At 44.4% G+C, this 144,179-nt stretch overlaps 1 protein-coding gene and 1 non-coding gene across 2 annotated transcripts; one reads left to right on the top strand and one right to left on the bottom strand.

Annotated features, from left to right (window-relative positions):
- The first annotated feature begins 45,389 nt into the window (after positions 1–45,389).
- LOC126234398 (elastase-1-like) lies at positions 45,390–105,309 on the top strand. The gene is made up of 7 exons (XM_049943084.1): positions 45,390–45,502; positions 63,225–63,267; positions 73,740–73,890; positions 85,517–85,689; positions 93,840–93,947; positions 98,098–98,204; positions 104,953–105,309. The coding sequence occupies exons 1-7, from the start codon at positions 45,458–45,460 to the stop codon at positions 105,136–105,138; spliced, it is 813 nt and encodes a 270-aa protein (XP_049799041.1). The 5' UTR covers positions 45,390–45,457; the 3' UTR covers positions 105,139–105,309.
- On the bottom strand, positions 48,991–49,065 carry Trnas-cga (transfer RNA serine (anticodon CGA)). The gene has a single exon. It is a non-coding gene; the product is annotated as a tRNA-Ser (tRNA).
- Positions 105,310–144,179: the final 38,870 nt, after the last annotated feature.

The raw sequence follows: 144,179 nt of genomic DNA, 5'->3' as shown, positions 1-144,179 counted from the left end.
GAAAAATCTGCAATATTGGCTGTGTTTTACTGAAGCTCGAAATTTAGCACGAGTTCAGTGCATGGTGCTTTTAATAGCTTCCACAACGAAAGTCTGTCTCGAAATCTGGCAGGATATCTACAGGGAGGCTCGACATATGTAAAGTATACCAGCTGTAGAAGAAAATCAATATCTTCACCGCGTGATACCAATGATAGTAGCACCGATGACAATGCCACTTAAGAGGAGTTGCTGACCACAGTTTACCGAAATCTTTTCCCCAAAGAAGACGAAGTAAATATTCCAGAATTAGAATCAAGATCGGCTGCCAAGACGATTAACTTACAAATAGATGTCATCGGTGTAGCGAAGCAGCTTAAATCAGATTGTATACCAATCACATAGTAAATCTTAAACCAGATTGTATGCCAGTTAGGTTTTTTTCAGAGTATGCAGACACAATAGCTCCATACTTAGCTATCAAATAGGTACAGCCTCTCGCTGGAAGAAAGATTCTTAACTAAAGACCAGAAACTTGCGCAGGTCACACCAAAACTCAAGAAAGGAAATATCGGTATGTGTAATCCGATTAATTACAGATCCATATCGCTGACGTTAATTTTCAGTAGGATTCTGGAATACATATTACGTTCGAACATTATGAATTACCTCGAAGAAAGCGGCCTGTTGACACAGAGAACAAATTCAGAAAATACCGGTCTTCTGCAACACAACTAGCTCTTTGTTCTCACGAGGTAATGAGCGCTACCCACAAGGGAGCTCAAATTAGCAAATTAGTTCCATATTTTTAGCTTTTGATACAGTTCCCCACAAGTGGCTTCTAATCAAATTGCGCCGGCCGAGGTGGCCGAGCGGTTCTAGGCGCTACAGTCTGGAACCGCGCGACCGCTACGGTCGCAGGTTCGAATCCTGCCTCGGGCATGGGTGTGTGGTATGTCCTTAGGTTAGTTAGGTTTAATTAGTTCTAGGGGACTTATGACCTCAGCTGTTAAGTCCCATAGTGCTCAGAGCCATAATCAAATTGCGCATCTGTGAATTATCGTCTCAGTTGTGCGACTGGATTCTTCATTTCCTGTCACAAGGTTTACGGATCGTAGTAATTGACAGAAAGTCATCGAGTTAAACCAAAGTTCCTCATGTAACTGTTATAGGTTCTCTGCTGCAGATACTTTGGTAAACGTTTTAGGGGACGGTGTGAGCAGCTCTCTTAGATTATTTGCAGATTACGCCGTCATTTACCGTCTAGTAAAGTCACCAAAAGATGAAAATAAACTGCAAAATGACTTAGATCCGATATCTCTATAGTGCAAAAAGTGAAAATTGACTCAAAACAACGAAAAGTGGGGTCGTTCACACGAGAGTTAAAAGGAATCCGTTAAATTTAATTTCGATTACACTATTACTAACACAAAGCTAAAGGCCGCCAATTCAGCTAAATACCTAAAAATTAGAACTACGAACAAATTAAATTGGAACGGTCACATAGGTAATGTTTTAAAGTCTGCTAAAGAGACTGTCTATACTACACCTGTCCACCCTCTGCTAGAGTATTGCTATGCAGTGTGGGATCCTTATGCGATAGGATTGACGGAGTACATCGAAAAAGTCCACAGGAATCCAGCTCATTTTGTATTATCGTGAAATAGGGAAAAGACGGTCACGGATATAATACGCGAATTGCTGTGGGAATCACTACAAAAAGGCGTTTTTCGTTACGGCGAGATATCTTAATGAAATTACAGTCAGCAGCTTTCTCTTCTGTATGCTAAAACATTTTATTGGCTCCTGTCTACAGGGGAAGAAACGACCATGGCAATAAAATAAGAGATCTCTGAGCTTGTACGGAAAGATTTAAGTGTTCGTTTTTCCCACGCACTGTTGTGAAGATGGCTCTATGAATCTTCTGCCAGGCACCTGAGTGTGAATTTCAGAATAGTCATGTATATGTAGATGTATATATATTGACTCTCAAAGCTTTAACTCATACACACAACTTTTGTGAATAATTGGAGCGTACGGTAGCATATAACATCAATTACTTACACAAAATTATTCGACAAAAAGTTTTTCCTGCATGATTCTTCATTTCAGAAAAGCTTGTTTCTAGTCATATCAGTTATACAGTAATGTTCATTAAGGTGACATGAGGCTGAATGGAGAATGGGTTAGAACCCAGCACCACACTACAAGTGCATCTGCAGATTCATTTGTATTGATCCCAGGGCCCTGTTATCTAACGAAATGAATTTTAATTACTGGTTATAATTTTCAGTTTACCTGGAAAGGCGAATGATGTAAACTTTAATAAATAACCAAAAAATGGATTTAGAGAAATAAGATCACGAGGACTTGTTTTCTTGTTTCGAGCGAAGAATGCAGTCCCAATGTTTGTAAAAGTATTTCTGATATAACCTGTGAAGTTCGTATTGAGAGATCTACCAGGTTTTTGTAAACCGATCTATGTACCATAACTACTTTATTTCGAAACGCGTTACTTAGACACGGTGCTACAGCATGAGAGAAGATTGCCGCGTTCTTTTTGCCAAGCACTTGTTACCACTTTGCGATGGAAGATCAATTACGGTATACGTGGAAAGCGTGGGCGAGATTTGTGGAGTACTTTGGCCTGCCGTATCGGCCAAGTGCCTACCAGATTTATCAGCCAGTAATGGAGGCAGAAGAATGATTTGGTGTGGGCGCCGTAAGAGAAAAGAACTAATGGAGCTCTCACTACTTCATAACTCTTTGAGATAGAAGCTTGATATCAATTAACACGTGTTCGGATCTCGTAACGCTAGCACAGCCGTCATGATACAGATATGATGTGAAATTCTACATATGCTCACTCGTGGCTGAGCGTGAAATACAATGGTTTCCTTGAATTAATGAGAGAATCACAAAAATCTTCTTAAAGTGAAGAAAAAGCAAATCACGTATGTTTTCACTACAGCAACCAGCTCCTCTGTGTATAAGGTGATATGTTTTTATGTAGGCATTCAAATCTCCACATCTTTCCATGCGCGACAGACTGTGCACTTGTAAACGCATCCTCATGCGGGTGCAGTAAGATTATTTCATCGCACGGGACGACATGCCTCAGTGACGAAGCGTTTAGCTCTTGGACCAGTAACTTCAACACATCACAGCCCCTCTGCGCTAGCGTTTATTCTGTTTAATACGGTGTTCGCCTTTTTCAGGATTTGACAAATTTTGTTGTATTTACGAACGCTGTGCCGAGGTCCGCATCACACTTGTCAACGTAGCCTAAGGGAGGGAAGTCGAGTGCGCCATCAGTCCGTGAATCGTGTAGGCTTTGTTGTCGTATTTTGTTCTCTCTGAGGCGTAGTTTCGGCACCGGACCAGCATTTGCTAAATGAGCATGAGAAAACGCCTAATAATCACACTCAGGCAACCGGTATATCATGCCACGATCGTTTGGCTATTGCGCGGATCAACCCAGGTTTCGATTCATCTCCGAGTCTCACGAACTGATCGCAAAGGATATAACAACTGTACATTTAATAACATCAAATGACTGTTGTCACAGTACAAGAGTAGAAGTCTAGATGTCTCACATCGATTGAAGTGAGTGTAGAGCTAAAACAATGGACTCGAATGTAAGAGGAATTTGGTTTCACTTCTCTTCCCAATCATCCACAGTTAGGTCTTCTGTGGTTCCCTTAAGCCGAATAAGGCGAATTACGGGATGTTTCCTTTGATAATAACCGATTTCCTTTCTGTCCTTTGTCAAATTAAGGGCTGTTATCCGTCTCTAATGCTTCCTTCGTCGATGGCACTTTAAAAACTAAACTTGTTTTGTGTTTCTATTGCATCACGTCGAAATACCGGAACAGAATGAAGAAGATTGGAAAAAATTCCAGAAATATAATCGAAAGGCCTAATTTTTTGAAAACAGAAGGGGAGATCAGTTCACTGAATTCACTAACTACATTCTTAAAGTAATTATAAGCAGCTCTGAAACTCCGCTCATTGCCCACGGCGAGATGTAGCAGCCCTTCCCGTAACAGATGAGCAATGTAATACCTGCAGTCGTCATTACAGACACGGCTACTCAACTTCTCCATTGTAAGTGAAGTAAAGGAGAATGGCATGGAAGGTTCGGCTTGCTGCAGACTCTTAGTGAATCGTCAATATGTCTCGCTTATTCTTGGAGCTACAACCTTAAATGTGCTTTAGTGCCACACTGAAGCAATATAAACGAGGGACATTTTTGCTCTCCTCCTGTCAAACAGATTCGTGGAGCAAGTAAACAGTAATTAAACTAGGACGTTATTTTTGATTGCACTATTGTTGCGTGATTTAATAAGTAAGCAATAAGTACTGATTTTGACCATCAGATACTTCAGTAGCAATTGTTCGTTTCGTTCTAGAACTCAAAGCGCGTGAAAAATGTATTTCTTATTACAACTATAAAAAAGGAACTACCATGATATCCTCCTCCTTTTACATTCAACGTAATGAAGAAATTATAATAAGTGGTTGTAATTTAGTTACTACACTGACGGAAAAAAATCGCAGCACCAAGGAGTTGTGCGACACAAACGATAGTTGATAAACGTGTTTCTGCATCTGAAAGATAACGTATATTCAAATTTCGCGCCAGTCGCATAAGAGTGGTGCTAGTAGTGCCATCATGAGGATGCAAACTAGGTTTGCTTTAAATACACGCTGTAACGGTCAATACGCGCTGTAACGGTCGTGAGCGTTAGATACCTTTGAAACTGGACGTGGTGAGCTGATGTTAGGCAAGAAGACATTTAAGGCGACAAAGACGCCATTATCAACACCACACTGAGTTTGAACGAGGTCGTGTAATAGGGCTTCGAGAAGCTGGATGTTCCTTCTGCGATACTACAGAAATACTTGACAGGAATGTAGCCACTGTACATGACTGCTGCCAGCAGTGGTCACGAGAATGTACAGTCGCAAGAAGGCAGGGCTCCGACCAGTCACCGAGAGGGAAGGCCATCGTGTTCGGTGTGCGGCTGTGGCGCATTGTACTGCATCTTCCTGGTTACTTCCAGGACAGCTCCGAGGTAGACGTCCTGTAGTGCGTATTCCACTGACCCCAACGTACCACCATTTGCAATTTTAGTGGTGTCAATTGAGAGCTCCCTGGAGGGCAGGGTAGAGGTCTGTTGTGTTTTCTGATGAAAGCTGTTTCTGCCTCTGTGACGGCGATGGACATGTGTTGGTTAGCAGGACGCCAGTTGAGGCCCTGCAACCAACCTGTATGCCTGTTGGACACACTGGACCTACACCTGGAGATGTGGTCTGGGCTGCGATTTCGTAAGACAGTAGGAGCAAGTTCGTGATTATCCCACGTACCCTGACTGCAATTTTGTACGTCAATCTGGTGATTCGCTCTGTTGTACTGCCATTCATCTGAAGCATTCCATGATCCTTTTCCAATAAGATAACGCTCGCCCACATACCACTGTTGTAACCCAAAATGCTCTACAGTGTGTCGACATGTTGCCATGTCCTGCTCTATCACCAGATCAGTCTCCAGTCGAGCACATAGGGGACATCCTCCGACGACAACCACAGCGTCATTCACAACCAGCATTTACTGTCCCTGTGTTGGACGACCAAATGCAATAGGCATTAAACTCCATCCCACAAGCCGGCCGGTGTGGCCGTGCGGTTCTAGGCGCTTCAGTTTGGAACCGCGTGACCGCTACGGTCGCAGGTTCGAATCCTGCCTCGGGCATGGATGTGTGTGATGTCCTTAGGTTAGTTAGGTTTAAGTAGTTCTAAGTTCTAGGGGACTGATGACCTCAGATGTTGAGTCCCATAGTGCTCAGAGCCATTTGAACCATTTTTCTCCATCCCACAAACTGACATCCGTCACCGGTACAACACAATGATTGCACGTTTGCATGCTTGTATTCAACAGTCTGGCGATTACACCGGGTATAAATATACCAGTATTTCACAACTGGAGTGGCTTATCTCGCGCTTACATTAACCTGTGTTCCACCGATATCAGTCATTTAAATACGAAATCTAGATAAACGTATTCCCGAAATTTCATTACTCTACAGTAATTATTTTTAGGTGTTTCGACTTTTTTACGTCAGTATATTAGAATCATAGCAATGCAAAGATACGATTACACCCACAGAGCAGTACCACATAATTACTCATCTAAAATCAGTATTATTTTGATGATGCGACCGAAAGCTATCATAAGAGTACATGACTTCTAGGTGTCAAAGAGGTTACGAATGTCTTTCTGGAGAAATAACGCTCCTGATGGGTTCTGTTCGTCTCCAGATGTCTGTTGCATTCAAGTGAGCTGCCGATCGGTGAAATCCCACATATTTTTACTGACCGATATTATACTTGCGACGAGGTAGACGCAAGGGAAAGGAGGTATTCGTGCGCAGAGAGAAACCCTTCAATCTCGTTTATTTATTGCTGATATATGTATCACTTAGTACCTTGAAACTAAACCGGACCATATTCATTAGAATAAAGTTTAATTTATCACTGTAAACCAGCTCTATGATGATAGACACATTCTTCCTCTAATTTTCTGTTACTACCGTTATACTATGCACCCAATAATTTAGCTATTTGCTTAGTAGAGTCTCAGTTCACTGATTACTATTGCAGTTTATGCCCTGAGATGTACAGTAACAGGTACGTTAATAATAATAACCAAATTGAGAAGAAATGAGGCACCGAAGAAAAAAAATTCTAAACAATAGTTGAAGTCGACCTGTTATATTAATGATCGCCCAAAACTCATAGACTTTGCTGTAACAAGACATACAGCTCGCAAACCATTTGCTGACGGCTAAATATAGGTATATGGAAAATGAAGTAAAACCCACGTGCAAACATAAGTTTGTTCATAGAGTCTCAATGTTAACATTGATTCCAAATAAAACTATAAGGAGCATTTGGGATGTAATCGTAGAACGGAATCCTTCAGTCTGTTCACACCTACGGAAGGCAGTTGTGCTGAACACTCAGAGAAAATGGTTAAGGTACTGAGAACTTGTTGCTTAAATCGTACAGAAACCATACAAAATGAAGAACTGCTGTTATTTGTTGTTTTATATCTTTTCTTTTTGACAGAACTTCTGACAGTTCCAGTAATGACGTTTGATTCATTTGTGCTTCTTGATTTAAAAACAGAGCCATTAGGTAGTTACAAACACAGCTTTTGAATCGTTACACCAAAGAACTGTGTCAGACAGTGCCGGCCGCTGTGGCCGAGCGGTTCTAGGCGTTTCAGTCCGGAACCGCGCTGCTGCTACGGTCGCAGGTTCGAATCCTGCCTCGGGCATGGATGTGTGTGATGTCCTTAAGTTAGCTAGGTTTAAGTAGTTCTAAGTCTAGGGGACTGATGACCTCAGATGTTAAGTCCCATGGTGCTTGGAGCCATTTTTTTGTGTCAGGCAGTTGCCGGACCGCATTGTGTTGAGCATACAAGTGGGACGTTATAATTTACATACCATTTAAAAGAGACTTTTTGGGAAAGTATTGGGTGATGGAAGGTGAAATAAGATGTTCGCAATCCTGAGATGACTGAGATTTAAGTACAGAGAGAGAATCTCCCACCCGCAGATCCGAATGGGGGACTATTTAACCTCAAAAGTATTTTATCCTAGAAGACGCCAACATCACCAAGCCACACAGTAGAGCGTAATAGTCTCGAAAATGTAACAGCTGTAATATCCACTTGCTTACAGCCGTTCGCAGTGCCAACGTAGCAATGTCAGGTTGGCTGATGTTGACTAACGTTAGTCAATCGTCCAAACTGTTTCCCCTACAACTTACGAAAAAGCTGCTGCCCTATTTCAGAAACCATATATTTGTCTCGCCCCTCCACTAATACCCCTTGCGAGTGTAGCCTTTTTCTTTGTCATCAGTCCTCTGGTTTAATGGGGCCGGCCACGAATTCCTCTCCCATGCAAACCTCTTGAACTCAGAACAACACTTAATATACGGTCTAGTCTCACTAACGTGACCGCCGCCTGTGTTCAATGTAAAAGTGCAATCAGGTGGCAGCACTGCTAGAAGTATATATAAACCATTTCTCCGGCGGGGTGGCGGGGAGGGGGGGGGGAGGGGAGAGCGGTCATCCAAAACGGCATGCTCATTGGCTTTCGGGACAAGGGTGAAAGCATTTCCGAAACGAAAGCTTTTCAACTGTTCGGGGTAAGCCATGGTTAAAGTATAGCGAGCATGTCAAAACAGCGCTACCCACCACCGGCGTTGAGGCACTTGTGATGCACCACAGGCGACGGATAACAGGGGTAAACGACAGCTCTGGAGATCTGTACCGGCGCATAGACCCACAACTGCTGTGCAACTTACCGTCCAGACGAACCAAGGGGCTACCGACAGTGCCTCCTCAAAGACCAACCAGCGATCGCTGTTACTTATGGGCCTCCGAAGCAGGCATGTGGTTCATGCGTCCATGCTGACTGCAGTTCATCGGTGACGATGGCTAGTATTTGCACGCCAATACCGCAAATGCAGCTCCACTGAGTGGTGACAGGTGCCATTTTCAGATGAATCGCGTATTATGATGGGTGCTGGCGTGTACGGTGTGAAACTTCTGAAAGCAAACACGCTGTGACAGTTGTCGGGAGGGTCCAGGCCGGAGGAAAGGGAGTGTTACGGTCTGGGGAATGTTGTAATCCTTCTAATCCTTCTGGAGGGCACAATGGGTCAACACGGATATGCATCTATCCTAGGGAACCATGTCTACGCCTACATACTATCTGTTTTTCATCGGCATGGTGGCATCTTTCAGCAGGACAACACAACCTGTTGCAGTATAAGTGCATGGTTCAAAGAGCACGAGGATGAGTATACTGTACTCCCCTGGTCACCAGACTCCCTGGACTACCTCACCCAGGCAGTTTGCTCCACGGATACTCAACCGTGAAACCTTGCGTGTCTGGCCATGGTACTGCTGACTGCATGGCTCCTCATCGCTATCGGTACCCTACGTAACTTCACTGACTCGTTTCCTACCGCCCCTTATACAGGCTTTTGACAGGGGTCACACCAATGTGACTTGACCGTGTAGTGTTGACAAAGGCTGCTTACATGAGAGAAAACATAGCGAAACAGCTCGCAAATCCATGTGACTTTTTAAGTTCCATTTTAAAGTGCCTCCAGGTACGCCTGCTTCTCGGCTATACTCACTATTGACAAGTATTCGTGCTACAAAGGCTCTCGGCGTCGTAGCAGAGGGGAGTAGCTATTTCGATAGAAGCCGGGAGAATGTGTATGACTTCCAGTCGTTACTGTTTCTGGCCCCTCTGTTACTTTTCAGTACTGTGTGCTAGTAAACTGATATTGTTTCCAAGTTAACGCTGTCCTGTGATGGTGATCATATTCAAAGGACATCCACTTGCCAGTACTTGAAACTAATTATATAGTTTAGTTCAGGGGCACACAGATGCACTGTGCACACTGTCGTCGGTTAGGTACCGATGATTGAGTTGACTGTGCCAAGAAAGCTGTGGCTAGCGACCAAGCCCGTTTCAATTTTATCGAAACTGGTAGTCCCGTCAGGCACCGTGCCAAGTGTGCACTTAGAGTGAAAATTATATACATTCTGGTTTTCTTCAGGCTGATACTGCCTGTGTGGCGCAACAGGGTGCAAGTTTGCTTTCAGAGATAATTTCCTCTGTTCAATGGGCGGGAGGGCGGGGGAGGGGGGGGGGGGGGAGTTTGTGCACACCCTTGTATATCAATTTCTCCAAGTCAATAGCTCAAACTGCCTGATCAAAAATAATGTCACAAAAAATAATATTTATCACAATCCAAGTGACATTCATTGCACGCAATGTCCAGACAGTCGGCTGAAGGCTTCGATCGTAAATAAAGTGCCGAAAGAACCAATGTATTCCGTGTATATGAGGTGCTCAGGCATTCAGGGCACCTGCCTCCTGATGATGTCATAGGTCTTCCCCAGCCGACACGTGGGTCCTTTCCTCCTCCCCTCCCCTCCCCTCCCCATCAGCACCTCACCCCACCCCTCCCATCCCCTTCCCTCCCTCCTCCCCTGGAAATTTGGAGAAATTGAAATTTTGGCAGGAAATTAAAAAAATCGTGGAGAATTCAAATTTATTGGTGGGAATATGAAACTTTGTGTGTTCACCTTGAGGTCTGGAGACCAACTGATCTATAAATGTAGGCTTCCACGGCCACTGTCATAGTCAATAAAATTTTACTGCGTGTATGACTGCATTGTCAGTATGTAAAACTACTGACATTTCGGTCACTGGTGCAAGTGACTTTCTTCAGTGTGTTTGTGTTTATAAAAAAGTCTCTGAAGAAGGTCACTTGCAACAGTGACTGAAACATCGGTAGTTTTACATACTAACAGTGCGGTCACAAACCCAGAAAAATTTTATTGACACCAACTGACCTAGTTCACATCACAACCAGAGGGTGCTGTTGGCCAAACATCACTCCTGAAGTCCCCTCCACTCCTCCATTTGTGAGAGAGCTTCAGTCTGTGCAGAACAATCGAACAGGACTGACATAAGTCTTTATTATTTTGTATGGAGTGTGGTATATTGTTTATTTAAACAATTTGATTTGCCACTGATCGAGCACTAGACAGTACCTCCATCCACTTTCGTCAATAACTGCTAGATGTGGAGTGGAATTTTTCGCTATTAGTCTGGCACTAGAGAGTTGTTCCAGCCAGTCTAGCCAATAGCCCTACATGGGAAATAATGATAGGACAACAAGTTCTCGCTGACGTACAGGGGACTAGCTTCCTGTTGATCTAAAAGCGAGTAACTGTTGCTGCTGAGAGGAGCATAAGATGGGTAATAATAATATTACAACAGCAACCTACTGTCCCACAGGGCGATTTTATTTTCTTTATTGTCATTTCATTCCCCTGCCCCAGGGGAGAGCTGGCAGTGGCACAAACCGTCCCTCTTCGGTCGAGAGATGTTACATGAAGCAAAAATGACACAAAACATATAATAAGGCGATAAAAGGGTGGAAACAATGGGGGTTAAAAATACACTGCCATGGAGATGTTCATTGTGGGATAAAGTTAAAAAAAGGTCCACATAAAGATAAAAATACAACTGAAAATGTGTGTAGCACTTAAAACATACTGGAATCATAAGCACAAGATGAAAGTAGGCCACAGTATTAAAATCCACACCAAAACCACGGCACTCCAAAAACACTGCACTAGACATAGCTCACACCAAAAAGATTAAAACGATGAAAGAGAAAACAGAAGGGACCTGCCAAGGGAGGGGATGTCCAGGAGGAGTGAAGAGAAGCGAGAGGAGGGGGCAGTGGGGGAGGGGAGCTGGAGAGTGTGGGATGAAAAACTGGGGTCAGATGGGGCACCAAGAGGGAAAAAGACTAGTGGGATGGGAGGAGGAAAGGAAGCCAGGAGTGAGCACAAATACTTGAAAGGGGTTCACTGGAAAGGTAGGGGGCGTTGCAGGGATAAAAAAACCGCTCATGGGAAGGGAAAGGATGGGAGCGGGAGCCCTGGGGAGGGAGGGAGTAAAGATGGGGTTAGAATTGGTAGGAGAGGATAGGTATCAGGTTGTAGCTCACCATCTGGGAAGTGGAGGCACTGGAAGCTGCATTGGTAAAGGAGGTGGTGGGTGTGGAGATGGAGGGAGGGTGGAACACAATGGTAAAAGCATGGCAACAGGTGGGGCATAGAGAGGAGACATCAGGATGTGAGGGGGATCAAGTATCCAGATGATGTATGGGGTTGAGATGTGTTTGAGGGAAAGGAGAAGGTGTGAGAAGGGGATGAGGTCATATAGGACCCTTGATGGGGGTGGGAGGTAGATATGGAAAGTGAGGCAGAGTGCATGGCGTTAGGATTTGGAGGCCTTATGGAATTTGGGTGGGTGGAAATCCAGGCGATGCTGGCATAGCAAAGGGTGGGATGTATAAAGGATTTGTAGGTGTGAAGGATAGTGGAAGGATGTAGTACCCATGTCCAGCCGGACAGGAGTTTCAGTAGGAAGAGTCTGCTGTGGGCTTTGTGTTGGACTGCACAGAGATTGGGAGTCAGGGTGAGGCCAAGGTATTTCAGGATAGGAGTGACCTGGATAGGACGACTATAAATGGTAAGGGACAAAGCCTTGGGGCATGCCCACAGTGGGATAAAATGTACAGGAGTTGGTATTATGGCTAGTGACATAGGAAAGACAATAAGGACGATGGAAGAGGAAGGAATCAACGAGATGGACGAAATTGATAGGAAAGTCGTAGGTCTGGAGTTTAAAGAGAAGCCCAGGGTGCTATACACGGTCATGGGTGTTCTGGAGGTCAAGGAAACAAAGATGCGGACCGATGTGAGCTACATTGGAGGGAAATAAGATTGGTGAGGCTAAGGAGCTGGTCATCAGTGGAGAAGGAGGGCCAGAAGACACACTGGGTATGGGGAAGGTGGTGGTGCTGCTTAAGGTGGTGATGAATACGTTGGGAGAGGATAGACTCAAAGACCTTACTGATGGGACGATAGGAAGAGATGTCAGAAGGAGGTTTGTTGGGTTTAAGGAGCAACAGGATGCATGACTTCTCCCACAGGTTGCAGTCAAAGCCGGTAGGGAGGATTACATTATACAAGGTAGCAAGGAGAGCCAGGAAGGAGGGGGGATTCATTGAGGAGGCAGTAGGTAACACAGTTGTGACCAGGACAGTAACTAATCCAAGTACTGGGAATTGGGGGCGAGTGGCAGGACAGCGGTATCAGAGCATTCAAGGATGGTGGGGAAGAGGAAGTAAGCAAAGTGTGGATTGTCAGGAATGGAGAAGACCTCACAGAGATGGAATGCAAAATAGGTTAGTCTTACTGAGGTTGTCAGGGAAGGGGCAGTTGTCACAGAGAAGGTGATAATGCAGTACTGGATGGCTACCAGTAAGGTGGTGGAAGGCAGACCAGTACTTGGAGGAGTTGACGTGGAGGGTGGCATTCGGTCATGTACATGTCTGGCGCCAGTCCCAGTGTTTCTTTGCTGTTAAGAGGTTGAATATGTGTCATTGTAGTTACCAGTGGTGGAGGAGTCTATCCCAGTCACAGGTGAAGATGAAGGAGTGATAGAGCCTGTGGGATTCACAGAGAAGAGGGTAGATAATTTTGGTAGGAACATGGGCCTCTATGGCGTTTGTGATGGTCTTCTCGAGGAAGGATCAGGCATGGCTTTCGACCTAGGTGGCAATGGATTCCCAGTAGGAATCCCAGTCAGCTCGGCAGTATTTGTGGACGATCTTTGGAAGGGCAGCAGGATGGATAGCAGGAGGTGGGCGATGGGCTGAGAAATTGGTAAAAGGGACTGTGAGGTGGTCACTACCAAGTATAATCTAGGACTTCTACAGCAATATGACCAAGGAGGTTTAGGGAAGCAAGAACGACATTCAGGGTAGAGTGACTTTCGTGACTGGTGTGCTGTGGGAGGGGAGCAAGATTACCTTGGAGGGTGGCAAGGAACTGATGCCACCGCCAAAGTGTGGCAGTGTTGCAGCTGGGGATGTTGTGATCTGTGGCAATAACATAGGTGAAGAAGATGTGGTCAACATGGGAGATGAAGTCGTAGGGGAGAGGAGCTGCTAGACAGACATAGATTGTGGCAAAGGTGACAGTCAGGGAGAGAAAAAAGATACTGAGGATGAGATGTTCAGTGAGGTCGTCGAGCAGGGGTCGTGGCTGGATAGGGATATGCTTGAGGTGGCCAATTGCAGCCCCACCTCGTGCTAGGGGAAGGGAATTATCGGTCATTGAACGAGATAGGGAGAGGTACAGACAACAAGGTGAGGTAGTAGGAAGATTTCATTAAGGATGAAGTAGTCGACCTGGTGCATGAAATGGTCTTTGTTGGCAGGGAAGGAGCGGATGTTTTGGTAGAGGAGGGGATGGGAGAAGGGAATGGAGGGAGGAGGAGAGAGGCTTAAATGGGAGTGTGAAGATGGGTAAGGGTGAAGTGGGCCTGGTTGTGGGAGTAGGTGGCATAGGTGTTTAGATGGAAGAAGGAGCATGCGACAAAGGAAATCTGGTGAAGTCTGTGGGGGCATTGGAAGGGGTGTATGTTCTGGAGGACGATAATGAGGGAACAGATGATGTCTTTGGCTGTAGGACGTGGGAGGAGGCAATTGTTAAGGTTGATGGACTGATGGATGGGACAAACAGGGATGGTAAGCTTGGGGATGGGGGGAGGGAGTTTGGCCTGGAATTTGTAGGAGTAGGTAGGATAGGGTTCGATGCACGTGTTGCAGAAAGGAGGAGAGGCGACATTAGCACACTGCTTTAACATTTGGGATGCTATTCAACGAGGGCTGTTTTTTTTTTTCAATTTTGTGTGAGGTGATTATTGTAGAGGAGGCATTGCTGTCAGCAGTAGGACTGAGGAGGGTAATGGGAGGGGCCAATGGAGTAGCGACAGGCTCCCTGAGTATGGAGATGATCAATAGAGGAGGCAGACTCAGCAAACACGCACATCATGAAGGTAGGGCCACATCATTGTAGATTCGTTGGGCTGAGCAGATTGGAGTGGACAATCTATTCCACCAACACCTCCGCCTCTGTGGCCACAGGGCTTAGCTTTGTGATCACAGTGGTGAGGGTTTGAAGATGGGGATGGGGGTTAAGGAGATAGGAGAAGGTAAGGAAGGATGTGGGAGATGCACAGGGGTCAAAAGTGATACAGGGAATTTTCCAGAATGGGTCACTGTGGAATGAAGGAGAGGGGGATTTGATAAGAATGTAGTATTTGAGGGGGATAAGCCGAGCAATGGAGGCACTGGGGACTTGTATATTCCTAGTGTGAGGGTGCCAGCATCAAGGAATATGGGATTGTGGTTGGAAAGAACGAATGTATGCACGGCAAGGGCTGGGGATATGGGAGGAGTGATGGTGTCTATGGAAAGATCGGAAGGAAGTGGGGGTAGGCAGTGGTTTCTTGGTGGAGGGGGTGGAGATGAGGTCAGCACTTGAGCTCTTGGGGTTTTTTGGTGGGAATGGCCTGGGAGAAGGGATGAGGGACAGGTTGGAGCAGGAGGTAACAGAAGACAGGGCCCTCGTTTAAGGTGGAGGCACTTGGAAGTGAAGGTTGGTTCTTCGTGGTGGCGACTGTGTTGCGAAGGATGATACATAGGTGGAGGAAGCAAGGGTGGGTGTAGCAGGGCGAGCAGGAAATGGAGGGAATTCATCCAGATGGGCAATGGTGGCAGTGGCAGTGGCGTCGGTGGTGGTAGTGGCGGAGGCAGTGGTGGGAGCAGGAGTGGGAGCAGGAGTGGGAGCAAGAGCAGGAGCAGGAGTGGGAACACGAGTGGAAAGGGGAACAGGAGCAGGAGCAGTATACAGGTGGGGATATAGTGCAGAAGAAGAGATGGAATGGAAGAAGACTGTGAGGAGGGGAGGTAGAGGACAGCGGGGAAGGCCAGAGATGACACTCCAGGAGGTGACCATGGGGGCAGTGGAAGGGGAGGTGTAAATGATTGTGGTGGTGTTGTCCATGGTGGACTGCGCAGAGGCCTAGTGTTAGGGAGAGAAAAATGAAGGCAGGGCAGGATGGGGAGCAGTGGAGTTTGTCCTTGTGAGTAGCCCAGGGAGCAAAAATCTTGTTGCTTGGAAGGTGTGAGAATCCAACCCACAATATGCCACTGAGGAGTTTTTTCTTTATTGTGATTTCATTCCCTGCCCCTTATGGGCAGGGGAAGGCTGACAGTGGCACAATCTGCCACTCTTCAGCAGAATGCCATTACAAAAAATAAAAAGAGGAAACTATATATAAAATAAGGGTGTGAAAAGGGCGATAGAAAAATGTAAATGGAGACAATGGAAGTTAAAATATACACTGGCATCGAGACGTTCATTGTGGGACAGTTAAAGAAGTCGACATTAAGTTAAAAGAACACAGTAGGCGATTTGTGGGGCACTTAAAATACACTGGAGTCACACACACTAGTTAAAGTTGGCACAGTATAAAAACACACAGTACGAGAGACACTTAAAAAACCACTGTAAGTGATGGAGCATGCACGAAAAATAAAAAGTGCTGGGGTGGGGGGAGGGACCTGCCAAGGGACAGGAAGCCTTAGAGGAGGGAAAAAGCGGGAAGGTGCAGTGGGGGAGGGGGCTGGAGGGGGTGGGAGGGAAAGAAAAAGGGGTCAGGGGGCGCACCAAGAGGCAGGAGACAGGCAGAATGGGAGAAGGAAGGCAAGTCAGGAGGGAGTGGAGAGACATAAAAGGGGGGCACAGGGAAGGGAGAAGGTGTAGGAGGAAGGAAAGCCATTCAGGGGAAGGGAAGAGGAGGGGAGAGGGAGCCTTGAGAAGGAGGAGGAGAAAGGTAGGGCTAGAGTTGGTAGGAAGGGTAGAGATCAGGGCATAGCTCATCATCCGAGAGGGGCAGGTGCTGAGAGTTCCATTGGGAAAGGAGGTGGAGGATGTAGAGATGGAGAGTGAGTGGGACACAACAGAAAAAGATGCGGCAACAGACTGGGGTAGAGAGCATAGAAGACACCAGGGGGTCGAGGGGGGGGGGATCGAGTCAGTGGGGTGTGGATGTATTCGAGGAAAAGAAGAAGATGTAGGAAGGTGATGAGGTCGTAGAGGATCTGTGTGGGGGACGGAAGGTGGATGTGGAAGGCGAGGGAGATGGTATGGCGTTCAAGGATTTGGAGGGCTTTATAAAATCTGGGAGAAGCGGAAATCCAAGCGATGCTGGCATAACAAAGGATGGGGCAGATCAAGGATTTGTAGGTGTGAAGGATGGTGGAAGGATGCAGAACCAACAGGAGTTTCAGGAAGTGGAGTCTATTGTGGTCTTTGTGTTGGTTTGTAAGGAGATTGGAAGTCCAGGTGAGCCCCTGGGGATTTTTCTCCTTTCTTGTGATTTCAGTTCCCCATCTGGGGTAGGCTGGCAGCAGCATAGGCGCTTCTCTTTAGCTGAGAGATGTTACAAGTGTACCTGAGGACATTTAAAACAATGAAAAGAAGGAACACGGGTGAACATAGACATAAACAAGAAGGAACATAATGAAGAAGAGGTGAATGTAAAATGGAGATTAAAAACACAAAAACCACACACTGTGAGTGGTAAAAGACACAAGTCCAAGTATGGCAGGTGCACAACAAGCTACAGAACGATTAAAACAGCCACATGATGGGCGGCGCAGCACAGGAAAACAACAGACAACAAAACTGTATACAATTCGAGCACATAATAAAAAGCACACCACTTGACGACACTGTAGAACTGCATCGACATGAACACTGATGCAGCACATTCGATGATGAGTAAAAAACTAGGAGGATCTGCCATGGATGGGGAGACAAGGGAGAAGGGAATAATAGGTGGAAGGGGCAGTGCGAGAAAGGGAGTAAAAAAGGAGGATGGGGGATGGGGACCACTAAGGGGAATGAGGGGGTGGGGAAAGGGGGTGCCCTGGGGAGGGCAGGAAACAAGGCTGGGCTACAATTGGTAAGAAGAGTAGACATCATGATGAAGTTCATCATCCAGGAGGAGGAGGTGATGGAAATTGTCCTGATGAAGGATATGGAAGGTGTGGAGGTGGGGAGAGGTGAAGCAATAGGTGCGGGGGGTGGAAAGGAAGGAGGACACCAGGGGTGGGGGATCAAGCCTGTCGACAAAGGACGTAGATATGTTGGTGAAAAGGGAGGAGGGGGAAGGGGATGAGTTCATACAGGCAGATACGGAAGGCAACGCAGAGCGCGTGGCATTCAAGGATTTGGATGGCCTTATAAAAGTGGGGGGGGGGGACGGAGATCCAGGCAACGCTGGCATAACAGAGGCCGGACAGATTAGGGATTTGTAGGTGTGGAGGATGGTGGAAGGATTGGAAAGATGCAATCGCCATTTCCAGCCAGACAGGAGTTTCATGAGGCTTTTTGCTGGGTGGACAGGAGATGAGGGGTCCAGGTGAGGTGACGGTCAAGAGTGAGGTCAAGGTATTGCAGGGTATGGGTGACCTGAATGGGATGACCATAAATAGTGATGTAGAAGTCATGGAAGGAGTGGATCATGTGACCTATTATGCATGGCTGGCTCCTGGAGGTGTTGATTCGAAGGAACCATTGGTTGCACCAAGTGGTGTACTGGTAAAGGTGGGTTTGGAGGGTTCGTTGGGATCGTTGGGGGTGTGGGAAGTGTTCCACAGGTCGGGGTAAAAGCCAGTGGAGAGGATGACATTATATAAAATAGGCAAGGAGAGTCAGGAATGAGAAGGGGTATTCTTTGAGGGGGCAGTAGATGACAGTTGTGACTAGGGGCCAGGTTGCATTTTGACTGGAGTATAATTTTAATGTCTTGTGCTGAGATGGGAGTGTTGATGTTAGAGGGGGGTAACTGCCCCAAGTACTAGAGAGTGGGAGTGAATGGAGTAACAGAGGTATCAGTGAGATCCATGACAGTGGAGAAAAAGGAATAATCAAAGTGGGGATCATCTGGGATGGAGAAGACCTTGGGAAGCAAAGTGGTTAGCCTTACTGAGGTTGTCGGGAAGGGGCAGTCGTTATTGAGGAGCTAATGGGGTGCGCAATGGAAACCACTAAGGTGATGGAAGACAGACCAGTACTTGGAGGAGTTTATAGGAAGGGTGGTATTGTATCATGTACAAGTCTGGCGCCAGTCCTGTCGTTTCTTTGCTGTAATGAGGTACCAAATATGTCGCTGTAATTGCCAGTGGTGGTCGAGTATATCACTGTCACATGTGTGCAGGAAGGAGCGATAGAGGTGTCAGGATTTGCGGGGGTGGACAGCCTGTGGAGGGAGAGTGGGATGATGGGGATGGATAGTTTTAGTAGGGGCATGGGCCTCCACAGCCTTCTGAAGGAGGGACAAGGCATGGGTGATGTCACCGAGATGGTGATAGGTAAAAGGGTGGCTTTTGACCTGGGTGGCGGTGGACTCCTGTTAGACATCCCAGCTGGCATGACAGTAGTCATGGATTACCTTTGGAGGGGGTGCAGGTCAGGGGGTGAAGGCAGGTGGCGAGCAGATGTTATGGTGAAGAGGACAGGAAGGTGGTCACTACCTGTGGTGTCAAGGATGTCTATGGTGATACACCCAAGGAGATTGGCAGAGAAACATCAGGAGTGGTGTTGCTTTTGGGACGGGTGTGCTGAGAAAGAGGAACAAGGTCACCTTAGATCATGGGGAGGAACTGATGCCACCATCAAAGGGCGGCAGGGAGCGGATGTGAATGTTGGTGCCAGAGGCAATCACATATGTGGAGCAAGTGTGGTCAGCATGGGAAATGAAGTCGTAGGGAACAGGGGCAGTGGAGCAGACATAGATGGTGGCACAGGTGATGGTGGAGAAAAAGATGCTGAGGATGAGGTGTTGGGTGAGATCATTGAGAAGGGGTTGTGGCCAGACAAGAATGTGCTTAAGGTGACCAATGATGACTCCACCTTGTGCTCAGTGGAGGATATAGGTAGAGGTGGAGATATAGGGTGTGATGGGAGAAAGTTTTCATTGAGGAGGAAGGTGAAAACCTGGTGTTGGGAGAGGATGTTCATGAGGAGGTATTTGTTGGTGCGGAAGGAACCGATATTCTGGAAGAGGATGCAACACTCATACCATGTCATGAATGGAAGAGAGGGGGGTGAAGGGAGAGGAAACGCGTGGCTTAAACTAGGGTGTCCTGGTGGGTGAAGGTGAAGTGTACTTGGTTGTGGGAGTAGGTAGTGAAGGTATTGTGTTGGAAGATGGAGCGAGGGGCGAGGGAGATCTGTTGGAGGGTGTGGGAGCATTGGAAAAAGTAGATGTTTTGGAGGATTAAGTTTAAGAAGCGGATGATATCTTCAGCTGCGGGGTGGATGGGGTCAGTGGGATGGATGAGGATAGTAACCTTGGGGGTGTCAGGAAGGGGTTTAGCCTCACATTTGTAGGAGTAGGTGAGATGTGGTCCATTGCTGGTGTTACAGGAAGGAGAGGTGGCGGGGTTGGGACAGTTTTTGAGGAAATGGGAGGCCTTGCAATGGGGACAGTTGGAGGGATTTTTACAGTTATGAGCGAGGTGGTCATAATACATTAAACAGCACTGGCAGTGGTAGGATATGAAAGGGGATGTGGAGGATTCAGCTGGGTGGCAGTGGTGCCCTGGGTGAGGATGTGGTCAATGGAGGGGACGGACTAGGAAAAGACCCACATGAGGTAAGTGGGACCGGCAGCATTGTGGATATGGTGGGCAGAGCGGATTTCAAGGTCAGGATGAGAGTTGAGTTCAGCCAGCACCTCATCCTCTGTGATCACCAGACTGAGCTTAGTGATCACAGCAGAGTGGGTCAGGGGTGATGGGGAGGCTGGGGTGGTGAGGAGAGGAAGAGGATGTGAAGGGTATTAGGGATGTGCAGGGAACAAACACGATATGCAAGGTTTACCAGAGATGGTCCATATGAAAGGAGGGGGAGAGGGATTTGATAAGGAACGAGTCCCTGTGGGGAATTAGTTGTGAGATGGGAGCACTTGCGAGATACTTTCATATCCCTATGGCGAGGGTATGGGCGTCAAGGAACTTGGTACTTGGGGTCGAAAGGACAAAGACCTGGAGGATGGGACAGGGGCATGGGTAACAGGATAGGTGTGGTACCCATGGAGATGATGCTGGGAGGGGGGGTGATTTTTTGTTGGAAGTCGACATTTATGCGCTTCTGAGGTTTTTGGTGAAGGTACCCTGGGAGGAGGGGAGAGGGATGGGGAGGAGAGGGAGGTGGCAGGTGGCAGACCCTTCAGGTGTGGCAGAAGTGCTGGGGGGGGGGGGGCAGAGTGTTCTGTGGTGGCAATTGTGGCACAGCATGATGCAATGTGGGTGGGGATGGCAGAAGATTAGGTGACAGGGGGTTGAGAGGGTGGTAGCTGACAAGCTGAGGGGTTTCAGCGGATGTGGTAGCAGAGGTATACATCATGGCAGGGGCAGAAGTGAGAGCTGTTGCTGGTGTGGAGGCTGGGAGAAGTGTGTAGAGGTGGGGACAGACAGCTGTGGAGGAGGTGGGGGAATGGGTGAGTGGGATGAGGGGAGGTGAGGTATAAGGGGGTAGGCCAGAGGTGGCACTCCAGGATGTAATAGCTGAAGTGAGGGACGGGGAGGTGTAGATTATAGTGGAGGCAGGAGAGCTGATGGTGAAGCCAGTGACGGACAGACAGCAGGCAGCGACAGACAGACAGCAGGTGGTGATGGATGGACAACAGGAAGGCAGCAGGCAGTGACAGACAAACAGCCGGAAGTGAGCACTGGGCGGAGGCGGCAAAGAACACCGAGCGGTGGTGGGGCGGCGGCGGTGGCCGGACAGCAGCAGTAGATGGCCACAGTAGACGGCAGTGACAGCTGGCGATGGGGGGCTCTTCAACGTCGATTGCACCCAGAGAGTAGCCCAGGTGGTTGAATCTTCCAATTTGGAAGTTGTGGAAATCCAAACCACAGGATGCACCCACTGGGGAGCTTTTTTTTTCTTTATTCTGTTTTCAATTCCCCTTCCAGAGTGGGCTGGCAGCACAATAGGCGTTGCTCTTCAGTTGAGAGACATTACAAGTGTACAGGACGACATTTAAAACAATATAAAGGAGAAAAACTTGGTGGAACATAGATATAAAAAGGGGAACATAAAGGAAGAAAGCATACAAAAAGGGGTGACTGTGAAATGAAGATAAAAATCTAAAAGTTATTGTACATAAAAACCACACACTGTACGGTTTAAAAGACTCAAGGCCAAGTACAGCCGGAGCATAAAATGTAGCAGAACGATTAAAATAGCCATACGATGGGCGGCGTAACACAGAACAATCACGGACAGCAAAACTATATACAAGTTGAGCACACTATTAAAACCACATCACTTGATGACACTGTTGAACAGCCCTAACACAACCCTGACGCACCACACTCGATGATGAATAAAAAACTGTGAGGATATGCCAGGGGTGGGGATACAAGGAAGAAGAAAAAAGGGGTGGTGTTAGAAGGGGGCACAGAAGGAGGATGGGGAGGGGGGCGCATGGAAGGGGGCGAGAGAGGGAAGGACGGCATAGGAAAACAAGCGAGGAGGGAGTGCGGAGACATACAGGTGGGAAGAAGGAAAAACCGTTCAGGAGGAAGGAGGGGACAGGAGAGGGGGACTCTGGGAAGAGGGGGAAACAAGGCCAGCCTACAGTTGGTCATAGCAAAGTTCATCATCCAGGAGAGGAAAGTACTGGAAATCACTCTGATGAAGGATATGGAGGGTGTTTAGGCAGAGAGAGGGTGGGATACAGGCATGGCAATGGGGGGGGGGGGCGGATGGAGAGGAAGGAGGACACCAGGAATGGGAGGGATCGCGCCTGTGTACAGTGTAAAGGATGCAAATATGTTGGAGGAGGTGGGGAAGGGGATGAGTTGCTACAGGAGCCATGTGGGGGACGGAAGGCAGATACGGAAGTGTGTGGCGTTCAAGGATTTGGATGGCCTTATAAAATCGGAGGTGGGGGGGGGGCGGGACAGAGATCCAGACAATGCTGGCATTACAGAGGATTTGTCCGATGAGAGATTTGTGGGTGTGGACGATGGTGGAAGGATGAAATTCCCATGTCCGGCAGGACATGAGTTTCAGGAGGCGAAAGCAGGTATGGGCTTTCTGCGGGATGGTCAGGATATGAGTGGTCCAGGTAAGGTGACAGTCGAGGGTCAGGCCAAGGTATCTCAGGGTAGGGGTGAGCTGGATGGGACAATCATAAATGGTGAGGTAGAAATCGTGGAGATGGAGGGAGTGGGTGGTGTGGCCTATGATTATTGCCGGGCTCTTGTAAGGATTGATATGAAGGATATCTAATATAGTCTAAGTAGCATGTTGGTTGATAATGGCCTATTTCTGCTTACACTATATGATCAGAAGTATCTGGACACCCCCAAAAACACACGTTTTTCATATTAGGTGCATTGTGCTGCCATCCATTGCCAGGTATTCCATATCAGCGACCTCAGTAGTCATTAGACATCGTAAGAGAGCAGAGTGGGGGCGCTCTGCAGAACTCACAGACTTCGAACGTGGTCAGCTGAGCAGTTCTAGGCGCTTCAGTCTGGAACTGCGTTGCTGCTACGGTCGCACGTTTGAATCCTGCCTGGGGCATGGATGTGTGTGATGTCCTTACGTTAGTTAGGTTTAAGTAGTTCTAAGCCTATGGGACTGATGACCTCAGATGTTGTCCCATAGTGCTTGAACCATTTGTGTCATACGTCTGTATGCGAGATTTCCACACTCCTAAACATCCCTAGGTACACTGTTTCACTGATAGTGAAGTGGAAACGTGAAGGGACATGTACAGCACAAATGCATACAGGCCGACCTCGTCTGTTGGCTGACAGAGACTGCCGACAGTTGAAGAGGGCAGACATCTGTCCAGACCATCACTCAGGTATTCCAAACTGCAGAGGATCCACTGCAAGTACTATGACAGTTAGGCGGGAGGTGAGAAAACTTAGATTTCATGGTCGAGCGGCTGCTCATAAGTCACACATCACGCCGGTAAATACCAAACGACGCCTCGCTTGGTGTAAGGGGCGTAAACATTGGACGATTGAACAGTGATCAAACGTTGCGTGGAGTGACGAATCACAGTACACCATGTGGCGATCCGATGGCAGGGTGTGGGTATGGCGAATTCCCGGTGAACGTCATCTGCCAGCGTTGTAGTGCCAACAGTAAAATTCGGAGGTGGTGGTGTTATGGTGTGGTCGTGTTTTTCATGGAGGGGGCTTGTACCCCTTGTTGTTTCGAGTAGCACTATCACAGCACAGGCCTACATTGATGTTGATCTGTTGATGACCAATTTGGGGATGGCGACTGAATCTTTCAACACGATTGAGTACCAGTTCATAATGCACGGCATATGGCGGAGTGGTTACACGACAATAACATCCTTGTAATGGTCTGGCCTGCACGGAGTCCTGACCTGAATCCTATAGAACACCTTTCGGATGTTTTGGAACGCCGACTTCATGCCAGGCCTCACCGACCGTTATCGATACCTCTCCTCAGTGCAGCACTCCGTGAAGAATGGCCTGTCATTCCCTAAGAAACCTTCCAGCACCTACAAGAGTGGAAGCTATCATCAAGGCTAAGGGTGGGCCAACACCATATTAAATTGCAGCATTACCGATGGATGGCGCCACGAACTTGTAAGTCATTTTCAGCCAGATGTCTCGGATACTTTTGATCACCTAGTGTTTTTCAGGTGAGAAGGCCTCGGTATAACCTCGAGCTATTCTCGTCTGAAATGGTTCTGTGCTTATATATGTTTACTGTGTTTTTGTGTATTGGTATATTACTGGGAGTGTTGCAAGTTAGGACACAACATGATATTCGGCAGCTGTTTATTTGTCCTATTGTTGGTAGTTATGGTATATTCTATGTGACACCTTAGATACATACAACTGGTATTATACAGATTAAATACTGATTGAGCCTTCGGTATATGGAATACATGAATTTTAGCGTTATATGAGAAATACACTTACGTTTATAAATTTTTTAGTAGGAATAGAATGTAGTTCATTGCTATTTGAATGCATTATTCCTTAAATAACTTAATGCATTACATTTTTAGTTTTATACATACTTTATATAGAAAATACATTTCATATATAAAATTCATTGATTGTAGCTTTGAATAGGGAAGAGAATATGCTTCTGTCTACACACAATAAGACGATCAATAAATTACTGCTTGTGTGCACTATACTTTAAACACTATGCAATATGTTGTAGGGGAAGAGGAGCCTCGGAATAATGGTTCTTCGAGCCGTCTCCCAAGCGACGTTACCTTAATACTACATTCTTAGTATGTGGTGTCGGTTTTGTTTGTTTTATGACTGCTACTGCCTGTTGTATTGTTTGTGACTGTGTTGTGGCATGCAGTTTCGTGCATTGTTTATTTGGGTCGCTTACGTGTTGATCCCTTGTGAGTCACTTTCACTTAGTGTTCCTTCCTCGGTTTCGGAATCTGTAGTCGTGCTTGTGTCCTCCTATGTGGTTTGTTGTGTTGTTTGTGCTTGTCTACGCCTCCTTCCATATGGGTTTTGGCGCTTGTATTCTTCATGCAGAGTGTTCGATACAACATCGGCTACGCTATTTATTGTGTTCCAATCGTCGGGATTACGTTTTATTCTGACGATGTCATGGTCATTTTGTATAGGTCTCACACGTGCTAGCGTGTTGCATAGCACTGTGACATGTTCTAGTGTCCCAGTTTCTCCTCAAACACATACTTCATCGTAAGTTAGTCCCATACCGTTTAAATGTACTGGATACGGCTCCTGGCCTTTCAGGAAATGCACCATCCCCCGGTTTGGGTCGACGTGTTTCAGTTATAATCTTTCGCATACGTCGGGAAAGAAAGAGTGTACTCGGCGATCCTTGTCAGATGCGTCCGACTTTCTCTTCCATGTTTGAATCCGCCATTGTTTCATTTGTATTTTGTTCTTAATGGTGGTTCCAGTAATTTTGGTGACTTTATCGAGCCTGTCCCTCTTAAGCCAGTAAAGTGCAGCTCTATAACGTATTGTTATGTCTTTTGGGTAGGTCCCTGTCACAACGCAAAGTGCCTCTAGTGACGTGGTATTGAAGGCTCCGCTCATTCTCAGAGGTACACTACGTTGACCTCGTCTTGCAATTGTCTTGTTAGTCTGCATGTTCAGTCTATGAGCCCATGCACTTGCGGCGTTTCATGCGATGGATCCAAATATAGCAATGTGGTAGGTCCTTATCGTCTTAATAGGCAATTTGTGCTGAGTAGTATTGAGTCTAGCTAGTTTGTGCGTAATTTTGGAGGCTTTGTCAATTGTCAATTTGATATGATGGTCGAAAGTCTGTTTTTCGTCAAGATGCAGTCCTAGATGTATGGCTTGCTTCTTCTGTATGCTTGTATTGTCTAATTTTAGAATTGGATTTCTCTGTAGTGTCCCTCTGAGCAGTAAATATACAGTTTTGCTGGGAGATATTTTTAATTTATTTTCTTTGCAGCAACTGTTAATTTTCTGAAGCAGTTGCGTGCCTTTTGTCTCTAGTGCTGCTCTCGAGTTTGGAGGGTGCATTGGGACCTTTGAAGGGTAGGATAAAGAACCAGGAAGGCGGTGTCATCAGCATATTGGAGATGTACAGATGAGGATGGCTTGGGCATATCGGCGATGTACAGGAGATACAAGGTACTGGCGGAATTGAAGCTGTGAGGACAGGTCGTGAGTCGTGCTTGGGTAGCTCAGATGGTAGAGCACTTGGCACTGAAAGGCAAAGATCCCGAGCTCGAGTCTCTTCCTGGCACACAATTTTAGTCTGCCAGGAAGTTTCAAGAGTCGTAGATAGATTCAAAGCAACTGATACATTGATTTGAGCCTTCAGTTACAGACACAAGCTCACTTAATCAAATTATATCAAAGAATTGAAATGAGTGACACTGCATGCTTAGTCCTACCCGTTATTGGAGCGGCAGTCACTGCTCAGTCAACAGGAGAAAACGACACAAAATAAATGCTGAAATATATGAGAAAATGGAGGTAAGGGTGAAAGGTATTCTGCCAAAAGAGGCTACAGTGGCAGTATAACTTTAGTGTTGCTTGAGCAGCAGCATAGAGCACTCAAAGGTTACCTTGCAGACATAATTTCGAGCTATCACCATAATATCTACACCATCTAAGCAAAAGTATGTGGCCACCTACTAATAGATATTTAAAATGGGTGTGCTCGCCTTTTGCCTTTGTGACGACTTGACATCTGATGGGGACATTTTGAATTTTGTGTGTGAATATCTGTGGAGGAATGGCAGCACATGCCCCTTCAAGAGCTCAAACCAGTCAGGTAGTGACGTTGGACGCTGGGATGTGGGGCGAAGTCGTAGTTATAACTTATCTTAAAGGTGTTCCATTGGACTTAGGTCAGCATTCTGGACAGGGTAGCCTATTTCAGGAATGTTATTGTCCACAAACCATTGTCTCACATAATGATGGAAATTGAAGAAATGAATTAAAATTTGTGCCATGGCTGGGACCTGAAACCGGGTCTCCTTGCTTACTAGACAGACGCTGCTTTATAACAGGTCTACTTTAACGTTTTCTTAAGCACAATAAAATGACCACAACCTAATCATGAAAAACTTCCCCATAACGTAACACCATCTCATCTGTACTTCACCGTTGTCACCACACATGATGGCTGGTAACGTTCTTCAGGCATACCTCCTTTTCCCTTACCCTGCACGGTTTTTCACCCTCCTACGCCCCCCTCCCTTTCCTGTGCCCCCCTTCTGTGTCTCTGCGCTCTCTCCAGCCTTGCCTTCCCTCTTAATATCCCGCCCTGCTCGTCTCCTGCCTCTTGGTGCGCCCCCCGCCACCCTTTATTTCTTTTTCTCGCACAACCCTCCAGCCCCCCCCCCCCCCCCCAGTGCACCTTCCTCTCTCCTCTTTTTCCTCCAGTCTCTCGGCAGATCCCTAGCAGCGGTTTTTATTTCTTTGTGTGTGCTCCTTCAAGCGCAGTGGTTTTTAAGTGTCTCTCGCTCTGTGTGGTTTTATACTGTGGCCGACTTTTAACTAATGTGTGTGACTTCAGTGTCTTTTAAGTGCCCCACAAATCGCCGACTGTGTTATTTAACTGTATGTCGACTTTTTTAACTGTCCCCCAATGAACTTCCCCATGTTAGTGTATATTTTAACTTCCATTATCTCGATGTACTGTGCCCATGTGGGGCAGGGGAAAAAATTCTTCAGACATTCGCCAAACCTGAACCGTTCCATCGGATTACCACGAGGTATAGCGTGATTCATCAACCCAGATCACTCGTTTCCAGTCATCCTCTGTCCAGTGGTGTCGGTCTTTACATCATCTCAAATGTCGCTTAGCGTTGACTTCATGGGGGTAAGCAAGTGTAGCAAAATAAAATGCAGTCTACAGCTTGTTACTGGTAACACTGTCAAAAAGCGTATCAGATCAGAATCTATTAGACACGCCAGCATTAGAGTCCAAGTGATGTAGCTTATTACTGACCCATTACTGCCCATTATAACAATATAAAAAGTACCTTCAACCACTTCTTAACTGTAAGTGTTTTCCTTGAGGCCTGGAAACAGGGACTACTCAAGCCATTATCTGAAAAGGATGTTGCCACATCATCCTCTGATTAGCGACATATTTACATTCTCCCTGCACTGTGCAAGGCCTTAGGACATATAGTCCACGACCAGATAAGAAGCTACCTAACTACAAACAGCGTACAAGACAAATATCAGTCAGGCTTCTGTAAACATCGCAGGTCATCTGCCTCAATAAAGCTAAGAGACAGCCTGAACCTTGTACCATGGCTGCACAAGGGACAACTATATTGTGCTTCTTATACTTCAGCAAAGTCTTTGACACTGTCAACTATATTTTTCAAGGTTGCGTTTATTTTGCCACAAAACAGTATAAACAGGTGATAGTAAAGTAGAATCAATATAAAGAGTACAGAACGTAAAGAACTGCAGCATGTATGACGATGGACAAAAATGTTCTTCGTTTTTCTGACTTAATAGATTTGCACACACATTTGATCACTGGTTAATGCGCTCAGTATGGGGTGCGACCACCTCTGACAACACTACAGGTCTAACAAAGATGGGACATGCTGTGAACCATATCATCAATCTCATGTTGAGGCAATAACGCCCATTCTTTCGGCAGAGCTGCTCACAACTCGTGGAGAGTGTTTGGTGCATGCTGATGTGATACAATCAGACGCCTTAGTGCAGGCCAGACATGCTCTATGCGATACAAATTGGGAAAGTGGGCAGACCACGTCAGGGGTGTAATATCTTCCGTTTCCATGAAAGCATCAGCCACCTGTGCTCTACGAGGTCGAGCATTATCATCTATCACTACGAAGTCTGGGCCCACAACATCTCGCTACAAACGCACTTCACGTCCCAAGACCTCGTCCGATACCTGACAGCAGTTAAACCTTGTCGATGCAACCGTACAATTTCATAAAGAGGTGTTCAAGTGGTAACATAATCCCTGCCTCTACTCGTCGATATCAGTCTCTTTCCACAATTTTTGGACCCCGAGATCGTGTCCCACGTTCCCTCCACAGGTGATTCGGTCGAAAATCAGTCTCCATATCAAATCAGGTCTCATCTGTGAAAAGAAAGTCAGCCCACTGTTCGACCAATCAGGTGGCATGTTGATGACTGGACGTTCCATTCGGCCGAGAGGCCTCTCAGGTCGACATACAGCAGATCTCCAATAATAAAGGTCACTCCGCCGTAGCAGTCTATACCGTTTGCCTCGATACAACACGTTCAGTGGATGCTGCGACTTCAGATGCCAGTTGTTGTGCAGTACCAAGGCAGTACAGTCATGCTCATACAGCCAACGGTCCTCTATTTGTTATCTGACACGTGGTTGTCCCTGACCAGGTCTTCGTGATATGGTTTGGATCTCTACAAACTGTAGCCATATCCGAGAAACAACAGAACGATTCACATGAAGCCACTGGGCCACACCAGTTTGCGAATATCTTGCTTCCATGTTTCTTATGACCCTCCAGTCCAGAGAGTGTGGTTGACGTCTTCCCTGTACCATACTGCACCGTCTTCGACTGTGTACACAGCGATTTTGGATTGGGACTATATGGCAAAAACTACCCCCTTTGATAGGTATCATGATGTTGTGGTTGTTTCAATCGGAATGCCATCTTCCGTGCAGAACACGATCGTACGGTCATCTGTTGACAGTTTGTATGATTATATCGTGAAGCAGACTCAGGACGGAGAAATAGTGGTTTGTTGCTTTAATTTTGGACACCAGTGTATTTTACTTGCCCATCTTAGCAGCCTAAATTTCTCGCCAAGTGCAGTGCCATGGTTTCGCTCATACCTGGCGTCTCGCCAGCAGAGAGTCGTGTCCGGCACCATAAAGTCACGATGGAGGCAGGTAGTATCAGGTGAACCCCAGGGTCCAATACTCTTTTCATTGTAAGTAAATGATGTGCCATGTGCTTATGTCCTACTGTAAATACCTCATGTATGCCGATGACTCCAGTTGTATCTAAGTGCAAAACCAATAAACCTGACGACAGCTATCGAGAATCTCAGTTACAACCTGTGTGCACTATCAAAATGGGAGCAGGATACAAGTTTAAAACTCAACCCATCCAAAACCCAAGCGGTAGTGGTTGGTCATTCTAGGCTCATCAGCCTAAAATATCAGGAATCCCTCCCTACCATCTTTAACTCTAAATATGACAATTATCAACTTCTCTGTTTCAGCAAAGCATCTAGAACTGTAATAGATGAAAATCTAACATGGACTGAGCAGGAAACTGCAATGTGCAAGGAGATCTCCGTGCCTTGCAAAAATATAAGAAACGCTATTGCATCTTGACCTGAAAACGAAACTTGTACAAACACTTATACTTGCATTAGATTGGAATCCATATGATCCTGTTGTGCGCAGCGATCGTTGAATATAGACAATGGAGAAAAGAGCAGCAGTAGATCACGAAATCCGTCGTTTTATTACAGCAGATCTAGATTTCAACCACTACATAGTCATCTTCAGTGCTAAAAATTGTAAAAAAGGAGAACCAGGAGTTAATAACGAATCGTAAGTGCAAACATAAGCACCACACAGTTACATACCATATAACAACAGGGACATTAGTCCAAATTGTCACATAGTAATCAATATTGGTTGATGTAGAACATACAGGAGTGCAACATGAACTGAACCCGTTGGTTGGTCGGTTGATTTGAGGGAGGGGACCAAACAGCGAGGCCATCGGTCCCATCGGATAGGGAAGGATGGCAAAAGAAGTCGGCCGTGCCCTTTCAAAGCAATAATCGCGGCATTTGCCTGAAGCGATTTAGGGAAATCATGGGAAACCCAAATCAGGAGGGCCGGACGCGGGTTTGAATCGTCGTTCTCCCGAATGCGAGTACTGCGTGCTAACCACTGTGCCACCTCGATTGAAGCCGCTGCTTACATGGTTGTACAGGAAGAAACTGTAACGCCAGAGATATGCGGTGCCCTGTGTTGAGTCACCAGTGATAATTAAATAATAAATGGTTGAAATGGCTCTGAGCACTATGGGACTTAACATCTGAGGTCATCAGTCCCCTAGAACTTAGAACTACTTAAACCTAACTAACCTAAGGACATCACGCACATCCATGCCTGAGGCAGGATTCGAACCTACGACAGTAGCAGTCGCGCCGTTCCGGACTGAAGCGCCGAGAACCCCTCGGCGTTTATATTGCTTCAGTGTGGCACTAAAGCACATTTAAGGTTGTAGCTCCAGGTATACGTGGAAGAGATTTAGGAACCAAGTTTTAAGTTGTAAGACATTTCCAAGAGCAGATGTGGACTGTGACCACAATTTATGAACTGTAGATTAAAACTGAAGAAACTGCAAAAAGGTAGGAATTCGAGGAGATAGGACCTGGATAAACTGAAAGAACCAGACGTTGGAAAGAGTTTCATAGCGATTGACAAGAACAGGGAAAAGGAATACAGTACAAGAAGAATGGGTAGCTCTGGGAGATGATATCGTGAATGCAACAGAGGATCAAGTACGTAAAAAGACGAGGGCTAGTACAAATTCTTGGGCAACACAAGAGATATTGAAATTAATTGATGAAAGGAGAAAATATAAAAATGCAGTAAATGGAGCAGGCGAAAAAGCACACAAACGTCTAAAAAATGAGTTCGGCAGGAAGTGCAAACCGGCATATCAGGAATGGATAGAGGACAAATGAAAGGATGTAGAAGCATATATCACTAGGGGTAAGATAGACGCCGCCTACAGGAAAATTAAGGAGATCTTTGGAAAAAAGAGAACCATCTGTATGAAAATCAAGAGCTCAGAAGGAAAACCAGTCCTAAGCAAAGAAGGGAAACCAGAAAGGTGGAAGGAGTATATAGAGGGCCTATACAAGGGCGATGTGCTTGAGGGTAATCTTATGGAAATGGAAGAGAACGTAAATGAAGTTGAGATGCGAGATACGATACTGCGTGGGGTGGGGTGGGAGTGAAAAGAAGTGTAGCCCACGACGCAACAATACCCATACGTTAGTCATCAAGTATTTGAGAATGAAAGCATTGTTGTAGCCAAGATAGACACGAAGTGCACGCCTTCAAATGGTTCAAATGACTCTGAGCACTATGGGACTTAACATCTGTGGTCATTAGTCCCCTACAACTTAGAACTACTTAAACCTAACTAACCTAAGGACATCACACACATCCACGCCCAAGGCAGCATTCGAACCTGCAACCATAGCGGCCTCGCAGTTCCAGACTGAAGCGCCTAGAACCGCACCACCACACCAGCCGGCAATTAAATAAAAGTAATGTTATACAGTTTTTAATTTTTTTATAATGTACTGAACACTAAAACTACACGTAATGGTTAAACCATAGAAAAGAAATCATATATGTAAAGGCATAATTATATCTCGCTCAGTAACAGCAAGAACAGCATAGTATGTAATGTATTTTCGCCCTAGAAACGAATGATGGAAGATCCGTTTACAATTCCGTACAGCAGCGAAAACTATAACATTACAAGTCATTTACCACGGTAACTAAAACAGAAAGGAATTAAAATACTGTAATAAAATAAAATATGGTGTGCCATCTCTGGGTATAAACTTGCCTCCGTTGACTTCGAATTACCGATTACAGCGATGTTATCATGCGAGGACTTCCTCAGAAAAAAGACCACGGCGCCTGCAACAGTTATGAATACCTGTGTTCGCTGTGTATAAGGTGTTCGACTCTTTGATCACATTGATCACATATGTACAGCCATCTGGACGCGTCCAGACAAGCGCAGAGATTTCCACACCCTCTGTCTTCTCTTTTGTCTTATCGATGAACACTGTCCCTCATATCTCTCCCCGACTTTAATGCTCTTGGCTGAACAACATGGCAGAAACACCCGCTCCCAACAGAACAACATCCTTTCTGTGCCACTCTATTGTTCAGCCACTTTCTGCAAGTCCTTCTCAGTAGCAGGAACCCGACTCCGGAACAACCTCCCGTATTATAATAGAGGACTACATAACATTTCCAGCTTCAGAAGACGGTTAATGAGATATCGGCTAAAGCAACAACAACGATTACCATTGTCCTTGTACGCACTCGTTGTCCTTGTACATCCCTCTTTCCAACTTGATCTTCTTCATTTTCCAGTAGTCTCAGCAATGCAGTCTACTTAAATTTCCTTTCCCCAGAACTCATTATATCTTAAAACAGCTATTGTGTACAGCTATACATTCTTCTTATATCCGCCACTATCGTTGTTGATATTATTGACTTTATTAACATTACTATTATGATTACAGTTATCACTGTTAGTGGCAGCAGCTGCAGTAGTACATGTACTGCCAGTGTTAACGTTATTAGTTCATAGTATAATACCCCCATGAACCGTGGACCTTGCCGTTGGTGGGGAGGCTTGCATGCCTGAGCGGTACAGAGAGCCGTACCATAGGTGCAACCACAACGGAGGGGTGTCTGTTGAGAGGCCAGACAAATTTGTGGTTTCTGAAGGATGGTAGCAGTCTTTTCAGTAGTTGCAGAGGCAACAGTCTGGATGACTGACTGAAGTGGCCTTGTGACATCAACCAAAACGGCATTGCTGTAGTGGTACTGCGAACGGCTGAAAGCAAGGGGAATCTACGGCCGTAATTTTTCCAGAGGGCATGCACCTTTACTGTACGGTTAAACCGAGATGGCGTCCTCTTGGGTAAAATATTCCTGAGATAAAGTAGCCCCTCATTCGAATCTTCGGGCAGTGACTACTCAGGAGAACGTCCTTATCAGGAGAAACAAAACTGGCGTTCCACAGATCGGTGTGTGGAATGTGAGATCCCTTAATCGTGCAGGTAAGTTAGAAAACTTAAAAAGGGAAATGGATAGATTAAAGTTAGATATAGTGGGAATTAGTGAAGTTCGGTGGCAGGGGGAACAAGACTTCTGGTCAGGTGAATACAGGGTTATAAATACAAAACCAAACAGGGGTAATGCAGGAGTAGGTTTTATAGGGAATTAAAAAATAGGAAGGCGGATAAGCTATTACGTACAGCATAGTGAACGCATTGTTGTAGCCAAGATAGACACGAAACGCACGCCTTCAAATGGTTCAAATGACTCTGAGCACTATGGGACTTAACATCTGTGGTCATTAGTCCCCTAGAACTTAGAACTACTTAAACCTAACTAACCTAAGGACATCACACACATCCATGCCCGAGGCAGGATTAGAACCTGCGACCGTAGAGGTCGCGCGGTTCCGGACTGAGCGCCTAGAACCGCTAGACCACCGCGGCCGGCGCACGCCTTCCACAGTAGTACAAGTTCATCTGCCAACTATCTCTGCAAATGATGAAGAGATTGAAGAAACGTATGATGATATAAAACTAATTATTGAGCTAGTTAAGGGAGATGCAAGTTTAATAGTCATGGGGGAAGGGAATTCGATAGTAGGAAAAGAAACAGAAGGAAAAATAATAGGTGAACGTGACTGGGAGTAAGGATTGAAAAAGGAATTCACCTGGTAGAATTTTGCACATAGCATTACTTAATCATAGCTAACACTTGGATTAAGAATCATGAATGAATTCTGTGTATGTGGAAGAGACCTGGAGACACCGGAACGTTTCAGATTGATTATCTAATGATAAGACAGAGATTTAGGAACCAAGTTTTAAGTTGTAAGACATTTCCAAGAGCAGATGTGGACTGTGACCACAATTTATGAACTGTAGATTAAAACTGAAGAAACTGCAAAAAGGTAGGAATTCGAGGAGATAGGACCTGCATAAACTGAAAGAACCAGACGTTGGAAAGAGTTTCATAGCGATTGACAAGAACAGGGGAAAGGAATACAGTATAAGAAGAATGGGTAGCTCTGGGAATGATATCGTGAAAGCAACAGAGGATCAAGTACGTAAAAAGACGAGGGCTAGTACAAATTCTTGGGCAACACAAGAGATATTGAAATTAATTGATGAAAGGAGAAAATATAAAAATGCAGTAAATGGAGCAGGCGAAAAAGCACACAAACGTCTAAAAAATGAGTTCGGCAGGAAGTGCAAACCGGCATATCAGGAATGGATAGAGGACAAATGAAAGGATGTAGAAGCATATATCACTAGGGGTAAGATAGACGCCGCCTACAGGAAAATTAAGGAGATCTTTGGAAAAAAGAGAACCATCTGTATGAAAATCAAGAGCTCAGAGGGAAAACCAGTCCTAAGCAAAGAAGGGAAACCAGAAAGGTGGAAGGAGTATATAGAGGGCCTATACAAGGGCGATGTGCTTGAGGGTAATCTTATGGAAATGGAAGAGAACGTAAATGAAGTTGAGATGCGAGATACGATACTGCGTGGGGTGGGGTGGGAGTGAAAAGAAGTGTAGCCCACGACGCAACAATACCCATATGTTAGTCATCCAGTATTTGAGAATGAAAGCATTGTTGTAGCCAAGATAGACACGAAGTGCACGCCTTCAAATGGTTCAAATGACTCTGAGCACTATGGGACTTAACATCTGTGGTCATCAGTCCCCTAGAACTTAGAACTACTTAAACCTAACTAACCTAAGGACCACACACATCCACGCCCGAGGCAGGATTCGAACCTGCTCCTAACAAGAAATAAAAATATAATTTCATACATATATACATATATACATATACATATATATATATATATATATATATATATATATATATATATATATACACTCCTGGAAATTGAAATAAGAACACCGTGAATTCATTGTCCCAGGAAGGGGAAACTTTATTGACACATTCCTGGGGTCAGATACATCACATGATCACACTGACAGAACCACAGGCACATAGACACAGGCAACAGAGCATGCACAATGTCGGCACTAGTACAGTGTATATCCACCTTTCGCAGCACTGCAGGCTGCTATTCTCCCATGGAGACGATCATAGAGATGCTGGATGTAGTCCTGTGGAACGGCTTGCCATGCCATTTCCACCTGGCGCCTCAGTTGGACCAGCGTTCGTGCTGGACGTGCAGACCGCGTGAGACGACGCTTCATCCAGTCCCAAACATGCTCAATGGGGGACAGATCCGGAGATCTTGCTGGCCAGGGTAGCTGACTTACACCTTCTAGAGCACGTTGGGTGGCACGGGATACATGCGGACGTGCATTGTCCTGTTGGAACAGCAAGTTCCCTTGCCGGTCTAGGAATGGTAGAACGATGGGTTCGATGACGGTTTGGATGTACCGTGCACTATTCAGTGTCCCCTCGACGATCACCAGTGGTGTACGGCCAGTGTAGGAGATCGCTCCCCACACCATGATGCCGGGTGTTGGCCCTGTGTGATTCGGTCGTATGCAGTCCTGATTGTGGCGGTCACCTGCACGGCGCCAAACACGCATACGACCATCATTGGCACCAAGGCAGAAGCGACTCTCATCGCTGAAGACACGTCTCCATTCGTCCCTCCATTCACGCCTGTCGCGACACCACTGGAGGCGGGCTGCACGATGTTGGGGCGAGAGCGGAAGATGGCCTAACGGTGTGCGGGACCGTAGCCCAGTTTCATGGAGACGGTTGCGAATGGTCCTCGCCGATACCCCAGGGGCAACAGTGTCCCTAATTTGCTGGGAAGTGGCGGTGCGGTCCTCTACGGCACTGCGTAGGATCCTACGGTCTTGGCGTGCATCCGTGCGTCGCTGCGGGCCGGTCCCAGGTCGACGGGCACGTGCACCTTCCGCCGACCACTGGCGACAACATCGATGTACTGTGGAGACCTCACGCCCCACGTGTTGAGCAATTCGGCGGTACGTCCACCCGGCCTCCCGCATGCCCACTATACACCCTCGCTCAAAGTCCGTCAACTGCACATACGGTTCACGTCCACGCTGTCGCGGCATGCTACCAGTGTTAAAGACTGCGATGGAGCTCCGTATGCCACGGCAAACTGGCTGACACTGACGGCGGCGGTGCACAAATGCTGCGCAGCTAGCGCCATTCGACGGCCAACACCGCGGTTCCTGGTGTGTCCGCTGTGCCGTGCGTGTGATCATTGCTTGTACAGCCCTCTCGCAGTGTCCGGAGCAAGTATGGTGGGTCTGACACACCGGTGTCAATGTGTTCTTTTTTCCATTTCCAGGAGTGTACATATATACATATATAATTACTTCATACATAATTTCAAACATTTATGAAATTTTTTCTCACTGGCGACCTCACAAAATGATGAATGAAAAACAAATTCGTCGCTTACAACATTTTCACTGTTCATGCAGCAAAACTGACACATGAAGGATGGCGCTTTAATTTATTACTCATTTACTAACAGCTGTATTAGTGACACTTTTTGAGACTGTATTCACGTATACCACTGAATGTACCAGACAAATTACATGACTATACGACACGTAGTTCAGGAGGTAGGACATCATAAACATTGAATGCGTGAAGAACTACCGCATAAAGCAAGACGTTTACGTTTATTACTTCTTTGTTACTAACTCTGTTAGCAACACTTTTAGCAGACGATATCCAGATATGCCGCTGAATATATCTACAAAAATATATTATTGTACGACACATGGTTCAGGAGATATGACGTCAAACACTGAGATGCCTGAAAAATCGCTACACCATGCATAACGTTTTAATTTATTCTTCTTCTATTCTATTCGTGATACGTTTCACACACAGTATCCACTTATGTGTTGTATATAGCTAGTAAAATACACTGAAGCGCCAAAAAAACTGGTAGAGTCATGTGTATTCAAATACAGAGATATGCAAACAGGCAGAATACGGCGCTGCGGTCGGCAACGCCTATATAAGACAACATGTGTCTGGCGCAGTTGTTAGATCGCTTACTGCTGCTACAATGGCAGGTTATCAAGATTTAAGTGAGTCTGAACGTGGTGTTATAGTCGGCGCACGAGCGATGGGACACAGCATCTCCGAGGTAGTGATGAAGTGGGGATTTTCCCGTACGACCATTTCACGAGTGTACCGTGAATATCAGAAATCCGGTAAAGTATCAAATCTCCGACATCGCTGCGGCAGGAAAAAGATCCTGCAATAACGGGACCAGCAATGACTGAAGAGAATCGTCCAACGTGACAGAAGTCCAACCCTGCTGAAAATTGCGTCAGGTTTCAATGCTGAGCCATCAACAAATGTTAGCGTGCGGGCCGTTCAACGAAACATCATCGATATGGGCTTTCAGAGCCGAAGGGCCACTCTTGTACCCTTGATGACTGCACGACACAAAACTTTACGCCTCGCCTGGGCCCTTCAACACCGACATTGGACTGTTGATGACTGGAGACATGTTGCCTGGTCGGACGAGTGGTCGGACGAGTCTCGTTTCAAACTGTGTCGAGCGGATGGACGTGTGTGGGTATGGAGACAACCTCATGAATCCATGGGCCCTGCATGTCAGCAGGGGACTGTTCAAGCTGGTAGAGGCTCTGTAATGACGTGGGGCGTGTGCAGTTGGAGTGATATGGGACTCCTGATGCATCTAGATACGACTCTGACAGGTGACACGTACTTAAGCATCCTGTCTGATCACCTACATCAATTCATGTCCATTGTGCATTCCGACGGACTTGGGCAATTGATGCAGGACAATGCGACATCCCACACATCCAAAAATTGCTACAAAGTGGCTCCACGAACAGTCCTCTGAGTTTAAACACTCCCTCTGGCCATATCTGGGATACCTTGCAACGTGCTGTTCAGAAGAGATCTCCAGCCAGTCGTACTCTTACGGATTTATGGACAGCCCTGTGGATCCATGGTGTCAGTTCCCTCCAGCACTACTTCAGACGTTAGTCGAGTCGATGTCATGTCGTGTTGCGGCACTTCTGCCTTCTCGCTGGGGCCCTCACGATATTAGACAGGTGTACCAGTTTCTTTGGCTCTCCAGTGTATATTGTTTTATGACATAGTTCACGAGATATGACGTCATAAACACAAAGCTGTAAACCGCTGCATCATTCATGACTTAATTTATTACTTCTTTACTACTGACTCTATTCGCAACACATTTGCGGTATTCACATATACCGCTCACTCTACCTAGAAAAATATATCATCGTACGACACATAGTCCGGGAGATACGATGTCATAAGGACTGAGGTGTGTTTGAAACTGCCGCACCATGCATGACTTTTTAATTTACTACTTTTTGATTGCTAACTCTATTCACAATACATTTCACAAACAGTAGGCACATATACCACTGAATGTACCTGCATTGTACAGGAGATACGACCTCATAAACATTAATCTGGTGAAAATGAAACTCTAAGACAAAATTCACTAGACGAAAATTTGAAATCTGTTGACAAATACGAGTGAAATATGTTAAAAATGAGTGAAATATATTTGACATCTGGGTATGTGAGCAAAGCCAAAGATCATCCTAATCCCCTATAACGATTTCAATCAAGTATGGTACACATATTAGCTAGAATCTGGAAATAAATGCTGTTGGGGTAAGAACCACCAGCCTCCTTTTGCGGTGCGTGTGGTAATATGGAGAGAGAAGGGCGGACGAAGTAGCAGTACCCTTTATTGTCAACCTAAACGTGCTTTTCGTGGCAGTTCTGGCTGGACCCTTATGGAACAGTGACTTGCCGCTCACTGCCCCGTTCTAACGCCCTTCAACTTGTAGGTATATCCCTACACGTCAAGGCGTTCCCATTCTTACAAAGACTTCACAGAATGCGCCCTCTTGGCGATACTAACTTTGTAAAGCAATCGGTTACCATCTCATAAAGGCCAGAGAAACATCCCTATATACCTATGGTATCATCATTATCTTTATATCACCTATCAGCCTCCCACACGTTAATTACTTAATTTTATTCGTGAATTTTTGGTTTCAGGTGCTTCATTTCCTTTAGTCTAACTCTAAATTTTTATTGCCCTTGTTGGTGTGTGACATTCCACTGTGAAGTGGAAGATTCTGTAAAGATCTTCCAATTTAGTAAGTAATGTCCTTAGTGATTTGTGCTATGCATCACTGGCACAGGGAATATTTCCAGACAGGTCAAAATATGCAATTTTTAATCCTCTTCTTAAGGAAGGTAACAAGACAGACTCAAAAAAATTATCGTCCAGTTTCCTTCCTGACAACTTTTTCCAAAATATTCGAAAAAGTAATGTACTTTAGAATAGTGTCACACGTAAGTGTGAACAGTTTACCGAGCATATTACAGTTTGGATTCCAGAAGGTTTGCTAGAGTGAGAATGCTATTTATACATTCACCCCTAAAATAGTACAATCCTTAAATAATAGTATATCGCCTGTTGGTTTTTTAACTTTCCAAGGCGTTTGATTTTGTAGGTCATATTACTCTCTTAGAAAAAGTCGAGTTTTAAAGAACTGATGGTTTTACACACAGCTAGTTTGAATCATTACCTACAGAATGTGTTGAATAATTCAAACAATATCAGAAGAGTAGGAAATGTTAGTGTAGTAAAATCACTAAAGGAGTCCCACGGATTGTATTTTGAGCCCACTCCTGTTCCTTATATGTGTGAAAGACCTTCCACATAACATTCAACAAACAGAACTGGCACTTTTTGCAGATGACATTAGTGTTATAATAAATCCCATTAGAGAGAAAGCAACAGATGAGATAGTAAAGGATATTTTCCAAAGAATTATAATGTGGTTCTCAGAAAATGGACTCTCCCTAAACTTTGAAAAACATACTGTATTCAGTTCTGTACAACAAATAGAGTCATAGTAACAATTGATGTAGCATATAGGCAGGAGTCAGTAAACAGAGCTTCAAATTTTCGGATGTACATGTTGACAGAACTTAAATTGCAAGAAGCAAATTACTGAGCTTCTAAAATGATTACGTTCAGCTACTTTTGCTCTTCAAATGGTTCAAATGGCTCTGAGCACTATGGGACTTAACTTCTGAGGTCATCAGTCCCCTAGAACGTAGAACTACTTAAACCTAACTAACCTAAGGACATCACACACATCCATGCCCGAAGCAGGATTCGAACCTCCGACCGTAGTGGTCACGCGGTTCCAGACTGAAGCGCCTAGAACCGCACCGCCACACCGGCTCTTCGTACAATTGCTAGTCTTGGAAACAAACGAACTTATATCCTGTCTTATTTTGCATATTTCCACTCAATAACGTCTTATGGAATCATTTTCTTGGGTAAATCATGTGTTAGAAAGTGTTTATTGTACAAAAGCGAGCAGCTAGGATAATAGGCCTTTTGGGCATTCACCCACGGATGTCATGTTTACTCCTCTTCAATAAGCTGGACATTTTAAATATGCCGTCACAATACAAATATGCGGTAATGAACCTTGTCATAAGTAATCCATCACAATTTGAGAAGAATAGTGATATTCATACCTATAACACTACAGACAAGGAAACCTATGTTACCCATTATTAAAGGTATCAGCAGCTCAGAAAGGAGTTCAGTATACAGAAACAAAAATTTTTTATCATTTGGCCAATAACTGGATGGCTCCTTCCATACTACTGGAAAAAAATCGTTCAAACGATCTATGGCACATGTAACTAACTAATTAACTAACTAGCTAACTAACTATGGTACTGACGATGATGATGGGGAGTGGGGGAAAGAGAAGAAGAGTAAAGTGGAAGAGAGAAAGGAAGAGGGGAGGACAGAGAATGAAGAAGAAGCAAAAGAATGTTGAAAGGCCCTTGTGGCATCAAGTTGCCCATTTAGGATGAAGAGTCAGCAGTTATCAACTCAGAAGGAATACAACATGCAATCCATTTCATTGCGTTAAAGGTAAAATGTATCCATCAAAATGTAGGCCTCGAGATAACCACATGCTGGTGAATTCCCTTTTTCAAGAAAAAATGATGAGAAGAAATTCTCTTATGTTATAGTTGTCTCAACTGAATCTATGGATGTGAAAAATGGTTATCAGATAGAAAGGAAACGAAGCTAACATTTAATGTGTGTACAGTGTACTAATGAATGGGTGTCATGAGAAATTCATTGTCAGGAAGCCTGAGAACATTAGGGAGGTAGATACAACAAAATGTATGAAGTGTTAGTAGGGTTAGTTGGGAAGAAGTCTAAGAGAGAACAAAAGAGTAGTGGACATTGTAACAAAAGACGATACAATGCTCGTCTAACAAGTTCTGAGAGTGGCTTTATTGCTGGCGTATAAGCAACGTCAGCACATTAGCTACGGTGGCGACTTGAACTAACAACTGCAAACAACAGATGAGCATTCGATCAGTCATTTGTGAGCAGGCAGTGTTAAGTTGTGGACGAGCGGCTTCAATATAACGACGCTGTTGAGTCACAAATTGCCAAGGAATAACATCTGTAAATCAAGTATTAAAGAGATTCTGCAGAACGTTTTGAAAAAAGGATAAAAGCACGTGCCATGTTTATCCAGCACAGCTTGACTCCCGACCTAAAACAACGATTCGTGGACGCCTGCCGCGACTTTATTGAAATGCAAAACACGACCAGTTCATACCTGGAAAAAAATCACAGACGTTGAGACTTGGTGTTATCAATATGAAGCTACCACAAAACGACGAAGTACAGAAATTCACACGGAACGTCAACGTTTTGACGATGTAACCGACCGACATCCTCGCCAATGGGACACGTGAACTGCGTGTTTTTTCAGATGGTTGTATGGACGTTCTCTGCAATGTACTCAGTTGGGGAGGCGAGCGGGGTTGGGAGGGGGGGGGGGGTCGGGGCGGGGGGCTGGATGACTATGTAAAACACGTGAATCAGTGAAACCACCGTCCGCCCCAGGCAGCTGAGTGGTCAGCGCGACAGAATGTCAATCCTAAGGGCTCGGGTTCGATTCCCGGCTGAGTCGGAGATTTTCTCCGCTCAGGACTGGGCGTTGTGTTGTCCTAATCATCATCATTTCATCCCCATCGACGCGCAAGTCGCCGAAGTAGCGTCAAATCGAAAGACTTGCACCTGGCGAACGGTCTACCCGACGGGAGGCCCTAGTCACACGACATTTCTTTATTGAAACCACCAAATTAAGTTTTATTTATTTTTATTATCCATTTCCGAACCTTTTCAGAAAGGCAGGGCGTTTTATCGAAAATTCAAAGGTGTATTCTCTGATGATCAAAGAAGGTTTTGATATGTGTATGCACATTAAATGTTAAATCGGCTGAAAGATGCTTTACTAGACTTAGAAGACAGTCAGTGCAGTGGTATATCCTGCGAATAGGGTGCTGGACGAGATGTTAGGGGTCAGAAGTGAATATTCCGTAACGCGTCTGAACTGGAAGAAGGGCCATAAGCATGATACTCCAAACTTAAATGGGGAGAGATTGGGCGACCTTGCTGGCAAAGCTAGGGTTTGGCAAGCACCAAGACAAGTAGTAGAAGCTCTCAGTATGTGCTGAAATGTAAGGCCAGGATCGCTTGCCATGAGGGGCAACAGAATGGGGCGTAGAATATCGTCAACGTACCACTTTGCTGTAAGGATGCCGCGGATGAGAACTAAGAGGGTCCTCATATGAAAATATGGCACACCAGACCATCACCTCTGATTGTCAGGCAGTATAGCATGAGACAGTCAGGTTGACATCCCGCCGCTGTCCGGGGTGTCTTTGCTGATCATTGGGCCCTGGAATCTCATTAGCTCGAGTAGAATTGCCTTAAGTGATGAGTCACGCTTCGAACTGATCCGCGGTGACAAGCGAAGACGTGTCTGGAGATGCCCTGGAGACCAGTGGGATACCAACCAGATTGTTGTTCGCCATACGGCCCAACAACCAGGAGTGACAGTCTCGGGTGCCATTTCATTTCAAAGCCGGGCCCCTTTGGTTATCATTTGCGGTACCCTTACAGCACAGCAGTACGTTGACGATATTCTACGCCCCATTGTGGCGCCCTTCAGGGTAAGCCATTTTCGGCGTACATTTCAGCAAGATAATGATCTCCCGCACACGGTGAAGTTTCCACTGCATGTCTTCGTGCTTGCCAAAGCCTACCTGGGCCAGAGATTCCTCAGAGCTCTTCCCAACTGAGAAAGTGTAGAGCATTATGGGCAAGGACTTCCAACGAGTCGGGATGCTGACGATCTAAAGCGCCAATTGGACATAATTTGGCACGATATCCCTCAGGAAGACATCCAACAACTCTAGCAGTCAATGCGAACCCGAATCACTGCTTGCGTAAGGGGCAAAGGTGGACCAACGCATTATCAACTTGCTCAATTGTGAAGCTCTTTTTCTTGAATAAATCATTCGTTTTTTCTGAAACTGTAATCATTTACTTGTCCGCCCCCAGTAGCTGAATGGTCAGCGTGACTGGGCCCGGGTTCGATTCCCAGCTGGGTCGGGGAATTTTTCCGCCCAGGTACTGGGTGTTGTGCTGTCCTCATCCTCATCCTTTCATACTCATCGACTGCAGATCGCGGAAGTGGCGTCAAATTGAAAGACTGGCACCCGGCGAATGGTCTGTCCGACGGGGGGCCCTAGCCATACGATTAAATAAATAAAATTATTTGTTTGTCTGTATATGTATATCACGTGTACCGATTACCGTCCCATTCAGATAATTCCTTCGTGACTTTGTGGTGCGTCAGCTTTTTATTTTTTTTAGTATGTTTGTGGATACAGATAGAAGATCGAGAAAAATTGTTACCGATCAGACAGGTGCAACTTTTTGGTTGTTCAGCATGGTTGCTCTAGCAGCGGCTGTAACCACAACAGCTACTTCACAGGCTGATAGTCTACATTAAAGACGTTAAGATAATAAACCTACCTGCCGCGCTTCTATGGCAGTTAAAGGTAAGTAACATGTCATGACGAAATCGTGGAACTAGACTGATCTGCAAGAGGTCAGAAATTGTTGGTGTAGACATTGAGGATGATACTGCGTAGAACAGTGTTAAAGGTCAAGCTGGGCCAGTCCAGCGAGACGAGTGGGAAGTTAAGTACCATAACTATTTCCCTGCTGAAAAATTAAGCAGTGTTCAATGCTGCATAACTGGCTATGAAAAGTGAAATAATGATTCAATATTTTGCAGGATACGAAAGATTGAAAAGATATGCTTCACTTCTGCTTAAATATGTGAATACAGTTGGACATGCAACGTTAACATTTTTTCCGACTGAAATGTATCACGCCGCTTAAGCATTTCTGAGTGATTTATTTCCCAACGTGCATAATACCTGAAGCAGTAGCAATCGTCCGTTTACGGAAGCCTGTTTATGAATTTGACGTCAATCATTACAAGTAGTACCAAGAAGCTTCGATAGACTTTTAACACCTGCCAGTCATCCGACGCTCCTATCATTTCAGATGGTAGCTTTTAGCGTGGAATCTGTGCAGCTGATGATAAGGGTGTGCGTGATATAAGAACCCGTCCTGCCGACCGGGCGGATCTGTTCACGCTTTTCCAGGAAAGATGCTGCGCCTGTGTGTGATTGCGACTCTGCTGGTGGCGGCGGCTGTAAGTAGACGTACTACTGCTGTAGCTCGGAAACTAGTGCCATTTCCATTACATTGCGGTTAAAGTAAATTGGCACCAGAATATCGTGTGGTACCTCACTTTATAGGTTGTCACCCTTAAGGGAAATACCCATTTTTTATGTTCTAGTACATTTACGTTTCGGTTCTTACTGTTAACGTGTTAAAATAATTTTTAAGCACCACATTCGCTATAAAACTGATGTAGCCAAGCGGCAGACATCCAGATTCTTTTCCGAGTTGTTGCTCACGAAACTGGAGTAACTTCTGCGTCGACGAGAGTACTTCAGGATCAGTGTGTGCCCTACTGGTGATTTAGATTTCACCCGCTTATTGTACATAATATACGCCACAACAATCTACGACAGTCAGTATCTTCTTAAAGATTCAGAGGTTTAGTTTTTTGATAAATAAAAGGTGATAAGACCTTATTTCTTTGTGTGTGTGTACAATCAGGATCTACAGACGGACCTATGCGTCATCCCCCGCATTAGGCAATATTGCCTGGTATTACATGGTAATCGACACACTTGTTGTAAAGGCCGACCGGAGCCGACATATCTTCGAGTGGCTCCTCAGTTTCCCGCACGAATCTGAACTGCCTCATTGACGGTACTGGCCATTTCTCCACCTGAGACTTAGCAGCACTGACCGTTCAACCACAGAAGTGAACAAATTACAAAAAAGAAAGTAATGAGAGCAACAGTGGATAAAGCTCTCGCGAAGCTAACAGTCCGAGTGACTGAAGAAAAGCACAAATAAGCCACATTCAGAAAAGACGTAAAAGACCAAATGAACAAATTACCAGACGAATATCGCTGCTGCTCGAGTGTTGTAAGATGCTAGATAATGTTCTAATAATATGATGTACATGGAGAAAAACAAGCTTCTGTCGAACAATCATCAAGGATTTAGGGAAAAACATTCATGTGGACACGGCGCTTTCATTATTCTACGATATCCCGCCAACAGTAGATGTATATTGATCAGCCAGAACATTATGACCACCTTTCTAATTTATTTTTATTTTATTTATTTAACCTGATCAGATTAGGGCCATCAGGCCCTCTCTTACAGCGGACCAGTGTTCCACACATGCAGCATTTCCCACATCAGAGTTACATCATGACAATAGTTTAAATAAGAAAATTAGATTACTCTAGTGACAATATGAATAAAGAGTAATAACTAAGACCTAATAAAGTAAATGCTGGCAGCATTTTTACAACAGGTGCTATACATAGAAATTATGATAAAAGCAATAATAATAGCAGTAAAAAAGTCAAATAATAATGATAAACATGAGAAAAATTGGCAATAGTAATGAAGGTTTATGCAGATTTACATTAATATCTTGCTCTGTAAAGTAGATGTTTACTAGTATATCGAGTTCTGGGGAAGGGAGATTTAAGGAGGGGGAAAGAGGGAAGTAATGAGGTGAAGTGCATTCATGTACAGTGGAAGGCATTACTGCTGCTTTAGTAGATACGTCATTAACTGTTTTTCGAAGCAGGACATGTTTTTAAGTTCTCTAACATAACGAGGGAGGTTATTCTAGGGTCGGGTTCCCGCTACTGTAAAGGACTTGGAGAAGGTGACTGAGCGATGCAGTGGAACAGAGAGGATTTTATTATGGTGGGAACGTGTGTTTCTGTCGTGTTGTTCCGATATAAGCGTTAAGGACGAGGAGAGATATGAGGGACAGTGTACATTTATAAGGCAGTAGATGAGACAGAGTGTATGGAAATCTCTGCGTTTGTCTGCACGCTGCCAGGACAATTTTGCATATGCTGGTGAGATGTGATCAAAAAGTCGAACGTCACAGATATATCGGACGCAGGAATTCATGACCAGTTCCAGACGGATCTAGCACGGATAACAGCGGCGACGCGGCGTAGCATGGAAATAATGAGGCCTTGCTAGGTCGCTGGACAGAGCTGGCACCAGATCTGCACACACAAGTCATTTAATTCCAATAAACTCCGGGGAGGGGGCAAAGAGCTCTGACGCCACGTTCAATCACATCCCAAATGTGTTCGATCTGGCGAGCTTGGGGGACAGCACAACAATTGGAACTCGCCACTGTGTTCCTCGAACCAATCCATCACATTCCTGGTCTTGTGTAATGGTGCATATTATCTCTTTGAAAATGGCACTGTCGTCGGGACACATGATCATCTTGAAGGGGTATACGCGGTCTGCAGCCAATGTACGATACTCCTTGGCTGTCACGGTGCCTTGCAAGAGCTACACTGGACCCATGGATACCCATGTGAATGTTCCCCAGGATATTGCCGCTGTCAGCTTGTCTCCAGGCTGCAGTACAGGTGTCAAGGAGCAGATTCGCACCCTCCCATCGGCATCATGAAGAAGGTATTGGGATTCATCAGACCATGCAACGCTGTACCACTGCACCAACGTTCAGTGCCGATGGTCACGTGCCCTTTTCAGTTGTAGCTGTCGATATCGTGGTGTTAACATTGGCACGTGCATTGGTCGTCGGCTGCGAAGGCCCATCGTTAGTAGTATTATGGTGCGCAGAGTATTCAGACACACTTGTATTCTGCCCAGCATTGAAGCCTGCTGTTAGTTCCGCCACAGTTTATCGACTGTCCTGTTTTACCAGTCTGCGCAGCCTACGACGTCCGGCATGTGTAACGAGGGCTGGCCCCCAATCCTACCAGGTCTGGACGTGGTTTCACCTTGGTTTCGCCACGTGTTGAAGACACTCACCACTGCACACCTCGAACACTGAACGTCGTGCAGAGTTTGAGATGCTTGTGCCGGCCTGTGGGCCATCAAATTCTGCCCTCAGTCAAACTCAGATAGATCGTGCGCCTTCCCCATTCTACACACGGAGAGCACGCTCAGTGATACCTCGTGCACCGCGCGTGTGTCTGACTAGCAGTCATTCCTCGCCAGGTGATGCTGCTACATCCTGGACTGGTTTATATCGATAGTGGATCGATGGTCGCCATATTCTGACCGATCATTGTATAAGGGGCAGTCAAATGAAAACCGAACACCCGCCACAGTGTGTCCATGGAATGGCTGCACACAAAAATAATCACCACACGCGTTACGACATTTATCCCACTGGGAGACTACACTATCACTTCCTATTTTGTAGAACGTAGAGTTAAAGATGTGAAAATCACACGGTGAAGGATCCGTACTGTGCGGAGGATATTGCACAGTTTCCCAACCATACCGCTGAAGCATAGCCTCCGTTCGATTGGCGATGTAGGGGTGGGCGTTATATTGCAACAAAATGATTCTGTCCGACTGTATTCCTGGATGGTTTGACTCTATAACGCGTTTCTGCGAAGTTTCTTCATAGGCCTGTGCATTGACTGTGGTTCCACACTCGAGGAAGTCGACGAGCAGAGGGCACCTACAGTCGAAGAAGGAGGTCATATTGACTTTACCGAAACTTGTGTAGACATGAAACTTCCTGGCAGATTAAAACTGTGCGCCCGACCGAGACTCGAACTCGGGACCTTTGCCTTTCGCGGGCAAGTGCTCTACCAACTGAGCTACCGAAGCACGACTCAGGCCCGGTCTCACAGCTTTACTTCTGCCAGTATCTCGTCTCCTACCTTCCAAACTTTACAGAAGCTCTCCTGCGAAACTTGCAGAACTAGCACTCCTGAAAGAAAGGATATTGCGGAGACATGGCTTAGCCACAGCCTGGGGGATGTTTCCAGAATGAGATTTTTCACTCTGCAGCGGAGTGTGCGCTGATATGAAACTTCCTGGCAGATTAAAACTGTGTGCCCGACCGAGACTCGAACTCGGGACCTTTGCCTTTCGCGGGCAAGTGCTCTACCAACTGAGCTACCGAAGCACGACTCAGGCCCGGTCTCACAGCTTTACTTCTGCCAGTATCTCGTCTCCTACCTTCCAAACTTTACAGAAGCTCTCCTGCGAAACTTGCAGAACAAGCACTCCTGAAAGAAAGGATATTGCGGAGACATGGCTTAGCCACAGCCTGGGGGATGTTTCCAGAATGAGATTTTTCACTCTGCAGCGGAGTGTGCGCTGATATGAAACTTCCTGGCAGATTAAAACTGCAGAGTGAAAATCTCATTCTTGTGTAAACATCTTTGGATTTCTGTAGCTGGGGAGATGTGGGATGTTACCGCTGTTGGACCTACCGTTTGCCCTCGGCTGCCGGAATGCCGTCGGACGGAATCATCCTATTGCACGATAACACCAGTATTCACACAGCCAATCGGACGAAGGCTACGCTTCAGCGATTTGGTTGGGAAATAATGCAACATCCTCTGCACAGCCTGGATCTTTCGCTATGCGATTTTCATATCTTTGGCGACCTGTGATTTTCATATCTTTGGCAACCTGAAGAAAAACAAGCTTTGAGATCGATTTCAGTCGGACGAGAAAGTTGTTCCAGTTGTGCATCCGTCAGAGGCCGATCGCGTTCTACGAACAAGAATTGATCGTCTCGTCTCCCAGTGGGGTAAATGTATTAACTCGTGTGGTGATCACTTTTCGATGGAACCATCCCATGGACCCGTTGTGGCGGGTGTTCGGTTTTCATTTGACTGCCCCTCATAGGTGAACGGAAACATCCCATCTGCGTTGATTCTGAAAGACGCTCGGCACTGTACCACACTGTCGGGACTATCGTCTGTGGTGCCCTAAGGAAGCGCCATTGGAGGTCTGAATATTTACGACGGCTGATCAAACTGCGACCACGGAAAGTGATGATAGTGTTAATTCTCTTCTGCGTATTCTTGTTACACATAATAAAATGATTTTAAAGCGCAGTTTTACGCCCCAGTTCGCTACAGCAGTCCCAAAATACTCTAGCGCGATATTCGTTTTATCGATATGTATTAACAGGAACATTGAAGCACACAGAATAACCAGTAGCCGGCCGGAGTGACCGAGTGGTTCTACACGCTTCAGTCCGGAACCGCGCTGCATATACGGTCGCAGGTTCGAATCCTGCCTCGGGCATGGATGTGTGTGCTGTCCTTAGGTTAGTCAGGTTTAGGTAGTTCTAAGTTCTAGGGGACTGATGACATCAGATGTTAAGTCCCATAGTTCTCAGAGCCATTTGAACCAATAACCAGTACTCCAGCAGCGATAGCACCGCCCTGGTCTGCAATGACTGCTACCAATCGCTACTGGAGCACTGGTTATTCTTTGTGGCTTAATGTTCCTGTTAATACATATCCACAAAACGAATATCGCGCTAGAGTACTTTGGAACCGCTATATCGAATCTGGGCGTAAAATTCCGCTTCAAAATCATTTTATTTGAAAAGGGAAACAAACAAATGCTTTCCGTCGATAGTGGAGGTCGCATGGAAGACGTGATGAGTAGTTTTTGCTTGGGCTTATTCGAGCTACATATTGCAAAGCGAAATTGCAAACATCTACCGAAACATCAGGGAAGACACGCCTGGCGACTCTTAGGAAGGACACCCGGTTTATGTAGAAAATGGTGACCAGAAGCAAATGCCGAAAACACGTCTATTTTTGCAATGCAAATAAAATTTCAATAGTCATGCTCGAATCGTATAAGCCAGTCGTAATTGAGCAGATGAATCAAAGTATCTAGCGGATTTAACATACTGAAGGGGCTGTTGCCGAAGACCTTACGAAATACAATATTTATTCGGATACAAAGTCCATAAGACTTATGTCGCAATTGGTACTCAAACGGCCTGTGCGGAAGTGACAAGCTTAGACGAACGCATCCATATTTACTGATTGTGTAATGAATTAGCATACACTGATCAGCCAAAACATGACCACTGCCCACCGCGCCGTTGGATGAAGCCTGGTGACGTTGCGGGCACGTGACGTGGTAGCAAAAATCCGTAAGCGGGGCGGGTACGGACAGGGGATCACCCTAGCGAAGATATGGGCTGTAAACGGGGAAATCCATTGAGATAAAAGACTTTGACAAAAGACAGATTATCACGCAGAGCCTGTGAACGGGTATGTCGAAAACGGCGACTCCGGTCGAATGTTCACGAACGCATCTGCGGAAAAAGGTAGAAGGACAGTAAAACTACTACTATAGTTCAATTCTTTTATCTTGGCGGTTCGCGCATGCCCGCCCAGACGCGGGAGATTGCTGCGTTGCCAGTTGTACGCGGCAAGAGAAGCAGCGCCATAGTATATTTCGCAAACTTAACGTTTAGGGGGGAGCGCGCAGTTTATGAAGTAAAGCTACCACGGCCGCATTAACCCTTTCGTTGCTACAGAGACGTGCTCCCCACATTCCGCGATGTGCGCGATTTTGTCATCATTGCACTGCTCGCCTGTGCAGACACATGGTGTTTCGACTGCTTTGACACACTTACCATTCGATTTCACAAAAACTATTTGGCCCAAAAATATGATTTTTACACATCTTCTTGACTGATACCTTCCCCCCATAAATGACTTAATTTTGTTTAGATGTTCAACGCAGTTATTGTGCAGCATTAGATGTAGTAAACCATTGCACGAAATTTTGAAGAGTTTGCAGAGGTAAAAGTCCATAGCGTATACTTTCCGTATGGTCGATTTTAGTTGCCACTAGAAATTCAAAAAAATTACATTCAAACGAATAAAATTCATGAAGTAAGACACTTCGATATTGTTTTTCAATAAAGAATATTAAGCACCAATGAAGGTTTGAACTCAGAACCTTTCACTTAGCAGCCATACACTTTAACCATTACGCTAACAGAACTTGTCATTCACTATACCTCCCGGAGGACTTTAAAATATGAAGCAAAATACCGACAAGCACTTTTGGTATGATTATGAATTACTCACGCTTCGTCGAAGTACAATAGGAAATAAACAATTACCGCTGTTCTTCATTGCGAAAAAGCGATTAGTGAGAATGATACAAACACCTTTCCTTGCTATCGCCTGAATTAGGAGGCTTATTGCTTGTTTGGTTTAATTAATTAATAGAATATGCAGCAATTGGTATAAAGAATGCTTTTTCCAAACTTTCTATAAAAGAAAGTCTGCTATCAAGACATTGCTTTTGTTCAATTACTTTATTTATGACTGAACGTTTCTAAAACTGAACACACTCGTCCGTGCTCTGCACTGCAGTCGAGCTCTGGCAACGTCGTTCTCTGTTCATTGGCTGACTGTGTTTTGTGACGTCATATGCGCAGAACGAACCTAAACTCGACCGTCATCATAAATGACGCGCACTTTAGCTACTAGGTGCTAAATGGTTGGACGTCTACGACTCTTCGCAGAACATGGGGTGTGGAGGCTTGTCTGCTCTATAAAATAGGATAGATGGTGATCTGTGGACATATCTGCCGAAAGCGCACAATGCTGCTTCACACATAAGTGTTTCGGACCACACCGTCCATCGTATATACCTGAACATGGAGCTCCGTAGCAGACGACCCCTTCGTGTCCACATGTTGACCCAACGACATCGTCAACTGCGATTGCAGTGTGCAAGGGCTCATCGGGATTCTACCGTCGATCAATGGAAATTGTGTCCGCTCTTCGGGTGAATCACACTTTTGCTACACTAGATCGATGGTTGTCTCCATAAACGCCGTCATCGAGGTGAACGCGCTACGGACGCAGTATTATCCTATGGAAGACATTCTCCTGCGTTTGTATGGGACGTGTGACAGTAATCGAAGACACGTTGACAGCTGCGAACCGCCTGCATGCCTTCACGCTTGATATCCTTCCTGACGGCGATGTCATCTTTCAGGGTATAATTGTCCGCGTCTCGGAGCCACAACAATGCTACAGTGGTTTGAGGAGCTTTATAGTGAACGCACGGTGGTGCTTCGGCGATTAAATTGACCTGATGTAAATCCTATGGAACCCATCTGGTTTGCTATCGGGCCTCATTACCGCACACACACGAATCAGCTGCCCGTCATGTACGCGAATTGCATGACTTGTGCGCAGACATCTAATGCCACATACCTCCACGAACCTACCAATAAACTGTAGGATCGCTGATACGCAGAATCAGTGATGTACTTTGTTCCAAAGACGGACAGTTTATTAAGCAGGTGTTACAACGTTTTGGCTCATCAGTGTATAACAAGTAATTCAACACATATTTCACGAATGACTTCTACTTCTCGTGTGACAGCTTTTGCAGCACAATCTCTATAGCCCTGATTACACCAGACTCCGGTGCATTGACGCATGAGTTGGATTTGTTGGTTGGTTGGTTAAGGGGAGGGGACCAAACAACGGCCGGCCGAAGTGGCCGTGCGGTTAAAGGCGCTGCAGTCTGGAACCGCAAGACCGCTACGGTCGCAGGTTCGAATCCTGCCTCGGGCATGGATGTTTGTGATGTCCTTAGGTTAGTTAGGTTTAACTAGTTCTAAGTTCTAGGGGACTAATGACCTCAGCAGTTGAGTCCCATAGTGCTCAGAGCCATTTGAACCATTTTTTGAACCAAACAACGAGGCCGTCAGTCTCATCGGATTAGGGAAGGAACTGTGCCCTGTCAAGGGAACCACTCCGGCATTAGCCTCAAGCGACTTAGGGAAATCACGGAGAACCTAAAACAGGATGGCCGGACGCGGGTTTGAACCGTCGTCCTCCCGAATGTGAGTCCAGTGTGCTAACCACTGCGTCACCTCGCTCGCTCCCTTACGTGGAGTTATGCAGCTAGAGCTCTAAAACTAAACTTAAGTCCGCCCAAACAGGGCGTGAAGGCCCAACGGTACCGACCGGCTGCCGTGTCATCCTCGGCCCAGAGCCGTCACTGGACGTGGATACGGAGGGCATGTGCTCCGTACACCGCTCTCCCGGCCGTATGTCGGTTTATGAGCCGGACGCCCGCTACATCGCAGTCAAGTAGCTCCTTAGTTTGCCTCACAAGAGCTGAGTGCACCCCCCTTGCCGACAGCGCTCGGCAGACGGGTCGTGGTAAAACTTCCGAGGTGTGCATTTAGGAGGTAACGGGAGGTGATAGTACAAATATCTTAGGCATCAACCTTTGCGCCAATGCGTGGTTTTAAATTCCCTATTTCTCCGCAGTGTATTATTTCTGCCAGAGCTTAGAAAGAAAAGTGATCGTCAAGAACTGAATAGAATTTTTTAAAAATGGAATGGAAATATTAAGACTGTTAAATAATGAGTTTAATGTCAAGGTACACACTCGCATTGCAAAATTAAATCAGCAACAGCAACAAAAAGGAAATCTGGAAAAAATGTGGTCATAATGTCTTCCTTAAAATCCATGTATCTCATCAAATATTTGAAATGATCACTGTCTACTGTAATACACATTTCCAATCACTTGTGGGAGGGCTTTTCAACAGACAAAAGAGAATCTTTCGGCACCATTTTACACGCTGCAACACTTATGTTGCAAACCCTCTTGGGTCGCCATAATTTGCGCACGGATTTCTTCTTTGAGTTAATCACAGAGAAAAAAGTCCACTGGGGTCAAACCAGGCAAACGTGAAGGCCAACTTAAGTGGTACGTCCTCTAGTAAAGCCGGCAGACTTTGGTAAGAAATTGCACGTTTCTTTGAGACGTCAAGTCTTCTTCGCTGAAATAACGACAAATCACTTAGTCTCCAAAAACACCGCACCAAACGTGCATACTCTACTGCCTCTGATGTTCAACCTGTCTTAGGCAGTGCATGTTTTCTGAATCTCAGTGGCACACATTTCTTACATTCAGATTCACATGATTTGTAGTGGCAGCATCTTGGATACGAGGAGTTGTTTGAAGAAATAACCTGTTGTCCTGATGCGTCACAACCGAGCGACAGAATTCCAAGCGTCATCTGTAAGCCCGCTGGTTGATTTGGATGTGAAGCAACACTTGCCTCGGGTGGAGGCTGTTCGCTGGATGAACGTCGGGCAGATTTATTCCAGAACATTCGCAATTTTTCTGGAGCTCATAAGTGTGTTGTGGGCAACAGTTGCCACTACATCTAATGCGTTTGCTCCACTCGGTGCCGACTTCTTTTTTCACATTCGCCGATTTGTCATTCTTGGGACCAAACACCGTTTGTCGAGATACCTTTGTGCGTACAACTTGAGTTTCTACTGCATACTAAGACGTACCATATATAGTTTCTCTTGGTTTGTAAAAGATATTAGTTTTACCAGACTAACTAGCTCACGACTCATGTGAGCGACACAGACAGAATGGAAGCTACATTTACTCTCAGCCTCTTTTATACCTGTATCGGTGCAGTACTGTTTCCGCCTTATCTGACGTGACATATTTCCTTATTTGGGTAAGAAACTTCCACATACGACAGAACCGGTTTCATATTCAAAACCTAACTTCCAAATACCATAATTCCTCTGAGGCTTCTTATCCGGTTTTGAAGAGTGAATCGCTGTTGAATTCGTCTCTTTTAGAAGTACGATACTAGCAACAGATATTACCATAGTTACATTTGAAAAAGCTATGTTGACAGTGATACCTCTGTAATTAATGTACCCATGAGAAGAGACTACCCGTCGTTAATTAGTTTTTGACAATTCCTCTGGGTGAAAACAGAACTGTTCCGGAAATATTCGAGATGAACAGATTAGCTGATTCACCCTGTCCCTAGATATACTGTCGGTACCGGTTTGAATAACCGCGATCGGCGGTTTAACATCTGCGTGTGCTTGTAGGCTGAATAAGAGAAGTAGGCTTGTCTCAGCTTGATGGAATAATTTATTAACGAAGCCCTGCTGTCGGAACAGACAATAATACACTGCAACCGATAACTCGTGCGAAGGCGTGAGAAAAGCTCAGTACGGTAAATTATTCCGTATCTAACACACTTGGATTCACGCTTTCGCCACGGAGTAGAACGTGGAACAGAAATCAACAATAAAACACAGAAGAAATGTTGCTTGTGTACTGCGTCTCTGGCGTCCAGCGGGAAAGTTTCGCAGCACTGTGCTTTCAAACACCCGAGCATGTGGGCGCTGGACGATGACAGAAAACGCCACATATACTGCTGACGCCTGCCCTGGCTTCGTGCAGGTTAAGCTAAGTACGTACAGACAGACGACATGTCTGGTGTACCGATATTAAATTGTATATACGTGTATACAAACCTCCCTCGTGAATCACTCTATCTGTCAGTGAAAACTGTGTGAAAATCAGTACTGTACTTCCTGAGATCTACCTTCACATTCAGACAGAAAAACGAGGTGGGGGACTTTAATATACAAGGAACATCTGGAAAGTTCGGTGATCGGTCTCAGAAAATAACAGAAACAAGTGTTACAAACAAGATACGTTTACTGAACTTCAAAGTAATCACCATTAGCTATAATACACTTCTGGCATCATTTGTAAAGATGCTGGAAACTATCAGCAGACGTTTCTTGTGGTATTACTCAAAGCACCGCGGTCACACGTTGCTGCATATCTGCATCATTACTGGAGATGGCACCTGGTGCTGCTGATAGGATATGGAGACCAGGCGTCATTCGATGGTACTGTCTTCTTCTACGTCTCCCCCACTTCCATCAGGTGGAAACACATGACTGATCAAGCCACTGCTGTCGGAAAAGGCGATCAACGTCATCTACAGTTTGGATTTTGTCAATCGACTGTTTATAGGACGCGGGGAAGGCGTTGGACAACATGCCGCTGAAAGTGGCTTCGTCTCTGGATCGTATTCGTACAAGCAGGCCTCAACTCCTGCAATAATTCGGATTTTTAATAATGCGTGACCACTGTGATTCCACAAGAAACGTTTGCTGTCAGTTTCCAACAACTTTAAAATCAATGTCCGGAGTGTGTTGTAGCTAATGACTTCTTTGAAGGTGAGTAAAGATATGTTGTCTGTGACTTGTTTCCTGTATTTTCTGAGACCATTCATCGAAACTTCCTGACCGATTGAAAGTGTGTACCGGACCGAGACTCGAAATCGAGATCTCTGCCTTTCGCGGGCAAGTGCTCTACCAACTGAGCAACCCAACCACGACTCACACCCCGTGAAGACATGCCTTAGCCACAGCCTGGGAGATATTTCCAGAATGAAATTTCCACTCTGCAGCGGAGCGTGCGCTGATATGAAACTTTCTGGCGGATTAAAACTGTGTCTCGGACCGAGACTGGAACTCGATATCTTTGCCTCTTGCGGGTAAGTGCTCTGCCAACTGAGCTACCCAAGCACGACTCACCCCCGCCCCCCTACTCGCAGTTTTACGTCCGCTAGTACCTCGTCCTCTAGCTTCCAAACTTCACAGAAGCTCTCCTGCAGATCTTGAAAGACTAGCACTTCTGGCAGAAAGGAAGTCCTGCAACGTTCGCAGGAGAGCTTCTGTGAAGTATGGAAGGTAGGACATGAGATACTGGCAAAGGAAAGCTGCGAGGACGGGGCGTGAGTCGTGCTTGGGTAGTTCAGTTGGTAGAACACATTACCGCGAAAGGCAAATGTTCCGAGTTCGAGTCTCGTTACAGCACATAGTTTTAATCTTCCAGAAAGTTTCGAATCAGCGCACACTCCGCTGCAGAGTAAAAATTTCATTCTGGGACGATTCACCGAAGATTCCAGACTTCGTATAATATTTAGCTACTGATATATATAGATGCTGGTCAGGCTCCGCAGCTCTCTGAGTTTGCGACGCCTGTTACTTTACTGTATTTTCCCGACAGATATCACCTCCCCTGTACCTGACCACCTCACAGCTCTCATCATTACCAAGAGATGTCACACCAAAAGCCAACCAAATATGGAACAGATAACAATACATGTACTACACACTCATCATAGCTGTAATTGTAAGTTATTACATAAACTTTCCTTGTCGACCAGTCTATCAGTCTCTCTGTTAGTGAAAATCGTATTGAAATCCCTCCAGGAGTTCCTGAGATTAGGTTTCACATACAGACAGAAAATCGCAGCGACGGACTTTGTAATATGTACAGATGTTGAGTTAGGTGTCAGTGGGAATATTATTCTTCGGTTGGTGCTCTTTTGGTAACTAAAATGTTTTTCTTTTTTCTATGCAGCCTTCTACATCTGCATAGACATCTACATGTACAGCTATATCCTGCAAGCCATTATGATGTGCGTGGCAGATTGTACTTATCACTGAACCATATATTAAGGTTTCTTCCATTCCACACAGACCAGCATAAAAAATTTTTTGTACATATATTATAAACGTATTACGCACAGAGTGTAAGAAAAAAATACGAAAAACATACTTACAATATCTCTTCAACTGACTTTCTCTAATTGCAATAATTAATCATTCTGAAACGTGTTAAAGTAAACATGTCCTCTGTCATGTGTCCAGAAAAGACTCAGTACCGCATTTATTGCAACTTCTGTCCAAAGACGTTATGTTACAGGCTCAAAGGTATTCCAGATAGTTAAAACTTGAAAATTCATTTACTGATTAATGACAACATGGAACTAAATACAACTATAACAGGCCAATATAAGTTAATATATAGGGGTACAGTCATTTGTCTATGTATTTTTATTAGGAACATCTTAACCACAGCGAAAACGTGTCACTGACATTTTTTTACTATTACAAAAAATACAGTCGCATTATAAAAAGCAAACTACACGCAGATGCGACAAACCCAACTGGGGAGGTGTACTTAAGAGATTAATCAGTTATCAATACATTTATTTTAAATCAAACATCAAACCTCAGTAAAGGAATTACGCCAGAGTCATTTAAATTTGAAATGTCACTATTCATCTATTAAGTATAATCAGAATTCCTTGTAACTTATAATTTACTCTCGGTATAAAGCAATTTTCGCCCATTTATATTGTATTGACCAAAGTACCTATTAATATTTAACATAAATACACTGGCACAAGTGTAAAGATATAAGCTAATTTATCCAACTGTTACTACTTTGGCCTGTGTAACTGTAGAATACCATGCCTAATGTTGTAATCAGGTATATCATCAGACTGTATGATGATAGAAATGCATTATACAAAGCAAACTACATGCAGATGCGTCAAACCCAACTGGGGATGTGTATTTAAGAGCTTAATTAGTTATCAGTACATTTATTTTAAATCAAGCATCAAACCTCAGTGAAGGAATTATGCCAGAGTCATTTAAATTTGAAATGTCACTATTCATCTATTAAGTATAATCATCGCCCATTTATATTGTATTGACCAAAGTACCTATTAATATTTAACATAAATACACTGGCACAAGTGTAAAGATATAAGCAAATTTATCCAACTGTTACTCCTTTGGCCTGTGTAACTGTAGAATACCATGCCTAATGTTGTAATCAGGTATATCATCAGACTGTAAGACGATAGAAATGCATAATTACATGCAGATGCGTCAAACCCAACTGGGGAGGTGTAATGAAGAGCTTAATCAGGCTTTTTTATTTTATTTTTATTTTATTTCATTTATTTATTTTAAATCAAGCATCAAACAGTGAAGGAACTATGCCAGAGTCACTTAAATTTGAAATGTCACTATTCATCTACTAAGTATAATCAGAATTCCTTGAAAGTTATAATTTACTCACGGTATAAAGCAATTTTCGCCCATTTATATTGTATTGACCAAAGTACCTATTAATATTTAACATAAATACACTGGCACAAGTGTAAAGATATAAGAAAATTTATCCAACTGCTACTACTTTGGCTTGTGTAACTGTAGAATACCATGCCTAATGTTGTAATCAGGTATATCATCGGACTGTAAGATGATAGAAATGCATAAAACGTTTAATACATCTTTATATCTACCTACATGTCTTAAGGAGTTTAAAATAGAGCAGAGTGCTATACAACTGCATTATGTAAGCGTAAATGCATAGGTCTGTGTGTGTGTATTTTCAGTATGTAGGGAGGGGAGACATTGTATATGCATTCCTTTTATTTTATGTTCCTTAGGAAATGTAGGTGGATGTAAAGTAAAATTAAATATTTTAATGCATTTATCATCTTACAGTTTCATGGCATGTGTTTGAGTACCTGATTGGGAATGGAAATGTTAATAACATATCAAAAATGTTAATATAATGGTAAATATTAATAGACACCTTGGTCAATATAATTTGATGACAATGGCTATACATTTAGATTAAATTATAACTCTTCAAAAACTTTGATTATGTTTAATATATGAATTATGCCCTTTCCAGTGTACAAATCTCCAACAACACTTCTTTACTGAGACTTGCTGTTCAGTTTAAAGTAAAGGCACTGATAACTTATTAAGCTCCTACAGTACAACTTCCCAAGTGGGTCTGATGCATCTATGTACTGTTTTATTTTTATAATTCGACTATGTTTGTATGTAATAAGAAAAAATAAAAAAAATAGTCTCAGTAACTTGTTATCAAAGTTATTATTTAAAATACAACTAACAAAAATAAACAGGCGACTGATTGAACCCTTAAAATTACATATATTCTCATGTTATAATTAGTCATTAAATAAATTTTGAAGTTTTAACTGTTTGTGCAATATATTTCTGACATAATTTATGGTCTTTGGACAATAGTACTAATACACTATGAGTTCACATTTGTTTCAGCAACATTAGCGTTTTCATTACAGGACTGAGAACACATTTGTTATAACCATGTCATACCTAAATACAACACTTCAGAATGATTAGTCATAGCAGTTGTGCAATGTGCAGTTAAAAACGTTTTGTAAGTTGGATTATTTCTTTAATTATATGACATTCTGTGCGTAATGCCCATAAAATGTATGTATAAATAGTATCTTATGAGACATTATGTGCAGTTATTGTATCGAATTAATATATAATTTGTTCTCTTTATATACATATAACCCAAAGATAGTCTGAATTTAACCGAAATCGATACTCTAAACAAAATAATAAGGAGAACTGTGTATTATACGATGCGGTTCCTAACATTGAGGAAGATTAATTTCAGATATTAATAACCTTTTCATGGTCGCTACTTGATTTTTACTTCGTCCAGCGTGCAGCGTTTTGTCATTTCTTATTGTAATGATAGTGTAGATTTAATAGTATACCCTACATGACATGGTTAAGAATTACAATCAAACGCTAAACTGTCTTTCGTCATTGCTGTTACAAGGCAAACACTCAACTGGTAAATACGATATTTAGGTGCATTGTGTTTGTTTCGCAACGGTCTGCAAACGTAAAATCCAGAAGCGTGATCGATGTAAGTTTCTTAGATTTCCGTCTTTTGCAAAACAAACTATTTTCTTCTCAGATCCCGACGTGAGTGATATCACCGTGGTTTGTTCTTATTTAAATATTACGTGGTTTGTACTGTCAGTTTTAAAAATTACATGGCTGTTTGTTCAGTACAGATACGTATTACGGTAAGCTGGTTAGCAAAGCTACGAATCTGTGTATGACGTGTATGCTTAGAATACTTTGCTGTCACGAACGAACCTTTCCCATAATAATATAGTGACGTACTACAACACACCAAAGCGGGAATAGTAAACTGCCTTATTTCGAAAGCATGAGGAATCGGAAGAAAATACCCACACATACATAATGTCTTTCTCTTCATGTATTTAAATTTACTTGAAAAAATTGTCAATATGCATGCTGCTTCAGTAAATTGAAAATAAAGACTCTCTGTGCCTACTTATTAAGAAATTGTATTTGTTTTGTCAAAACATATTCGAAAAGTGTGAATATCCATGGAATTGGCCAATTATAGTTTGTTGTACCTACTTACGAAACATTATGTTTTTTGTCGAAATATCATGTAAGACGTCACGATCGATTTCCTATTTATACCAACAGTCAGATATATTATTATATCATGACTGATAGCGAAAGCTGATACAGATGAAAGTATACGACAGTAAAAGCGAAAACTTTCCAGTAACCATGGATCTGCAAACGAGACATTTCCGCTATAGACGATGTATGGCTGACTTGAGTATCAAATGTTGCCCTAGTTAGTACAAATTTATTTGAAACGTAAACTTTCCGATTAAGTCCCCATCTGATTGGACTCAAATTCCATCCATGGACTACCTTAAGAAGGCCTTTAGCATTATTTACATTTTACAATTCACTATAGCCTCGTGCCTGTCAAAGGAGTTGTTCCAAGAGCTGTTCTCGCATTTGGATGCATAATCCACTCGTGTCTGCAGGCAGTTACGAGTTCTGTCACACACACCAGGACCATCTCCTACATCTTGACAAGAATGCACAATTCGCTGTTCTACTTCTTCATCTTTATCAATGGAAGTGCTGTATAATTCAGTCTAGACAGAAAAATCCGGAGGATTGAGGACATGTGATCTTGGAGGCCTATCCATCTTCGACCATTCTGACCCAGCAGACATCCTATATCAGTATCATAGACGCCGGTACCCCAACGGGCATCTACAGCATTCCGCAACCATGGGCCGTGGGTGAAAGTTTAGCTCGGTTAATGGGAGTGTAATCGAAAAACTTCCCTTTCCATTCATGTATACTAACTAGGACAAAATTTCGTATTGACAACGATGAGGGCTCGTAACTACAGACCACACATTTTTAACAATGTCGCAAACCACTCGTTTCGTGGACACCTGTTTACTGGAACATTTCTCTATTATCATATACTTGCACTCTCGTCAGTTTTCGGTATTAACTATGGTCCAGAAACTTACCAAGAACGCAGTCATAGAATTACTTACCTTTGTATCAACCTTGAAACTTTTCATGTTGTAAAAAAGAATAAAAATTGTTAAAGTTTAGCTCTGAACTAAGTAACGTTTCTCTGTGCTTTCACAGGCCGTGCCACAAGAGACGATGATCCACTCTCTGAAGAACCCAGGTAAGTTCAAGACTTTCGGCTTCATAGTATCTCAGGAAACATGGCTGCATGTTCTACTTTCACTGACTGCTTATTTGGCGTAGCCAGATAAGAACCGCAAATGTACCGGAAGTTTATACAACTTGTGCATCTGTGTTATTGTAGCAAGCAGAGATCCTGAGAAACCGCACGTAAGGGGGGCGATAAGGAAGATCTAAAGCGAAGGCCACCTCCACGAAAGTGTAGTTTAACACACATCTAGAGAAGAATGGCAGCACTGAGTGTACTCATTCTTCTTAACTAAATGAATACAAAGAAGGCGCACACAACCTAGACGACCGATCAACAGAAACATAAAAACACAGCTGCCAGCATCCAACATTGGTTTGATCAAATAGCACATCTTCCCTGAACTCTATAGTAGCAGAATGTGAAATTACGAGTCTTTGTGGTCTGTATGGGAAATAATAATTAAAACAAGGGAGATTAGGACTGAATGGCCCACCCACGATGGGATTATTAAAGGCGGAGGAGAAGTTCGGATAAGGTTTGGGTAGAAAAAGAAACCGACTATTTTCTTTTCAAAAGTAGCATCATCACATCTGATTTAGAGAAATTTCAGAACATATATCTAGTTACGCAGACGAAAATTTGAACCCCATTCCAACCATATACGAATATTCCTGGCAGATTAAAACTGTGTGCCGGACCGAGATTCGCACTCGGGACCTTTGCCTTTCGTGGGCAAGTGCTCTGCCAACTGAGCTACCCAAGCACGACTCACGCCCCGTCCTCACACCTTTAATTCTGCCAGTACCTCGTCTCCTTCCTTCCAAACTTCGCAGAAGCTCTCCTGCTTACTCGATGGTTGTATTATAAATACAGCTTCCAAGCGCAATAAACATATTATTCAAAATAGTTTCTTGCGATGGGACGAGAAAAATAATGTTCTCTTAAGTTAACCAACATGTCTGGAATAGATGGAACTGAGTATCCTGTTTTTTCGACTAACCAGATCACGTGATCTAAAATCAAGCACCTATGTTATTCAGTTATATAGTCCTACTGATGATAAGGAAATAACAAGGTGTGTGCAACGAATGCACTAATTTCATCCATCTTTATTTTATTTTATACTTTTATTTATTTTCATGGCAGAACTGGTTCTGGATTACCCTTCTTGACGGAACTGGAGAGTAACACCACCTAACTTCAATATTCTGTTAGGTTTTTCTATAGATGGTGTCAATCCATGTAATTCGACATGGTGAAAACTATTCCGTCCGCCACGTTACAAACCAAACGGCCCTACGCCCACCATCTCAACAAAATGTGATTAATAACTTGGCGAAGAACCCAGATTGATGGCAGAGATACGGACAAACACATTCAAAACTGTGGTGAGAGATAAATGTGGTAAGTACAACAGTGCAAAAATTATGACAGGAATAATCAGTACCAATAAAAGATGTGTAACAGATATTAAGAGAAGAATCTCAATAAGCAAACAAGCCTTCAGAAATAAAAGTAACTTATCAACAACCATATTAACACAGAAATGAGGATTAATTTAATCCAGACGCTGTCAAGTGCGTCTGATGCTATGGTCGTAAACTGTGGAATCTGGGTGAATGTGAAAGTAAAACAGAAACGGTGGAGATGTGGATACAAAAGAGAAAAAATTTACAATCTAATTCAAATATAATGAGCACAGACTAAGCGGCATCAACAATTAAGGGACAGAAATTAACATCATTCAGAAAATAAAAACAATATAAGTGAAGACCTAATTCGCAAACAGATGTTGATAAAGAACACTCTTGAAGGTAAAACCTTAGAAAAATGATGAAGTAGTCACTTCCACTTCCTTCCCCCAACCCCTCTTTCCCCTGGTCCTTCATTCTCACCCTCAAACAGTGGCAGTGTGGGGGAAATGGTTATGATGTTGAAGCAAGGGAAAAGGTCACGCCTACAAAGCTAAACAATAATTAGTAAAGCACGTTGGTTTCTTCTACACCTATATATATAACTGTATTGTGCAATACTCTTTAAAGTGCGTGACAGATGGTGTACCTCCTTAAGCACCTTAATCGAGCTTATGGTATTCAATCTTCCTTAAAAGCGAGATATGGATATAGAAGAATTGTTGCATGGATCGAATATCGTTTCTAAAACATAATCTGAGGAGATTTCTCGGGAACAATCTCATCTCTCTTCCAACGATAGCCACTTAGCTTCCCTTAGTATATCTGTTGCTCTTGCGTACAGGTGATACTGACGTTTTACTATTCTACCAGTCTCTTAGTTGCTGTCGTGTCTGCTGCTATGTCGACTTGATAACGACTTCTCTCGCAGGAACCGTGCGCTAAAACTGATGGTGCTAGCGTCTTGTATGCACTTCCTATAAAAGTTACATCTCACTATCCCAAAATTCTCCCAAAAAATGTCAGTCTTCAATTCGCATTCGGCACCACTGTCTTCACGTGTTACTTTCATATAGCTTCGAAGATTTACCCTAGATACTATTACTATCAGGTTCTCTCTCTTATCAAACATTTTCTAAAATTTGTATCGCTATACTAAGCAACGTGAATCTCGAAGGAAAATCACTCAAGTACCTTGCTGCTCTTGTAACTCGAACTTTGAAGCTTTTAAATCGCTCGAGTGCCTCCACCTTTTAATATAAGATGCGTTACTATTATCAGCCAGAGATAAATAGCACTCAACAGCTTTATCTCTACGACAAATATGCTTACTTTCTGTGTAAGAGATTCACTTCTCACCAGTCTTAGTAGCCATTGCTATGTCAGAAGAGCTCTGTGGTCTATTCTGAAGATAGAATATATGCTCGTGGATCCCTATCATTACCATCGTTAGAAAATATATCTAATTATTTTTCCAGGCTATTTCGCGACGTATCTGCATCTAAAATACAAGAATTCCATTGTTAGAGCTCTTCGTAACTGTCAGTACCACAATGGTTAGACTTTGTGAATAATTATTCTTCATTAATTCCATAAAAATCAGCAAATTTTCAACTTATTTCCCAAAAATTAACAAAGAAGGCTCTGTTTTTGGTTCCTCCATTAAATCTTCCAACTTTATAGTGTTATATGCTTCCCAATTCCGTTTTTTGACAGAACTTATTCGACTGATGACCTCAGAAGTTAAGTCGCATAGTGCTCAGAGTCATTTGAACAGAACTTATTGCTTGGAAAGCCTGTTATATATTGCCATACGGTTATTATTCTAGCTCTTGAACCTTCTCCTTTCGTCCATCACTCGATATAGTATGTGGATCGCTCATATGTAAATAGCACATTCTATAAGCCATGACCATGACAATCTGATCAGACGTTCAAAGCTTACTAAATATGGCAGTTTGATTTCTTTGATCTGTCTTTATCGCTGTCACCCAACCGCATTGTCCGCGTGTTTGTACTCTGCTTGAGAGGTCTAAGCTTCTTAGCTGACTGATGATGTTTCATATTCGTGTAAAGCTACAGACCGGATGGTCGTGTACTGCGAGAAGAATTTGACAGAGTGCTGAAAGACCTGAAACAGGGCCCCAGGACCTCAGAATCACTCAGAGCATTGCAAGAACAATTCCACCTGGTATCCAAGACGCATGAGAAAGGTGAAATACGATCAGACTTCAAGAAGACTGTAGTAAGTGCAGTTACAAAAATGCAGTTACAAAAACGGCAGGTGCTAGTAGATCTGAGTACTACGGAACTATCAATTTAATAAGCGGACTTTAAGAAAACGAGCACAATTGTTATTTTAGGTGTATTTATTACTCCACAATTCATGTTTGCAAATATTGACACCAATTATTTACAGGAGAATGGAAAAACTGGTTGAGACCGATCTTGGGGAAGTTCAGTTTCGATTCCGAAGAATATTGAAATACATAAGGCAATACTGATCCTACGATATATTTTAGAATGTAGGTTAAAGGAAGGCAAACCCACGTTTATAGATTTTGTAGCTTGAGAACACTTTTGAAGCTGTTGACTGTAACACACTTTCTGAAATTCTGAAGTAGCAAGAACAAATACCCGGAGCGAAAGATAATTTGTAACTGGTACGGAAACCAGACCGCAATTGTTGTTGTTGTTGTGGTCTTCAGTCCTGAGACTGGTTTGATGCAGCTCTCCATGCTACTCTATCCTGTCCAAGCTTCTTCATCGCCCAGTACCTACTGCAGCCTACATCCTTCTGAATCTGCTTAATGTATTCATCTCTTGATCTCCCTCTACGATTTTTACCCTCCACGCTGCCCTCCAGTACTAAATTGGTGATCCCTTGATGCCTCAGAACATGTCCTACCAACCGATCCCTTCTTCTAGTCAAGATGTGCCAAAAACTCCTCGTCTCCCCAATTCTATTCAATACCTCCTCATTAGTTATTAGATCTACCCATCTAACTGCAGCATTCTTCTGTAGCACCACATTTCGAAAGCATCTATTCTCTTCTTGTCTAAACTATTTATCGTCCATGTTTCACTTCCATACATGGCTACACTCCATACAAATACTTTCAGAAACGACTTCCTGACACTTAAATCAATACTCGATGTTAACAAATTTCTCTTCTTCAGAAACGCTTTCCTTGTCATTGCCAGTCCACATTTTATATCCTCTCTACTTCGACCATCATCAGTTATTTTGCTCCCCAAATAGCAAAACTCCTTTACTACTTTAAGTGTCTCATTTTCTAATTTAATTCCCTCAGCATCACCCGACTTAATTCGATTACATTCCATTATCTTCGTTTTGCTTTTGTTGATGTTCGTCTTATACCCTCCTTTCAAGACACTGCCCATTCCGTTCAACTGCTCTTCCAAGTCCTTTGCTGTCTCTGACAGAATTACAATGTCATCGGCGAACCTCAAAGTTTTTACTTCTTCTCCATGGATTTTATGCCTACTCCGAACTTTTCTTTTGTTTCCTTGACTGCTTGCTCAATATACAGATTGAATAGCATCGGGGAGAGGCTACAATCCTGTCTCACTCCCTTCACAACCACTGCTTCCCTTTCATGCCTCTCGACTCATAACTGCCATCTGGTTTCTGTACAAATTGTAAATAGCCTTTCGCTCCCTGTATTTTACCCTTGCCACCTTCAGAATTTGAAAGAGAATATTCCAGTCAACATTGTCAAAAGCTTTCTCTAAATCTACAAATGCTAGAAACATTGGTTTGCCTTTCCTTAATCTTTCTTCTAAGATAAGTCGTAGGGTCAGTATTGCCTCACGTGTTCCAACATTTCTACGGAGTCCAAACTGATCTTCCCCGAGGTCGGCTTCTACCAGTTTTTCCATTCGTCTGTAAAGAATACGCGTTAGTATTTTGCAGCTGTGACTTATTAAACTGATAGTTCGGTAATTTTCACATCTGTCAACATCTGCTTTCTTTGGGATTGGAATTATTATATTCTTCTTGAAGTCTGATGGAATTTCGCCTGTCTCATATATCTTGCTCACCATATGGTAGAGTTTTGTCAGGACTGGCTCTCCCAAGGCTGTCAGTAGTTCTAATGGAATGTTGTCTACTCCAGGGGCCTTGTTTCGACTTAGGTCTTTCAGTGCTCTGTTAAACTCTTCATGCAGTATCATATCTCCCATTTCATCTTCATCTACATCCTCTTCCATTTCCGTAGTATTGTCCTCAAGAACATCGCCCCTGTATAGACCCTCTATATACTCCTTCCACCTTTCTGCTTTCCCTTCTTTGCCTAGAACTGGGTTTCCATCTCAGTTCTTGATATTCATACAAGTGGTTCTCTTTTCTCCAAAGGTCTCTTTAATTTTCCTGTAGGCAGTATCTATCTTACCCCTCGAGTCGAAGAACATGAAAGAGAAAACTAGTCGAGAAGTAGCCGGTCGTCTATGTTATTTAATCTGTGGACTGGGCAAGCTTTGAAGGAAAATAGGGAGAAATTTAGAAAAGTAACCAAAGTTCAGAGAGAAGAAATGACATTGTAATCCTACCATAAATGGCAAAGGACTTGGAAGAACCGCTGCACGGAACTCATAGCGTCGTAAAAACAGATTATAAGATGGAGATGAACATTGTAAAAGAAGGTTGAGGGAATGTAATCGAATTAAACCATTTGATGCTGATAGAATTAGATTAGGAAATGAACAGCAAAAATAGTGGAGGAGTTCTGCTATTTGGGCAGCAAAATAAACGACCTTGGCCGAAGTAGAGAGGATCTAAAATGTAATATTGAATACAAATTTAAAAATTAAGAAGTCTTTTATGAAGTTTGCCTGGAATGTAGCCCAGCACGGAAGTAAACGTGGATGATAAGCAGTTCAGAGAAGAAGAGAATGGGAGCTTTTGAAACGTAGTGCAGCAGAAGCATGTGAAGTTAGATGTTTAGATTAAGTAATTAATGAGCAGATACGGAATAAAATTGGAGAAAAAAGATTTCTATGGCGCAACTTGTCTCAAAGACTGAATTAGTTGGTAGGACATATCCTGAGGCACCAAGAAATCGTCGATTTGTTAATGTTGGAAAGCGCAGAAGAGCTGAAAATGGTAGAGTCCACGGCTCGAATGCAGCAGCTAGAATCACATGTAGGCTTCAGTAAGCAAAGGAGAGCGTAGAGCGTCCTAGGGAAGAAGAGCGGTGCGGAGAAATAGCGCTCATTCTTTTTGTTTTGTTGAGAGTTGCATTCGAATCCCTTTATGCACCAGAATTAGTCTCGTCACTCATTTCAAAATAAGAAAAAGAAAACATGCAATCCACAACCCAACAGTAACTCAAGTACACAAAGCATTTAGTAGTCGGTACAGCGCAGTTGTTTGCTGCTGTTGGCAATGGTAGTTCATGCCCGACCTCTATCGGTATCTTACGCAACTATAGTTCAAAACACTCCCCACCTAAAACTGACAAATATAGAGTCCGCATAACACTCGTGAAAGTGTAGTAACATGACAGCTGTTGCGTTCAAGTTGTTCTCGCCGTGAAGTTTGGACTAATAGGTAACAAGTAACTTTAATTCCTTTGCTCGCTGCCCAGAAACTAATGGCGGACGCCACGATTTACGCGCTCACCGCATCCAACATCAAGGTATGCCAACTCATCCTGAAGATAACGCTACACCCGCGATTGTAACACTTTCCTCCAAAAGGCACACAATGCACATGAATCTGCAGCAGCATTAATTTAAAAGAAAGTAATAGTTTAAGCAAAGGAAAATTCTTATAACTAATGGTGGGTCGACAAAGCTACATTGAAAGTGGATAGGTCACTTGAAGCAGTTTAATTGACGTAGCGAAAGTTAAGAAAAGGAAAAAGAGAGAAAATAGTTTTATAATGAAACAAACAATTTACAGTCTGAACGACTGAATTCTTTTATCTATTGGTTGTTGGAAAGGCGTGGCGGCGTGCTGAGATGGCGGCGGCTCTAAATGTTGCAGACGAAGTTATTTGAGCAACTCCGTTTGTCGCATTTCTACAACAAAGTATGCTGGTGAAATCCCTTCTCGGTTAGGTTGCAAAGTCATCCACAGTGGCGTTTAACAGGCTACTGGCTGAATAGACGTAATTGTTGGTGATAATTCACAGATTTAGCACGCGCACGTTTATTACTTGTTATACAGACTTAGTTCCCGTTTCAGTAGTTTCTACACTGCTCGTGGTGGTTTCCGACCGCGATGTAACTCTTCGTCACGCTTGCATGTGCTCTCCGAAATCGCAAAATCACACTCAGCAAAACCGTTCTTGATCTGATCTAAAATTGTAATTATGTTCACCGCGACAGTTACGGCTCCAAACCACTCACGTTTCATGAAGAAGGCGAATACATTACATAGTTTTATGGATGCTTGGCTCTCGTGATATGGTTAAAATGTAAAAGCCGTTTAACTCACATTGTAGCAATGACTACAATGTGAACTCGCGTAACCATTGTCAGTATCGGCTGAGACATTCCATTTAGTATTACTCAAACCGTTATATCTTTCCGTTCATAATCATCACTTCTGCTTTCATTGAGCACTGCAACGGCAATCCGAATCGACAGCCGTTAAGTTCCAAGATTCACTGTCTCGGCAAGTTTTCGCATGTCAGATCAAGAACGCGCGGTTCGCCATATTGCCGCACACACACACACACACACACACTGACTAATACTCCCTCATTGAATATCGCTGCTCAAGTGTTACTCTTTATAAGGCCCTCTGTGCTTTCTTGTCTACGATTTACATATCAGTTCTTCACATCACAGCTAATATTACAAATGCATATAAAATAAACAAAAGAATTTAAAGTTTTAGATATAATAAAATAATAAGAAAATAAATATTACTACTACTACTACTAATAATAAAGAAATTATAATGACAAAACATATTTATCCATTAGAGAAAAAGGAATAAATTGCAGTTACGTTTTTACATTTTCACCGAATACAGCTATGCTACACTATCCAAAATATGAATACTTACCCTAAGAGAGTGAAAGAAATTACAAAAAAGAGAAAAAAATTACCTATCACTAATGACTGTATCGTCGTAGTGTGGTAGACCTACATCAAAACCACCTTAGACCTGAAGACCACAATAACAAGGGTTTGTTAAAAGGATTACCTTTGTTTCTGTGAAAATACCTTCACCAGTGAAATAGCCTTCAACATGTAAACACCAACACTTTCAACACTGAACAGAGTAACACAACAACCTTCAGTCGAAAGGCATAGACTGTGATGCGGTTACCGTCGCTGTGGGAACACTTGGTGACCCTGTCACTGTTAACTTACAACTAACACTGCTGGGAAACAAACCCGAGACAGAATCGAACATAACTAAATGAAAGCTTAAGGGCGAAGACAAATGAGGACATTACTGTTGTGAACAACAAAGTACTGAGAACGAATAGAACAAGTTTGTTTCCAAGCAAGATACACAGCACATGTAATCGAAATTTGCACTGTTGCGTAGATATTTTCAAGGCATTGAGGGCAAGACATCAAACGAAAAGAAATTCCTCTATAAGGAGCCCTCGGAGACGATGCGTCCCTTATACCAAATACTCAGAAAATATCCCTGAAAAACCTGCAAAATTTTGCCGGTGGAGTTGAGCAGTATCCTGAATAACAGAAATAAGAAAAGCCATTATCGAATAATGGCTCGAAATCTGTGTCTTAATCCTAATATAAGCCAGTATTAATGTAACAGAATGAATTTTATCTCTGAAGCGGAGCTTTTCTTCCACCAGTAACTCATCTCCTATCTTTCAAATTCCTCCGAAGTTCTTCTTGAGGGACTAGCAATCTTGGATGAAAGGATGTTACGCAGACATGGTTTAGCCACAGCCTGGGGTATTTTTTCCAGAACGAATTTTCACTCTGCAACGGACTGTGTTTGGAACGTAAGAAGTGAGGTACTGGCGGATGCAAAGCTGTGGTGACAGGTCTTGAGGCGTGCTTAAATAAAAGCAATCAGCAGAACACTTGGCCGTGGAAGGCCCGTGTCCTCGTGCGGCACACAGTTTTAATGAAGAAGGAAGTGCCTGTGTTAACCCTTTGACTACCATTTTCATTTCAAAAACATTACGTTATGGTTATTTTAATTAATGTCTTAGACAACAGTAACGATATGGAAAGAATATTTCCCGTCGTTTCGTTTTCCGAGCAGGCGTAGGACATACAGGATTATTCTGAAATACCTCCAGAGTTTCAGAAAACGGCTGCGCAAAAGCTGCAAGACTTACAGATAACAGACACACGTCAGAGGACAGAACATCTCTCCAAGTGTGTAACTCACGCTACAGGCGCTCAATATGGCCTCCGCTTGTGATGTGGCACGTGTCAGCTCGTGGGTGCAAGTGGTTGACACGTTGTTTCCGGGAACACGTGAAGACAATCCGCTTTGCGAATCTGGTAATTGGGTTGCCTGTCTGCAGGTGTGAACACGGTGACGAAGTTTAACAATGAAACCTGAAGACAGTACAACCTACAGGTGCAATCTGCAACCGTCAGTAGGCTTTCCTTTACCAATGGGACACTAATACATAGCTATAAAATGCAACAAATTCCAATTCGTTCTCTGATAACCTATCGTGGGACACATACGTCCCGATGGTAGACAAAGGGTTAATGCAATGTGACTGCATACTTGACGATTAACTGAGGCTTGAAGCGCGTAGAGATACATTAAAAATATGTGTAAAATATATACAGTGTGAATTTATGCGTGTCATGTGACATGTAAGGGTTTAAGATTTGATTTTATGTGACATGTATTACTGTGTGCTAGAACAGGATGCGAACTCGGATCCCTGCCGTTCGTCAGTGGGGGCCACCAAACATGTGATTCGAGTTCGTCTCGACACGAAACTGAAACTGTGACTGGCTCTTGTCCTTTCATTCCGAACTTGTGACAAGAAATAATCGCTGTGAATAGTTTGTATTACAGGGACTACTTGTGATTACGAGCGCTCTTCTCACTGCGCAACCTGTTGCTGGCTACCTGTGCAGGCCACCGCGGCGGGGGCCGCATCATCGGCGGCAGCCACGCGGAGCGCGGGCAGTTCCCGTTCTCCGCGTTCATCAACAGCAACGGCAACGTGTGCGGCGGCGCGCTCGTCTCGCAGAGATACGTCCTCACCATAGCGCAGTGCATTGACGGGTGAGTGCCCACGTCACGGACTAAACTCCTTCATCGTCCTTTTAAATCATTATAGCCGACTCCATCTGACGTCCTTGTAGTATTGTAGAATACACAGCAAGGCACAGTGAAAAGCCATTAATCAAAACAACCACCATCATTATCACCACCACCTTAATAACGATTACCAAAACCACAACAATCAGTACCAATGTGACTACCGTCGTCATCATGATCACACTACCACCACCACCAGCAGCAGCAGCAGCCACTATTAGTATCACCAGCACCACCAGCACCAACCACCACCACCACCACCTCTGACGCCAACCGATGTGGCACAGTGATAAAACAAAGGACTCCTATTCAGAAAGACGGCCATCGAGAGTTCGATTTTCCATGATTTAATCAAATCACGTAAGGCAAAAGCTAGGATGGTTTCACTGAAAGGGCACGGCAGAATTCCTTCTTCATCTTTCCCAGATTACTAATTGCGCTCCACCGAGCGAGGTGGCGAAGTGGTTAGCACACTGGACGCGCATTCGGGAGGACGACGGTTCAATCCCGCGTCCAGCCATCCTGATTTAGGTCTGCCGTGATTTCCCTAAATGGCTCCAGGCAAATGCCGGGATGGTTCCTTTGAAAGGGAACGGCCGACTTCCTTCCCCGTCCTTATCTAATCCAGTGAGACAGATGACCTCGCAGTTTGGTCTCTTTCCCCAAACAACCCAACTAATTGCGCTCCACGCCGTTAAACTGAAATCTTTAATCTTGCTTGCTTTCTCCTTTCCTTTCCGACGCTACCACCACAAACAACAACAGCAACCATTTCTATCATACGAGGATGTCGTCTAACCAAGTGACGTATGATTTAACAAAAAAATAGTTCAAACGGCTCTGAGCACTATGGGACTCAACATCTTAGGTCATAAGTCCCCCAGAACTTAGAACTACTTAAACCTAACTAACCTAAGGACATAACACACACCCATGCCCGAGGCAGGATTCGAACCTGCGACCGTAGCAGTCCCGCGGTTCCGGACTGCAGCGCCAGAACCGCATGGCCACCGCGGCCGGCAGTGATTTAAAATATTCCTCTAGATAATGCCATAGCGATATTGAGCTTTTCTCAGTCAGATATCCTCTGCCGCTTTCCGAATGTGTTTGCCCTAGCAGTCTGTCGGTCTTCCCCTGGATTTTTTTTTTTTTTTTTGCGCCTCTAAAGAACCGATGATTTTCCACGTCTATCCTTTAGGCAACATGACCAGCCTACTGCCATTACACTGAATCTGCCGTTCCCATGGTAATGTTGACCTTTTTTGACGTATCCAGAGTCACTTCTCTTCTTCTTCTGCCTCGTTTTTCTTTCCTCTTTTTTTTAAAAAAAAGAAAAGAAAAGCCCAGCGTAATTGGCTGGCTCTGAGCACTATGGGACTTAACTGCTGTGGTCATCAGTTCCCTAGAACTTAGAACTACTTAAACCTAATTAACCTAAGGACGTCACACACATCCATGCCCAAGGCAGGATTCGAACCTGCGACCGTGGCGGTCGCGCGGTTGCAGACTGTAGCGCCTAGAACCGCTCGGCCACCTCGGCCGGGCGCTAGCGTAATTCTTCATGGTTACCTATCAGATGGAGACATTCTCGCGGAGCCGGCACCCGTTAGCTGCCGTGTTCCATCGGGTTCAGATTAGGCAAATTTAACTTCACTATTGTTCTCATCAAACCACTGTACGGTGAAGCTGGCCTTGTGACACAACATTTGTTTTGTTGGGCGGGCAATCACTGCCAAACTTCAACATTTTCCCAAAGAAAATTCCGCACTGGTTGAGTCAATGATTTTTATTAAATCTGCGACTGGTTTCGCACCACTTACCAGTGCATCCTCAGGCAATATACGCTATTTATAACATGGCAACGTTGAACATTGCTCAGTAGCCACTGCCCACCATTCACGTCAACACCAGATGACGGTATATTGGACGTGGATGGTGGGAAGTGGCTACAGGGCAATGTTCAACGTTACCGTGTTATAAATAGCGTATATTGCCTGAGGATGCACCGATAAGTGATGCGAAACCGGTCGCAGATTTAATAAAAATCATTGATACAGCCAGTACGGAATTTTCTTTGGGAAAACTAACAGTTACGCTACTGGAAGATGTCATCGCTGCTGCGGAAGACATCAAGTAGGGATACAGGTGATCCGCAATGATGTTCAGGTACTCCACAGCTGTCGTGCTGCCTTCGGTCAATACCAAGGCTCATAGAAGCCTAAGTGAATGTTCTCCATAGCATAATACTGCGCACAGCGGTTTGTGTCCGTGGTGCGGTGCGTCTTTCGAGCAGCTTTTAGTTGGATGGGGCGTATTTGACCACGACCATTGACCTGGCTTAACAAGAGACGTGACTCATCCAACCAGGCGACCAGTTTCCATCGACCAACGGTCCAATCTCGATGATCCCGTGCCTACGGCAGTCATAATTGACATTGTAATTGAGTCAACGTCGAAACACTCGGGGGTAGTCTGTTACGGAGTACTGTGTTCAACAATGTGCGCTGAACAGCGTGCACTGAAACATTCGTGCCTGCATCAGCATTGTTCTCTGTCATCAGATCTGCCACAAAACTCCATCTGTCCTATTTTATAGAGCATGAAAACCTCCGATCTATACGTTTTGTGATGAGGTGTGGGCAACTAACAACCTGTCGTCTACTCGTTGTTCCTTCCTGCAGTCACTTTCCATAAATGGTCACAACCAGGCCCGGCGAGGTGACCGAGTGGTTCTAGGCGCTGCAGTCTGGAACCGCGTGATCGCTACGGTCGCAAGTTCGAATCCTGCCTCGGGCATGGATGTATGTGATGTCCTTAGGTTAGTTAGGATTAAGTAGTTCTAAGTTCTAGGGGACTGATGACCTCAGAAGTTAAGTCCCATAGTGCTCGGAGCCATTTGAACCATCTGAACCAGGGCCGGCGCAAGCCCAAGTGCCACCCCGTGTGAGCTGCTAAATTGCCGCCCCCCCCCTTTTTTTTACAAAACGTTCGTGGAATTTTATTTGAACAAATCTGTAGGAAATATCAGCAGTCAATCGCAATTTTTGCTTTTACTATTCAGATCTACCTCGGTTTCGACCACTGAGTGGCCAGTCTCAAAGCTCAAGTGTGCTTACATCTAGTGTGCGAGTAGTATTGTCAAACAAAAGTGCCGGTCAGAGTTTAACTGTTGCTCATGCAGGTGGAGACTGGTGTTTCATGGCTCAAAAACCAAAACGTTGTAATTGAGTCAACGTCGAAACACTCGGGGGTAGTCTGTTACGGAATACTGTGTTCAACAATGTGCGCTGAACAGCGTGCACTGAAACACTGGTGCCTGCATAGCATTGTTCTCTGTCATCAGATCTGCCACAAAACTGCATCTGTCCTATTTTATAGAGCATGAAAACCTCCGATCTATACTCAGAAATGGATAGCAAAATCTTTCAAAAATACGTCGAAACCCAACTTATGCCAGTCTTATTAGCAATGTCTTTATCCCTTGTAATTACTCGCAGCGTATTTACCCATTCGGAATACTTCTAGCCATTGTAGGTGTTGGACATGTTTGGCTGTAGTAACGTTCAACCATTTTTTTACATAATGCGGGAAGAATAAAACACTCGGAAACTGCCATTGAAGGGCTTAGCAAAATTGCTTCAGGCTTAAGATGTAACCGCAGTATCGAACATTGCATTCCAATTTCCAAATTAGATTTCGTCTTGTGCAAAATTAGTTGTGAGTAAACGCAAGGCGCGTAACAGGCTGGCAGCGCTCCACTGCCCACTGGCGTGTACGCCAGACTGCTTCCCCCTCCCTGTTCCTCCGGCGTAAGCACGACGGTGCTTCCACAGTGGTGAGGAAGAAATTAGTCCACCTCCCTCCCCAGGGGCGGCCGCACGTTTCGCACGTGCCTTGCGCCGGCCCTGGTCACTACAGAAGTCCGCGAGCAGGCTATCAGCTCCACATTTTCCAAAATGCTCGTTCCCAGGCGGAGGGTTATAAGGATCCGCCTTCGTTAAAATCTCTGATTTCAGTGACCATCCCCATTTGTGGCCTGTATCGTCCTCAGAATGATTCGGCATTAGTCTCCGTTAATGCACTTCCCCTTCATGTGCTCGTAATACCACGACACGTCATCCAATGTCGCAGTGAACAGTGGTCATAAGAATTTAGTTCCTCTGTGTACTTTTGCTATATTGTTTCATACTTCAGTGAAAAATGGTTACCAATGCTACTCATTGCAACTGTAGGGATACGTTTCATAAGGTCTACGTGGATAAATGTTCAAATGTGTGTGAAATCTTATGGGACTTAACTGCTAAGGTCATCAGTCCCTAAGCTTACACACTACTTAAGCTAAATTATCCCAAGGACAAACACACACACCCATGCCCGAGGGAGGACTCGAACCTCCGCCGGGACCAGCTGCACAGTCTATCACTGCAACGCCTTAGACTGCTCAGCCCATCCCACGCGGCTCTACGTGGATACTGAGATCAGTTTTAAAGAATGTTACAACTACACAATATTGCACAACTGAAGCCACAGTGAACCGTCTTCAGATTACAGTTACACATACCCGTACAGTTGTTGATTAATTTTAATCTTAAACATTCTACATTTGTAAGGGGCGTCAAATGGAAACGAGGCAGATGGTAAAAAGTAATTAACTGTCTATTATTTGAAAAGCAATAGTCATAAGTGTTAATATACGAGGGTTATTCGAAAGTAAGGAACGATCGGTAGCGAAATAGAAACCACAGTGAAAATCTGATGAAGTTCTGCACAGTTGTGTTGGGCAGTGTCTCTAGTATGCCCGTCGATCACGTTACGTCGTTCTTTTTAGTTCTGAGCACACAGGGACCAGACAGACATACCTAGAACAATAGTGTCTCCCGCCAAGTGCGAGAGCCTGGTGAGAAATTTCGCCTGAAGCTATGCAACCAACATTACATAACTGTCGTGCGTTTTCTTCTCCAAGACAATTCTCAGCCGCATTCTGCAGGGCCAATGAAGATGCTCCTGCATCGTTTTCAATTGCAAATGTTTGATTACCCACAATACAGCCCGTAATTGTCTCCCTCTGAGTTTTATCTCTGCTCACATGAACCGCTGGCTATGAAGACAACATTTTGGCGGCACAGACAACGAGCTGCAGGGCAGCGTAAGGGAATTGGCGGAAAGCACTGGCGGCTGCCTTCTATAAAGAGGGTTTTGGAAAGTTGGTACAACGCTACGACAAACGTCTAAGTCGGACCGGCGACTATGGGGATAAGTAGCTGGAAGCTGTAGCTAACTGTTGCAAATAAAACAGTTTTGATTTTCACTGTGGTTTCCATTTCGCGACCTATCGTTCCTTACTTTCCGAATAGCCCTCGTATTTATCTCATTGTGAGAAAAGAGGGTCAGTGTCTTCACGGAAAAGTGCTTGTGGTTGCCTACGGAATAATGATTGTACCCAAGCGTGTACCCGATCGTCCGAAGAAAATCGAAGGTGACAAGTGTCTTTCTCATGGCTTCAAAAATATGGATGTCACGTGGGGAGGAATCGGTGCTAAGTGTAAGAGCTTCCCAGCGAAACTTCTGCAGCGTAGTCGAAACAACCTTCAAAACATGTGGCAAGTGATTATCCTGCAACAGAATTTTACCATCTGTCAACATTACTGGGCGTTTGGACTTGATGGCGAGCTTCAATCTTTGCGAAGTGTCCACGTTCCGCTGTGCGTTTTTTCTGGCACCATGTTCCAGGAAGTCAATGAGCAGTGGGTCCTTGCAGACAAAGAAAAAGGTTATCATGACTTTCCCCGAGCTGAGACACCTGCTGTTTCAATTAAACTGTAGAATTTTCGCGGGGAAGCCCTTACACATCCTCCAAATGGTGCCAATATCTCTTCACGCGATTTCCATGAAACCGCATGGAGACATTCGTGACTGTCAATTTGCTTCCGACGAAGATTTGCTCACCTGGGGAATCACCAATGATCAGCGACTTGAGGATACAGAAGACAATGGAAACCATTGCGTTACAGACTCAGAACGTATATCCACAGAACATGTGGACTGTAATTGAAAAAGTGCCATGATTATCTCTCCATTGGAAAAAGATTCCGGAACGGTTCCCCACTCGGATCTCCTGGAGGTGACTGCCGAAGCGGAGGTGACCATGAGAAAAAGACTGAATAACCAACGAAAGGATAGTGTTCTACGAGCCGGGGTGTGGAATGTCAGAAGCCTGAAAGTGGTAGGGTGATAGGGTAGCCAATAAATGTGAAAAGGGAAATGCAAAGGCTCAGTCTAGATATAGTGGGGGTCAATAAAGTGAAATGAAAAGTAGACAAGGATTCTTGGTCAGATGAGTATAAAGTAATATCAACAGCAGCAGAAAATGGTATCACGGGAGTAGGATTCGATATGCTCTAGGAACGTAGGGAAGAAAGTGTATTACTGAGAACAGTTCAGTGACGGGTTGTTCACATCAGAATCGACAGCAAACCAACACCGACAACAATAGTTCAGGGACATGTGCCGACGTCGCAAGCTGAAGAGGTAGAGAAAGTATATGAGGATACTCAACAAGTAATTCAGCACGTAAAGGGAGATGAAAATCTAATAGTCATGGGGAACTGGAATGCGGTAGAAGAAAGAGTTAAGGGAGAATGTAGACGTGGTACTAGGAATGAGAGGGGAGAAAGACTAATTGAGTTCTGTATTAAATATCAGCTGGTAACAGCGAATACTCTATTCAAGAATCACAAGAGGAGGAGGTATACTTGGAAAAGGCCGGAAGATACGAGAAGAATGCAGTCAGATCACTTCACGTTCAGAAATCAGATACTGGATCGTAAGGCGCACACGGGATCAGATACAGACTCAGATCACAATTTAGTGATGATGAAGAGTGTAGTGTCGGCAGACTTGCCAACACTACGCACACTAATTGAAAGAGGCGGCCAAGATGCACGCGCTAAACTCACGAAGGATGGAGTGAGGTCTGAAACAGGAGACTTAATGAATGCTATAAAGAAAGTACGTAGCTCCTTTGGTACTTATCTTTTAATCCATCCTTTGTATACATCGTTCTTGATGAGACATCTGGAGATTGTGGCGATACAAGTGAGACTCTTTAGATACAAGCTATATAAGGCTAATGGCGCCTTGCTAGGTCGTAGACTTGGACTTAGCTGAAGGCTATTCTAACTGTCTCTCGGCAAATGAGAGCAAAGGCTTCGTCCGTGTAGTCGCTAGCAACGTCGTCGTACAACTGGGCCGAATTCTCGTACGTCTCTCGAGACCTGCCGTGTGGTGGCGCTAGGTCTGCGATCACACAGTGGCGACACGCGGGTCCCACATGTACTAATGGACCGCGGCCGATTTAAGCTACCACCTAGCAAGTGTGGTGTCTGGCAGTGACACCACAAAGAGTACGCTGAAGTTTAAGGGATTGTTCGGGAAGAATCAATGCGAAAAGACGTGGGATATGGGAGTGCTGAGGAATGAAGAGATACGCTTGAAGTTCTCTAAGGCTGTAGGTACTGCGATTGTGATCTGCTTAGTAGGCAGTTCAGTTGAAGAGGACTGAACATTTCTAAAATGAGCAATCACGGAAGTTGGGGAAAAAATAGATACAAGGAAGATAATTGTGATGAAACTTTGGGCAGCAGAAGAAATAATTCAATTGATTGACAAAATAAGGAAGTAAAAAAAGGATCAGGGACATTCAGGAATACCAAAATACAGGTGACTTACGAATAAGATAAAGAGGAAGTGCAAGGAGGCTGAGACGAAACAGCTGCATGAAAAGTGTGAAGAAATCGGAAAGGAAATGATTGTCAGGAGAACTGATTCAGCATATATCAAAGTCAAAACAACCTTCGGTGTAATTAAAAATAAGGATGGATAATATTAAGAGTACAACGGGAATTCCACTGTTAAATGCAGAGGAGAGAGCAGGTAGGTGGAACGGAAAGGGTACACTGAACGCCTCTATGAGGGGGAAGATTTGTATGATGTGATAGAAGAAGAAACACGAATCGATTTAGAAGAGATAGGGGATCCAATATTCGAATAAGAATTTAAAAGAGCTTTGAAAGACTTAAGATCATATAAGGTAGACGGGACAGATAACATACCATCAGAGTGTGTCAAAATAACGAATATCCACGTTCGAGTGTAGAATGTATGAGTCTGACGATATACCATCTGACTTTCGGAAAAATATTATCCACACAATACCGAAGACTGCAAGAGCTGACAAGTACGAGAATTATCTCACAATCAGCTTAACGGCTCGTGCATCCAAGTTGTGACAAGAATAATATACACAAGAATGGAAAAGAAAATTGAGGATGTGTTAGACGACGATCAGTTTGGCTTTCGGAAAGGCAAAGGCACCAGAGAGGCAACTCTCACGTTGTGGTTGATAATAGAAGCAAGACTAAGGAAAAATCAATACATGTTCATAGGATTTGTCGATCTGGAAAAAGGGTTCGACAGTGTCAAATGGTGCAAGATTTTCGAAATTCTGAGGAAAATAGAGGTACGCTATATGGAGAGACGGGTAATATACATGTACAAGAACCAAAAAGGAATAATAAGACTGGAAAACCAAGAATAAAGTACACGGATTAAAAAGAGTGTAAGACAGGTATGTAGTCTTTCGATTCTAATGTTCGATCGATACGTCGAAGAATCAACAATGGAAATAAAAGAAATGTGCAGGAGTGGAATTAAAATTTAAGGTGAACGTATGTCAATTATACGAACCGCTGATGACATTGCTTTCCTGAGTGAAAGTGAAGAAGAATTACATGATCTGCTAAATGAATTGAGCAGTCTAATGAGTACGGGATATGGACTGAGAGTAAATCGAAGAAAGCCGAAAGTAATGAGAAGTAGCAGAAATGACAACAGCGAGAAACTTAACATCAAGAGTGATGCTCACGAAGTAGATGAAGTTAAGGAATTCTGCTGCTTAGGAAGCAAAATAACCAATGAAGGACGGAGCGGAGAGGTCATCTAAACCAGACTAGCACGGGAAAAAAGGGTAATCCATGCCAAGAGAAATCTGCTAGTATCAAACACAGGCCTTAATTTGAAGACATTTCTCACAATCTACGTTTGGAGCTCAGTAGTGAAACGTGGACAATGGGAAATCCGAAACGGAAGAGAATCGAGGTATGTGATGCTACAGACGAATGTTGAATGGGCTGATAAGATAAAGAATGAGGAGGTTCTGTGCAGAATCGGAGAGGAAAGGAATATGTGTCAAACACTGTCAACAAGAAGGGAGTGGATGATAGGACATCTGTCAAGAATTCGTGGTGGGACGCATCAAACCAGTCAGAAGACTAATGACTCAAAATAAATGAATAAATAAATCGTGCTGCCTCCTGACACGAGATTGCTACCCATCCTTTTTTCGCTCTCTGTGGGCTCAGCATACAGAGTATCAAACCTCTTGCACTAAGGAAGTTCTAGTGACGATTTATAACGATATGAACAATGTCTGGTCTTTATTATTGAGTGAAATAAAGAATAAAATGACTGATGGGGCCAGAAAGTCCCAATTTAAGGGTTGAACTAGAGGTAAAGCGATAAATTCGAAATTCTCACTGGAAGTGCATATTTGCGGCAGAAAAAGAGAATGAATCATCACAAGTGCGTTAACGAGAGTAAAGGAACCAGTCGCAATCATTTCTGCTTCACTACGAAGGTGTCGAGGAAAAAAGGTAGCTAAGTAACAAAAGAATTTTGAAATGGATTCCCTCAGACAGAAGGACCTCCACCTACAAGCCGGAATTACGAACTAGATACCAAGTGGGTTGAGGATACCAATAACAATACTGCAAGGAGGGCAATGAGCAGAAAAGTGTTGTTGGGAGACTGCCTTAGACATACAGGGAATAACTTCCCTGGTGCTAGAGGGAGCTATAGGTGTTCGTTCTTTCCGCGCGCTAAACAATATTGCAATAATAGAGAATTGTGAAGGTGGTTCGATGAACCCTCTGCCAGGCATTTAAATGTGATTTGCAGAGTATCCATGTAGATGTAGATGTAGAGGGTTGGACAGAACTATGGAAATAACAAGAACACAACACATTACCATGCCTAATATGGTGTAAAAACCCAATGGCGTTCAAACCAGTTTCCAGCCGTCTTGCAATGGATAAATAGAAGTCCCCTATGGTTTTGAAGGGAATAGTGGCAAGTTAGAGTACTGATGATGGAGGTGGATAGCGACCATGTATCATTCTTCCCAAAGTAGACCACGAAGACTCAAAAAATGGTTCAAATGGCTCTGAGCACTATGGGACTTAACATCTGTGGTCATCAGTCCCCTAGAACTTAGAACTACTTAAACCTAACTAACCTAAGGACATCACACACATCCATGCCCGAGGCAGGATTCGAACCTGCGACCGTAGCGGTCACGCGGTTCCAGACTGAAGCGCCTAGAACCGCACGGTCACACCGGCCGGCTCACGAAGACTCAATAACATCGAAATGGGTGACTGGTGTCGAAGGGAGATGTGACAATTTATCCTCGTGCTCACGAACCCAGTCCTGGGTGTCGCAAGCTGTGTGCTTAGGTGCCCTGTCGTCTTGGAACACATTGGGAAACAAACATTGTACCATGGGATGTACCTGTTTAGCCAAAATGATCACATAATCCTTGGTAGTTATGCGCCTCTGCAGAGTAACCATGGTGTCCACCAAATACTACGATATGGCTGCCCAGATCATCATAGAACGGTCGCCATATTTCACCTTTGGGACGTAAACTCGGGCAGAAGCTGGTAACAGTGCGCAACAAGACCCAGCCGACCAAATTACTTCCTTCCGTTACTTCATAGTACAGGATTTACAGTTTTGACACCACGTTTCCCTGTTACAGACATTTGTATCACTGAAGAGCGGTTTTGGAATTTCAGATCGCTCTGCAATTCCCTACTTATGGAGCTCTCTTTGAGTCGTTTTGGTGCTGACAGTGTTAACAAGTGCGACATTAAGTTCCTTAGTGTCTTTTTTCCGCTGCAATCCTCTTACTTTTGGTCACAAACCTCTTCAATGACCATATATCACAATCATTCAACATACTATTTCGCCCGCATTGTGACTTGGTGGATGATGATCTTCTACGTTCACTGCGTGCAGCATAAATCATCGATGCGGTGCCTCTCGAAACACCAAACTCTTCAGCTCCCTTGATTAAGGAAGCACCGATCATACGAACACCAAGAATCTGACCTCGTTCGAATTAATTTAGCTCCGAAGTAATGCACTCACAACCACACAGAAGACTGTTCGGATCACAACTGGCACTTGGAAACTGTAGATGACATCACACAGATGCTGTTCGTGTAGAAACGCAACAGCACATCCTTCTGGCTTGGCTATCATCTGCATTACGTTCAAGCAAACATTCTCGCGGTGTTTCCGTAGGTACGTACAACCCTCACATAATTCCTGTGTATGCATTATCAATGCACCTGGAGGGTAACTGCATGATATCCGCGCACTGAAGCATTCAGTTAATTTTTCCGCGGAGTGCTCTGGAGTTTAGGGCTGCAAGCGGAGTAGGGTTGTAGTTTCCTTGTGGGTGTTGCAGGCTGACCTACTGGGAGGTGTATCTGGGCGCAGCCGACCTGTCTGCCGTGGAGCCGGGACGCACCGTGGTCACCACCGTCAGGGGCATCAAGTACCCCGGCTATGACGCACCACTCACCGGGCTCACCAGCGACGTCGGACTCATCGACCTCGGCGTGGATGTGCCGCTTTCCAGTAAGTACCATCACACTGGTTTCTCAATACCATATTACAAGTACCCGACTCATATTACTTTCACCACTTCATGCATTTCACGCCAGGACCAGATGACTCGAAGTAATTCGTAACTCATAAACTGATACGATAGCTAAATCAGCAACGTGATATGTTTATGAACAGTACTGTCGGTTCCTCTATACACTGAGATGATACGAGGGTTGGAACTTTAACAGTGGCAACTATTTATTTAAGTCTCGTACAAAATAGATAGGTGGCTGGTTCAAATGGCTCTGAGCACTATGGGACTCAACTTCTGAGGTCATTAGTCCCCTAGAACTTAGAACTAGTTAAACCTAACTAACCTAAGGACATCACACACATCCATGCCCGAGGCAGGATTCGAACCTGCGACCGTAGCAGTCGCGCGGTTCCAGACTGAGCGCCTAGAACCGCTAGACCACCGCGGCCGGCATAGATAGGTATTTCAAAGTTTTACTGACCTTCAAAGTAGTCACCAGCATTGTGTATAACCCGTTGCCAGCTATGTGGAATTCGTAGGATACTCTTAACAGTACCAGGTGTGTTGACAGTTCGAGCGACGTAGTCTATTGCCCGACGAATCTGCAGCAGTTCTGAAGCGAATGCCGTGAAGTGTTTCCTTCAGTTTAGAAACCGAGTTGAACTCTCGAGGGCTTAAGTCAGGGAAGTGCAGTAGGTGGTGTAGCACTTAGCAGCCCCATCAGTCAAACGAATCAGTAACAGCTTGCACTGTACGTGCTTGAGTATTGTTCTGTAAAATGATGACCAGATCCTGCAGAAAGTGTCATCACTTCTGTCTCCAAGCTGGTCGTAGGTTGTGTTCCAAAAATGAACAGCATAGAGACAGAAGTGATGACACTTTCTGCAGGACGTGACCATCATTTTGCAGGACAATGCCCAAGCACGTACAGAACAAGCTGTTACTGATTTGTTTGACTGATGGGGCTACTAAGTACTATACCACCTACTACACCTACTGAACCCCCCTGACTTAAACCCTCGCGAGCTCAAGTCGATTTCTAAACTGAAGGAAATACTTCGTGGTATTCGCTTCAGAACTGCCACAAATTCGTCGGGTAGTAGACCGCGCCGCTCGAACTGTCAACACATTTGGCACTGCTAAGAGTATTCTACGACTTCCACATCGCTGGCAACAGGTTAAACACAATGCTGGTGACTACTTTGAAGGTCAGTAAAACTTTGGAACACGTATCTATTATGTACGAGCTGTAAATAAATACACTCCTGGAAATGGAAAAAAGAACACATTGACACCGGTGTGTCAGACCCACCATACTTGCTCCGGACACTGCGAGAGGGCTGTACAAGCAATGATCACACGCACGGCACAGCGGACACACCAGGAACCGCGGTGTTGGCCGTCGAATGGCGCTAGCCGCGCAGCATTTGTGCACCGCCGCCGTCAGTGTCAGCCAGTTTGCCGTGGCATACGGAGCTCCATCGCAGTCTTTAACACTGGTAGCATGCCGCGACAGCGTGGACGTGAACCGTATGTGCAGTTGACGGACTTTGAGCGAGGGCGTATAGTGGGCATGCGGGAGGCCGGGTGGACGTACCGCCGAATTGCTCAACACGTGGGGCGTGAGGTCTCCACAGTACATCGATGTTGTCGCCAGTGGTCGGCGGAAGGTGCACGTGCCCGTCGACCTGGGACCGGACCGCAGCGACGCATGGATGCACGCCAAGACCGTAGGATCCTACGCAGTGCCGTAGGGGACCGCACCGCCACTTCCCAGCAAATTAGGGACACTGTTGCTCCTGGGGTATCGGCGAGGACTATTCGCAACCGTCTCCATGAAGCTGGGCTACGGTCCCGCACACCGTTAGGCCGTCTTCCGCTCACGCCCCAACATCGTGCAGCCCGCCTCCAGTGGTGTCGCGACAGGCGTGAATGGAGGGACGAATGGAGACGTGTCGTCTTCAGCGATGAGAGCCGCTTCTGCCTTGGTGCCAATGATGGTCGTATGCGTGTTTGGCGCCGTGCAGGTGAGCGCCACAATCAGGACTGCATACGACCGAGGCACACAGGGCCAACACCCGGCATCATGGTGTGGGGAGCGATCTCCTACACTGGCCGTACACCACTGGTGATCGTCGAGGGGACACTGAATAGTGCACGGTACATCCAAACCGTCATCGAACCCATCGTTCTACCATTCCTAGACCGGCAAGGGAACTTGCTGTTCCAACAGGACAATGCACGTCCGCATGTATCCCGTGCCACCCAACGTGCTCTAGAAGGTGTAAGTGAACTACCCTGGCCAGCAAGATCTCCGGATCTGTCCCCCATTGAGAATGTTTGGGACTGGATGAAGCGTCGTCTCACGCGGTCTGCACGTCCAGCACGAACGCTGGTCCAACTGAGGCGCCAGGTGGAAATGGCATGGCAAGCCGTTCCACAGGACTACATCCAGCATCTGTACGATCGTCTCCATGGGAGAATAGCAGCCTGCATTGCTGCGAAAGGTGGATATACACTGTACTAGTGCCGACATTGTGCATGCTCTGTTGCCTGTGTCTGTGTGCCTGTGGTTCTGTCAGTGTGATCATGTGATGTATCTGACCCCAGGAATGTGTCAATAAAGTTTCCCCTTCCTGGGACAATGAATTCACGGTGTTCTTATTTCAATTTCCAGGAGTGTAGTTGCCTCTATTAAAGTTCCAAACCTCGTAAAATGTCATGGGACAGCGGTATGTTCATACACAGATGGCGGTCGTATCGCCTAGATAAGGTTTAAAAGGCCAGTGCATTGATGGAGGTGTCATTTATACTCAGGTAACTCATGTGGAAGGGTTTCCAACGTGATTTTGGCCGCACGACGGGAACTATCAGACTCTGAACGCGGAATGGTAGTTGGAACTAAACGTAGGAGACATTCCACTTCGGAAATCGCTGCGCAGTTCAATACTCCGAGATCCACAGTGTCAAAAGAATGCCGAGAATACCAAATTTCAGACGTTGCTTCTCACCACGGACAACGCAGTTGCCGATGGCCTTCACACAACGACCGAGAGCAGCGGCGTTTTCGTTGAGTTGTCAGTGTTAACAGACAAGCAACACTGTGTGAAATATCCACAGAAATCAATGTGGGACCTACGACGAACGTATCTATTATGATAGCGCTGCGAAATTAGGCGTTAATCGACTATGGCACCAGATGACCGGTGCCAGGGACTGTCCTAACAGCAAGACAATGCCTTCAGCGCCTATCCTGGGCTCGTGAACCAATTCGGTTGGACCTTAAACAAATGGAAAACCGCGGCCTGGTCAGAGGCATCGTGATTTCAGTTGCTAAGAGCTGATGATAGTGTTCGAGTGTGGCGCAGACCACACGAATCCATGTACGTCAACAAGACACTGTGGAAGCTACTGGAATGAACTGGGTCCTCTAGTTCAAATGAGCCGATCTTTGACTGAAAATCGTTATGTTCGGCTACATGAAGACCATTTTCACCCATTCATGGATTTCATATTCCTAAACAATGAGATTTTTATGGACGACAATCCTTATGTCACCGGGCCACAGTTGGTCGCAGCTTGTTTGAAGAACGTTCTGGACAATTCAAGGGAGCGATCGACCCGGCCAGATCGCCCGAAATGGATCCCACGAACATTTATGCGTCATAATGGAGAGATCAGTTCGTGTACGAAATCATGCGCCGGCAACACTTTCACAGTCATGGACGGCTATAGAGGCATCATGGCTCAATATTTCTGCAAGGAATTTCGAGTGACGCCTTCAGTCCATGCCACGTCGAGTTTCCGCACTATGACGGGCAAAAGGAGGTCTGACGCGGTATTAGGAGGTATTCCACGACTGTTGTCGCCTCAGTGTATATAATAACAGTAGTAATAATATGTAGTTTTTTTTCGACATAAAGTTGAAGAAAAGGCTTCAGCAATTACTCAGGATAGGCATCCTGCAATAAGGAAACATACTATTTTGTTATTGTTTTAAATGCATGACGTGTCTCACTGAGAGTCTTCAGTCACATTTTCTCTGTTGCTTCGGCTAATATTTGCAATTTTAATTCTAAAATGTGTAAATGAAATCGGCCTAAGCAAACACCGCTCATCACATGTTTCATTCGATGCCCAGTGTCAACGGGAAGCGTTGTTTGTGTCCTGTCACAAACCCAAATGACTTCAATCGGAATATTCCGTACCCATATGACCAATGTCCAGAACGTTCTTCAAGTCAAACGCAAAGAATTGTGGCCGAGTGACATGGCGCATAGTGATTCATAGATATTCCGACATTGTTTGGGAACATGAACTCCATGAATGGCTGCAGATGGTCTCCAAGTAGCCGAACATAACCGTTTCTAGTCAATGTTCCATGTAAAGACAGCCCATACCATTATGGCGAAACAACCAGCTTGCACAGTACCTCGTTGACAACTTGGGTCCATGGCTTCGTGGGGTCAGTGTCACACTCGAACCCTACGATCAGCCATTACCAACTGAAATTGGGACTCATCTGATCATACCATGGTTTTCTAGTCATCTAGGATCCAACCAATATGGTCCCAAGTCCCGGGGAGACGCAGCAGGCGATATCGTGCTATTAGCGAAAGCACTCGCATCGGTCTTCTGATACCATAGCCCATTAACGCCACATTTCGCTGCACCGTCCTAACAGATACGTTCGTCGTACATCCCACATTGATTTCTGCCGTTATTTCAGGGTGTGTTGCTCGTCTGTTAGCACTGACAACTCGACGTAGACGCCACTGCTCTTGGTCGTGAAGTGAACGTCGTCGGCCACTGCGTTGTCTGTGGTGAGAGGTAATGCCTGAAATTTGGTACACTACTGGCCATTAAAATTGCTACACCATGAAGAAATGCAGATGATGAACGGGTATTCATTGGACAAACATATTATACTAGAACTGACATGTGATTACATTTTCACGCAATTTGGGTGCATAGATCCTGAGAAATCAGTACCCAGAGCAGCCAATTGCTCGGCCACCATTGACCAGACGTTTTCACTTGGTGAGAGATCTAGAGACCGTGCTGCCCAGGGCAGCAGTCGAACATTTTCTGTACCCGGAAAGGCCCGTACAGGACCTGCAACATGCGGTCGTGCATTATCCTGCTGAAATGTAGGGTTTCGCAGGGATCGAATGAAGGGTAGACGCATGGGTCGTAACACATCTGAAATGTAACGTCCACTGTTCAAAGTGCCGTCAGTGCTAACAAGAGGTGACCGAGACGTGTAACCAATGGCACCCCATACCATCACGCCGGGTGATACGCCAGTATGGCGCTGACGAATACACGCTTCCAATGTGCGTTCACCGCGATGTCGCCAAACACGGATGCGACCATCATGATGCTGTAAACAGAACCTAGATTCATCCAAAAAAATGACGTTTTGCCATTCGTGCACTCATGTTCGTCGTTCAGTACACAATCGCAGGCGCTCCTGTCTGTGATGCAGCGCCTAGGGTAACTGCAGCCATGGTCTCTGAGCTGATAGTCCATGCTGCTGCAAACGTCATCGAACTGTTCGTGCAGATGGTTGTTGTTTTGCAAACGTTCCTATCTGTTGCCTCAGGGATCGAGACGTGGCTGCACGATCCGTTACAGCCATGCGGATAAGATGCCTGTCGTCTCGACTGCTAGTGATACGAAGTTGTTGGGATCGAATACGGCGTTCCGTATTACCCTCCTGAACCCACCGATTCCATATTCTGCTAACAGTCATTGGATCTCGCCCAACGCGAGCAGCAATGTCGCGATACGATAAACCGCAATCGCGATAGGCTACCATCAGACCTTTATCAAAGTCGGAGACATGATGGTACGCATTTCTCCTCCTTACAAAATGGTTCAAATGGCTCTGAGCACTATGGGACTCAACTGCTGAGGTCATTAGTCCCCTAGAACTTAGAACTAGTTAAACCTAACTAACCTAAGGACATCACAAACATCCATGCCCGAGGCAGGATTCGAACCTGCGACCGTAGCGGTCTTGCGGTTCCAGACTGCAGCGCCTTTAACCGCACGGCCACTTCGGCCGGCTCCTCCTTACATGAGACACCACAACAACGTTTGACCAGGCAACGCCGGTCAACTGCTGTTTGTGTATGAGAAATCGGTTGGAAACGTTAATCATGTCAGCACGTTGTAGGTGTCGCCACCGGCGCCAGCCTTGTGTGAATGCTCTGAAAATCTAATAATTTGCATAACACAGCATCTTCTTCCTGTCGATTAAATTTCGCGCCTGTACCACGTCATCTTCGTGGTGTAGCAATTTTAATATTGAATTCCCTAACGATTTCCGAAAAGGAATGTCCCATGCGCCTAGCTGCAACTACCTTTACGCGTTCGAAGTCTGTTAACTCCCGTCGTGCGGTCATAATCACGTCGGACCCTTTTTCACGTGTATCACTTGAATACAAATGACAGCTCCGCCAATGCACTGCACTTTTATACCCTGGGTACGAGATACTACTGCCATCTTTATAATTGCTCATAGCTATCCCACGACATTTGTCGTCTCAGTGCCTGTTATGTGGCTCACTTAATAAAAGCCGAGAATGTTCTCCGCTTGTGGGAAACCTGTTTAGTTTCATTCATATGAAACCGAAGAACTTTTTTTTCGTTGAACAACTTTTTACATCCTTTGACTCATGTTGAGAACATTCTCAGATGAAGTATATTCTCAGACTTGCTTTATTCATGCGAACGTGAGAATGTGCTCCGAAATTCCGAGAATAATGTACATTCACCGTTTGATTCATACGACCCTATGTTCGGTTGGAAACTGGTTGAGCTGTAGATGTTTCTACCAACAGCAGCAACTCCCGTTGAGTTTGAAACCGTTTTTCACTGATAGCACATCACCCACGTTTCAGTCACTGTCGGTATGGATCTTTTTAAGACCACTATTCTTACGCCCTGTTACACAGCTGCAAGTGATACACCATTGTTTGTAGAATCGTTGGACAGTCCGTATTGATACATCAACAAATCGGGCAACTTTATTCGCCGTATAGTCATAGACAGTCCCAAACACGGCTGCTCGTCTCTGCTGTTTTGCTGCCGTCCTCGTACGTCTCTCGGTCGACACATCTCACTGCTCTGATACCATTCAATCGGCTGACGTATGTACACCACTTCATTGTCATGACTTACGAGAGGCAGTCAATCGGAAACCAAACACCCGCCACGGATCATGGAATGGTCGCTGACGGGTGCGCAACTGTACCCACTCTTGCACTTCCCCGTCCGACTGAAACGGACGTCAACACACACCTTTCCTCAGATCGCCAAAGATGTGAAAGTCACACGGTGAAGGACGCGGGCTGTAGGGAGAGTGTTGCAGTACTCAACCAGATCGCTGAAGCGTAGTCTTCGTCTGACTGGCAATGCGTGTGGGTGGCTGCTACCTTGCAACAGTATGATTTCGTGCAACAGCAGTACGACAGACCGAGGGCAAACGCTGAAGCCAACGGTGGAAACATCCCACATCTCCCCCGCCAAAGAAATCCAAAGCATTTCACACAAGTTCCAGTAAGCCATGATGACCTTCTTCTTCAACTGCAGGGGTCGTCTGCTAGTCGAGTTCCTCGAGCGCTCACACTGCCAATTGGACGAAGGCAAGGCTTCAGCGATTTGGTTAGGAAACACTGTAATATCCACTGTACAGCCCGGATGTTTCATCATGCGATTTTCACATCTTTCGCTACTTGCAGAAATGCATGTGTGGACGACGGTTTCAGTCGGAAGAGGGAGTGCAAGAGTTGGTGCAGCTGCAGATCCTTCAGCGGCCGACCGTGTTCTAACGAAACATGGATTGATCGTATCGCCTCCCAATGGAATAGATGTCTTAAAGTGTGTGGTGATTGCTTTTGAATGGAATGATTTCACGGTGCGGCTGTCCTGAATGTGTGTCACTTAAACGTCAGCAGTGGTGGGTCACATGATGGGTGCACTCCAAAGCTACCATTGCGCTATTTTAAGGGGGGTCACTAATATTTTGTCCTGTGGGTTTCGTTTCCTCTTAGTATTTAGTCATGTCTTGACAGTGCGATATATCAGCTTTGAATCCCACAAGGCGTGTGAAAAAACATGCTCTTTGTTTATGTTGCAGCCTACGTGCGGCCAGCCAAACTGCCCGCTCGCTCGGAGATCGGCAAGGTCTACTTGGGTCAGGAGGGCGTCTTCGTGGGATTTGGAACCACTACTGCTGCGTCCGCAAGTACAGAAAAGCTCCAACCTCTTGTCATTAAACGTTTTAAATTTCGGAGTACTGCAAAACATTCTTGCTTGATATACTGTAAATTCTAATAGACAACGGTGTGTTGTGTGTGGGGATCAATATTCGTCATGGTAGAGACTGCAAAATATTGCCTCCGCAGCGTTAGTAAGGACCGACGCTCTGTGCACAGACGGGCAGAACCTGAGCGTAAAGTACGCGAAGAATCGCTGTGTAACTTCAAACTGGAACGGCTGATTTCTAGAAGCGATTCGTATACGACAACTTTCGATAGGAAAACCGATATTTGACAGGGTTAGCAAAATCGATTCAGGCATTAACATGTAAACATGGGAGCGAAAAACGAATTCCGAAATTCAGTTCGAGTCTTCCAGAAATTGTACCGTATACAAACGCAGAAGTAAATAAAGTACCTTAAAATTTTTAACGGTGTAACTCGTTTTCCTTTGGGTGAATAAAAGTAAACTTCGGAGTAATAAATATTCTTGCTGTAACTATGGTTAATTTCGAAATACAGGTACGGTAAGAAGAAAAGGTTGCATTAGGTCTCGTTTAAATCGCATCACATCGCATCCCATGTTTCTTAACTTTATACTGAATAACTTTCTACAAAATTCACAATTAAATTTCCGTTTGTTTCCAATCGATACGCGTTGAAGACGTTCGTTGTTATTGTAGTTATAGAACTACTTCGAATGTGGCTTTCTGTAGAGCCTTCTGAACTGGAATATATCCTGTAGAACTTTCTACCACAGGACTTCTTCAGATTACGTAGTTGCCTTTCAAGTAGTACCGCGCACTGTCGTAAAATTACATTTTTAATCAAATATCAATTGTTTTATTTAAATACCGAAAATATGGTCATTATATTCAAAAAAATGGTTCAAATGGCTCTGAGCACTATGGGACTCAACATCTGTGGTCATAAGTCCCCTCGAACTTAGAATTACTTAAACCTAACTAACCTAAGGACATCACACACATCCATGCCCGAGGCAGGATTCGAACCTGCGACCGTAGCAGTCGCGCGGTTCCTGACTGAGCGCGTAGAACCGCTAGACCACCGCGGCCGGCTGGTCATTATATTGATACAAAATAATAATCTTAATTAAATACCCACTTTTTTAAACTAAATGTCCAACACATGCTGCTTTTCATGTCAGATATTTTTTAAAGTTTCGACGTATCCCGAAGACAGTTTTCATAGTACTCCATTTGATTATGACCACATGGACGATATTGTTCGTTAGTTACATGTTGCACAGAGCATTTGAACGATTCTTTAATCGAAATGATGTGGGACGAATCATTTTATAAGATATGTGCAGGTATACGTGTTAAATTCAATTAATTTCTTTTCCACGCTACCAGTTTTTCAACTTTTAAATAGAAATTCGTTCATGGGATAGAGAGGATTCTCCAGGAGAAATTATATTTAAAACTTGTTATTTTATGTTATTGGACAAATGATCAAAATTTTTTGTTGCTGTTATATTGAACTCCTTCCTGGGCCATTGATATCTTCAATTGATTATGACCACATGGACGATATTGTTCGTTAGTTACATGTTGCACAGAGCATTTGAACGATTCTTTAATCGAAATGATGTGGGACGAATCATTTTATAAGATATGTACAGGTATACGTGTTAAATTCAATTAATTTCTTTTCCACGCTACCAGTTTTTCAACTTTTAAATAGAAATTCGTTCATGGGATAGAGAGGATTCTCCAGGAGAAATTATATTTAAAACTTGTTATTTTATGTTATTGGACAAATGATCAAAATTTTTTGTTGCTGTTATATTGAACTCCTTCCTGGGCCATTGATATCTTCAATGGTACATAATGAATTTCGTTTTCCCCTTCTAGTGTTTTTCGTATTGCAAATTGCAATGGATTACTTACGACGAATTTCATTAGCGAATATATTTATTGCAACGGTATAGTTAAAATGCCTAACTCAGTGAAGGGGTACCACATGACGGCCTCGGTGAAAACCACATACAATGACGGAAAAGATCGCAACAGGAAAAGATAATTAGCGTAATGAAATTTCAGGAATACACATGCCTTGGTAACATATGTAAGTGATTGACATTGCAAGATAACAGGTTAATGTAAGTGCGAGATACGCATTGCAGATGTGAAATGCAGGTACATTAATAACAAGTGTAACCGTCAGAATATTGAACGCCAGCGTATAAACGTACATGCGTTGTGTTTGGCGGGTGCTAGATGTCAGTTTGTGGGATGGAATTCCATTCCTGTTGCACTTGGTCGGTCAATACAGGGATAGCTGTTTGTGGATGACTGGAGGTGTCGTCCTATGATGTCCCATATTTCTCGATGAGAGACAGATCTGGTAATCGACCTGACCAAGACAACATGTCGCAGTCTATATAGCATGTTGGGTTGCAACATCAGTATCTGGCTATCGTTACCCTGTTAGACAAAAAAAACCTATAACGCTGTTCATGAATGGCTACACAAATTGAATCGCCAGAATGACGTACAAATTTGCAGTCCGGGCGCGTGGGATAAGCACGAGAGCGCCCCTGCTGTCATACGAAATCACACTCCTGACCATAGCTCCAGGTCAGACAGGTTGGTTGCAGGCCCTCAAATGGCTTTCTTCTAACCAACACACGGCCGTCACTGTCACCGAGGCAGGAAAAGCTTCAATCAGAAAACACGACAAACCTCCACCCTCTCCTCCAATGAGCTCTCGTTTGACACCGCTGAAGTCGCTAATGGCGATGGTTTGGGGTCAGTGGAATGCACACTACAGGGCGTCTGGCTCGGAGCTGTCCTTGAAGCAACCGATTTGTAACTGTTCGTTGTGGCACTGTGCCAACTGCGGCTCAAATTGCTGCTGCAGATGCAATACGATGCACTAGAACCATACACAGAACACGATGGTCTTCCCTCTCAGTAGTGTCACGTGCCCGTCAGGTCTGCTTGCAACCGAACAGTCTGGCGACCACCGCTGACAGCAAGCATGTACAGTGGCTATATTCCCACCAAGTTGTTCTGCAGATCAGAGAAATAATATCCAGCTTCTCGTAGCCCTATTACACGCCCCCATTCAAAGTCAGTGAGATGCTGATAATGGGGTCTTTGTCGCCTTAATGGCGTTATTGACTGACATCAACTCACCACGTCCAATCTGATAGGTAACTAACGTTCAAGACCGTTACAGCTTGTATTTAAAACAAACCTGATTCGCATCCTCATAGTGTCCTACTAGGGCCACTCTTATGAGAATAGCGTGAAATTTGAATAGACATCATCTTTCAGATGTAGAAATACGCCATCAACTTTCGTTTACGTCGAACAACTCTTCCTTGGTATCGCGATTTTTTTCCCGTCCATGTATTATTCTTACTGCTCGCTTACGTGCAATCAGTACGTTGTTTCTGTGTTGAGCTGCCCCAGAAAATTATTCCATTAGACATAACTGAGTAGAAATATCCAGAATACGCTAGGAAGTTAACTGGTTTGTTTCCAAGACTAGCACTATGCGAAGAGCAGAAGCAGCTGAACTATTAGGTTGAAGGGCTCAGCAATATGCTTCTTCCACCAATAGTAGATTTTATAAATAAATAATTTTAAAGCCAAGGCGATCATGGGGTCCTTTCAAAAATGATACACGATTGTGAACTCTAGATGAACGTGAAGTTAAAATAATATTTCTGCAGTCAGAGCGTGTCGCATTACAATTCCACAGCTCACTTCTACCTTCTGAGTTTTTATACTGAAACTACAGGTTCTTATTGTTCTGCTTATCATTTGCTACCGACGTTTATACCTTTATTTGTAAAAAGCTTAGACCTTTTGCTACAAAGGATATTTGATATCCAAATGCAAGGTTTCTCGACGATATGTACTGATAAAATTCTCTCGAATTTCCAGCCGCGTCACGTGGTTTGAAATCCACAATGGTTTTACACGACTTGATGCGGCTGAAAGTTTGAGAGAATTATGAACGATATTTGATTTACACCCCGCCCTCTTTTTCAGGACAGAACCTTTGCACTTCAGAGTAAATATGTTACATATTGAACGCATCAATTCCATCCCAAAGACTTTTGATTTTCTTTCACAGTATGAGTTACATGTTGTGTTCCAGACGCCATCTCCGACTACAACTTGAACTACGCGATCCTGGAGGTGATCGACGACGGAGACGAAGGTTGGGCCATGCGTGCCAAGGGACACAACGGAGAATCAGGCTGTGTAAGTACGGTTGTAATACTGACTCCATAAAACCATCTGATCACCAGGGTAAAGGCACACGCTCCCCTCTCTGAGGTGTTGTGTTCCAGTCCTTGGAGCAAGTCTTCAGATTTCGCTGCCATCTGTGAGTCTCGGATTCTTTATGCAGGTGGACATCCTGCTAGTCTCGTAGCATAATTAGGTAAAAAAGACAACTAGTAAAGTCGCTACTTGGGCTATTTACTCCGTGAACTAAGGTATCTGTCAAATCGGGCTGGGTCCGAGCCCTTGGCTTTGATGGCAGTGGACGAGGGTTGGAAGTGTAATAGTGGCAACTATTTATTTACAGCTCGTACAAAATACACACGTGTTTCATTTACTGACCTTCAGAGTAGTCACCAGCATTGTGTATAACCCGTTGCCAGCTATGTGGAAGTCATAGGACACTCTTAGCAGTGCCAGTTGTGTTGACAGTTCGGGCGGGGCGGTCTGTTGCCCGACGAATTTGTAGCAGTTATGAAGCGAATGCCGTGAAGTGTTTCCTTCAGTTTAGAAATCGAGTTGAACTCACGAGGGCTTAAGTCAGTGGAGTGCAGTAGGTGGTATAGCATTTGGCAGCCCCATCAGTCAAAAAAATCAGTAACAGTGTGCACTGTACGTGCTTGAACATTGTCCTGCAAAATGATGGTCAGGTCCTGCAGAAAGTGTCATCACTTCTGTCTCTATGCTATTCATTTTTGGAGCACAACCTACGACCAGCTTAGAGGCAGACACTTTCTGCAGGACATGACCATCATTTTCCAGGACAATGCTCAAGCACGTACAGTGCAAGCTGTTACTGATTTCTTTGACTGATGGGGTGCTAAGTGCTACACCACCTACTGCACTCCCCTAACTTAAGCCCTCATGAGTTCAACTCGAAATCTAAACTGAAGGAAACACTTCAAGGTATTCACTTCAGAACTGCTACAAATTCGTCGGGCAATAGACCGCGCCGCTCAAACTGTCAACACAACTGGCACTGCTAAGACTATCCTATGACTTCCACATCGCTGGCAACTGGTTATACACAATGCTGGTGACTACTTTGAAGGTCAGTAAATCTTTGAAACACATATCTATTTTGTACGAGCTGTAAATAAATATGAAACTTCCTGGCAGATTAAAACTGTGTGCCCGACCGAGACTCGAACTCGGAACCTTTGCCTTTCGCGGGCAAGTGCTCTACCATCTGAGCTACCGAACCACGACTCACGCCCGCTCCTTCTGCCAGTATCTCGTCTCCTACCTTCCTACCAGAGCACTTACCTGCGAAAGGCAAAGGTCCCGAGTTCGAGTCTCGGTCGGGCACACAGTTTTAATCTGCCAGGAAGTTTCATATCAGCGCACACTCCACTGCAGAGTGAAAATCTCATTCTGTAAGTAAATAGTTGCCCCTATTAAAGTTCCAACCCTCGTACTATAAAACTGAATCATTGTTCTGGGAAAATTGGAAACTGATTTGTGTGAGTTTTACTCGTATTATGAGTGTAATTGTTATCGTTAGTGAGGTTCCAGTACCACTGCTTAAAACACTTATTGATTATTATAACAGCTGTTTCGGAAGGTTTACATTCTCAAGTACGTCTACATTGTCCTGACGTATATATATCATCTCGAGTGACTGTATCTGGTGACTGTTCTCCTTATATTTCACGTGAAATTCTAAAATTCTATTTCACGTCGATTTTATACTGTTTTGTTCAGTGTGGTGAAACTTTTATACTGTCTGGCGTAACATTTTGAAATGGTACTGTAAATACACTCCTGGAAATGGAAAAAAGAACACATTGACACCGGTGTGTCAGACCCACCATACTTGCTCCGGACACTGCGAGAGGGCTGTACAAGCAATGATCACACGCACGGCACAGCGGACACACCAGGAACCGCGGTGTTGGCCGTCGAATGGCGCTAGCTGCGCAGCATTTGTGCACCGCCGCCGTCAGTGTCAGCCAGTTTGCCGTGGCATACGGAGCTCCATCGCAGTCTTTAACACTGGTAGCATGCCGCGACAGCGTGGACGTGAACCGTATGTGCAGTTGACGGACTTTGAGCGAGGGCGTATAGTGGGCATGCGGGAGGCCGGGTGGACGTACCGCCGAATTGCTCAACACGTGGGGCGTGAGGTCTCCACAGTACATCGATGTTGTCGCCAGTGGTCGGCGGAAGGTGCACGTGCCCGTCGACCTGGGACCGGACCGCAGCGACGCACGGATGCACGCCAAGACCGTAGGATCCTACGCAGTGCCGTAGGGGACCGCACCGCCACTTCCCAGCAAATTAGGGACACTGTTGCTCCTGGGGTATCGGCGAGGACCATTCGCAACCGTCTCCATGAAGCTGGGCTACGGTCCCGCACACCGTTAGGCCGTCTTCCGCTCACGCCCCAACATCGTGCAGCCCGCCTCCAGTGGTGTCGCGACAGGCGTGAATGGAGGGACGAATGGAGACGTGTCGTCTTCAGCGATGAGAGTCGCTTCTGCCTTGGTGCCAATGATGGTCGTATGCGTGTTTGGCGCCGTGCAGGTGAGCGCCACAATCAGGACTGCATACGACCGAGGCACACAGGGCCTACACCCGGCATCATGGTGTGGGGAGCGATCTCCTACACTGGCCGTACACCACTGGTGATCGTCGAGGGGACACTGAATACTGCACGGTACATCCAAACCGTCATCGAACCCATCGTTCTACCATTCCTAGACCGGCAAGGGAACTTGCTGTTCCAACAGGACAATGCACGTCCGCATGTATCCCGTGCCACCCAACGTGCTCTAGAAGGTGTAAGTCAACTACCCTGGCCAGCAAGATCTCCGGATCTGTCCCCCATTGAGCATGTTTGGGACTGGATGAAGCGTCGTCTCACGCGGTCTGCACGTCCGGCACGAACGCTGGTCCAACTGAGGCGCCAGGTGGAAATGGCATTGCAAGCCGTTCCACAGGACTACAACCAGTATCTCTACGATCGTCTCCATGGGAGAATAGCAGCCTGCATTGCTGCGAAAGGTGAATATACACTGTACTAGTGCCGACATTGTGCATGCTCTGTTGCCTGTGTCTATGTGCCTGTGGTTCTGTCAGTGTGATCATGTGATGTATCTGACCCCAGGAATGTGTCAATAAAGTTTCCCCTTCCTGGGACAATGAATTCACGGTGTTCTTATTTCAATTTCCAGGAGTGTATTTCGTGTAATTTTTTGACAGTACACACCATATTTACAATATTATATCAGAATATTAAGACGCACTGTATAAAACAGCTAAAATCGACGAGAAATCGATATTTTAGAATTTACATGAAATATAACGAGAACAACCAGCAGCTACGGTCACACCAGATGTTATATATACGTAAGGACAACGTAGAGATACTTAAATGTGGATATCTTGCGAAACAGCTGTCGTAATAATCAATAAAGGTTTTAAGCAGTAAGACTGGAAACATATGTCCCTTCAAGACATATACTTCACTGCAGTAACTCTGTTACTTTTACAAATGATTAATTTATCTGTACGTGATCAGGAGTATCCGGAAGCCCCGTGTAATACGAAACTGACGACCAGATGTCACCAGAAACTTATGCGGCAGTGTAAAAGGAGACGGGGAATATTGTGTGTCTCTATCCTGTGCGAGCTTCATCATCTCCGAAAAACTAGTGCACCCTACAACCTTCTGAATCCGCTTACTGCATTCACCTCTTGGTCTCCGTCTACGATCTTTACCCTCCCACACTTCCCTCCAATGCTAAGTTAGTGGTCCTTGATGTCTCAGAATGTGTCCTACCAACCAATCTCTTCTTTTGGTTAAGTTACTTGACTAATTTCTTGTCTCCCCAATTCTATTCAGTACTCCCTCATTAGTTAGGTGATTTATCCACATAATCTTCGACATTCTTCTGAAAAACCACATTTCGAAAGCTTATGTTCTCTTTTTGTCTGAACAGTTTATTGTCCGTGTTTCACTTACATACGTGGCTACGCTCCAAGCAAATATTTTTAGAAAAGTCTTCCTAACACTTAAATCTATAGCCAATATTAGCAAATTTCTATACTTTAGAAATGCTTTTGTTGCCATTACCAGACTACATTTTATAACCTCTCTACTTCGACCATAATCGGGTATTTTGCTGCCCAAATAGCAAAACTCAGCTACTACTTTAAGTGCCTCGTTTCCTAATCAAATTCCATCATCACCTGATTTTATTCGACTACATTCCATTATCCTTCTTTTGCTTTTGTTGATGTTCATCTTATACCAACCTTTCAAGACACGGTTCATACTGTTCAACTGCTCTTCCAAGTCCTTTGCCGACTCTGACAATTACAATGTCGTTGGCAAAGGTCAAAGTTTTTATTTATTTTCCCTGAGCTTTAATCCCTACTCCAGATTTTTCTTTGGTTTCCTATACTGCTTGTTCAATGTATTGATTGAATAACATCGGGGATAGGCCACAACCCTGTCTCACTGCCTTCTCAACCACTGCTTCCCTTTCATTCCCTTCGACTCATATAACTGCCATCTGGTTGTTGACAAGTTGTGAATAGCCTTTCGCTGCATGTCTTTTACCTCTGCTACCTTCCGAATTTGAAAGAGAGTATTCCAGTCAACATTGTCAAAAGCTTTCTCTAAGTCTACAAATGCTATACACGTAGGTTTGTTTTTTCTTAACCTGTCTCCTAAGATAAATAGGAGGGCCAGTATTGCCTCGCATGTTCCTACATTTCTCCGGAATCCAAACTGATCTTCACCGAGATCGGCTTCTACCATTTTTTCCATTTTCTGTAAAGGATTCGTATTAGTATTTTGCAACCATCACCTATTAAGCTGATAGTCAGCAACTGCTTACTTTGGAATTGCAATTGTTACATTGTTCTTGAAGACGTACGTATGAGGGTGAGTCAAATGAAAACCTAAATATTTTTTAAAATATTATTTATTGTGCATAAGTGGTACAAAGCTGTATCACTTTTCAACATAATCTCCCCCACGCTCAATGCAAGTTCTCCAGTGCTTACAAAGTGCATAAATTCCTTTAGAAAAAAATTCTTTTGGTAGTCTACGCAACCACTCATGCACTGCACGGCGTACCTCTTCATCAGAACGGAACTTCATTCCTCTCATTGTGTCTTTGAGTGGTCCAAACATATGGAAATCACTTGGGGCAAGTTCCGGTGAGTATGGTGGATGAGGAAGACACTCAAAATGCAGGTCTGTGATTGTTGGAACTGTTGTACGGGCTGCGTGTGGCCTTGCATTGTCATGTTGCAAAAGGACACCTGCTGACAGCAACCCACGTCGCTTTGATTTGATGGCAGGCAGCAGATGATTTTTTAGGAGCTCTGCACTGGTGACAGTGGCCCCTCTAGGCATGTAATCCTCCAAAATGACGCCTTTTTCGTCCCAAAAGGGAGTCAGCATAACCTTCCCTCTGATGGTTCTGTTCGAAACTTCTTTGGTTTTGGTGATGAGGAATGGCGTCATTCCTTGCTCGCTCTCTTCGTTTCTGTTTGGTTGAAGTGAATCCAGGTTTCGTCCCCAGTAACGATTCTTGCAAGCAAGCCATCACCTTCTCGTTCAAAGCGCCGAAGAAGTTCTTCACAAGTATCAACACGTCGTTCTCTCATTTCAGGAGTCAGCTGCCGTGGCACTTATCTTGCAGACACTTTGTGAAACTGGAGCATATCATGCACAATGTAGTGTGCTGACCCATAACTAATCTGTAAACATGCTGCAATGCCATTCAGAGTCACTCGGCGGTTTTCATTCACTATGGCTTCAACTGCTGCAATGTTCTGTGGAGTCACAACTCGCTGTGCCTGAACTGGACGAGGAGCATCTTCCACTGAAGTCACACCATTTGCGACCTTCCTACTCCATTCGTAGACTTGCTGCTGTGACAAACATGTATCACCGTACTGAACATTCATTCGTCGATGAATTTCAATAGGTTTCACACCTTCACTACGCAAAAACCGAATAAAAGAACGCGGTTCGTCCCTGATTCAAGTCGCAAGTGGGGCGGCCATCTTTATACTGATACTGCGACGGTATGTGTGCATCTGCACTATGCTGCCACCTACAGGCCATTCTGCACGCTGTTGGTGCGCACGCTTACCAACTTACAGGATAACGGCGCGAAATTTCCATTTGTTATTCCAAATTTAAGGTTTTCATTTGACTCACCCTCGTACATTCGTTGGCCACCATGCGAAACGTGCTGCAAACAATCCCGGAATCTCTAGTGTGGTTACAGGCTGCCGTGGCTGCAAATGGTCGTCACACTGAGCAACCTTTGTAGCCTGGAAAGTAAACACGGTACACAATTAACAAATGTCACCCTCTCATGTGGAAATTAAAATGTGTTTCTTTCAATGCTTTATTCGTTATTTCTCTTCCGCACGTCCTTACGGAAGTTTCCACAAAATTTCATTGTCCTACGAGCAGTGGTTTTTCATACGGGCCCTCTCAAATAGCGAAATTTTAATTATAACCACCCTGTACGTTGGCGAGAATAACTCTGTTTGCTTACTCCGTAGATTTTCCTATTTTAAGCAGCACACGGCCAGTTTGCATGGCAGTGGACTCCTGTCGATGACTAAAGAGGAAGTCTTGGGAAGCTGAAAAATACAAACGAATCTGACGCGGCATTACAGCCGAGAAACATTCATAGAATAACGTCGCCGCGAAAGTCTTGTTTCTCACGTGAGGATGTGCGTATGGTTGCAGGACGACTACGGCAGCCCGCTGGTGCAGTACAGAAACAACGACACGGCCGTGGTGATCGGCGTCAACACCTTCATCGCCGGCGGCGACGGCTGCAACAACGCCGTCACCGGCTTCACCGTCGTCTCGCTCTACCTCGACTGGATCTCCTACGTGACTGGCGTCCAGATCGACCATGTCCACGCATGACGTGCCTCCGCTGTCTGTATTTCCTGAAGCCCAGCCATTCTACTCACGAGCTCATCCGTTCTCGAAATTCCAGCGATGTAAAATGGGCTTCTACGACTAAATTAAACTGTGGTGTATTAGAAGCAATGTAATTGAATTCTGTGTATAATATAGAGTAAATGAGTCAGCTAATTTGTTCAATTTTTACCTCCTCTGAACCAGCACCGGCCACTTAACAGTAGCTTTACGCATGGGAAGTGAGCTGTGTTTACGCCTTTCCCCCTCCTATCCACTCCTTCTGACAAACACACACACACACACACACACACACACACAAACAAACAAACAAACAAACAAAGTCTAAATTTTAATGCTGGTAAACTGGTAAACAACTATAATAAGGCGACAGAAATTAGTTTAGTAAAATCTGTCATGAGATTTAATAAAGAAAAACGTGAACAACATTACATTCATCTTCAAACATTAAAAGGTTATCAAAATATCCAAGTCGAACATGTACAGATCGTTAGCCTACGGTAACACTTCCGACCTCTACCCTCAATCAATGCTGTTGTTGTTGTTGTGGTCTTCAGTCCTGAGACTGGTTTGATGCAGCTCTCCATGCTACTCTATCCTGTGCAAGCTTCTTCATCTCCCAGTACCTACTGCAACCTACATCCTTCTGAATCTGCTTAGTGTATTCATCTCTTGGTCTTCCTCTACGATTTTTACCCTCCACGCTGCCCTCCAATACTAAGTTGGTGATCCCTTGATGCCTCAGAACATGTCCTACCAACCGATCCCTTCTTCTGGTCAAGTTGTGCCACAAACTCCTCTTCTCCCCAATCCTATTCAGTACCTCCTCATTAGTTATGTGATCTACCCATCTAATCTTCAGCATTCTTCTGTAGCACCACATTTCGAAAGCTTCTATTCTCTTCTTGTCCAAACTATTTACCGTCCATGTTTCACTTCCATACATGGCTACACTCCATACAAATACTTTCAGAAATGACTTCCTGACACTTAAATCTATACTCGATGTTAACAAATTTCTCTTCTTCAGAAACGCTTTCCTTGCCATTGCCAGTCTACATTTTATATCCTCTCTACTTCGACCATCATCAGTTATTTTGCTCCCCAAATAGCAAAACTCCTTTACTACTTTAAGTGTCTCATTTCCTAATCTAATTCCCTCTGCATCACCTGATTTAATTTGACTACATTCCATTATCCTCGTTTTGCTTTTGTTGATGTTCATCTTATATCCTCCCTTCAAGACACCATCCATTCCGTTCAACTGCTCTTCCAAGTCCTTTGCTGTCTCTGACAGAATTACAATGTCATCGGCGAACCTCAAAGTTTTTATTTCTTCTCCATGAATTTTAATACCTACTCCGAATTTTTCTTTTGTTTCCTTTACTGCTTGCTCAATATACAGATTGAATAACATCGGGGAGAGGCTACAACCCTGTCTTACTCCCTTCCCAACCACTGCTTCCCTTTCATGTCCCTCGACTCTTATAACTGCCATCTGGTTTCTGTACAAATTGTAGATAGCCTTTCGCTCCCTGTATTTTACCCCTGCCACCTTTAGAATTTGAAAGAGAGTATTCCAGTCAACATTGTCAAAAGCTTTCTCTAAGTCTACAAATGCTAGGAACGTAGGTTTGCCTTTCCTTAATCTTTCTTCTAAGATAAGTCGTAAGGTTAGTATTGCCTCACGTGTTCCAGTATTTCTACGGAATCCAAACTGATCTTCCCCGAGGTCGGCTTCTACTAGTTTTTCCATTCGTCTGTAAAGAATTCGTGTTAGTATTTTGCAGCTGTGGCTTATTAAACTGATTGTTCGGTAATTCTCACATCTGTCAACACCTGCTTTCTTTGGGATTGGAATTATTATATTCTTCTTGAAGTCTGAGGGTATTTCGCCTGTTTCATACATCTTGTTCACCAGATGGTAGAGTTTTGTCATGACTGGCTCTCCCAAGGCCGTCAGTAGTTCCAGTGGAATGTTGTCTACTCCGGAGGCCTTGTTTCGACTCAGGTCTTTCAGTGCTCTGTCAAACTCTTCACGCAGTATCGTATCTCCCATTTCATCTTCATCTACATCCTCTTCCTTTTCCATAATATTGTCCTCAAGTACATCGCCCTTGTATAGACCCTCTATATACTCCTTCCACCTTTCTGCTTTTCCTTCTTTGCTTAGAATTGGGTTTCCATCTGAGCTCTTGATGTTCATACAAGTGGTTCTCTTTTCTCCAAAGGTCTCTTTAATTTTCCTGTAGGCAGTATCTATCTTACCCCTAGTGAGATAAGCCTCTACATCCTTACATTTGTCCTCTAGCCATCCCTGCTTAGCCACTTTGCACTTCCTGTCGATCTCATTTTTGAGACGTTTGTATTCCTTTTTGCCTGCTTCATTTACTGCATTTTTATATTTTCTTCTTTCATCAATTAAATTCAATATTTCTTTTGTTACCCAAGGATTTCTACTAGCCCTCGTCTTTTTACCTACCTGATCCTCTGCTGCCTTCACTACTTCATCCCTCAGAGCTATCCATTCTTCTTCTACTGTATTTCTTTCCCCCATTCCTGTCAATTGTTCCCTTATGCTCTCCCTGAAACTCTGTACAACCTCTGGTTCTTTCAGTTTATCCAGGTCCCATCTCCTTAAATTCCCACCTTTTTGCAGTTTCTTCAGTTTTAATCTACAGGTCATAACCAATAGATTGTGGTCAGAGTACACATCTGCCCCTGGATATGTCTTACAATTTAAAACCTGGTTCCTAAATCTCTGTCTTACCATTATATAATCTATCTGATACCTTTTAGTATCTCCAGGGTTCTTCCATGTATACAACCTTCTATCATGATTCTTAAACCAAGTGTTAGCTATGATTAAGTTGTGCTCTGTGCAAAATTCTACCAGGCGGCTTCCTCTTTCATTTCTTAGCCCCAATCCATATTCTCCTACTACGTTTCCTTCTCTCGATTTTCCTACACTCGAATTCCAGTCACCCATGACTATTAAATTTTCGTCTCCCTTCACTATTTGAATAATTTCTTTTATTTCATCATACATTTCTTCAATTTCTTCGTCATCTGCAGAGCTAGTTGGCATATAAACTTGTACTACTGTAGTAGGTGTGGGCTTCGTATCTATCTTGGCCACAATAATGCGTTCACTAAGCTGTTTGTAGTAGCTTACCCGTGTTCCTATTTTCCTATTCATTATTAAACCTACTCCTGCATTACCCCTATTTGACTTTGTGTTTATAACCCTGTAGTCACCTGACCAGAAGTCTTGTTCCTCCTGCCACCGAACTTCACTAATTCCCATTATATCTAACTTTAACCTATCCATTTCCCTTTTCAAATTTTCTAACCTACCTGCCCGATTAAGGGACCTGACATTCCACGCTCCGATCCGTAGAACGCCAGTTTTCTTTCTCCTGATAACGACGTCCTCTTGAGTAGTCCCCGCCCGGAGATCCGAATGGGGGACTATTTTACCTCCGGAATATTTTACCCAAGAGGACGCCATCATCCTTTAATCATACAGTAAAGCTGCATGCCCTCGGGAAAAATTACGGCCGTAGTTTCCCCTTGCTTTCAGCCGTTCGCAGTACCAGCACAGCAAGGCCGTTTTGGTTATTGTTACAAGGCCAGATCAGTCAATCATCCAGACTGTTGCCCTTGCAACTACTGAAAAGGCTGCTGCCCCTCTTCAGGAACCACACGTTTGTCTGGCCTCTCAACAGATACCCCTCCGTTGTGGTTGTACCTACGGTACGGCTATCTGTATCGCTGAGGCACGCAAGCCTCCCCACCAACGGCAAGGTCCATGGTTCATGGGGGGGCAATCAATGCTAACTTCTCACATCTAACATCCATCACTGCTGGCTGTTCACGTCCAACTGCCCAACAGTACTTCCATCATTGCTGGCGACTAACTTCCAACTGGCGATTAACTTCCAACAAGTCCAACCAGCCACAGAGTCTCTTATAAAGAATGCGCAGTCAGAAATCCAATGCAAAGCGCTACACAGCGCTGCCAACACAGAAGCAACCCACTTACAGTTCATCCCCTTGTTGGACATGGAGCCACAAATCCCGTCTCCAGTGAAACGTAGTAAAGGACAATCGTTGTCTAAGGAGCGGTTACTAAACATACGTACACAGAAGATACTCCGCAGCACAGTAAAACAAAAAAAATTAAAAAAATACATTACGTACAGATTTCGCGGAAGTTCGCAGCAATATAACTGTGTAGTGCATAAGATCAACTGCAGGTATTGAAGGCAGGGCAGGCGCACTTGTCACAGAAACTGCTGTTCGTGCTTTCCAAGGATGCTCGATATAATTTGTAGGATGTGCACGACAGTGATATACTACGTCATGCACCTTAAATTGCGCGCGACATAGATTACAGTAATTTCAAGGGAAGCAGAGGTTGGTTGCACAACTTCAAACACCGCTATCGAATTGGAAGACGTAAGTTAGCGAAATTTCAAACAAAGCGTCAACTTGACGATGCACAGCAAACTGCGGAATAGGCCCGAAATTTTGTGGATGAGAAAAACAAATTCATCCCATCGCTCAGTAAGGAAATGTCGCTATTCGAAGAGGAAATGCTTGTGAAGAGAACCCTGTAAATTAAAGGCATCAAGAGAGTTGTATGAAGATCAACTACCATCAAAGCCTTAACGCATTCGTATACAATTGCGAGACTATTAATCTGGATGGTAAATTGGCTAGAAAGTTATTTACTGTGCTGCGAGAAGTTTCAGGTGTGCTGTCCTCTACGATTCTTTCTCGTGTGAGTGATCTTGCAAGGATAGTAGGGAATATTTACGTGGCAATAAGCAAGAGAGCGAAAATGGGTGTAAAAGAGCTATAATTCTGGTACGAACACTGCTTTTGACCAACAGCTGGTCAGAATAAATTGCTTTTTCTTGATTCATGGTCTGTATATTAAATTCATACTCCACTGGAGCAAACTATCCCTGCTTAAAAGTGTGTGACATTGCAGTTCATACACCTGGAACCGTTGGATACATTCAGCCTCTGGATGATTGTTTTTTAGGTGCCTATATAACATTATCGCAGTATCTGCAGCAACGCCTTCAAGGATAGCCAGATTCACGAGAAGATCCACGACAGATTGTTTCGCATTCCGTTGCATGCCATCACATTCCATCAATTTTCATCACCCTGTTACACCAATATGATTCCACACTTATTCTTTAAGAGTGGATACCTAGCTGAACGTCCAACACGGTTGGTAACCCCCAAGGAGTTCGATTTTGATGGTGCGTACGTTTGTCATCACTATCGCCCGCCATTTCTCATTTGGTGTTCATCGTGCAAGTTAAGGGTCTGTTTAAAACATTTTTGAATTTCGACGATGTTCAGTGTAATGAAGTGTGATACATAGAAGCAATAGAAGGTTGATCTCTGCACCTAGCCGGCCGTTGTGGCCGTGCGGTTCTAGGCGCTTCAGTCCGGAACCGCGCGACCGCTACGGTCGCAGTTTCGAATCCTGCCTCGGGCATGGAAGTGTGTGATGACCTTAGGTTAGATAGGTTCTAAGTTCTAGGGGACTGATGACCTCAGATGTTAAGTCCCATAGTGCTCAGAGCCATTGGAACCATCTCTGCAACTCCTGTTCACTCATTTTCTATCGCCCTCCTTATACGCATTGTTAATGATTAGCAAAAAATGGTTTAAATGGCTCTGAGCACTATGCGACTTAACTTCTGAAGTCATCAGTCGCCTAGAACTTAGAACTAATTAAACCTAACTAACCTAAGGACAACACACACATTCATGCCCGAGGCAGGTTCCGAACCTGCGACCGTAGCGGTCGCTCGGCTCCAGACTGTAGAGCCTAGAACCGCACGGCCACTCCGGCCGGCAGTGATTAGCGGCTCTCAGTTTTCCTGTCATTATGGTTAACACAACACTTTCAGATGAGCCATACTAAAGACTAAACTTGCGACTTTGCACTCAAGGGGTTCCTTGTCAGACACACGAGAGGTGACTGATTCAGGAGGCGCATTTCGCCTCGTGCTGGGGATCTGCAGATGAGCGCTTTCGCCCAGTATTAATTCAGTGAGATTCAAGTTTATCTTGAAGAAATGAAGCTATTAATGAGATGAAAAACTTGACTTTATGTACCAGTTTCTATAATAATGGCGCCAAATTTATTGTTGTTTTATGATGTTAGTGTTAATTAAAATGCTTATTGTATGAAATCGGGTATAGTTAGATGTCGAAAAGCCCAATTTAGTCACTCATCATCTTGAGATATGCAGTGTGCTTCACAGCACCGTCTAAGAGATATGGATATTCTACATTCTTAATAATTTTTTTCCTCCATGAATAAGTGCTTCCCGCTTTTGAATTGCGTTGTATGAAATGTACGCTCGTCGGAGAAAAACCTTTTCCCAGTTGAAAGAAGTGTTGTAAAGACATTGAGCATTCGCCCACAAGCCTGATGTTGTTTTTGCATGTCATTATCACTCAATTTGTTCACAAACGAAGATTTAAATGGCTTCAACTTCAAATCATTCTTCATCTGTTTGCGTAATGTCGAGCATGGAATCGCAGTTCCTTCGATCGCTTTTGGCGCACATTTGACAGACGTTGAAGCCTCCGAACACATTTCTAATCGTACTGACGGTCGTCCTGATCGGGGCTTATCTCTTACGCAACCAATTACAACAAGCTTTTACTCCCACCGTAAAATTTCTGGTTATGGTGAGGGACATTTCCGAAAATTTACAATGAAATCGTGTTGACCATATCTCATTGATTTTCCTGCACGAGGTCGTTCGTGAGCCCATGTGCTCATTACGGTCCGTTCCTCTATAGCGTAAGTGGACTCATCAGTCATTAGCCTTGATTTACAAATATATCAGCACCTACAATAATGAGAGACAACAATTCATCAACATCTATGTAATTCACGGGAGATAATGGGACTTCGTGATCACCCTTTACATTATCTCATAGCCATTGTCGTCCGTAGGAAAATGACATAATTTTTAATAGTGCTTAAGTCGGTCATTTTGTCTACCGATAATACTGGAATAGTGTAACTGAATTAGAGTGCTTTCTTTGACATTGTCAGAACATTATCGATTATTAAAAACCGGTGAGAAGTGTAATTTTTTTAGAGGTTAATTTACCTTGCAGCTTAATTTAATTTCTGTGGCATGTACAACTTTGAGGAAGTGTGTGTAGTCTCGTTGTCGATTCATGGTCAAGCGTACAGAACCTGCACTTAAGAAACCTATGGAATTTTCTACTGCTCAATTGAATGAAATAAAACTTGACACTAACTACTAGCCATACACCGTGTATCAGTTAATGCACTGTGTGTGACACTCGACTAGCCACGACGACGAATGGAAGCACGAAGGTTACAGAAAAAAAAACAGTTAAGGGCAAATTTATCACGTCGCCTTCACATAAGTGATAAAGTGGTAAATATCTTATTGAATGTATTGTTCCATATGACGGCCTTTCATAATCTGCGACATGGTCGCGAATGGAACAGTGGCCCGAAAATAGAATATATTCCTTTTATTTCACGCCTATGGTCACAAACTTGAAGGTCTCGAGACTATCAGCTTCGGTCAGCAATGACCGCCTTCACTTCTGTTTTATAGAAAAACATGTCATAATATACTGAAGCAAAAGTGGCATCGTCAAATGATAAATACAAAATCAGTGCCAGCATCATCACACATATATAAATGTTCATAAAATAGATCTGCAGAATGTCATTGCTGACTGAAACCGGTAGTCTCAGGACCTGCAAGTTTGTCACCACAGACGTGAAATAAAAGAAATTTATTCCATGTACCATAGTGCTTTTTTAACTGAGAGTCCAGCTCGCAAATAATATGAATTACATCCTCTTTTATTTAAATCAAATTAAATAAATAAAAGGTATTTTAAAGATTTATAGCATTCTGAAATATAATTAATTAATTAATAAAGATAACTTTATAGCATTCTGAAATGTAATTAATTAATGAATTAGACAACTGAAGTACAAAAGTGGGCTTTAACTTACAGTACTCCAATTTTCACAAACGTTTGAACATATTGTCGTCCGTGTTATCAGGTCAGAATCCCAAACCTAACAGCGTGTCTGTATACTCATCAACTACATCTACACCTACATCGGTACTCCACGAATCTTTGTGAATTACGTGGCAGAGGGTACGTCCCATTGCACAATGTGTTGCGTACGACTTCATATACAGAGGTAAGGAGAGGTGGGCTGCAAAGTGATATGGCAACTGTCGTCATAGGAAAGCTGTACAGGAGCAGAAATGATTAGCGAGCAAGTTAACGCAACAAACAGAAGATTTACTTAACTTGTATTTATCCAGTCATACGACAACTCATCACAAAGAACACGGCAAGAGTTAGAGTTAAGCTCATGCAATAGCAATTAGGATGAGGCTCGTTGTACTAAGCACAAACGATGGTGTCTAAGGGATGAGGCTCGAAGTGTAAGGGGTTCAGTGGCTGCCACTGGATATCCCATACTGCAGCAGCAGAGGGTACAGATCCATTGGAGGTGTGGCTCAGCGTACAGCATATTCTGTGTGACCAATATTGGGGTGAGATAAAAACTTGCAGTTCACTGCTATGGCACCTGTGGAGAGGTATTGATACATGATACCACGTCCCTCCCCTTCCTCACTGTCGTCATGTAGCGCAGATTAGCGGACGACGATGGGAAGGGCGGCGGGGGGGGGGGGGGGGGTTGGCTGCACACGGCAATAACAAGACACAAGCTGAAACTGAGGCTGGTGCCGAGCTCCTGCCCACACCCCTGCATACGCTCTGAGCCCGCTCGGAAACATTAGCCAAAAAACTGGGCAGAGGGTGTGCTCTCACATCCAGAAGCAGAGGAACAAACGAAGACGGAAGCATCACGACGGCTGCAGTGGGACCCCAGGTGGCATCGGGAGAGCCACCAGAAGAGCGGCCTATCCCCAGACAACGGTAGCTGTCGAGACGACGACGACGACCGTGAAAGGGCGTCGATTTCCATCGGCTCTGGGACTGTCGCTGAAGGCGCGGGGACCGCAGGAGCCAGATGCAGCAAGGGCCGCTTCATCCAGGCAGGCACAGAATCTGAAAGCACAAAGCCTGCGACTGGATCACGCAGTTCACAAGGACGAATTTGATTCTGGCGGCGTCTGCAGTAAATGGAGAGGATCTCCAAGCAAACGTAGATGGTACCTCGCTGCAAGTGCCTACGTCCGCCATACAATCTGCAAAAGACCGAATTGTTAGTTTGGTACTTTGCCTGTCTGGGCAGAATGGGCGCCGCCTGCCGTGGTGGGTGCAGCAACTGTAGCAAGTTGCAGTAGTGTCGTCCATGTAACGACTCTGCCGTCAATGCTCCGTCGTATGGCTGGGAGAGGTAGGGAGACAAGAAAAGCAACAGAGCTTGATACTATATGTGTGGGAGGCCCAAAGTCTGTACATCTGAAATGTTCGTACAAAGCGTTCAGTTTCTGTGTTGGATTGTGGGTGGAGTGATGTGCTCGTGATGTGGGTGATGCTGGAGGTGGTGCAGACTGTTCAAATTCGACGGCAACAAATTTATGTCCGTTGTCAGTCGCAATGACTTCAGGCAAATCTTCGAGGCAAAACATTGGCTACAAGTCCTAGATAGTGGAGGGAGCCATAGTAGAATGTATACGAACCACGAAGGGGAATTTGCTAAAAGTGTCAAAAATGATGAGCTTAATGGTATTCCAGTATGGACCTGCGAAATTCTAGTGCAAATGTTGCCGAGGTACTTGAGCTTTGGGCCATTCAAACAACTGCTGAGGCAGTGCTGACTGCATAGGGTTGGCAATGAGAAGTCAGCCGTTCAATTTGTGCACCCAGACCATGCCAAGTGTCACCACGTCGCCCCAACTGATTGGTGCGAACGACACCCCAGTGACCTGGTGTAGGAAACGGAACATGTCAGGCCGGAGAGCCTGGGGAACCATAACATGTGACTGGTCATTACTGGTGCAAAGCAAAATGACACCTTGGTGAACTGCAAGGATGGGCCGACAGACTAAATGTCGGTGAACCACAGAGCTACAAACCTGTCAGGTTGAATGTGGGCAGCCAGTGCGGATGTAGTGCAACAGAATCTGTAAGTCAGGATCCACTGATGTAGCCTGGGTAATTTTCCAGCGATTAACTGGAGAGCTATGCAAAGTATCTGTCTCTTGTGCATTAATGTAGTAACAAGAAGCAGAACAATCGTTGAATGTTGAATCTGGGCCAACAGGGAGGCGAGAAAGAGCATGTGCATTGGCATGTTTAGAAGTGGGCTGATACACAATTTCATGTTGGTAATTTGACAAAAGAAGAGCCCATCGTTGCAGCTCCTGCGCTGTGTGTGTTGGAACTGAGAAGTGCTAATCAAAGACTGTAGATGTTTATGGTCAGTCTCCAAGTGTAAGTAGGCTGTTTAGGTTTTTTTATTGGTAACGCCACCTCTGTATGAAAATCACTGACTGTGCTGTGTGCAGTCTGAGGCTGCTTTGCATTGTTGTAATACTCGCCATTGTAGTGTTAGGCAGCTGGCTGTGAACAGCGCGTAGCGTTGCGCAGTTGGAGGTGAGCCGCCAGCAGTGGTGGATGTGGGGAGAGAGATGGCGGAGTTTTGTAATTTGTCATGAACTGCTATATATATATTATGACTATTAAGGTAAATACAGTGTTTGTTCTCTATTAATATCTTTCATTTGCTAACTATCCCTATCAGTAGTTAGTGCCTTCCATAGTTTGAATCTTTTATTTAGCTGGCATTAGTGGCGCCCGCTGTATTGCAGTAGTTCGAGTAACCAAGATTTTTGTGAGGTAAGCGATTTGTGAAACGCATAGGTTAATGTTAGTCGGGGCCATTCTTTCGTAGGGATTTTTTGAAAGTCAGATTGTGTTGCGCTAAAAATATTGTGTGTCAGTTAAAGCACAGTCTTATGTATAATTGTTCAAAAAGGGGATGTTTCATATGGCGACCCTGCCAGGATACCTCACTGGAATCTTCTGATTTTTTCTTGTAGTTTGTGTAATTAATGTAGCTTTTGTTTATTGCTAGCGCGTAATTGTAGAGAGAATCGCCTTTGTAGTTGTAGTTTTTCATTGTTGTACAGTAAAACAGTTGTGGCATGTATGTAGATTTGCAGCAAGTATTTCGCAGCTGTGCTTGCAATTAACTAGATATTATTTTCAGTGTTATGTTAATGTGTTCTCTTATTTTTGCTCTTGAAATTGTGCTTTTCTGTGTTATCGTGTGAAATATTGTGACAATAATGGCGTGTGAAAAACGTAACACTAGGCTCCAAAGTAAACTAAGAAATAATAGTGACGACGAGCGTAGCTTGCCAGCACCACTGTGTAATGAATAAACAGACGTTCAAAGTAGTAATTTGGTAACTGTGCATAGGGAAATGGAGCGGGCTACAAACAATGGTGTAGACAGTGAAACAGGTAGTGAACAGGGAAGCATTATCGATCGATCGCTCGGCAACAGCTCGCCTCAGGAATACGAAATGACAGGACACAATTTTGCAAATACTGTAGATTCAGGTTTTGCGTCCTCACCGTTTTCTCAAATGAGTCAACACACATTTTCCGCTTGTCAAAATGTGAATGTTGCCGGTGCAAATTCACTGCCGAAAAGCACTGAGGAACATGTTTCAGACACCAGTGCATTGTTATTACAATTAATGCAACAAATGGGACAAAAGCTTGAAAAGTTAGACACAATGGAACAAAATCAGAGACAAACACAGCAACAGTTAGACACAATGGAACAAAATCAGAGACAAACACAGCAAAAGCTTCAAAAGTTAGACACAATGGAACAAAATCAGAGACAAACACAGCAAAAGCTTCAAAAGTTAGACACCACACTTGAACAAACACGTGAAGATTTAACTACTGAGTTACATATCATTGAATCGAAATGTCAAAAAGTCTGTAATGACGTAAAAACACAAATTTGTGAGCATTTCCAACCTATTTTTTCGCGTCATGAAAATGCATTACAGAATCACGAAGCAGCCATAAAAGAACTGCAGACTATTATTCATGAAAATCACGACACCTTGCAAGCTAAAATTGACTCAGTTGCATCTACCGATTCGGTTACGCAACTTGCAAAAACTCAGGAAAACTTAAAAGACACAGTAGATTCGATTTCTACACAAATGGACACTCTGAAACTTGGTTCAGAAAAACACACTGAGGAAATGTGTTCACTATCGGAGAAAGTAGCCGAACTTTCGGATCAGTTCACTAATTTATCTACGAAGGTAGATGATAATCTGAATGACACAAAACCGTTAGTCTTTAATGACACAGAAGAGTGCGAACAAATTAGGAAATTCAATCAAAATCAAATCAATATACAGTACAAAAGAGAAATTCGGGAAGTACAAGATCAGTTGGCACAAGTAATACAAAAATTACAAATTTCAGAGGACACTCGCGCTCCAACACGGGAAGAGGGACTTAGAAATACGGAAAAGCCGCAAAATAATAACACAGGGCATTTCGGAGGTTGAAATTGGCAATGTGCACCGAATTTTGAGATGGAACGGCCGACACGACCTAACAATGACCGATATGCGACTCGCCGACGTGATGATTTTGACTATAAGCTGTTCATTACTACACGTAAATTCAAAACATTTAAGAATTCTGGCAATGACATTCATCCACAAGCATGGCTCCATCAATTCTCTCATTGTTTTCCTCCCAACTGGTCGTTAGAACACAGATTAGAATTTATGTGTGGCTACTTGGAGAATGACCCAGCTGTAAGAATGCGATCGGTCATTCACAATTGTCACAGTGAAGGAGAATTTTATCATGCCTTCCTCTCAGCGTATTTGTCTCAAGCTACACAAGACCGGGTAAAACATAGCATCATAATGATGAAACGTTTCGAACAATCTGAATTTTCCAGTCTTATGAAATATTTTGAAGACATGTTGCATAAGAATCAGTATCTTTCAAACCCATACAGCCCCTCAGAACTCATCCGCATTTGCTTAATCAAATTACCTGAACATTTACGGCATATTATTTTAGCAGGACGTTGCAAAGACGACATTGAAGCTTTTCAGGGACTGTTACAAGAACTAGAAATTGACACTGATAATCGCGGAACGCGAAAACAAGAACACAACAATTACAGGTCACATCCGTCGCAATTCCGCGATGAAAGAAATAATAACTGGACACGACAAGGCTATTCTTACAACGCAAATCGTGAACAAAACAGACACCACCCATATGACAACCACTGGTAGAGTAACAATAGTTACAGAGAAAGATCGCATTTCCGTAGTAATGAATATGACAGAGATTACCTTAGAAACAGACAATATGGGAACCAAAACAATTATTATCAAGGGAGACAGAATAACTTCAGATGCAACAGTTCAGCGCGCAGTTACGATTCAGGAAGAAATTCTCCACCACATGACCGACAAGAAAGAAATTATGAAATCTACCGACATGACGACAGACGAGATAATCATAACGACAGACCTGAATTTCATCAGAACTGGCGGGATTCAAACAGAGCAGGGCACTTTCGACAACGTGAATTTGTAGAAGCTAGGTCTCCTAATCCTAATAACGACGCGCGCCAATAAAGGAACAGACAATGACTCGCACCGCAGGCAGCCACCTGCGCCGGCTGGCTCAGAGAAAAATAACACAGACGCTAACCTTGAGAAAAGATTTAGCATTCCTTACCAACGTATAAAACATGACAATTGCTTTTCAGTTGAAAGTCTGCGTACTATGAAGAGTAAAGGATTGCACCACACTTCACATGTAAAACCGCTTATTGAAAGATAATCTGCTTTTTAACTTTGTCTTTGCCATAAAACTTTTCACTTCACATTCCTAGTATGCTTTGTCAGACTTAAGAAACTGTTAACATGCAACAATGTTTGAAGTTAAATATCCAGTCTAGAACCTAGGGAACATTTTTAAACAGAAATTACGATTGCATTGTTATAGTGAACAGACGACACAGTGTTGTATTTGTACATTTTTGCTTGTTAGTTGCACGATTACGTAACAACTATCAGGCTCACATACTTAGAACATATACCGGCACTGCTAATGAGATTTTCATGTAACATTTTGGTTTACTTGAAAAGACATTCTTTATTTGAAGTACTTTCTGTGGGATTAAAGATGACTTAGCACTTGGTTTCTTTGACAGCTACACAATTATATCACGACACTACTAATGTGTGACACAATTTACATTGTTGCTTTTGTGCTGTATCTGCTTTATATCTGCACAGTTTTTTTTAATTCTTCTGGAAAGTAAAATATGTTTTAGTAGTAACTTTTGTGGTATAGCTACAATGAGACTGCCTTTTCCATAGCACAACAATACGTTACAGCACAGTACTTTCTTCATCATGGCAATAAGCTTAATAACTAAGATATCTATACACAAAGCATTTGACTTTTGTTTATCATGAGGTAAGTACATTGACTTCTGCAGAACTTAGCTTTCGGAGGACGACAACTATGACACTTCCACAGAGATTATCTTACAACAAGACGCACAGTTTTGTAATTTGTCATGAACTGCTATATATATATATTATGACTATTAAGGTAAATACAGTGTTTGTTCTATATTAATATCTTTCATTTGCTAACTATCCCTATCAGTAGTTAGTGCCTTCCATAGTTTGAATCTTTTATTTAGCTGGCAGTAGTGGCGCCTGCTGTATTGCAGTAGTTCGAGTAACCAAGATTTTTGTGAGGTAAGCGATTTGTGAAACGCATAGGTTAATGTTAGTCAGGGCCATTCTTTCGTAGGGATTTTTTGAAAGTCAGATTGCGTTGCGCTAAAAATATTGTGTGTCAGTTAAAGCACAGTCTTATGTATAATTGTTCAAAAAGGGGACGTTTCACAAGTAAAATTTTCTACCAGAAAGGTACTGATGGAACTAACTGACCCTGTAGACAGTGGCAAAAGCCTGCTTTTCAATTTGCTAATAATTACATTGAGCTCTGTTCAACAACTTAGAAGCAAAGGCATTCGACCTGTCAACATCACCAAAGTTATGCGACAAAACTCCACCGATGCCCTTACAGAAAGCATCCACTGTCAAGACCACAGGTTTCGTTAGATGAAAAGGAACAAGGCTTCTATCACTAAGCAAAGCATTTTTCAGCTTCTGAAAAGCAGACTGACGTTCTTGCGAAGAAAGAAAAGGAGCATTCTTCCTGCGCAAGTGATGCAAAGAAGTCTCGATTTAAACGGCGTTAGTAATAAATAGGATGTAATACGTGAACTTCCGCAACACAGACTGCAATTCCCGCATATTGCATGAGGTGGAAGGTCATGGATAGCAAGCAAATGTGACTGCAATGGGTGAACTCCCTCGCAGTTAATGACATGTCCTAACAAGGGAAACTCCCCATCGCACGCCCTCAGATTTAGTGGTAAGATGACCCAGTGGACAGCCCGTCAAATACTGAACACAGATCAAACATGAAAACAGAAAGAAGGTGTACTGAGCTGTGAAAAAAGAAGCTAAATAGAAACAGTGAACAGTCCAAGCTGTAGATGTGAAACATCGAGCGAATTTGAACAACCACGGCGTTGTGGTTAGGAGGTCACGGTGTTCAAATCTCACTCGTGCCTTTTTTTTCACAAAATTATAAACTGTCCACCTGGTCATTGTCGCTGTATTCGGATTTGTGTTTGTGTCGTCGCGTACCGTCCGTTTGCAACAATGAAGTTTAAATAAGGGACCTCCAGACGTACGTACCTATTTGCTCTACAGAAGTTCCATAAAAATTACTGTTGCGTTCCGTTTTGGAGGTTTTGACTCTTGAATTCCCTTGTCGTAATATAGTTCACACCTGTTTGTTCTTTTTACAACCGTCTGAGGTCCATGCGGCGTCTGCAAGATCAGGACCAACGACGAGTGAAGAGAATTGTTTAACGTGACAGAAGTGCAACCCTTCCGCTAATTGCTGCAGATTTCAGTGCTGGGCCATCTACAAGTATCAGCGTGCAGACCGTTCAACGAAACATCATCGATATGGGCTTTCGGAGCAGAAGGCCCACTCGTGTACCCTTGATGACTACACGACACAGAGCTTTATGCATTGCCTGGGCTTGTCAACACTGACATTGGACTGCTGATGACTGGAAACATGTTGCCTGATCGGATGAGTCTCGTTTGAAGTTGCATCTAGCGGATGGACGTGTATGGGTATGGAGACAACATCATGAACCCATGGACCCAGCTTGTCAGCAGGGAACTGTTCAAGCTGGTGGAGGCTCTGTAATGATGCGGAGCGTGTGCAACTGGAGTGATAAGGGACCCCTGATACGTCTAGACACAACTTTGACAGGTGACAGGTGCGTAAGCATCCTGTCTGATCACTTGCATCCATTCATGTCCATTGTGCATTCCGACGGTCTTGGGCATTTCCAGCAGGTCAATGCGACACCCCGCACATCCAGAATTGCTTCAGAGTGGCTCCAGGAACACTCTTCTGAGTTTAAACACTGCCGCTGGGTACCAAACTCCCCAGACATGAACATTATTTAGCTTATCTTGATGCCTTGTAACATGCTGTTCAGAAGAGATCTCACCCCCTTGTACTCTCACGGGTTTATGGACAGCCCTGCCCGATTCACGGTGTAAGTTCTCTGCAGAACTACTTCAGATATTAGTCGAGTCCATGCCACGTCGTGCTGCGACACTTCTGCGTGCTCACGTGGGCCCTACACGGTATTACGTAGGTGTATCAGTTTCTTTGGCTCTTCAGTGTAAAGGAATCTATTTAAATACGCATCGCTGAAAACCTAATGAGCCCTGAGGACGGCTACCAGCTGGATAATAAGCGAAATCCCGTCATCTCCGAGATTTGCTCTCGACGTAGACGCCAGAATACTCCTATGACTTCGGCGAGCGCCAACGCCGAAGACAGCTCATCTTTATAGTTCCACCAGCGCAGGCGCTGCCGCCGGGCCGTGTGGTCCATATCTCACCGCGCGCAGCAGTACTCGCAGCGCGCTGAATAAGATAGAGCAGAGAACGTCTTCGTCAGTCTTCGATCGCTCACATGAAGATGACTGGCAGGTGTCCAGTCGAAATATCGTGAAGTAAAATTTACGACGAGCGGCTGCAATCCCAAAATCTCTTCTAACGTGTTACTTATTGCCAGCATATCCAAAACTAACCTGGCGTTTCGTTTGTAAGTCCTACGTGGCAGAAAGTAGAAATTGTATGGCAGAGAGTGCAGAGATTTAGTGGCAGATACCAGAAACGGTATTTCAGACAGCTGCACAGTGGTTTTTTATACTTGAATAACTATTTTGTTGGAGCCATAAGGGCCTTCTCAATTGGGTGTTGCTTTTTGTCGCTGAAGCTCCTTGAATTCTACACTTGTACGTAATTTTGCATCTACTTCTACGTGATTCCCCTACATTTCGCATATAAGTGCCTGGCCAAGGGTTCATTGAACCACCTTCAAACAATTTCCCTACCGTTACACTCTCGAACAGCGAGTTGTAAAAAGTAACACTTAAATTTTCCGTGCGACCTCTGATTTCTCTTATTTTATTATGATGATCATTTCTCCCTCTGTAAGTGCGTGCCAACAAAATATTTTCACACTATGAGGAGAAAGCTAGTGATTGAAATTTCGTGAGAAGATACTGCCACAATGCAAAAAGCCTTTGTTTCAACGATTGACACTCCAATCTGCGTATCATACACGTGGCACTCTCTGCCTTACTTCGCCATAACACAGAACGAACTGCCCATCGTCGGACTTTATCAATGTCCTGAGACAATCCTAGCTCTTGCGGATCACCCACCGCACAGCACAATTGTTGTAAGACATGTATACCAGCCATACTGCAAGGCACAGGGCCTTAGCAATATGTATATACCGGATTAGTTTGTTCTTTATTTGATGGTGTGCCAACCTCACCCACAGTTTCTTTGCGTTAGAGCAGAATCGATTTCGCATTTGGAAACGCATCGCATGAGCAACCGAATAACAGGTAAGACCAGGCAAGGTTAAGAGATCGAGTACATGCGCCTGGACTTGTGTACAGCACCGAAACGTAGGTCTTTGTTGTCACTCACTCAGGCTCCCCTGTTAGCCCTTCGCTGGCCCGCCCAGTTAGCCGTGCGGTCTGACGCACTGCTTTCCGGGCGGGACGGCGTGCCGGTCTCCGGCACGAATCCGCCCGGCGGATTAGTGTCGAGGTCCGGTGTGTCGGCCAGTCTGTGGATGGTTTTTAAGGCGGTTTTCCATCCGCCTCAGCGAATGTGGGCTGGTTCCCCTTATTCCGCCTCAGTTACACTATGTCGACGATTGCTGCGCACACTTTCTCCACGTACGCGTACACCATAAATACTCTGCCACGCAAACATTCGGGTTACGCTCGTCTGGTGTCGACTGGGGACCGAACCGCACAATAACCCTGGGTTCGGTGTGGGGCGGCGGTGGGGTGCTTGGAATGCTGTAGCCTGTTGTGTACCACTGAGGGCTACGGCGGGGACGAAGCCTCTGCGTCGTTTCTAGGTCCCCAGTTCCATACAGTACAATAGTCCTCTGCTTACTGTGTCTGGCAGTTTTTGCTATACTACGCTAGGGTTTCAGCTTTTATTGTCTTCACGGTGAGGCGTACCGCCTCGCATCATGCCTGTTCAGATGGGACGTTACAGCGGTGATTGGACATGTGGTGTGAATCACGCGCAAGACAGGTGGCGACAGATGGCTCCAGGGTACGTACTTTCTATGGCATAGAGTCTATGCCATATGATAGAGATCACTGGCTGATGGAGACTCTTTGAGCTGCAGTCAAAATTATGTTAATTTTATTTCCGGTTTTGTTTGTTTACTCTTCTAATTCCTTATTAATTACTAGTATTATTGTGTTTCGTTATGAGAGGAAAGAAGGCGTGAATGTGAAATACAGTTTTATGTGAAGTTTTTATATTATGCATTGCAGTAACAGGCCACATGAGGACTGTACGAGAATGACGTGTGAGTTAGTCATTCGTACCGGGGAATTTATTATAAACTGTTTCGGTAAAGTAGTTTTGTTAAGGGGGAATTAATTTTATATTTGTGCGTTTTCAAAATTTCTTTATGTTAATTTACAGTTCTGATTCAGTGACAGATTTTGATCGGTTCTGTATACATGCGCAGGATTGAGGGTGTTTGATGAGCTTTCCAATTGGCTGTGAAATTTCTCTACTAATCAGAAATTAGCATATTGGTCCTTTTTTGAGGAACTAGAAGCGTCTTTGTGTCGAGAGATGAGCAGAGTCAGGGCTTAGATCTCATAGTGATGAGACCTATTGATATGTACCTCGTTGAAAATTATTAATATTGTGATATTTCGGTACCAAAACGTTTGAGAAGTGCCATAAAGTGTGGAAGGGAGTTCGTGAAATTCGGAACATTTTAAATAAGTAAATACGGCGTAGCGTGTAACTTACTCGCGAACTTGAACTATTTCTTCCGTGAGACTCATACTAGCAATTCTAAAAGATACAGTCCGTTTGTAAGCGTTCGGTGAAGCATTGCCATAAACTGGCTACATTTATGAATGAGGTGAGTGTGTGAACCTTTCAGACTATGTACACCTTAGAGAAAGGCTTGATAGTAACTGATGTATGTAAGCTTACCGTAATAGAGTGAAATTTTACGCACGACAATATTTTCGTTTAAGTATTCCTCCCACCGCAAAACAGATTTAATGCGACTTGCGGTTTACCGATCGAGGTGGCGCAGTGATTACCACTCTGGACTCGTATTCGGGAGAACAAGAGTTCAAATCCCTCGTCCGGCCATCCTGATATAGATTTTCTGTGATTTCCCTAAATCGCTTCAGGCAAATAATGGGCTTCCCTAATCCGATGGGACCGACAACCTCGCTGTTTGGTTCCCTCCCCCAAATCAACCAACCAACTATCATCTTGGGGTTATGAAGTGTACTGCTGTTTTTGTATAGCTTTCCTTCAGCTGAGAACTGCATTTCAGTGACTTCAAGGAGGCATGTGTCTGAGAAGAGATTCGCAACAACCTGAGTGGATCTACGCAATGCCCTTCATCGCTGCAACGGGCAGACTGTTATACAAATAAGTCAATTCTCTTTTATTCTGAGTCAAATTAAATTGTATCATTAGAGGGAATTTAAAATGTTCCATTACCACATCCTCGAGGGACAGCAGTAAAACAATAAAAATGTGTTAACGACTGTATTAGAGAAACATCACTTCCAGTTAATGATTAATTAAGATACTTTGGTAAATAAAGACTGCGCAAATATGAAATATGTATATGAATGGTACTTGTGATGGGAACGCAGCTGAGAGATGATAAGCCTCATGATAAATAGGTATAAAGGTACTTTACTCTAATTCTTGCGAGCTGATAAGCAGTTGCCGGCCGGTGTGGCCGAACATTTCTAGGCGCTACAGCCTGGAACCGCGCGGCCGCTACGGTTGCAGGTTCGAATCCTGCCTCAGGGCCGGCCGCGGTGGTCTCGCGGTTCTAGGCGCGCAGTCCGGAACCATGCGACTGCTACGGTCGCAGGTTCGAATCCTGCCTCGGACATGGATGTGTGTGCTGTCCTTAGGTTAGTTAGGTTTAAGTAGTTCTAGGGGACTGATGACCACGGCAGTTGAGTCCCATAGTGCTCAGAGCCATTTTTTGAACCTGCCTCAGGCATAGATGTGTCTGGTGTCTTTAGGTTAGTTAGGTTTAAGTAGTTCTAGGTTCTAGGGGACTGATGACCTCCGATGTTGAGTCCCATAGTGCTCAGAGCCATTTGAACCATTTGATAGCCGGCCGCGGTGGTCTCGCGGTTCTAGGCGCGCAGTCCGGAACCGTGCGACTGCTACGGTCGCAGGTTCGAATCCTGCCTCGGGCATGGATGTGAGTGATGTCCTTAGGTTAGTTAGGTTTAAGTAGTTCTAAGTTCTAGGGGACTAATGACCACAGATGTTAAGTCCCATAGTGCTCAGAGCCATTTGAACCATTTGATAAGCAGTTGCATTGATAAGTTAGTAATTATCGCCAAGTTCGCGATTTCTGCTAAACCCAAGTCTTTATGCTAACCACTTATACCGCTTCACTATATGCAGAGTGCTTTCTTGAAATTTTGTATGTCATGACGAAGCTTTTACTGGATTAATCACAGCTGAATACGGCAATAAATTGTGAGAAGCAGTAGTTTGAAGTTATAGTTATTAAGCATCTTGGCGTAGTAAATTACAGTATGAAGGGTCATAAGATTACGTTCTTCTGTTTAACTATATGTCAATTCTTAAAAAGTCTTTGTATGAACTTGGACACGTTCATGTGCAGGTATACCTCTACATAGTGAAGTTGGTCGCTAGAAGACGCCGGTGCCTGTCAAGTCGCAGAGTGGTCTTCCACAACTGCTGCAGAAGGCACAGTTGGCCGTAAATAGTAATGCCACATCGGTACGTGAACAGTTTTCTTCGAAGCACAAGTTTTACATAATTGCCAAAGCGAGCAGTTGCTCTCGCTTTTTTGACCACCTTAAAGATATCAAAATGCACTTCCCCCATAGATACAGTTTGCCTCCGTTCCACGTGAACCAACACTTCAGGCGCCACGCTGTAACAACGTGGGAATGGTGAAGCCTCAGAAGCTTAGGGAAGGCTGCCGGTTTTCGACGGCTAGCGATTTAAGCTATTTCTTGCGTGACAACTGGATTAATGACTATTTCTATGATGGCTGCAAAGTACCACCGCAACCGAAAGGCTAAGTCATTCGTATCGGCGCTCAGGTAACACTGTTTAACATTCGGCGCATTCACATGACACCTTATATACGCACACATCATATACGCCACGATTTGCTTTTCACCGAGTGCAAAATTCGTTTGATTTTCCGCAGCGGCCCGAACACTTGCTTTTATTAACCTCCGAATCGTGCGGCCAGCGGGTGAGAGATTTTACAACCCTCCACCATCAATGGCTCTGCTAGCGACGGACACACCCGCGCGCTAGAGAACAATCCATTGCCAACCTCATTTACACGAGACTAGTCTAAACCTTTATGACTGTCCTATCTACTTAACTAATCATTCACTAAAATTTCTCTGTCTACGCTTTGACTGCAGACTAAAGTGCAAAATTTATTTACTAAACATCCAACAAGAAGCCCGCAACAGGTTAAAACTTTTTGGGTGGTGCGGGGGGGTGGAGGGGGGTGTCATAAGTCTTCTGACGGGTCAGATCGCCGGCCCGAATTCCTCTCCTGTGCCAACCCCTTCATCTCAATTATATGCTGGATGTACTCCAACCTCTGTCTTCCTCTACAGTTTTTGCCCTCTACAGCTCCCTCTAGTATCATGGAAGTCATGCTCTGATGTCTTAGCAGATGTCCTATCATCCTGTCCCTTCTCCCAGTCAGTGTTTTCCACATATTCCTTTCATCTCAGATTCTGCGCAGAACCTCCTCGTTCCTCACCTTACCAGTCCATCTAATTTTCAACATTCGCCTGTAGCACCACAACTCAAATGCTTTGTTTCTCTTCTGTTCTGGTTTTCCCACAGTCCATGTTTCACTACCATACAATGCTTTGTTTCAAATTTATATTCTCAGCAATTTCTTCCTTAAATTGAGGCCTATGTTTGATACTAGTAGACTTCTCTTGGCCATGGCTCAGATGGTTCAAATGGCTCTGAGCACTATGGGACTCAACTGCTGAGGTCATTAGTCCCCTAGAACATAGAACTAGTTAAACCTAACTAACCTAAGGACATCACAAACATCCATGCCCGAGGCAGGATTCGAACCTACGACCGTAGCGGTCTTGCGGTTCCAGACTGCAGCGCCTTTAACCGCACGGCCACTTCGGCCGGCCTCTTGGCCATGAATACCCTCTTTGCCAGTGTTAGTCTGCTTTTGATGTTCTCCTTGATGAGTCCGTCATTGCTTATTTTGCTGTCTACGTAGCAGAATTCCGTAACTACATGTTTCATAGACATCAATCCTGGTGTTAAGCTTCTCACTCATCTCATTTCTGCTATTTCTCATTATTTTCGCCTTTCTTCGATTTAATCTCAATCCGCATTCTGTACTCCGGAGATTGTCGATTCCATTCAGCATATCATGTAATTCTTCTTCACTATCACTTAGGAAAGCAATGTCATCAGCGAATCCTTTCACCTTGAATTTTAATTCCATTCCTGAGCCTTTCTTTTACTTCCATCATTGCTTCTCCACTGTACAGATTGAACAGTATGGGGGAGAGACTACATCCCTGTCTTACACCCTTTTTAACCCGAGCGCTTCGTTCTTTGTCGTTTACTCTTATTATTCCCTCTTGGCTCTTGTGCATATTGTATATTACCCGTCTCTCCTTATACATTACCCTTACTTGTCGCAGAATTTCGAACATTTAGCACCATTTTACATTGTCGAACACTTTTTCCAGGTCGTCATATCCTATGAACGTGTCTCGATTTTTCTTTAGTTTTGCTTCCATTATCAGCCGCAACGTCAAAATTGCCTCTCGGGTGCCATTACCTTTCCTAAATCTAAACTGATCGTCATATAGCACATCCTCAATTTTTTTCCATTCTTCTCTATGTTATTCTTGGCAGCAACTTGGATGCATGAGCTGTTAAGCTGATTGTGCGATAATTCTCGCATTTGTCTGCTCTTGCCCGGCAGAGGTGGCGGAGCGGTTCTAGGCGCTACAGTCTGGAACCGCGCGACCGCTACGGTCGCAGGTTCGATTCCTGCCTCGGGCATTGATGTGTGTGATGTCCTTAGGCTAGTTAGGTTTAAGTAGTTCTAAGTTCTAGGGGACTGATGACAGAAGTTCCATAGTGCTCAGAGCCATTTGAACCATTTGTCTGCTCTTGCAGTCTTCGGAATTGTGTGGATGATATTTTTCCAAAAGTCAGATGGTATGTCGCCAGACTCATACATTCTACACACCAACGTGAATATTTTTGCTACTTTCCCCTATGATTTTAGGTATTCTGATGGAATGGAATCTATCCCTTCTGCTTTCTTTGATTTTAAGTCCTCCAAAGCTCTCTTAAATTCTGATTCTAATTCTGGATCCCCTATATCTTCTAAATCGACTCCTGTTTCTTCTTTTATCACATCAGATAGATCTTACTCCACATGGAGGCCTTCAACGTACTCTTTCCACCTATCTGCTCTCTCCTTTGCATTTAATAGTGGAATTCCTGATGCACTCTTAATGTTACCACCCTTGCTTTTCATGTCACCGAAAGTTGTTTTGGCTTTCCTATATGCTGAGTCAGTCCTTCAGACAATCATTTCTTTTTCGATTTCTTCGCATTTCTTCTGCAGCCATTTCATCTAAGCTTCCCTGCACTTCCTATTTATTTCATTCCTCAGCGACGTATTTCTGTATTCCTGGATCTCCCTGAATACTTTTGTACTTCCTTTTTTCATCGATCAACTGACGTATTTCTTCTGTTACCCACGGTTTCTTTGCAAATACCATCTTTGTATCTATGTTTTTCTTTCCAACTTCTGTGATTGCCCTTTTTAGATATGTCCATTCCTCTTCAGTTTTACTCCTTGTACAGAGTTTTTCATTATTGCTGTCTCTATAGCCTTAGAGAACTTCAAGCGTGTCTCGTCACCCCTTAATATTTCCGTATCCCACTTCCTTGCATACTGGTTCTCCCTGACTAATGTCTTGAACTTCAGCCTACTCTTCATCACTACTATATTGTGATCTGAGTCTATATCTGCTCCTGGGTACGCCTTACAATCCAGTATCTGATTTCGGAATCTCTGTCTGACCATGATGTAATCTAAGTGGAATCTTCTTTTATCTCCCGATCTTTTCCAAGTATACCGTCCCTTCTTGTGATTCTTGAGGAGAGAATTCGCTATTCCTAGCTCAAATTTGTCACAGAACTCAATTAGTCTTTCTCCTCTCCCATTCATTGTCCCAATTCCATATTCTCCTCTAATCTTTCCTTCTGCTCCTTCCCCTACAACTGCATTTCAGTCTCCCATGACTATTAGATTTTTATCTCCCTTTATGTACTGTATTACCCTTTCAGTATCCTTACATAATTTCTCTGTCTCTTCATTTTCAGCTTGCGACGTCGGCATGTATACCTGAACTATCGTCGTCGGCGTTGGATTCTGATAAGAACAACCGTATCACTGAAATGTACACTGTAACACACTCTTTGCCCTATCTTGCTATTCATAACGAATCCTATTCCGTTAGACCATTTTCTGCTGCTGTTGATAATACCCTATACTCATCTGACCAGAAATCCTTGTCTTCTTTCCATATCACTTCACTGACCCAACTATATCTAGATTGAACCTTTGCCTTTGCCTTTTCAGATTTCCTAGCTTCCCTACCACATTCAATCTTCTGACATTCCACGCCCCTACTCGTAGAACGTTATCCTTTCGTTGATTATTCAATCTTCTTCTCAGGGTCACGCCCCCGCCCCCCTTGACAGTCCCCTCCTAGAGATCCGAATGGGGGACTATTCCGGAATCTTTTGCTAATGGAGAGATCATCACGACACTTTTTCATTTACAGGCCACATGTCCTGTGGATACACGTTACGTGTCTTTAACGCAGTGGTTTCCATTGCCTCCTGCATCCTCATGCCGTTGATCATTGCTGATTCTTCTGCCTTTAGGGGCAGTTTCCCACCTCTAGGACAAGAGAATGCTCCGAGCTTCTGTCCTCTCCTCCGCCCTCTTCGACAAGGCCGTTGGCAGACTGAGGCTGACTTCTTATGCTGGAAATCCTCGGCCGCCAATGCTGACTGAACCTTCCCGGCGCCCAAATGGATGGGACAGGGGAAAGTGGGCAAACCCGAGGGCTGGCCACAATGTCCTGCTCCACCCTCTAGGAACCACGATAGTGTAGGGAACGTGGAGTAGAGGTACAATGAACATTAGTTTATTTATTTTTCTTTTAGTTCTTTTTTTACTTTCATTTATTTACTTATTTTTGTCATAAATACCACCGAGAATGTCAGGAAACTGGCGGCACGCGAGGAGGAGGGCGAAACAAGACGTCAGACTAAGAAAAACATTTAGATTTCCAATGAATATATCGGTTCTAAGTGCCTAAGAGACGGAGATCAACTCTTCATGACAGGAACGCCCTAGCTCTGGGGTGGTTTAAGGAATACACTGCAGAGGAAATTGGAGAAAAATTGTCTGTATTTTGCACTGCTGACAACTGCACAGTGGTGTTCATTAAGGATCTGCCGAAAGTCAAGGATACGGTTCTCGCCATCAACACACAAGTAGTGTGCTGCGTATCCACAAATCCACCCCACATAGTTCGTCTTCGCTTGCAGGAAGTATCCCACGTCCAGAAAGAGGAGCAGTTGAGTAGGTATCTGATGAGGAGTCGTACGGGTAATTAGGGACAACAGCCGGCCGCGGTGGCCGTGCGGTTCTAGGCACGTCAGTCCGGAACCGCGTGACTGCTACGGTCGCAGGTTCGAATCCTGCCTTGGGCATGGATGTGTGTGATGTCCTTAGGTAGGTTTAATTAGTACTAAGTTCTAGGGGACTGATGACCTCAGATGTTGAGTCCCATAGTGCTCAGAGCCATTTGAACCATTTAGGGACAACATCTGTCGTACCAAGAACCAGGCACCTCTCGCCAATCTGCACACCAGGCGGTGCTCGTCTATGTCCGTAACATCACAGTGGACACATAACGGGGTGTCTGCGAGGTTAATCCTGTGAACGCGTGACCGTCATACTTGCCTCCCACTGACAGTAAGGTACCATGCAGACTGGAAGGCAGCGTCAAGATAAGGAGCGCACACTGATCGCCACACGGCACGCTAGTCAAGCTTCCTTCAACCACATTCGGTGAACTGTGCTGCTGAAGGAAACCATAGATAGCCTTCGTGGATGTCAATTGCGCTGGCAGTATCACAGTACGGACGTAGCTCACTTCAAGGAAAAACTGGCGGAAGTAAAAGAAGGGCGGCGGGACTTCCGAAAGTTGGATACGTGTTGAGAGAGAGTGTGGTGCAAAGGCCTCCAGCAACAGGCTGGTAAGGCACGTAGGAATACGGTGCCACAACGTCTAGTGAAAAGGGCTACCGCTCTGTTGGGCACATGATACAGGCCTAAACCGCCCCTACACCGCGGCTGAGTGCGCGTTTCGTACCTTATCTTGAACAGCAAGCCGTGGCAAACAAACTAACCCAATGCTGCTGGCATATGGCGGGCCATGGATGGCGGAATAGGAAGTGCCTGTGCCACGTGGGGGATATATGACGCTAAATATACATTAACGTATTGTGTGCGTTGCAGAAGATCGATTGCTCGTAAACGGTGATCTAAGAGCTCAGCTCGTAGTTGGGAAAGTAGTCGCAGATCACTTGCGAAATCGAGTCCTAAGCATTGGAGAGTATGAGCTACACGCAAAGGAGCAGCACTGTCCGCAGGATGCCCGCACCTATAGCCATGGTGCTCGCTTTGCGGATGTTAAGGCAGGTCCCAGAAGCTTTGCCGTAGGTGGTGACCCATGCCAGTGACTCCCTGACCTCAGCACCGTTACGAAGAACGATAACGAGACCGACATAAAAGTTTTCTGGGTTCGGTACCGCGTTATAATGTAAAAACTACTGCTGCTATAGAAAAGCCAACGTTTCGGCCACGATTGCAGCGGCCTTCTTCTGGGTCGTACCAAACTCAGAAAACTTTTATGTCGACTGACTCTGGCCGCGGAAGCCTACGCAATTATATGATAACGAGATCGTCTGCATGTGCAGAGCAGCTGAATACATGGCCACCGAGAGACATCCTAGAGACGCGTTGACGGAGGCCGCATAGCAACGGTTCCATGGCGAATGCATACAGCCGTGCAGAGAGTGGACAGCATTGACGTACTGATCGACGGATCGAGATGGGAGGAGTAAGACGGCCATTGTAGAGTACACGAGACGCAGCTCCACGTAGGAGACGCATTACGACGTCGACGGAAGTACCAGGGCGGCCCATATTGTGGAGCACTCCTTGCAGGAACGCCTGGCCGAAGTCAAGAGCTGCCGTAATTCTAGGCATACGATGAGCCTGAGCAAGAGTGATTATATCCCGACACCGGCAGAGGGCAGTGCGGATGTTATTGGTACCTCCCAAAGAAGTTTGATCGGGAGAAACCACGTACCGAGCCGTTCCATTTAAGGCATGCAGCCAACAGCTAGGTACAGATATTTGTGTCGCTGTTGAGTAACGTCAAGGGGCGGTAATCGAATATCCGTGAGGTACCTTGAGGCTTTTGGATGGGAATGGGGAAACCATAGAGGAAACCGTTGGGAATCGGCGCGAAAGGTGACATAAGGTCTTGACAAATTTCAGTCCACATTGACACCAGAAGGGGACGAAATGTCCGATAAAACTCCAGTGGGAGGCCGTCAGAGCCAGGCGACCTGTTCGTAGAACCCGCCTGGATAGTGTCAAGGACTTCGTCCTTCGTGACGTTAGCAATCAGATCCATCGTCGCATCCACGTGAAGCGAGACAACGGAGAGTCTGGAGACCACAATAATGTTGGCAGGGCGATGACGTTGTTCAGAGTACAGCACAACACAGTGTGCATGGAGGGCAGATCCGATATCCCATTGGGTATCAAATCGCTGCCCATCATCAGTCGTAAGAACATTAATCTAATTTCTCCGACGGTGGCGTCGTTCCGCTATGACATGATACATAGATGGACGCTCTTGCACTAACCCATCGTTTGTCAGCCCCCTGACCATAGCTTCTTCAAGGTTGCGGCAAGAGGACGTCAGCTGTGCCTTGACACGATTCACCATCTCCTGGCGCTCTGGCGAATATTGCGTCATAGTACATTCCCGGAGAATGGTTAAATAGAATTCCTGAGTCCGTCGCCACCACTGTTTCCGTAACCTCCCTTCTTTGCGTCATGGTCAGAGAACGCAGAGGGCCAGACTTCAGCAGCCTGCACCCCGTTGACAATATCGCGGGAGATGTAAACACGATCGAGTTGGCTGGAAGAGTGGCTAGTGAAATACGTAAACCCCGGACGATCGCCATGAACATGCTCCCAAGAATCCATTAGTCTGAGGAGCTGGAGAATTGTCGCTAGCGCTGCACACGGATAGTGACGCGGTAGCTGGTCTTGGGGTGCCTGGGTGCAGTTGAAATCGCCTCCCAGCAAGAGAGGCGTGACTATCTCTGAGAAGAAGGTGGAACGTTCACGGTGGCGACACGAACCAGATGGCGCGTAGGCATTGATGATCCGGACGCAACTAATCGTGAGCCATACCTCTGGCATCAGGGAGATAGGCAACTGCATCAGCGAGGATACGTAAGAGGATCGCCAGTAGGGGAAGAGTGAGGGACATGCACTGTAAAATCATGGGGAACAGAGAAAGTTGCAACATGCACCTCCTGAAGGAGAGCTACGTCAACGTCTGCGGCATACAGCATGTCATCAGCATGTCATCGAGTAATGCCAGATCGTGGTGAAGGGATGTACGTTACCCTGTAGCCATGGTGGGGAGTGGCTACAGGGCAATGTTCAACGTTACCATGTTATAAATAGCGTATATTACCTGAGGATGCACCGATAATTGGTGCGAAACCGGTCGCAGATTTAATAAAAATCATTGATACAGCCAGTGCGGAACTTTCTTTGGAAAAATGTCGAAGTTTGGCTGTGGTTGCCCGCCCTAAAAGACAGCATGTTAAACACTGAACATCGTTCATTTGATCCAAGTTTAATCTTACACAGCATACCGAATTATGGAATCGGTTTCATTTGCTGAAGATAGGTAAAATTGAGCTCCAGTAAGCAAAGTTCATGCTATCGAACCTAAAAGCTTCAAACTGGATTCCATATTGCAATGATCTGAAACTGTGTATTAAATTTTCCAGAAAGAGAATCTTATCAAGTGTCTTTATTCACATGAAGATCTAGGTGTGTCATCCCAGATATTATTGAAAGATTGTATACCTGAAAAATTTAGGAGGTATAACGACAAATGGTGTTCATCATCGTGTTAAATCCAGTATAGCACAATTTTGGTAATGTGTCAGTTCTGTCCTGTCACGGTACATCATCTTGCAATAACAATGTAGTAGTCGACAGCACTGGTACGTCGAAACTTTGTCACAAGTTGCACATCTCGTGCAGCTGTTCCCCTGGAAAACGGCCTGTCCTGACATGTAACGCAATTCGTCTACCAAAACGACTCGATTCTACTGCTGCCGTCCCTATCACATTATCCTCTGTCCCCTGCAACATCAATCGACGACATCACTCACCCACGAGAGAAACAACCTTGGGTTGTCATCTGCAGAGCCCAGAAATCAAAATGTGTCATGGACCGCGTGATTCCAATCATCCTCGACTTGCCCAGCTTTCGTCTCCGCCAAGCATTGGCGCCCATTTTATAGGGCTGTACAGAAGGGGAAAACCTACGGTATCCACCTCGTTGGATGATGCGTGGATGGCCGACACCTTTTCATCTTCTTGCAGTTGACCGTTATTCATTCATTTTCCGCAGCTCGACGTAGGCAAACACAATTCAAGTATTGAGTCAAATGGTTCAAATGGCTCTGAGCACTATGGGACTCAACTGCTGAGGTCATAAGTCCCCTTGAACTTAGAACTACTGAAACCTAACTAACCTAAGGACAACACACACATCCATGCCCGAGGCAGGATTCGAACCTGCGACCGTAGCGGTCGCGCGGTTCCAGACTGTAGCGCCAGAACCGCTCGGCCACTGAGAATCCTCTCGAACGCTTCTTATCTGATACATTAAAATTTATCTGTCGCTAGTGATCGACTGTTGTCATTACCCTGCTGTAGATCAGATCTGCGTCTTACGCACTAAAGTAAAGGGAATTCTAATGAGCACATGCTTTCCGAAGGAAAGTCGTAGTGTTCGCTGATAATTTGAAATTTAAGTACATTACTCCATTTCTGAGAACAGACACGACTATTTGAAGTTTCTCAAGTTGCGCAATATAGGAAAACGCACCACGGTATCTAGATTACATGAAGCGTATACACCATACTAAATACAACAAGAATTATCTCTGTTTGCTCTTTATAACCCCTTTATACCAGAATTACTCTTCTTGTAGGAGCAAAGTGTGCGCTGCAATGAAACTTCATGGTAAGTTAAATCTGTGTGCGGGATACGAACTCAAATCCGGGCCCTTTCCATCCGAGGACTAACTAGTTACTGTAGGTCCTATCCAAAAGTGTCTCAAACATGACTCAAGGATTCAATACGGTCTACTTCTGCAGCAATTCGTCTGTACATTTTGCTATACTCTGATTGGGACAGAAGAGAAAATCTAAATTTACTCTGCCAGAAAGTTTAAGTAAACACAGAGTGAATTCCATTCCAAGTTTGAGGTACCATAGGTAACACTTCCGAGGTATGCTGTACTTCATCCATCAAATCTTAGGTTGACAAAGAGAGTCCAGAGGTTGTCAGCCAAAACAAAGACTCAGTTTACGACAATAACCAACACCTTCGTGTTTGCTTTCTCTTCTGTTGCTTCATGTGCTAGCTGAAGCCATACAACGTTTAACAATCTAGTACGAAATTAGAACAACGGACTATCCCTATAGCAAGCGAAGTTTCGAGGTGTGTGAGAAAAGCGATTAGACTGGCAACGTTGCGAGCCATTTGGCAACGCTGTGTGTTCTGCTTGTGTGTTCAGTCTCTTTCAGATACTCACTCTGAATTTCAACTCCGACCAAGCATCAAATGATTTTTGAGAGAACTATCAGTGAAGTTGTGTTTTTGTAGTTTATTACGAAAACGGAACAACGGAATTTAGTGCAATGTTATGCCATCAAGTTTTGTGTTAAACTTGGGAGTGTGGCCTAGGAAAAGTTGAAACAGGCCTATGGCGAACATTCCTGAATGAAGAGTACAAGTTTTTCACTGGCATAAATCATTTTTCGAAGGCCGGGCACACGATGAAGATCAACCTTTCTCAAGGTGACATCGAACTTCAAAACCAACTGAGCGGAAGGACAATCGAAGAAACGTGTGTGTTGATTTTTGAGAGGATTGCGAATGGTCCAGTCGTGTGATCACAGGCGATGAATCCTGTATTTTCGATCCTGAGACAAAGCAACAAAGTTAGGAGTGGCACTCAACTTGATCGAAGAAGCTCGAATGAGCAAATCAAAGACCAAAACAGTACTCATTTGCTTTTTTGACAGTAGGGGTATCGTGCATAAGGAAGCTCTTCCTTCAGGACAAACTGTCAACTAAGTGTTTTACAAAGACGTCCTTGAAAGGAAAAGAGCGAATCCAGTGAGACCATACATTGATGGCAATTGGATGCTGCATCACGACAACGTCAAATGTAACACGGTCCCTTCCATCACGGAACTAGTGACCTCAAAAAGCATTCCTGTTGTTCCAGAGCCCCCCTATTCACCTGTTCTGAGTCCTTGTAGCTTTTTTATTTTCTCGAAATTTAAAAATGCCTTAAAAGTACGTCGTTTTGGGAGTTTGGAAAACATTCAAAACGATGTGAATGACATGTTGAAGGCGCTCCCACTTGAAGCCTTTCAGCACTGCTACCAAGACTGTGAAGACTCCGTCGGTGTATAGCTATCGAAGAGGACTACTTGAAGGGGGCAGCATTGGTGTCTGAAAAAATAAAAACTTCGGTAGATAAAAAGCCGGTCCCATTGTTTTTCTCGCACCCTTCGTATAATAAGTAAGTACTCCGTCACAAGACTACGCCCAGAATTATCGCTGTCCCTCTACAATTGGCCCACGAGAAATTGATGATACTATGTCAGGTCGACTACTTGTTCCTACAGCATGACGCGCAGCGCGCTAACTTGCGAGACAGGGAAGTGAACCAGACACACATCGAATCCGCACGGCGGGTTAATGACAATGGGCTTGTACAGAGGGCAGCCTGAGTGTGTTTTGCAGGCAGTTTCCCACGCTCTTTTATGCAAATGCTGCGCTGGCTCTCAACTTCCGTCTCAGAAAATACGGCAAACAGACAATTAAAATACGATCACAAACAGAACATAGTTTACATAACTGACCAACAGATGGCGGACGTAACTTCCCGTACTAGACGGAATTAACACCAATAAGAAGATAAAGAAGAAGGACATCAGGTCGACTCAGTTCTCAATTTTCTTTTCTCATTTTCAACTTGGATTTCAGGTCTATTACACTTGAATAAGTGGATTTCTTGCACAGTTTGCTCATTAATGTTAGTAACGTTAGGTCTAACCATGTCGTAGGGAACTTAAAAATGGATGCTTGAGATCCGAAATCGGTACTGTGCAAGTGAGACTGTGTACTGCATGGTCTGACCACTTGCTGTTACTCCTTGCAACAATGACAAAGGAAATTTTCGAGATTTTCGAGATAATTTTCTGATGATGAGATCTCACTACATACACTTGCTACCCGACACTATTCTGCATCAGCATCAGAAATCACCATTACGATTTCTTACATTCCCAAATGGCCAACTTTATTTTAAGCATATTTTACGTTGATTCTAACATTTTAATGGTATGCAAAATTTTATTTCAATCTTATTTACATACAGGCTGATCATAAGCTGATTAACAGCCACTCCCCGATAAAGGCACAGAATGAAAAGACGGAAAATATACGTAGACCAGTCGTTCCACACTGTCATATTTGGACTATGAGAGTTAGGAATCAAGAAACACGTCTACAAGTTGTTGTAGATCCGATACAGGATACGTATGTCTGGTTAAAATCAAGAAGTTCATGTATCAGAAAGATTAAAAGGATTATGAGTTGATTATTCCCCCTCAAACAGTGGAAAACGCCAAATAAGATCCTGGAACAAAACAAATTCATTTGTTATTTTCCTTTAAATTTTACAACCTTTTCAGCCAGTGGTTCCCTGATAAAGAAAAAGTGATCAGTTTATAAACTGACTGCGCCATATACCTACGGCAGAAATCTACCAACGTTCGTTTTGACTCACTGATTAACTGAGATGGAAAAGTCGCTCGAAATGAAATAGCGTTAATGATAAAGATTTGAGTAAACAATGTTGCAGGCCGGAATCAAAAACACCCTTCATAAGATAACATTTCAAAATTAGTGCTTTAATAAAAACTGAAATATGCAACTGATTGACATAAATATTTCGTTTAAGAAGAACAATTATTGAATCTATTTTTGAATTGGAACTAATTAATATCTTTATTTTAAAGGGAAGTGAAGAAGTGGTTAAAAAAAATGTTCAAATGGGTCTGAGCACTATGGGACTTAACTTCTGAGGTCATCAGTTCCCTAGAGCTTAGAACTACTTAAACCTAACTAACCTAAGGACATCACACACATCCACGCCCGAGGCAGGATTCGAACCTGCGACCGTAGCGGTCGAGCGGTTCCAGACTGCAGCACCTAGAACCGCTCGGCCACTCCGGCCGGCGAAGAAGTCGGTGTCTGAGTAGTTGAAGTATGTTAAAATAATTCTCTATTTACTGTGGTGAATGCTGAAAACCTAAAGGAAACATAATAAAAATCACAGTACACATATCTTCAGCACTCACTGCCAACAAGTGCCCAACATACCTGACCTACTGCCATTATCTATCCATTGGAAATCGGCCTTAGTCCGTAGTTACGTAACAAAGTGATGTTTGCTTAAGTAAGAGTACAAACTTATCACGCCACTCACAACAGTCATAACAAGGCTATGTTACAGAGGAGATTAGATAACGATTATCGATATGCCAAAGTAATGAAGCCAATAAGAAAGAGATAAATGCACGTAGTTCAAATGTCCTCCAAGATTCTTTCTGTTCTAAATGGTATCCCAACAAACAAGAGAAACAAATATTGCGTAAAGAAGTTCAATAGAGTTATTAAAAGTGAGCTAATCGTAGCAACAACAGAACTTAGGCAGAAACATTCTGGAATACAAATGAGTCATTGGAGTGTTGGTTAAAAATGACGGATTGTCCGGACTCATTAGTGTTTTCCGGGTAGATTTTTTTCCAAAATTTATTTCCGTTAAATAGAGTCTTGAGCCTTAGTTCAAAGTAGCGATTTTTCTGCACGTATACTTGCGAAGCTCATCTTCTGCTTCATGTCAAGTTCTCCGAAAGAATTTCCTTTTATTCTGGGCTGAATAGACTTGATGCGAGGACATATCTCTTGTCCCGTAGAGGAAGAACCTGTCATTCGGACCCTTGCCTTCAAATCTCACTGCATGGCAAAAATATAAAAGCATGTGGCCGGAATGACATCAACCGCAAACTTACAAGTAGATTTGGACTGCACAACCTGATACTCTCTGCATTTCAGGGATTGCTTCGTTCTCAACAGTAGAATACCCCAGAACCCACCTAGGCGAATTCTGCTCACCTAAAATGTCCTGACACACCTAGAATCTACTGGAAAAACCATGAATCCGTTACAGGCGGTAAGGACAAAGCAGTTTTGAGAAGTAATACTGAATACATTGTCTCGACATCTGCCTTGAACAACTAGACAGATAACGAACATGCGGAAGAAATATTTTACATCGCCTGGCTTCTAACAGGCACAATCTTTTCGAAAATGTCACTGAGGAGTCACGTATTGTTGAGCATGATGGCATTACACGAATAGTGGTCACCAGAAGCGAAAAGATCATCTGGAAAGCTAGGAGAGCATATATGTTTCGTCAAAATGATAGTCACTATCAACTTAATTAAAAGACGAAATGAGAACATTTAGTTTATGTCTGGCAAACGAAGAACAATGCTGGTTAAACTTGATATACATTACACACTGAGGAGACAAAGGTCGTAGGATAGCGATATGCACTTATGTAAATGACGATAGTGTCGTGTACATAAGGTATAAAAGTGCACTACATTGGCAGAGCTGTCAAATGGTTCAAATGGCTCTGAGCACTATGGGACTTAACTGCTGAGGTCATCAGTCCCCTAGAACTTAGAACATCCATGCCCCAGGAAGGATTCGAACCTGCGAGCGCAGCGGTCGGGCGGTTCCAGACTGTAGCGCCTAGAACCGCTCGGCCACCCGAGGCCGGCCGGCGGAGCTGTCGTTCGCTCTCAGGAGATTCATGTGAAAAGGTTTCCGACGTCATTATGACCGCATTACGGGAATTAACAGACTCTGAAGGCGGAGTGGTAGCTGGAGCTGGACGTATGGGACATTCCATTTCGGAAATAGTTAGGGAATCCAGTATCACAGTGTAAAGAGAGTGCCGAGAATACCAAATTTTAAGCATTACCTCTCATATTGGACAACACAGCAGCCGACGACCTTCGCTTAACCTCCAATAGCAGCGGTGTTTGCATATAGTCGTCAATGCTCACAGACAGGCAACACGGCGAGAAATCAATGCGGAACGTACGACGAACGTATCCGTTAAGATAGTGCTGCGAAATTTGGTGTTAATGGGCTGTGGCAGTAGATGACCGATGCGAGTGCCTTTGCTAACGCCACGACATCCCCTGCAGCGCCTCTCCTGGGCACGTGACCATATCGTTTGGACCCTAGGCGACTGGAAAACCTTGGCCTGGTCAGATGAATCCCGATAAGCTGATGGTAGGGTTCGAGTGTGGCGCAGACCCACGAAGCCATGGACCTAAGTTGTCAACAAGGCCCTGAGCAAGCTGACGGAAGCTCCACAATGGTGTGGGCTGTGTTTATATGGCATGGACTGGGTCCTCTGGTGGAAGTGAACCGATTAGTGACTGGAAATGGTTGTGGTCGGCAATTTGGAGACCATTTGCAGCCATGGACTTCATGTGCCCAAACAGCGGTGGAAATTTTCGTGGATGACAACGCACCATGTCACTGGCAACAATTGTGCACGAGTGATTTAAAGACCATTCTGGACTTGGCAACCTATCGAATATTTTTGGGTCATTATTGAGAGGTCAATTCGTGCACAAAATCCTGCGCTGGCAACATTTCTGCAGTTATGGATGGCTGTAGAGGCATCATGGCCGAATATTTCTGCAAGAGACTTCCAGCGACTTGTTGAGTCCATGGCAAGTCGAACTGCTGCATGCGCAGGGCAAAAGGAGGTCCGACACGAGGTATCCCGCGACTTCTGTAACATGAGTGTAAGCTACGTTCTACACTACTGGCCATTAAAATTGCTACACCACGAAGATGACGTGATACAGATGCGAAATTTAACCGACAGGAAGAAGATGCTGTGATATGCAAATGATTAGCTTTTCAGAGCATTCACACAACGTTGACGCCGGTGGCGACACTTACAACGTGCTGACATGAGGAAAGTTTCCAACCGATTTCTCATACACAAACAGCAGTTGACCGGCGTTGCCCGGTGAAACGTTGTTGTAATGCCTCGTGTAAGGAGGAGAAATGCGTACCATCACGTTTCCGATTTTGATAAAGGGTGGATTGTAGCCTATCGCGATTGCGGTTTATCGTATCGCGACATAGCTGCTCGCGTTGGTCGAGATCCAATGACTGTTAGCAGAATGTGGAATCGGTGGGTTCAGGAGGGTAATACGGAACTCCGTACTGGATCCCAACGGCCTCGTATCAAAATGGTTCAAATGGCTCTGAGCACTATGGGACTCAACTGCTGAGGTCATTAGTCCCCTAGAACTTAGAACTAGTTAAACCTAACTAACCTAAGGACATCACAAACATCCATGCCCGAGGCAGGATTCGAACCTGCGACCGTAGCGGTCTTGCGGTTCCAGACTGCAGCGCCTTTAACCGCACGGCCACTTCGGTCGGCAGGCCTCGTATCACTAGCAGTCGAGATGACAGGTATCTTATCCGCATGGATGTAACGGATCGTGTAGCCACGTCTCGATTTCTGAGTCAACAGATGGGGACGTTTGCAAGACAACAACCATCTGCACGAACAGTTCGACGACGTTTACAGCAGCATGGACTATCAGCTCGGAGACCATGGCTGCGGTTACCCTTGACGTTGCATCACAGACAGGAGCGCCTGCGATGGTGTACTCAACGACGAACCTGGATGCACGAATGGCAAAACGTCATTTTTTCGGATGAATCCAGGTTCTGTTTACAGCATCGTTATGGGCCATCCGTGTTTGGCGTCATTGCAATGAACGCACATTGGAAGCGTCTATTCGTCATCGCCATACTAGCGTATCACCCGGTGTGATGGTATGCGGTACCATTGGTTACACGTCTCGGTCACCTCTTGTTCGCATTGGCGGCACTTTGAACAGTGGACGTTACATTTCAGATGTGTTACGACCCGTGGCTCTACCCTTCATTCGTCCCTGCGAAACCCTACATTTCAGCAGAATAATGCATGACCGCATGTTGCAGGTCCTGTACGGGCCTTTTTGGATACAGAAAATGTTCGGCTGCTGCTCTGGCCAGCACATTCTCCAGATCTCTCACCAGTTCAAAACGTCTGGACAATGGTGGTCGAGCAACTGGCTCGTCACAATACGCCAGTCACTACTCCTGATGAACTGTGGTATCGTGTTGAAGCTGCATGGGCAGCTGTACCTGTACACGCCATCCAAGCTCTGTTTGACTCAATACCCAGGCGTATCAAGGACGTTATTACGGCCAGAGGTGGTTGTTCTGGGTACTGATTTCTCAGGATCTATGCACCCAAATTGATTCAAAATGTAATCACATGTCAGTTCTAGTATAATATATTTGTCCAATGAATACCCGTTTATCGTCTGCATTTCTTCTTGGTGCAGCAATTTTAATGGCCAGTAGTGTTGGTAAGTGCGTTGCGAGTAAAATTATAACATGCGGCAAAGTCTCACCCTGATCTAACTGTGTCATTCGAAGAATTCTGTGAAAAACAGACTTTTACACTGCCGCTGTAAAAGAAAAGACTGCAAGGAAGCCGACAGAGAAAACTTAATATCAATTCGTGCATCCATTAGATGGCCCTTGCGTCAGACCTACAATAATTGTCTCTGACATAGGCTAATGA

Source organism: Schistocerca nitens, chromosome 2 (genome assembly GCF_023898315.1).
Source record: "Schistocerca nitens isolate TAMUIC-IGC-003100 chromosome 2, iqSchNite1.1, whole genome shotgun sequence".
NCBI classification, from domain to species: domain Eukaryota; kingdom Metazoa; phylum Arthropoda; class Insecta; order Orthoptera; family Acrididae; genus Schistocerca; species Schistocerca nitens.
The sequence above is the reverse complement of the archived record's forward strand: the minus strand, read 5'-3'. Positions and strand labels throughout refer to the sequence as shown.

Bases quoted from the DNA above. Each gene is read 5' to 3' on its own strand.
- LOC126234398 (XM_049943084.1), top strand. From the start codon at position 45,458: ATGCTGCGCCTGTGTGTGATTGCGACTCTGCTGGTGGCGGCGGCT. The intron at 93,948-98,097 runs GTACAGAAAAGC...GTTGTGTTCCAG, and splicing joins CACTACTGCTGCGTCCGCAA to ACGCCATCTCCGACTACAAC. The intron at 98,205-104,952 runs GTAAGTACGGTT...GTATGGTTGCAG, and splicing joins ACAACGGAGAATCAGGCTGT to GACGACTACGGCAGCCCGCT.